This window comes from Asterias amurensis, chromosome 3, assembly GCF_032118995.1.
Source record: "Asterias amurensis chromosome 3, ASM3211899v1".
In the NCBI taxonomy this organism is placed as follows: domain Eukaryota; kingdom Metazoa; phylum Echinodermata; class Asteroidea; order Forcipulatida; family Asteriidae; genus Asterias; species Asterias amurensis.
The window spans coordinates 27435114-27545429 of NC_092650.1; the positions used below are offsets into that span (position 1 = coordinate 27435114).

General features: G+C 37.8%; 5 protein-coding genes across 5 annotated transcripts; 4 read left to right on the forward strand and 1 right to left on the reverse strand.

Moving 5' to 3' along the window:
* The first annotated feature begins 10589 nt into the window (after positions 1 to 10589).
* LOC139935353 (uncharacterized) lies at positions 10590 to 17152 on the forward strand. The gene is made up of 6 exons (XM_071929891.1): positions 10590 to 10672; positions 11736 to 11838; positions 13425 to 13596; positions 14603 to 14729; positions 15420 to 15539; positions 15727 to 17152. The coding sequence occupies exons 2-6, from the start codon at positions 11767 to 11769 to the stop codon at positions 16055 to 16057; spliced, it is 822 nt and encodes a 273-aa protein (XP_071785992.1). The 5' UTR covers positions 10590 to 10672; positions 11736 to 11766; the 3' UTR covers positions 16058 to 17152.
* Positions 17153 to 18148: 996 nt separating this feature from the next.
* Positions 18149 to 25249, forward strand: LOC139935396 (uncharacterized). The gene is made up of 5 exons (XM_071929961.1): positions 18149 to 18286; positions 19495 to 19584; positions 19802 to 19960; positions 20121 to 20267; positions 20473 to 25249. Exons 1-5 carry the CDS (start codon positions 18269 to 18271, stop codon positions 22828 to 22830), a joined length of 2772 nt encoding a protein of 923 aa, XP_071786062.1. The 5' UTR covers positions 18149 to 18268; the 3' UTR covers positions 22831 to 25249.
* A 1572-nt stretch (positions 25250 to 26821) lies between these two features.
* Positions 26822 to 62672, forward strand: LOC139934534 (uncharacterized). The gene is made up of 14 exons (XM_071928790.1): positions 26822 to 27397; positions 28339 to 28546; positions 33898 to 33971; positions 36956 to 37027; positions 39916 to 39982; positions 42383 to 42458; positions 42911 to 43053; positions 43826 to 44800; positions 45230 to 45299; positions 46372 to 46675; positions 47242 to 47330; positions 48770 to 48981; positions 49563 to 51164; positions 52470 to 62672. Exons 1-14 carry the CDS (start codon positions 26900 to 26902, stop codon positions 52520 to 52522), a joined length of 4443 nt encoding a protein of 1480 aa, XP_071784891.1. The 5' UTR covers positions 26822 to 26899; the 3' UTR covers positions 52523 to 62672.
* Positions 62673 to 65988: 3316 nt separating this feature from the next.
* Positions 65989 to 86585, reverse strand: LOC139935150 (uncharacterized). Its single transcript, XM_071929620.1, has 16 exons — positions 86479 to 86585; positions 85106 to 85220; positions 83441 to 83557; positions 80157 to 80186; positions 79841 to 79936; positions 78910 to 79011; positions 78693 to 78722; positions 78186 to 78284; positions 76677 to 76808; positions 75711 to 75839; positions 75140 to 75256; positions 74303 to 74335; positions 72072 to 72164; positions 70691 to 70885; positions 68330 to 68493; positions 65989 to 66397 (listed from the first exon to the last, which is right to left on the reverse strand). The coding sequence occupies exons 1-16, from the start codon at positions 86536 to 86538 to the stop codon at positions 66281 to 66283; spliced, it is 1629 nt and encodes a 542-aa protein (XP_071785721.1). The 5' UTR covers positions 86539 to 86585; the 3' UTR covers positions 65989 to 66280.
* A 12482-nt stretch (positions 86586 to 99067) lies between these two features.
* LOC139935463 (uncharacterized) lies at positions 99068 to 100192 on the forward strand. The gene has a single exon (XM_071930092.1). It carries the CDS (start codon positions 99068 to 99070, stop codon positions 100190 to 100192), a length of 1125 nt encoding a protein of 374 aa, XP_071786193.1.
* Positions 100193 to 110316: the final 10124 nt, after the last annotated feature.

Genomic DNA, 110316 nt, shown 5'->3' on the forward strand with positions numbered 1-110316 from the left:
AAAGTTCAGCCTAAAATAATTGTAATTAGGCCCTGCATGTCTTTTTCAAACGAAGTGTGTTTTCCTTTTAACATGACTTGGTAAGCACTCTTAATACAAAAGAAATGATAAGATCGTGCGTCAAACCTTATGGATAAATAATATAGTAAACTGTTTTTATAAATCTAACACGGTCGGCCATTTGTTTTATGGGAGTCAAATTTTTGACTCCCATAAATGGCCGGCATGTTAGTCCGCGACGTAAAAGGAAAACCGTGTAATATCGAGACATACTTGCGTGGATCATTATATTTTACTTTTAAAACATCTTTCTAACCATATGCAATCCATAACAAATGGTTTCAAACGCTTTTCAAAGACCAACTCGACCGATCCAAGGCAACGCGTTCTTTTAAATCAGCTCTACATTTATGTCCATAATGCATAAAATCGACAACACAACAAACATGAACACGTACAGTCAAGTGGAAATACATGAATACATAGAGCGGGGCGGGGCAGAAAGCACACAGGGGAGGCAGGGAGTAAATAATGGATAAGGGGGAGAGGGGGTAAAGGGAATGGCTGGTCTTAAATATTGCTGGCATTATCTTTTACTACGTGAATAAAGAGAGAGCCAGACTAACATAGACAAAGCAAGGAGTAAACAATGAATAGAGTTGGGGGTTAGATGGAAGGGGCTGGTTCAAAAACCAACATTCATATAAGATAATAAAACCGTTTTATTATCTTATATGAATGTTGGTTTTTAATACCTGTATTGAGAAAGAGGGGAGGCAGTCAACAAACAGAAAGAGCAAGGGTTTAACAAGAAATAAGGCGACTTAGGGGTAGAGGGAATGGGTTGGTTTTTAATACCTGATATTTTATCATATTTAATCAATATTGATCTAGGTTTCTACACGCATCTAACGCTCGTGATATAACGAAAATCTAGATCCGGATTGCTAAAAGTACACGATTATTATAGAGCACATGTTATTAGCAAACGTTGGTTGGTGATTGTGTTTTGCTTAGTTTGCAATTTGTTGAGTTAGTCTCCTTAGCAAGTCTGACGAGTGACCTTTATGTATAGAGAAAAACTATGCTAGGGTTGAAACGTCAGGTCTATTTATAACTAGTTTTTCCGTTCATATCAAGATCGTTTTGGTTGGAAGCATTTTGCAAGAGCTGATTCTATGTTTTCTTTGATATAAACGTGACTTTTATCGTTTGTTTTATCGGAATTATTGACGTGTTTGTACGCCCTGGTGGTACTATAATATCAATGCTGGTTCATAAATTACTCTTTGCATGGTACTATTTTAGTGCAGTTTGCAACAGCTAGTTCTATTCTCTTTTATTTATCGGTGTTTTTATCGGCATTTTTGACGTTTTTGTATGCCCTGGTACTTAATAAACGCTGGTACATTTCGTGATGATAATTACGAGGTGATACTGAGAAAAAAATAGTTGACAATTTAATTGTGGGCCATCGTTGAGCACGACGATCACAATGCACTGTTTGCGTTTACGCTTAGACGATTAGAACTAATGTCATCCAAGTTTTTATGACAGTATTAGTACGTTATACATGTTTTAATTTTTAAGGAAGCGTTAGTGACACTAGACACCTTTGGTAATTGTCAAAGACCAGTCTTCTTACTTGGTGTATCTTAACATACTTTGTTAAGCACAAAATAACAAACCTGTGAATTAGTCGTCGAAGTTGCGAGATAATAATGGAAGAAGAAAAAACTTGTGACACGAAGTTGCGTGCTTGCAGATTCTTGATTTTGAGACCGCACGCATGATGTCCCGAAATCAATGCAAATTTTTATTTTACTGCGAAAATACCTGTTTCTCAAAAACTACATTACTTCAATCAGAGGGAGCCGTTTCTCACGTTGTTTTTATACTCTCAACAGCTTTCCATTTCTCGCTACGCTGCAAATCTCGTTGGTCAAAATTTGCCAAACTTTTGTGCCCAACGTTGGTTCAAATATCAACTGACTACATTATTGGGCATATCTTAACCAACAGTGGTTCGGCAAAAACTTATATAGGTAGACAGTTTAACGAAACAAGTTGGTCAAATCCGTTCAACCAACAGTTTGGGCAATAAACTGTATCCAATAGTCGGGTAAACAGTTTGACATAACAAGTTGGTCAAATCCGTTGAACCAACAGTTTGGGCAATAAACTGTGTCCAATAGTTGGGTAAACAGTTTGACAAAACAAGTTGGTCAAATCCGTTTAACCAACAGTTTGGGCAATAAACTGTATCCAATAGTTTGGGTAAACAGTTTGGCAAAATAAATTGGTCAAATCAATTACCCCAGGTTTGGGTGATAACATTTGACCAAGAGTTGGGCAAGTTTGTTACCCAACTGGTTGGGTAAAATGTTACCCAATAATGTAGTCAGTTGATATTTGAACCAACGTTGGGCAACCGTGTTGGGCAAAGTTTGTTACCCAACTTGTTGGGTAAAATGTTACCCAATAATGTAGTCATAGTTGATATTTGAACCAACGTTAGGCAACCGTGTTGGGCAAGGTATGTTACCCAATAGAAGTAGCAATGATGGATTATTTATTGGTTGCTCCCTTACTCAATTGTTGGGTATAAAACCAATTATGTGTTAATAATAAGCTGCAAATAAACAATATCTTGGAGTTTGTCAATTAAATTTATTCAGCATAAATTCAACATCTGAAGATTCCCAACACAATGCAATACCACACAATGCAACACAAGTAACTCTAGATCATATGTAACAATTAAAGGTTTCATCCTCCAATCTAACAGAATCTTGCCAACTTCCTCGTCGCCGCCTGCCATGATGCTTGTGTGGGTAGGGTGGGTGTGTGTGTGCACATGGATGTTATGCAATATCAGGAATACGTGTCCAAGACGCGCACTCGTGATGTGAATCCCGGGAACTTTGCCCAACACTGACCGAAGTTTTGTGCCCAACACTATTGGTTAAAGGGACACGTTGCCTTGGATCGGACGAGTTGGTCTATTAAAAGCGTTTGAAACCGTTTGTTATGAAATGCATATGGTTAGAAAGATGTTTTAAATGTAGAATATAATGATCCACACAAGTATCACTCAAAATTACACGGTTTTCCTTTTACGTCGCGAACTATCACGGTCGGCCATTTATGGGAGTCAAAATTTTGACTCCCATAAATGGCCGACCGTGTTAGTCGACGAGGTTAAAAGAAATCCACGCAATTTCGAGGCATATTTGTGTAGATCATTGTATTCTACTTTTACAATATCTTTCTAACCATATGCATTTTATAACAAACGGTTACAAAACGCTTTTCAAAGACCAACTCGACCGATCTAAGGCAACGTGTTCCTTTAATGTGATAATAAATTTGTGACAGTCTCGGGGCAAAACACTTGAGAATCCCGGGAGCTTTGCCCAACAGCCAGAAGCTTTGTGCCCAACACTATTGGTTATTGTGATAATTTTGACCAACTTCTCGGGCAAATATTTGCCCAACTACGATTATTCTCAATTGACCCAACCAGTTAACCAATAATTTGGTCAACTCTGCCCAAGCATGTTGGGCAACGATTTTGTTTAACCAACTGCCATCATTTGTAACCAACAAATTAGTAATGCAATTACCCATGCCCAACACTATTGGTTATTGTGATAATTTTGACCAACTTCTCGGGCAAATCTTTGCCCAACTACAAAAATTCTAAAACTGACCCATCCAGTTAACCAACATTTTGGTCAACTCTGCCCAAGCATGTTGGGCAACGATTTTGTTTAACCAACTGCCATTATTTGTAACCAACTAATTAGTAATGCAATTACCCAACACATTTTTTTACCAACAAATTTGCAGTGTACCAAGTAAGTTTTTATGCTAACAATTACTTTGAGTGGTTACCAATAGTACAGTGCCGCCGAATAAATTAAACAAAAACTCGCGTTGTACGTAGGCGATAACTTATCGAATATATTACGTAGGCCCTACATTAATGTGACGGCAGACGCTTCCATTATTACATGGCACTTTTTCGTTTTAATTGCATGGATGCGTGTCACGATGACAACGCATGCATGCTTTGAAGCATTTTCATCGGTTATTAAGGGCACTGGACACTATTGGTAATTACACAAACCAATTTTAAGCATAATTATACGTACTTCTTAACGAGCAATGAAGAGCTGTTGATAGTATAAAACATTGTGAGAAAACCCTCTGAAGTAACGCAGCTTTTTATAAAAAAGGAAATTTCTCACTAAAAAAATACTTCAGGTCGAGAGCCCTTTTATAGGCATCTGAAAGCACAACAATTTTGCGCAACAATATTGTTCGTTTGCAACTTCGACGACCAATTGAGTCAAAATGATCAAAAATTTATTATTTCATGCATTATGTTTGGATACAACAATTGTCTTTGACAATTACCAATAGTGTCTAGTGGATTTAAGGGGATTCGTTTTGAATTTTCTCGCCAATATGTTAATGTCTTGGTATTGCCTGGGTTGATTTATGCATGTTTGTTCTAACATGTAAACATTTTATTTAAAAAGTTCATCCCATTTTTGAGATATCGCCGGGAAAAAAACGAAGCGAATTTATCAAGTCCATACAGGTTTTGATTGGCATTAGTTTTAAAAGTGAACCAAACGTGTAATCTTCAATTATTTTAAGTGAGATCATTTTTAAAGACACTGGACACTATTGATTATTGTAAAAGACCAGTCTTCTCACAAGTTGGTGTATCTCAACATATGCATAAAATAACAAATCGTTGAAAATTTGTACTCAATTGGTCGTCGAAGTTGCGAGATAACTATGGAAGAAAAAACACACTTGTCACACGAAGTTGTGTGCTTTCACATGCTTGATTTCGGGACCTCAAATTCGAAGGTTTCGAAATCAAATTCGTGGAACATTACTTCTTTCTCGAAAACTGCGTTACTTCAGAGGGAGCCGTTTCTCCCAAAGTTTTATAATATTAACCTTTCCCCATTACTCGCCACCAAGCCAGGTTTTATGATATTTTGAGTAATTACCAATAGTGTCCACTGCCTTTAAGTGGAGTTGTCTCTCCTGTACACACACTACCAGCGACAAGACAGGGATACTAATTGATTTGTAATACTTACCCAAATATGAGGTAGTCGGATTGATGATTAACAGAAGGTTTTACAGAAGGCTCAGGAACAAAGAACGGTATGGAAAGAGTGACCATCCACACATCACCACCACCACAATCAAAATAAGGTTTCGTCCAATACCCATCGGATAGCTTAATCCGAGGTGCAGCATTCCGGACACCGTTACGTTCAAATGTAAAGTTAGACTCAATGGTGTAGTTATGAAAGATCCGATGTGGGTTATAAAACCAAACTGCTTCGTGAAGCACGTAGTCATAACTGGTCGAGAGGTCTTTTACTTCAGTTGATCCGTCCGGAGTGCGATAGGCATACGGGCAGAATAACTCGTAATCACGGTAGATGAGGGCATCAAACCCTATACCAGAGCCAAAGACTGTTGTTGGGTTGCTATCAACATTCCCGATGACAATAGAGTGTAAGAGGTCTACATCCCCAACTTGTTGACCGTGAATATGGCCGCCAGTCCGGGAAAGTAGCGTCAGTAAGTTGGCTGATCGTACAGCTACGGTGGCCTCAGTGGCCCATCTCTCTTTATCATAGTCCAGATCGAGTGTAGGTCCAAACGAGCAGTTACCCTCCTGTGCAGCCACTGCCTGGACGTACTCCAAGGCCTCCGTAACCGAGTCTCTGTTATGTCGTCCTGTACTCCGTGGAACACTCGAAGCCACCTGGAGCCAAGACAAGATGAAGACTGTTACGGCAGACAGATACATGATGTGAAGTCCGTTTATCATTACAGCCACAACGTGATATACCTCTTAATCAACAGTGATGATGCTATATACTGTACATAGAGCGACCAGTGATGACAGTTTGACCAATTTGACAGTTTGTTCAGTTGACAGTTTCAACTATGCTGTGTTGAACATCATAGCACACCCGGCCTACTGCTAATGGCGTAATATAAAGTATTACATAGGAGCATAATGGGAAACTCCGCAACGTCACTCACTTTGACTACGCAAACAATTATTAAATTCTTCTTCGCAAAATGACAGATTTATGCATATCCATTAACAAAAATAATGAGATCCATTGTTTAAATAGGGACTTGGTAAAAAAAAACATCGATTTAGATAATAACGGTTCTTTTTTTTTTGCGCAATTTCAAAGGAGTTATCACGGCGCTTGGAAACTTTGTCGTTTATTTCATTCCATAAACCATTTCAGCTCCCTGAGGAGTATGCAGCCTGCGCCGACAAGCATGCGCACTAAGCTCAATCAATCCCAAGAATCATCTTGCTCTTGTTGCTCGAGGATGCAAATGTCATTGTAGGGACTCGAACTCACACTCTAATGACTTATAGCTACCAAAACGTTAAATAGATATCTTGTTTTGTTATAGAGTAATGAAATAACTTGCAAGTAAATCAAGACTAGATGGAATACACGTGACGTCATTGGCCACCATCTTTGATGACAAGCAATGGAAAGGTGTTTGTGTGTGCGCGCTGCGCACGACTCTCAGGTAATAGGGAGGTTTAGTTGCACGTTACGAGAGCAAAAATGTGAACGTGAACGTCAGAAAATTGTGTTGTAAAAATCTCACGTTTTTATTATACGTGAAGTTACCACTATTTTCTCACGTCAGGCTCGTACATGATGACGTCATACGTGCGCGTGAAATAAGCCCAAGGTGGTGACCTCACCTAGAAACGACACAATTTTCTGGTCAGACGTTCACGTTCACGTTTTTGCTCGCGTTACGTACAGCTACCTCCCTAATCATAGCCTTTCTCACGTGCACATTTCATCAAGGTGGCGGCCAATGCAAGGCGTCTGTATAGAGCGTGAATGTTTCATTGTAAAAACAAAATACTGACTGTTTACTTTGCTTCGTGATGAAGCAGCATTTACTTTTACCATACAGTAACAACAGAGATTGTCTTCATTGCTTATTCTTGTGTCCATGTTGTTGTGCACGTAGGCATGGTGATTTCAACTTAAATCCCCAACAACTTCCCTTAATAATGCGGTTCATTAGTTTCCACACATTTCCGGTCTTTCGTTTGAAAGCAAAAGCATTGCCCGACATAGCTCGAACAAAACCATCAATTAATTAATGGTGACCGCGAATAATGCGCTAAAAAATTCACCCAAGGATAAACAGCGCATAGCTATCAATTAATTATGGGTGACCGCGAATAATAATGTATTGTCCATCACTATACGTCTACTTCGTTAGGTTATTATTATAATATCGAACAACATGTATTGTTGGCAAAACCAATAACGAATAATAACGAAGAATTATTGTTAAAGGCGCATTTTCCAAAACAAACAAATTGCGAAGCTATACGTAAGAATGACAATGTCTTGCAATTAGACGTGTCGGGGACACAGGATGAAAAGTCAGCACCCATCTTTATCTTGACCAATCTAAATCTTCACTACGTGAATTTTTTAAAATTGAGATCCGTCTTTTCTTCATGCAAGCTCCGCCCTCTGTAAGATAACCAATATGGTTTAACAAATGTAAGGCTGAAACTGCATTGATTCAAAGGTTGGAAAAAACTTCCTTCTCACAGCTTCTCCTGTGGCTACCATGGCATGTACTTTGGCATTATTTAACCTTCGTGAAAACGCAAATTAATACAAATACAATACTCTTGTAAAGGCCCCTTCCTAAAATAATCGTTGTCATTTTAAAGAGCCAATAAAGGATGATTTCAATAATTATATTGTCAACTATCCTTTTTTTATGGCCAAATAGACATCGGAGATGCCGGTTAATAACCATTTTACTCTCAAAATTTGCATTTAGTAATAAATATCTCAAGTCAAAATTGTACCCGGCCGCACGGCTTTTTCATCCGAGAGTAAAAAACGGCTTATCTATTATAATGACCGTGGACGACAGTGACGAATTTCCCCTATTTTATAAGTTTTGAAGACAGTTCTCCAGCTTTGGCATTTCCACACCAAATAGCCGCCTCTGAGGTCACGATTACGCGGGTTTGTGTTACCCCACGTTATTCAGAAATTTGGCTTGCGCCGTTCTGAAGAAAACCCATTTTTACCATGTTTTAACTTGAGGTAAGAGACTCGTTATACTTTTTATGTTTCCTGGATGGACTGCAGCTGTTAGAAACCTGCAATATCTATATATTATTTGAGATCATCCTTTATTAGGATTTGAAACTTTGCATGGTGGAGATAAGATATAGAAGAGTTTGCGGTAACACCATGTAATACGTGGTGTTACGTGGTGTTACCGCAAACTCTTCTATATCATCCTTTATTGGCTGTTTAAGATACCCGGCCCGTCCCGTCCCTTCGTGAAAAAAAAGGAAATAATTATAGTAATTTGCATGTAGAGCCTTGAGTTCAGAACAGGATAGCATTATTGTGGTGTGTCGTGGCCTAGTGGGAGAGAGCACCGGATTCAAGCCCCGACGTTTGATCAGCAGAGTGTGGGTTCCAGTCCCGGTGGTGACACTTGTGTCCTTAAAGTCACCTGGAAATAGATTTTGTTTTTCTTTCAAACACAAGAGTATAATATGCTTACGAACAATAAAACAATTTTTTTAGTAATTGTTTGTCAGGATTTATATGTTTAAAAAATGTATGTTTGGGGGCTGACTCCGCCTACCCCTTGTGTGACGTCAATCGAGGCAGACTTTGCTGCAATGCGTATAGTAAACACACAAGAGAAGGAGACTGTGTGAAGCCGAATCCAAAGCCGAATCCCTGGTTTCGAAAGGGCACATCTTGATGTATTTCATGCTACTTCGCTGCGCTAACCACACGGCATGAAAATCAGCTTTTAATGACGATGTATAAAACAAATTGATTGAAGAGTTTTATTCAGACAGATTGGGATTGGGACTCGAGGCATAAACGATATGCAGCTTATTGTGGCAGTGGCCTACCTTTTATAGCTTATTTACCTGCGTTTGTGGTTTATGTGACATTTTAAGACCAATAATTATTATTAAATTGTTATGCTGACATTATTGCCTTTTATTTAGTCATAAAGATTGTATAAGCTTTGTTAGATTTGCTTAAAATGTATGAGATGACATCCAGCTACAAAAATGTTTATCGCATGGAGTTTACCTGTCTAGCAGAAGCACCCTAATAATTATACAACTTATGGTGGTAGTTTACAGTTCACTTTAATATTCGTGTTACATTATTGACCGACGAAATGAGAGTCAAAAAGTGCTTTTTTTTTATATTTTCATGTATAATTATTTTTTATTTAGACACTCAAAATAAAACATTGGATGCCACTGAATGCCGGACAAGAAAAAAAAAACGCCTTATGGATCTTAACTCGGAGAAGACCGATTTCAAGAGGGTCGCATCTCTGCATCTGGCCTTGTTTAAAAGACTCCACTGTTTCTAAGAAAAGAAGCTTTCAAAGGATCTACGATTATTATAGGACTATGGACTAATCAACCTAAAACGCTAATGGTTCTGGCCTTCAAATCGTTTTTTTTTTTTTTTTTTTTTTTTACCTGGCGGGTCTGTGAGGTCAACTAACGTCTTTTTGAACGAGACCAGACAGAAACAAACGGTGCCAAATTTCTTTTGCGAGGTCACTGTCGCGAGTTCGCTGCGAAAGGGCACATCTTGATGTATTTCATGCTACTTCGCTGCGCTAACCACACGGCATGAAAATCAGCTTTTAATGACGATGTATAAAACAAATTGATTGAAGAGTTTTATTCAGACAGATTGGGATTGGGACTCGAGGCATAAACGATATGCAGCTTATTGTGGCAGTGGCCTACCTTTTATAGCTTATTTACCTGCGTTTGTGGTTTATGTGACATTTTAAGACCAATAATTATTATTAAATTGTTATGCTGACATTATTGCCTTTTATTTAGTCATAAAGATTGTATAAGCTTTGTTAGATTTGCTTAAAATGTATGAGATGACATCCAGCTACAAAAATGTTTATCGCATGGAGTTTAACTGTCTAGCAGAAGCACCCTAATATACAACTTATGGTGGTAGCTTACAGTTTACTTTAATATTCGTGTTATATTATTGACCGACGAAATGAGAGTCAAAAAGTTTTTTTTTTTATATTTTCACGTATAATTATTTTTTATTTAGACACTCAATGCCGGACAAGAAAAAAAAACGCCTTATGGATCTTAACTCGGAGAAGACCGATTTCAAGAGTGTCCCATCTCTGCATCTGGCCTTGTTTAAGAGACTCCACAGTCCATTGTTTCTAAGGAAAGGAGCTTTTAAAGGATCTACGGTTATTATAGGACTATGGACTAATCAACTGAAAACGCTGATGGTTCTGGCCTTCAAATCGTTCTTTTTTTACTGGTGGGTCTGTGGGGTCAGCTAACGTCTTTTTGAACGAGACCAGACAGAAACAAACGGTGCCAAATTTCTTTTGCGAAGCCACTGTCGCGAGAGTGTGTTATTATTAATACCGTCAAGAGAGGGCGCACTTAATTTGCAGTCTGACTTCCGCCCCACTTCCTACTATGAGTGAAACGTGTTGCGTGTGATGATGACAGTGGTGCGTAGACCAGACTGCTTGCTGTTGTCATTGGATTCAGGTACGCTGTTTTATTTTTTAACTCTTGGTTTATCAGTTTGACTTCATTAAATCATACCTCCATGATTAAATCTTTAATTTTAAACAAAGTCCCTTCTCCTTCTACTCATACCCTTTTTTCTCATTACAATCAATTTATGTGTGATATAGGCTAGAGGCTTCAGAATCGGAGAAGAAGCTATCCCTATTTTATTTTTAGTATTTATATTTATAATTTATCACTGTTTATGTATTAGATTATAATCTTGCCTCTGAAGAAGGTCCGGATTGGATCGAAAGCCAAGGCCATCTACCCTATTCATTATATATATTATAATTATAATATGCTCACCAACCATGGAAGTAGAAATCAACCAAGTTATAATCAGTGTTTTGTGTTCAGACAACTCGTCCGTCGGACAACTCGACCGTTTAGACAACTCGACGGTTGAGACAGCTCGACCATTCAGACTATGTTGTTGTTCTAACCAGGGGTGGAGGATGTTGTCCTTGGCAGACACTACCCTTCCCTTTTTTTTTTTTATAATTAAATTCACAAAAATGACAATTCATAATTAATAAAGACTTTTAGATAAAGTATTATTTTTTATACCAACGAACAATATAAGTTAACTTAAGATCAAAATCAAAGGAATACACAATACGTAAGTAAGAAGTGACTTGGCTGAAGGTATGAGTGACTCAGCTGAATAGTCACTTCGTACCTCGCCAATGGAATGGTACGATGTGAACAATTTTGTTACGTACGGTATGAATTTTCCCGAAGGTACGAAGTGTCCAAGGTACGAAGTGGGGATAACTCTCCGTACGACGCCACCACTTTTTCACTCATTTTTACAAAGGGATATCTCATTGAGGTAAATTAGATGTCCTTATTATTTCATATCGAATGAAAAAGTAGTGGCGCCATACAGAAACTTGTCCGTGGTTCTTATCATTATTTTATCATTTTATTTTTAACAGTCATGAGCACGCCATTAAAAAAAGAAAAGTAATGTGTACCGGTAGCAAGACTTTATTAAATTGAATACAAATAAATCAAATCACCTGTAACCATGTTTCAGTTCGCTTGGAGTTTATCTACACTGTATAACCATGCCGCTGAAGAAAGGAAAGAAAAAGAAAGGCAAAGCTAAAAAGAAAGTCAGCAAATCGGAGAGGGCCAAAGTGAGTACACTGTCGTGTGTGTGTTTTATCCATCCTGAATGTTACAAACTTAAGATAAGATAGGTTAATTTACTAATGAGATTGGTTGTTACAGTTTGATTGGTTGCATCAAGGTAAGATACAATTTTGCTGAGAAAACAGCCAAAGAGTCGCGAACCCAAAGTCTTACATTTCACAAAACTGAATTAATCCACAATCTTTTAGTGAGGTAAAGTGGGTGAAGTCACCATAGTCAATTGGTTACACTGCAGGACTTGCAATCACATGAAAGGTCGTTTGTTCGAATTCCAAAGCTACATGTAACCGCTGATTATACAATGACTAGAATAAATACTGTCGTCTTGTTACTGACTCACAATTTTTTGTATTTGTGCAATTCATAATAATAATAATAATAATAACAAGTTCTTATATAGCGCATTTCACAATAAACCGTATCAATGCGCTTTACATTAGTCCCCTGGTCATTGGGCCAATAAACATCCCTTTAATCTTTCTCAGCTCCCATTTAGGGAGTATACAGCCCCGAGCTGCCGTGGCGCTCCGAAGGCTTTTCATTCACAATATCAACCTCTACCCTCGCAGGTACCCATTTATACCCCTGGGTGAAGAGAAGCAATTATAGTAAAGTATCTTGCTCAAGGACACAAGTGTCACGATCGGGATTCGAACCCACACTCCGGTGAATTAGCACCAGAACTTGAATTCGATGCCGTTAACCACTCGGCTGCGACACTCTACAATTCATAATCATAGCCATAGCCAGCTTGGTTTTTATATCCACTTAACATGCTTAAGTGGGAACTAACCGAGTTTCCTTGATGGGAAGATAATCTACAAATGTAAACAAACAAATTAATTGCATGCATCTCTGCCGCTGATTTTTTCATCAATTAAGTTTTTGTGGTCATTAATGTTAGGATGTTTTACCAACTACGATTCTACCTGACAGCATGTCAAAGACCAGTATCCACACTTTGTGGTGACTTAAAGCCATTAACACTTCGGCACAGAAAAAAAAAAAAGTTCACAGATTTACAAATAACTTACAGGGTTTACAGAAGGTAATAGTGAAAGAGTTCTCTTGAAATATTACTCCATGAAATGATGAGAAAACATTAAAACAATTATTCTCGTTGAGAATTACGGATTTATTTTAAACACATGTCATAACACGGCAAAATGTGCGGAAACAAGGGTAGGTTTTCCCTGTTGGCTTCTCGATGACCGATTGAGCCTAAATTTTCACAGGTTTGTTATTTTTTATATCAGTTGTGATACACGAAGTGTGGGCCTTTGGACAATACTGTTTACCGAAAGTGTATAATGGCTTTAACATGCAGCAACAAACCTCTACAGGCTTTTAAGATAAATTGGTCATCAAGGTTACTAAAAAAGTATTGGGAGGAACACATCTTTTCACTATTTTATAACATCCAGTTTTGGTATTGCAAGATCAAATCAATTTTGTTAGTCATGTCTCGAAAACTAATTTGCAAAAATATTTCAAGTCACCATGACTATTGACTACTTTTTGGTTATTTGATATTGTGTTTTGATAAAGTTTTGTTATTGTGTTTTTTTAGGAGAAGCTAGAGAAAGCATGTGACCTGATGACATCAAAGACTGATCTTTATCAGAATTTCCTTGATCGTATGGATCGATGGATTGCGTGTAATAAACACAAAGCTGTAGAACTCTTCAAAAGATTTGACCTCAATGGAGATGGCGTTTTAACCTTTGACGAGTTTAAATCAGGTAAAAATGCCAACATTGTAATCCCTACAAATGACTAATTAGGTCTATCCAACAATTAAAAAACGAATCATTGAAAATTTCAACAGTTTTGTTGCATCTGAACAGTGTGATCACCCGAGAGATTTTATTTAAAGTGCATACAATGTTCATGTGGGAAATATTTTAAAATATCAATAAGAACTTGACCTTTACTTGAACCTTTTCTGTGTTAGATGTAAAAAGGTTCTTGTGGGCAGTTTGTAGTTGCTGTGGGCATTTTTGTACAACCCACTTACCACCACTTTGTTATGTATAGAAAAGGGTTCCAATAGACACAATCAGGGACCAGAGTCATGCGGCTCATAGTGTGGGTTTACCATGTTATCAAACAATCAAGTAGTCTTGGTGCAAGACCTTTCTTGTTTTCCTTTCACGCACAGCGCGGCCACATCAATCGCCCGTACACACTCACCTGACTTAGCCCACAGGTGAGTGTATATGGGCGATCGTTGTAGGTTCTGTTGGTGAGACATTGGCCGCGTTGTGTGTGAAAGGCAAACAAGAAGCGTCGTGCACCAAGACTAACAATCAATCAAACAACATTCAGTGATGAGCATCTTGTGAAAGCCTAGTTTCCACTTACCTAAAGCAGCTAAGTAGTTGGAAGCAACCATGTCCCACGCACACTGCGCATTGCTTGCTTGGTTTGTTTACAACGTACACCCACTTTGAGTAAGCTGACCATGCGATTGTTTCTACTGACAAATTTAACCCTTCCATAGTCGCACAAATTTGTTTGCTTGCGTTGTTTGATCTTAGCAATGGCAGCCAACCTACATGTAAGAAGTCAAAGACGGCGCCCTCGTACGTCCTTTTTTAACAAACAGAACATTGACTTCATAATGAAATCCAACGATGTTGTGTCACATTTATTTTGTTAAAGTCTAACAATTTGGTTTGTATTTCTTTTCATCATATTGTCTCTTCCGATCATCTTGGTTTATACTCCTGGCAACTCCACCTGTAGGGATGCTGGATCTAGACGCTCCGTGTAACGCATTAGAGCTTCATGTATTAGCCAAGAGGTTAGATAGAGACAAAAGTGAATCTATCGACTACGTAGAATTCTCCAAAGGCTTGAACTTCACAGATGAGTAAGTGGTGATATTTTTAAGATCAATGTTTGACGACAAAACATCAGCAGGCTCAAACTAAAATCTTTTGGCATGTGCTGTATTATATATGTAAAGAAAAATACAACATTAATCAGATCTAATCCAACAGTTCTTTTCAGAACCACCACAACTCATTAGAGATAGTCATTGGTGTTACCGCAAACCTTTCTATATCGTACTTCCACCATGATTCAAAGTTTCAAATCCTACTTATTAATCAGATCCTTGCATACATAAAGTCACGTTCATTTTGTTCCACTCAGTACATTTCATTTGAGACAGTTGAAGAAAACCCTCAGCATCTCTCAGATACTGCAAGATATTCTTCTAGCTGGTTTCCATTACTGCTGCACTTTGGAGCTCCCTACCTGTATCTTGTTTTCCACAATCTTGAAATCTATGCCAGTTTTCAAGATTGTAAACAGATATCTCCTCTTCTTTTGATTTTTCTTGTAACACCTCACTTTAAGAAACCTTTTTGTCTTTAGGTTGTTTTCATTTTAATTTTATTGAAGAGCAGATGTCTAAATCCGCTTGAGCTTAATTTTTGACAATTTTTTTTTTAATAAGACAAATATTGAGGTTGAGGGGATGTGATTTGATAATTTTAGAGATGTGGATCAGCTCCTTATTCAGCATTTATTAAACCTATTATTGTTTGCTTTGCAGGGATGAGGAGGAAGAAAAAGGCGAACAGCCCCCTCAATTGACGATAACTAAAGAGGAGCTACAAGAATGTCCATGTTGCAAGCTTGGTCTTTGGAGACCACAAGTTGAGAAAAATCCAAAGTTAGTCGATATATGTATTGAGCTTTATCTTGAAGCTTTCATCATTCTAGACAAATGAATGCAACAACCCTAGTTAATAAATGACACAGTTTACCTCAATTCCTTTCAAGACATTTTTTTTATTTTGGATGATTATATTTGTAAATGGATTATAATATTTGTCGTTGAATGTTTGTTTGATTTGCAGATATGTTTACATCTTCCTGAAGTTCGTCACATTTGACAATGTCCGTTCCTACCCTGGTCACTTCAGTGTGGTAGTCCACGCCCATCTAACTGTCTATGGCCTGGTTGAGATTATTAAACAGCGTATGGATCTAGGCACAACTAAACTAAGAATCTTCTCCGATAAATCAAGGGATACGTCTTGCCTTCTTATGCCAGATAAGACCCTTCAGCAATGTGGTATCGAGGGTGGAACACGCTCCAAACCAGAGGAGACGGTACTTTATTATGACTATACCACAGAGTTCCATGACTGCCCTGTTCTGATGTCGGATTTTTACTTCATGTCGTAGACTACTATGACTAGAATGTTGACTGTACCGTCCACTGTACTGCGTCCTACCGTCCACTGTACTGCCATCTACAGCTTGAGTGTTGGCCTTCCAATACTTCAACATGGCACAACATACTGCTTAACTGCCTTCCTACTGTCTGACTATCATCCACTTTGATGTGAAACATAAAATATGCCTGCCTGCATATACAAATGCCTTCTCAAACCCAATAACAACCTCTACTCTCACTGGTACCCATTGTTACTCCTTGGTGAAGCGAAGTGTCTTCCTCAAGTGTTGTGATCAGGACTTGAAGCAACTTGTATGTGTAATAATTTGCATGCAGGCCACTAACTTGAATAAAACATGCATTTTCGACTTCGGTATCCAATGCGCGAGCGAGCCTAACACATTTACAGGTTTCAGTGGAGACTGAGAGGGCATAGGCCCTTAGCCGTTTTGGTTTTGCAGAGGGCACTTCCACTGGAAAATCTTTATTGGAAACCCTTGATGGTGCACCAAAGGCCAAAACCAGGGGCCTCAAGGGCTTCCATTTTAATTCCATGCCTGAGGTTGACGAGTTTTTAGAGCTTTCCTTTACTTATTTTAATGTGTTTTAAAAATAGTCTCTACTGAAGCCGGTATATGCGTTAGGCTCGCCCGTGCATTGGATACCGAAGTCGACAATGCATGTTTATTCAAGTTAGTTGAAAGATGTGATTGATGTGCTACTCCCTAAACAGATATTGAAGCCATTCCCCGTGTATACAGTTATTGAACTACATTTCCCACTTAGAAACAATCAAATACAAAATAATCAAATTGTTGTAGAGATTTCCCGAGTCGTCCAAATTTCCTATGGTCAATTTGGCCATTTGTTGTAATTTAAATGTATATAATGTACATGTATTTTGTTATTATGGCTTTTTCAAAGTTATGTCTAATAGAACTTTTATCCAACTATTTTTAATAAGAAATTTTGATTTTTCTACTCAAAAATAATGCAATTTTCATATGAGACGACGAGTTCTATTTATGTACATTTGTTGTAAATTGTGGTATGTTTTGTAAGCAATAAATAACTTTTACAATTGTATAAGTAACTCCAGCCAATATATTGATATGTTTCAATTTATTCTTTGTATCAGTTTTGATATTTCAATCAAAGGATTAGGAGGTCTAAAGGCATGAGAGTGACGGAATACAGGTTGAAGTCCTTAATTTCAAACTAAAAGACAACAGGTAGATGCGTGGGAAAAACTGGTGCTTATAAAAAAAGGATAACTCCCAGTTTAATGCAAAGTGGACGAAGTTTTGATCAAATTAATCAGTTTCAAACATGTACGGCGGGCTGTGTGAATCTTTGTCTGTATAATATTGATAAACACAGAAGTGTACAACTGATGTTCATTTTTTTTATTTTTTTATTGACGGTATGAGAGTTAGCATTTATAACGGGCTCACTAACGCAGAGAGTCCCCCCCCCCCCCCTCCCTATGTTGCCGTCCATGTACCAGAATCGAGGTTGGCAGGATATGGCATAGAACCACAAAGAGTTTACCTTTATCACAGTTTGGCCATCTTGGTTTCCTTCTATGTGACCCATCAATGCAACCAAACCGAGGCTGGAAGAAAAAGATAGTCTGATCCTTTCGTGACGTGAGCATTAGACCTGCCATTTTAACTGCTGTATACAGGGTACCTGACACAAATCACCACAGCATGATAAAGGTCTCTTTCTATTGCAACGTCACGGCCCGAGTTTTGTTACACACACATTCAAAAATGGTGTTGAATTTGTTTGAACGGGACGATTTTATGTTGAATTTGTACAACGATTTGTACACATTATCTGTTAACATGATTCTGCCGTCCATCGTGTGACTATGGAAGGGTCTTTATAGCGTCATCAATGGATCGGGCATACAAACCACCCACGGCGTGCGCGTTTCATCAATAAATAAACGCGCGCCCATTTTGAATTGTTACGTGTAGTTTGCACGTGTCATATTCTATGCTTTGTGACGGTTTACTCGAAAGCCAAGCAACAACCAGCACCAACAGTAAACTACAAACAAACCTAAAAAAGAACGTTACAGTTCTTATCTTGTGAGCGAATAGCGAGCATCGATTGCGAATCTTTCTTGATAAATTAAGTTCGAAGCAGTTTATTTCAGCGATTTATATTTTTCTCTGTGTGAGAGAAACTTCACCCTTACATCGGTGATAATGTCCAGCCCCAAACCGGTAAGTTACACATTTTCGTCAACTCTTTGAAGGAAGTAATAGACACACAAAATTTCTAAGTTTGTTTTCCGCTTATTTATGGTGATAGGACGCAAACATTGAATGCTAATTTTTAAGCGTAACAATATTCCTATCAATGTTTTAGTTTTATTTATAAAATAATCCAAAGCATAACAAAGAAGGCTTTGTTCTGCGCATGTGGGCTGTGTTTCTATGCCATCACGTTGTTAAGTTTAGTTTGAATACATAGCGTATGCCTTGACCATCACGTCGTATCTGTAAGTTTATATGGGCGATTTATCAATGTTTTGAATATCACTTTGAATTGTTCAACTAGCTGGGCTAGATAGTTTTTGTTGTCAAGTTATTAGTCAACATAATAACCCCATCAGGGTCTATGTACTCTTTGTAGGACCAAAAAACACAATGTCCACAGAATACATTAAACTTACACAGTTTGAAGATAATGATAGTAGAAATCGTACCTGAAAATATTTCTTGCTGAGGTGCTGTAGTTGTGGAGAAACTAGTAAACAGTGTATTGAAATAATTTTCGTCTCAGTGACCATGAGACGAAAATCATTTTGGCATGTAAAACTTATTTTCATGACCTTGTTTTACTCATTTCTCACAAACTACAGTACCTCCGCATACGCTTTCTTTTATCGTTATCATCAAACGGTGTGGATGTGAGTTTAATGTTAATCTGTGGAAACTGTGTTTTGCATGGATGGATCACCAAAAAAAATATTATCAAGCGGTTAACAATGGTGAAGCAATATCGGCATTGTGTTGGTTTTCGGATCCGACTAAAGTTTGCCCTAGTTCGGCATAACCACATTGTTTTACGTTGGTGATTAATATTATGGTTATTATATGGAAAAGTTGAGTTATTTTGGTATTTGTAGCAGGTACGTTGGTTTTAGGTTTGTGGTCTTGATGTTGGCACGTTGGCAAATGATGTTTGATGTCAGCACATAGGCCAAGTTTGATAAAGCCGGTATGCACAACAACGTGATAAGCACAGAAAGTCAAAGGTACAAGGTTTTGTTGTTGTGACTGATGCCCAATTCAAAGAAATGTGTCAAGCAGTGTTTTATGCTTAGCAGCTGTATGAAATTGGAACATGGTCAGTAACCATATTATTCAGTAGCAACTCGTTCACCCACATGAGACAGTAAGCATCAAAATGTCGTGTTTTCTTGCAGAAATCCGGTTCTAGCCAAGGCTTACGTGCATGGCTGCGGGAATACGTGCGGCCTTTGGCTGATTCACGTGTATCCCATACGAAAGTACAGGTAGGCTTATTAAATGAGCTGTTCAACAATAATTGCAAGCCCAAAATATAGATATCAATTGCTCCTGTTTTCGACCTTAAGTTGTACCAACAAGAAAAGTACCTTATTTAAATTTGTTATCAAAGAATTCAATTGTTATGTTAAGATTCGTCCGTGCGAAAAAAAGTGGTATTATCAACGGTTGTATTTGTTTATATGGCATGTTTAATATTTTCAGGTGCTTTCTAAGCCAACGAGAGATCCGTGGCCAATTCAATCTGTTCAGAAAAGAAACATCCAATCTCCATGGAAACGCATCCCTGATATCAGAGGTGAAGTCAAGGGCAACGCCACGAAGCTTGAGACCTTTGAACTTTCCAAACAAAATGGAGCGAAGGTAAGTGGCGAAAATATGATAGATTTTAATAATGAACTTAATGAATTCATTCTGCTTTCCAGTCACTTCTGCTCCTCTTGCCTAATCTACATAACAAATAAATAAAAAATGACGAGAAAATATTGCAGTTAATGTTTTTTTTTCTATGTTTTCCAAGCAGGAAACATCTAATGCTCCAGTCTGCTCTGGTACATCGTCAAGGAATTCTCGCTCATTTCGTCGTGCGTTACTTGGCAGCAGAGGCAACCGACGTACGGCCAAAGTAGCACCTCTTCCTATCGACAATTCTGAACAAAACGGAACACTAGTAAGTCTTAAACAAACTATAATTGATTGGGAAATATCTTGTGTTATTGGATTAGATTAGAGTTAGAATTATTTCATTGTCCGCATATTTATACAGAATTTTAGCTTTCATCCATTGCGGAAATTATAAGAATAAACAAAATTAGTATTGATATTGTGCATTGTATAACTGATGATCTCTTTTTATTTTCCTTTGTACTGAACAGAAAACATCCAATGCTCCAACATTTTCAGGGAAACTACCCAAGGAATTTGGGTCATTACTTCCGAGATTTCCAACGAAAAACCAGAGTACGGGAAGATCAACCCCTACTCCAGTCAGTGCGAGCAAGTACTGCATGAGCAATGACGACTTGGCACAGAAACGAATCACTCGGGATCTTATCCTGTGTGACCTTCATGAGGAAACAATACTCAAGAAACCCACCGAAATTCCTCTGTTTGAAATTGTTGGTAATGGTTTGTTGCCAGGTAAAAATGAGGCGGGAAAACGTCAGGAAAAGAAGCTGCTAGGTAAGAAATTTGAAGCAGCAAAACGCTCTAGAGGTCTTAAGAACCAGATTAATAAGGGAGGAAGGAGAGGCACAGGTCAAAACGAAAGGAGCAACATCTCACTTGACCATGGTGACAATAAAACGCTCACTTCTCCTGGATTTCTTCTGCATTCTAAACCGCGAAGAAGAGCTGCATCGCCCAGCCGTAGAGGGCGACATGTACAAGATGTAGACTCCATTCAGCCGGAGCCTCCTCCATACAGCTGGACAAGTAAGTCCTCGATGTACGACATCTGGGAGGGAACTAAAGAACGTGAAGGCGGGAATCAACTTGTAGATGGGGACAGCGAAGACGGTCTCACATATTCATGGATGGGGCAAGAAGTATGGAGTGCTGAATCATTTGGGTGTGTTGGTAGATCTCTCACCATGAAACCAAAGTGGTTTGCAGATTTTAAAAACACCAGATATGCGTCTAAGATGTATAAACCCAAGACTCGCCGAGGTCGTGCAGCAAATGAGGCCACTGGTAATGAAAACTTCGACTTCTTGAGTCATGATAAATGCAATGACAAAATAGACACTGTACGCGGGGCACCAGCGATAGCACAACATCAGCCATTAAGAGATCTTAAAGTCGGTTCTGGAACCGAGGACTTTGACATCTGGAGAAATAATTTCGAAGAAAACAAGACTCCTGAAGAAGTTATTCTCGAAGAAGAAGAGGACAGTATACAATATTTTGTCGGCTCCCCATGTCAGTCCCTAGTGTTCGATACTTGCGGTGGTGATAGATATGAGGAGAACACAATACCTGAAACAGTAGACCGAGAAGAAAGTCTCAAACCATTGTCAGAACATAAAGATCAAGAAACCATAGCTGGTAAACCATTAGATCTTGTTAATCAATCTGACATTGTAAACCAAGCATGGTTCATCGACCACAACAGCAAGAATGACGAGACCAACATGATGGCTCGACCGAAGACTAACCGCGGTCGAGTTGTGAAAGGAAGTGTTAATAAGAACAGTCCAGCCAAAGAGTTAGAAATCTTGACTCGTGAAAAATGCGATGGCCACAAAAATAATGGTCCTCATGGCGGAATCGAAGTACAAAGATTATTTTTAAGAGACCAAAAGAAGCAATTAAATGTCGACATCTGGAAAAACGATGTTGAAGATGGTGAGGATGAGGCTCTCGGAAAGTTTGTTTGGGGAGCAAATGACGCAACGTCTTCAGTCCTCGGAAACGGTGACCAGGTTTCAAAGTTCGACTCAGAAGAGTCAATGACTGATGTAAATACCTGCGAAGAAGAAGATGATGTGCATGACATTTATTTTGATGAATGTCAAAAAGAGGAGGAAGAAGAACAGGAGCTGACAATAACAGAACTGGAGAAGTTAAATGAGAACCAGAAGGAGCAGTGGGAGCTGGCTGCTCTTGGCGAATGGTCTCTGATCTGCCACGATGATGAGGATGACGAAGAATCAACCAATCGTTACTTCATGATCAATGATGAACTGCAGAAAGAGCAAGAGGTGGGAGAACATCTGATGAAGAGTATCATCTGCGAGTTTCAAGAACTTCAAGTCATCAAAGATTTCCAAAAGATGCTGACCGTACCCGGATGCCCAAAGGGGCAAGTTGGAAGAGCTCTGGGTCATTATGCTCGTATCTGCCATGGTCCAGTTCCACTCACCATATCAGGACAATCAAAAGCAGAGGCGGTTGCATCTCTCTCAGTCAACCTTCGTCATCGAACCAAACACTTCCACCAGGATCAACTGTTTAGTTTCAAAGAGTTTGCCAGTGTATTGGAAGAGCTAGACACCCTAAGGGACAGACAAGACAGTGTGGAGGATTCCCTGAAAAGAAATCTAAGAAAAGAGGAGGCAAGAAGGAGGAAGGTCCAAGCGTCTTATAGAAGAAGACAGATACCACGATGGGCACCAAGTGGAAAGCTGTTTCAATGGGAGATAGACATGACACTTATGGAAACGTACTACTTTGACGCGGGAAAGATCAAGTCAAGCTGTCGTATTGATGTAATGTCATGCATTTTAGAATGAAGTTCTTACGATGAAACATAGGTGCTGAATGAGAGAGGAGAGATTGTTAACACGCACGAAACAAAAACATAATACTGCGCAGTCATTGAATGTTTGCTAATATGTCACCAAGGTTTTGGCAATGTTTAGATAATACGGTTTCCACTTTTAGTGGAGAATTGAAAACCTGTGTTAGAAATTTTCACTTACAAAATACTAACATAATTTATGACAGATAAAAACAGGGTGTCAAAACTCGAAACAGGGTGTCCACAAGACAAATCATCATCTGGCCAAATGATGATGGGTACAAGGTGTGGCACAGATTACCCTAAAACTGTGCTAACAAAAAGTGGGATTTGAAACTTTACATGGTGGAAATACAATCAATATTGAGGCTTTTAAATACACCAGATTCTCTCTCTCTCTCTATTGGCTATGTTGTGGTGGTATAAGAGCGGGTTGTTAACAACTCAACATAATATGCAATGCTAAAAAAACAATAGTTGGTGAAACATAAATTTCAAGAGAATGTTGCAACACGCACCATCATCATCAGATAAAAAAGTAGTACTAATTAGAAACAACGAAGAACAACTTCTCGCGATTATTTTGCAAATGGATTCTCAATCAAGTATGTTTTTATGATACATATTCGGTACATATACTTTAAAGGCAGTGGACACTATTGGTAATTGTCAAAGACTAGCCTTCACAGTTGGTGTATCTCACATATGCATAAAATAACAAATCTGTGAAAATTTGAGCTCAATCGGTCGTCGAATTTGCGAGATAATAATGAAAGAAGAAAAACCCTTGTGTCACGAAGTTGTGTGCTTTCTGATGCTTGATTTCGAGACCTCAAATTCTAAACTAGAGGTCTCGAATACAAATTCGTGGAAATTACTTCTTTCTCGAGAACTACGTCACTTCAGAGGGAGCTGGTTCTCACAATGTTTTATACCATCAACCTCTCCCCGTTACTCATCACCAAGAAAGGTTTTATGATGATAATTATTTTGAGTAATTACCAATAATGTCCACTGCCTTTAAATGTTGGGAAAATGTGGGAAATGTGCTTCATTCTATAAGTTTTCCGGCCAATTTCATTTTCTATTCTAACCACTGCTCAATCAATTTCGTTTCAAATGAATGCTCAAATGAATCAGCATTCAACAGTATGTGTAATTAAATTTACCAGTCTAACTGGCCAAATCAGATATCAAATTTCGTTAGGCCGTATTGACGTAAGACTCATTCAATTTCAAAGTTGTAGTCTTGAATTGCTATAAATGAAATAATAATAATGTCTGAAACGAACCTGAATGAGAAAACAAAATGAAAACGAAATTGAAATAATTTATTAACAAGCTAGACAGAAACCCTATATAGCTCGAGTGGATTAGGAGGAAATGCGTGAATTTGGCTTGTTAGCGAAATTAAATAATATATTTTGCAGTAAAAAAATTTTTGCTGAAATGGGCCGGGAAAACCTATTATTAATTATTACTTTTCGCAGCCTTTCAAAAACATCTCTGGTGAGATAATTTCTTTATTTATAGGTTTTCTCGGTCAATTTCGGCAAATGAACAGCCAATTTAACCACCAAGCTATTCTATTTCGCGCGAAATCGAATGCTACTGAATAGGGTCATTCGATTTCGTTTTATGATTAGTCAAATGTAATGTTGCGTCATTCGATTTAACAAAATAATCATTCAATTTAAAATTCATCAAAGCAGCATTCAAATTCTCAGACGCTTCTTGAGGCGTGTGTGTCACGAAAAAGAATGACGATACGCTAAATTGAACAAAGTGCTAAAGGAATTTGACTAGACTCAAAACGAAATTGAATGACCGAATTCTGAATTTGAAACGCAGTAACAACTGAAGAGGCAAAACAGCTTTAATTCGAACGCACGAAAATGAAATTAACTGTTCATTTGCCGAATTTGACAGAGAAAACATATTATTAACTTGAAACAAAAATAAAAATAGTATTGAATGTTTTTTTTTTGTTTTTTTATGTGTTATCTTCTTACTAGTCCCGATGAACCCATTTCCTCATCCGACGGTGTTGAAGCACTCGACCATTATCATTGTTACAAACCTGTTTTATTCCAGTGGGAAAATACTAATATTGTACAATTAATTATTGTTGGCTAGGTTATTTTCTTTATCTGTCATCTTTCTACGACAAGATGGAATCAACTGTATGTACAATACATACGATTACAAACTGACTTTTGATTGTTATAACTGAGTCACTTTTGAGTTGAGTTGCTTTACTGTAATTATATTCTCGTTCAAGTAAACGTATGCAAGAGTAGAAAATAATTGTGTAAACATTAAAACAGACACATGTGTCTGTGCATTTTATAACAATATCTAAATATTGGAAAAATAATCACTTGTAAGAGTATGAAGACAAGTAGCAATGAAAAGGCATAACATAAAAGGTAATGAAAAATCCCACAAAGAGATTTAAACATTAAAAATGGCAAAGAGAAAACAGTCGTCTTCAATAAAGGTACATTAGTTTACCGCCAATTCTGTCTTGAAAACAAAAATACATGTTTGTGTACATAATTAATATAAAAATGTTTACTTTATATATCTCTTTCTCCCGGAAAGGAGCAGCACCCTTTAATCAGTTAAAGGCAGTTGACACCATTGGATTGGTCTTACCCAAAATAATTGTAAGCATAAAACCTTGGTAACAAGCAATGGGGAGCTGTTGATAATATAAAACATAGTGAGAAACGGCTCCCTCTGAAGTATAACATTAGTTTGCGAGAAAGAAATCATTTTCAACGAATTTGATGTCGAGACTTCAGAATTAGTTTTTGATGGCCAATCTCGCAATTTTGACGACCAATATATTGAGTTCAAATTTTCACAGGTTTGTTATTTTGTGCATAGTGTTGAGATACACCAAGTCAGAAGACTGGTCTTTGACACCATTATTGCCAAATGTATCCAAATGTATCCAGTGTCTTTAACAAGAAAACAATGAACGCGGGGTTAAGTTAGATCTTGTTTACAGCTGTGACCAAGCTGAAATAATCTGGTGTTTGTAGTTATATGTGTTTAATTCATACAATGCAATACATCTGCCCCAAGACAGCTATTATACAGCATTGGAGTGTGTGATTAACCAAAACAGAAGAAATCGATTTCTGTTCATAAAAATAAAATAAAAATGTACAATCAAAGCAGACGCATAAAACTGTAGCACAAACAGCCATCTCCCTGTGACTGTGGGAGAGTCTGGATCCTCTCCCGTGTTCGGGAACAAAATAATTTATTCGTTTCATTGTCGCGAATCAAATTCAATGCTTCCGCCTCTGTGAGTCTGAGGAAATTGATAAGCTTTCGCATTAAAGTTGGGCAAATTTTTTCTAACCAAGTAAGTGGAACGGTTTGGCAGTTTTGCTCCCGACTCACCTCACGACCCAGTCAGCGCCACCGGAAAGTTTATTGTTTTTTAAATACCGCCCTCGCTTGTCTTGTTCCGGTGAATAACAAGAACATAAGTCAAGGCAAAGTATAACATTACTTTACTTTCCAAGAAAAAAGAACAGCAGGTTTATTAATACACAATTGCTCTTATTGCCGTTCACTCAATTTTCATTTGTTTTATTATGTAGGCCTACGTTTGTATTGTATCAAGCAAAGTTTTCAAGAAAAGTAAAATCTTCCAAGTCAGCAATTTACGATAATGGCCAGTCGAATGCGGCAAGTTGATTATCTGAAAAGGGGTGTCAATATTTTCTTTGTAAAATAAACTGGAACAACTTTTTAATTATTACTTTCAAATGTTAAAATTAACTTTAAAATAATAGTAAACATATAGAAAGATAAAAAATGTTACTGTTTTTATGATGATATGATCAAATAATTTCACATTATGTTTCCCCTCAATATTGTATTACACCTATAAAGACGATACCACTTTAATTGCAGTTCCCGGATGATGTTCTATTATTAGCACTAAAAATAGTAATGGCGGCTTGGATCTTCGGAAAAGTTACAGATTGACAGTGATTTTTAGGCGAATTCTGGCTCGGGGAGACCAGTTCCACATCAACATGGTGTGCAAGAAGGAGGTTATTAACTGGTTTCGGGACCTCAGTGCCTGTAGGAGGATAGAATTCTTGTGTGCTTTGATGGACTGCTGTGGTCCTCTGGAGCTACGATTCTTGGGAACGTACATTGAAGAACTTGGCCGTCGTGATTACGACCGTCTTCGAGAGATGGAACTAAACGCAAACGACGTCAACTATTTATCGAAATTAATCAACATCTCAGATATAAGGATATTGGATAAAGTACTAACAAGCCTGGCGCTTATGTCTTCAAGATGTAAAGATGGTGCAAGGGTGCTTTTTAAAACTCTGAAGGATCATACGGATATCATTTTGAACAGAGCATGCCCGAGAGAGCCGTGTTCAGAGACACATGAAAAAGTGGTTTTATTGGCTGTAATGGCGCTTAATCATCCAGCTTTTACTTTCAGTGAAAAGCAGGCTTTAAGATCACAACTATCAGCATTACTGCAAGCAGTAGAGAGTAGTGTTCATTGTGAAGTGAGTTCTTGCAATAGTCAAATCCAGCTGTCAGTCAGTGTCAGAAGTCCTTTTTTAAATATTCAGAACTTTTCAATTTATTTGTAACAAAATTAGGCCTAGCTGACCCTGGCCATCATGCTGGCTGGCCATGCTGTCATGTGCTGTCGTCTGGCTTTTGGTGGGTGTCAGTTTGTGTAGTTACAATAATTGTAGCTCCAGCGAGGGAGCATTACAGTAGACCGGTTGCGCTCCATACGTCTTGTGTCCTATATAGTGCCTTTTTTAGTGGGTATTGGATGTAAACAAACACGGCATACCGCATGTAAACGTGCGTTAAAAAGACATGATTACTGTTGCAATTTTTGGCTCAAAAAGGACTAAATTCACTGAAGAATATTCCAGAGTTTGTAACATGAGACCTTACTGGTGGCTGAACAATGCCAGTAACTCATTTTTACCAAAAGGGATATCTCATTTAAGTAACTATATTATTTTATATCAAAAGAAAAAGTGGTGGCGCCATACGGAAACTTTTCCCTGCGCTCAACTATTTCTGATGAATGGTGCGATATTACGTAGCAATCATCATGCTATTGATTCGTGCAAGTTAAATTTGGAGGGATGGAACCGATAATACTTGTAGCATGATAAACTTGGGGGTTCAATTATAAGCAAACACTAATCTTGCTAAAGTTTGTTTACATTTTGTACACTATATTTAGCACATAACAAAACAGCAACTACAGTGTGTTGAGAAATGTACACAACATGCCTTCTCATTTTGTATTCTGTTTTCATTTTTGTTTGCGGGGGGGGGGGGGGGGTGGTGAGGAAAAAAATCAGGCACGCAAATCACATGAATCAATTTGCTTGCTTGAACATGGGGAGAACCCTCCTTTGCTAAAATGAAAACAGGACAGTTGTGCATAATTAAAATTGTTTTACCCTTTTTCCCAAAGGATGGCGCTGATTACACAGTGAAGGATATAATTTACGAATACAAGGAGCCAAAAAGTCAAGAAATATCTGAAGTACCTGATCAGCAAATTCTCTCTAATGAGCAAGATGCTAATGATGCGGTAGAAGACAGACAGACGGATAGTAACAATGACGCTGTCACTATCTTGGAGAATGATAAGAACTCCAGTCAAGATCAAGATAACCCAGGTATGAAGAAGGGATTTGGATTGCTTCGTCCTTCCGATGGGACATAAAGCCGTTGGTCCCATGTGTTGTATAAAGCATGTAAAAGAACCCAGTTTGCACTTATCAAAAAGAGAAGGGGTTCGCCCCGGTGTTCCTGGTTGTGGCTGCTTAATGCGTCGTAGCACCTTGTAAACCCTTATAAGGTGCTAAATAATTGGGTCTCAGAATTCATCACTGCAATAACCTATATATCTGAAAGTTTGTATATACTCGGCGCCTTGAGTACCTTGTTTGGTTGATACGTGCGCTATTAAGACTTCAATATTATTATTATTATTATTATTGGAACTGCCTCTAGCCACAGAGCTAGCTCAGTGGTTTAGTGGATATACTGTACTCTAGCAATGCAAACGTCCTCGGTTTGAATCCCACACAAACGATTTACCTGTAGATTTTTTCCTACAGAACTTGGGAAAGTACTACAATGTACTCCTGTACAGTGATATAAAATATACACATCGATTTGAGGGTAAAAACAAATTATTGTAAACGTTGTTCTTTAGAGAACTGTGGGGTCCACATCCAATGCCTTGAGTTTAACTTGTTGAGTTGTCTCATACATGCATTCAATGATTACCCATTCATAAATACCTCAGACAGTTTTGCTATTCCTTTTGGTGGAGAGTGTGTCACATGGGGGTGTTTAAACCGTTGATAATGACCAGTGTTTATAACCGGTTGTCCGCGCTAGTCTTGAGGCAGGCGCTGTCTGTGAGTTGGCCGCGCTTTGTGTGAAAGAAAATCCAGCGAATATGCACCAAGACTATACGCGCATGCGCACGAACAGAACCGGAAAACACATGCGTACGGACATCGTACATGTAAATACTGAACATACTAAACAGAGCTCAAGCACTCGGAAACAGATTAGTTTTACAGAGTTTCTTACTTTGTTACGCCTTTTAACCAAAAAGGTATGGGAATCAAAGTGTGTTGAATCGGTTTTCAACTAGTGGTTTAAACCTGCTGAGGCTTGGTTCTTGATAATTTACCTTGACTTCGTTTCGGTAAAATTATCAAGAACCAGGCCTCGTTGGGATTAAACCACTAGTTGAAAACTTTTCAACCACACATTGATTCCCTTATTGAATAACTGTTATTCGTTTTAAAAAAGATAGAGATGCCAGAACTAACAGCTTACAGTACATTGTACACTACATGTATACTACATGTACATGTAGTTAGGTTATATGATAAATGTCGGTCAGGTCCGTCAGGTCTAAAGTTGTGACAAAATCCAACAGGATGGACTTGTTTAGCCTCTCAATTAACTCGTCAGTGTAATAGTGTGTAATAGGGATCAGGAGATTTCTATTAATACTTTCAACATTTCCTCTTTATCAGAAACCACTCATAGTTTTTCATTCAGTTGTCACAAAGCATTAAAACCAATACACCATAAAGTTGGAGACAAGGTACAGTACATGTACAGTATGCTGTCTCTAGAAACTGAAGTCAATGAAGTCAAGTTGTAGAATTGCATTGTTGTATATACTCTCCTACAAGCATTGCTGTCCAGGAGAGCATGGTATTTCTATTTGTGCTCTGCTTGTGCTGTCAAGATGGGGGTATTTTCAAAGTGTTGTGAAAGAGATTGGAAGCTCTCCCTTTTCTTATAATGTCCATTAAAATACCGACATAATATGCACATTGTTAAAAAAAATAGTTGCCAGAAAACAAAAAGCAGTTCACACAAAAAGAGAAAGTAACAAGGCCTACATTGTAATTGATGTAAACACACCAGCCCATATTGTAAAACTATTATACACGTACATACATAAAAGGGCCTTCAGTAGGCCTATATCATGTTAAACATTCTCAGTGCAACTATGGGATACTTGTTTTGTGCCCTACATATAAGTACTTGTTTTGTTTTTTTTAACAACTAATTGCATCTTTTACACTGTTCATTTTAAATGTAAATCTCAGCTGTTTCATGAAGTGTAAACGGCTTAATGTACATTATACAATTGTTGCACGCTGTGGTGGGGTCCATGGCGTTTTGTACTACCGAGGGGGCAAATGGCACCCTACATGTAGGCGAGGCCGAGGGTGCCATTTCCCCCTGAGGGTGTACAAACCCATGGACCCAAATCACAGCATGCAACAATTGTTTTGTTATACCTTCTGACCTTGGTAACATTAATATTCCTCTTCTCGAAGTTCTGTTGTTATCTTTAAACATTATTACGACGGAGTACTCATTGTTTAATAAGCAGACGAACAAGAAACAATTCCTGAATGTTCCCTCGAACCCGCGGGTGTTGCGTACACAGCGCTGGAAATCGACCAACACTGGGAACGATTAAGGTGATGTACACCAGTGTACATCACTTTTCAAATTACCCCACCCTCGAGCCATGTAACATGCGTTTTTGTTGCACGTCGACGTGATTGGTTCTCGACCAATCAAACTTCACAGTTTGTTACCAAGGTATAACAAACTTTATTGTGTTTATCAATTGGGTAATGTTGATCACACAGCCTTGAATGGATTCAGGTGGTACCTAAAGGAAATATTTAGGGTCAGTTATAATGCAAAGTGTAAGTAAAGGTTGAGCTAGACAATTGAACTTTATCTCCTTAAATAATTTATACAGTATTGGACCCTGGCTTGTTGTACAATGTACTTCTTGTTTACATTTTGTACACAATGTAGTGTACAGTACAGTATTGTATACAGTTGTGTACATGTATACACATGTGTACATGTATACACATGTACTGTGTGTACATTAGTGCTGGGCGAATAGTGAAATTTTGTTATTCGGATACCGCTGGCCAACTATCCGAAATTAACCGGATATTCAAATTTCTTTTTTTTTTTTGCCGCTAGAGGGCGCTGTACGTTTGTGAATGAGATCATATGGGCGGATTGATATAAGTTTTGGACAGTGTCACTCGGTTCATTCATAAAAATGACCGGATCTAATTTAAAGATGGCGATTTGCTTTTTTCTTTTGATCGTGATTGACTCTACGTGAAGGAAAACTTTTGTAATCTTTGAACAAATTACGTCAGAAATGTCATTGTTTTAACTCTTCACGGAGGTGAGCATAGTTAAATACTTAATATATGCTGTTTTATGCTGTTTTAATAGAAGTTTCATAAGGATTCAGAGAAAACATTCATGTCAGTTGTCGCCCGACGTCCGCGGATATTCAGATATTAAAGAATATCCGGTTACTCGGTTGTAATTACAGAAATATCCGGTTTGTAAATAGGTATTCGCGCCCTATGCGGATATCCGGTTAAGAAAAAAAAGGCATTCGCGGTTACGGATAGGAAAACCTATTCGCCATTAACCGGATATTCGAATAATTCGCCCAGGCCTAGTGTACATTGAAGTAGCCCTACTGTACGCTACTCATTGATGCGTGGTCTACATGTACATAGGCCTACTAAACTGCACCAATAAAGTATCTAAACACTTACTAATGGTCAGATTTATCAGAAACTGAATTAGTATGCAACAAAATAGTTAGTTAATTCGATTCACAGTTTTCTTCTGCGCATTTTGACACCTACATTGTACATGTATTGTGTGGGCTGCATTGTTGTTTGGCGTATTTATGGGCACTTGAGTGGCTTATAAGGTCGAATTTCAAAAGTTGCAAAAGCCCCTATTCACCCAAATTCCAGAAGGGAACTAGCACAAGCATCACACACTGACAAAATCAAGACAACGTACACCAATTTGTTCTGAATTTATTGCAGTAGCTCCTCTGACTTCTAACTTCACTGCTTAAAGGTTCTCTCTGTTTTTATCTTATAAACTCAAACTGCTGACTGTAGATAGTCCTCAATACTTAGTGTGTCCTCCATCACTGTCCTGATACGTCTTCTCATACTCCCATAAAGACCTCTTTGGTCAGTTCAGCCATCGTATCGTTGCTTTGATATCTTGAAACACCTTTCCATCTCTCACCATATCAGGAAATCTGGCTTTAAACCCATATTGGTTTATGCCTTCCATCTCTGACCCCTTTGCTTTGTTACTGACAAATGTTGGTGTTCATCACAATCGAATTATCTAAAACACGACAAAGAAATTATTTTTAAAAGGTCGGCAAAAATAATGCTGATCTTATTCGTCACAGTACACCGCTCTTGCTTGAATAGAGGCTTTTGCAACTTTTGAAATTCGACCTCAAGCCATTCAAGTAGCCATAAATCCGCCAAACAACATCGAAGCGCAACAGGGGCATCAAAATATGCAGAAGATAACTGTGCATTGGATTATTTACTTAATTTTGAGGTTACACTACTTGAGGTTCCGATATATCTGACAGATTGTAATATAACTTATAATTGTTTAGATACTTTATTGGTGCAGTTCACACTTTAAGATGACGTCATGTGACCGGTGATGACATCATCATGACATCATTGCTTTAGGATTATCATTACATCATTACCTTCCATCCCTGAAAGTTTCATTGCAATTGCTCTTTAGGAACTACACATATGCAAAAAATTGCGAGTGCTGAACATGACAAATAAAAAAAATAACGATAAAAAAAAAACGCTAACGAAAACAAGAGCTGTTTCACTGCGCTCTGCTACGAAACAGCTATAAAAAAAAAAAGGTTGAAGACCCTCCATTCACTGACATTCACTGACAACACTGTGTGATTGTGAATGATTTAACACCTCACTGGATAATGGGTTCACACATTTTTTTACCACTTGTCATGTAAACAAGTTCACACTACTAATCCTATGCACATCTCATTCCCAATTAGAATACATTTATTTCATTGTCAATAATACTGACAGTTAGGAACTAGGTTGGTTCTAGTTTTAATTGAATGGGTGATACAAGCACCTGTGCACAGATTTAGCCATTCATCATGTTCATAGTGAACAGTATGTGTGCTGTCTAGATACATAATAATACATGCAGCGTCCCCCCTTAGCATTGTCCGCTGACAAAATACTTAGTACAGAATGTAGTTTGAACTGTACTTCAAAACTAAACTGTTTGATAGGGTGTGCTTCGGGTGTCATTTCCCCCCTCGGGTGTACAAAATGCCACCCCGTCACAGCGTGCCCCAATATAATGTACTTGTACATCAAATCAAATAATTGCTGTATTGTACACTGTTTAATCTGTGTCATTGTACCTTAATGCTCTTCATTTTGTAATGTGAAAATACACTGTTAGAAATTGTTAATTTCTCAAAGGCTCAAAAAGGGCTCTGTTCACGAAAGTTTTGTTTCCAGTTGTTACATGTTCTTTTTCTCCCATGGGTAGGCTTTTGGATGTACATGTAGTTTAAATTGTTACAATTTCTTGTTTTCTCATGCAGTTTTCATCTGCAATATTGAAGGAAAAGGTCTCAGGAATAGAACTTCGGACAAACGATACGAGTACAAATTCATGGTAAGTTGCAAATTGAATTTATTATAAATGAACTTTAGCGTCAATGTCATTATCCTAGTACCCTAGTAGATCAAGGTCATAGGTAACATTTATTATAATGTTCAATGTAGTAGCAAGGCATAAAAGTCAATAAATGGATGATTCACATACAGAGCGCCCTCTACATTTTTGCACCAGAGAGGCTATTTTCCCTCAAAGCGCAGGCCAAACAAAAATCACATTCGCACCTCAGCACTGTGCATATTGACCTGTTGACCTTTTTCCATTATGCACTGACTGTGAAATAATCACGAACTATAGAGGGCGCACTTAAAATGGGGCGCATTGCCACCATTGCCTCTGTCTGGATACAATTCACTGAAAACATACAAATCTGTCAATGTTCTGAATATGTTCAAATTTAAAAAATGTCCCAAATCTTGGAAACATCTTTATCTGTCATACAACGGCAAAAATACAACAAAGAGGGGATGTCCGACACTCTTAACTTGAAAACAAATGTTCCCCAATACTGAAATACGGGCAATATTAAAAGTCGGAATACGGACATTCTACAATTTAAAAGAAAAATATTAAATGCATTTTCCCACAACGGCAAAAATACAACTAGGTCCGACATTATTAGCTTGTAAAAAAATGTTCCCCAACTCGAATGCCGGCAATATTAAAACAATAAAAGTCGGAATACGGACATTCTACCTTTTAAAAGAAAAATATTAAATGCATTTTCCCACAACAGCAAACATATAACGAGGGTAGGTCCGACATTATTAGCTTGTTAAAAATGTTCCCCAATACTGGAATGCGAAAAATATTAAAAGACAGAATACGGACATTCTACCATTTAAAAGAAAAATATTAAATGCATTTTCCCACAACGGCAAAAATATAACAACGAGGGGAGGTCCGACATTCTGAATGTGTAAAAATATTTTCCCCAACTCGAATGCCGGCAATGTTAAAAGTCGGAAAACGGACATTCTACCTTTTAAAAGAAAATTATTAAATGCATTTACCCACAACGGCAAAAATATAACAACGAGTGTAGGTTCGGCATTATTAGCTTGATAAAAATGTTCCCCAATACTGGAATGCCGGGAACATTAAAAGACGGAATACAGACCTTCTACCATTTAAAAGAAAAATATTAAATGCATTGTTCCACAACGGCAAAAATATAACAACGAGGGTAGGTCCGACATTTTGAACTTGTAAAAAAATGTTCCCCAAATTGAATGCCGGCAATATTAAATGACGGACATTCTACCATTTAAAAGAAAAATATTAAATGCATTTTCCCCACAACGACAAAAATATACTGACGAGGGTAGGTCCGACCTTATTAGCTTGTAAACAAATGTTCCCCAACTCGAATGCCGGCAATATTAAATGTCGGAAGACGGACATTCTACCATTTAAAAGAAAAATATTAAATGCATTTTCCCATAACGACAAAAATATACTAACGAGGGTAGGTCCGACCTTATTAGCTTGTAAACAAATGTTCCCCAACTCGAATGCCGGCAATACTAAAAGACAGAATACGGACATTCTACCATTTAAAAGAAAAATATTAAATGCATTTTCCCACAACGGCAAAAATAAAAACAACGAGGGTAGGTCGACATTATTAGCTTGTAAAAAAAAAAAAAAAAAAACTCGAATGCCGGCACTATTAAAAGACAGAAACGGACATTCTGCCATTACAAAAAATTGTCAAAAATATAACAACAAGGGGAGGTCCGACATTCTTAACTTAAAAAAAAATGTTCCCCAACTCGAATGCCAGCAATATTATCAGTCGGAATACAGCGGCCATTTTACCTTTAAAAAAAACTGTTCATTGTCCCAGGACGGCAAAAATATAACTAGGAGGGGAGGTCGGACATTTTTAACTTGTAAAAAAATGTACCCCAACTCGAATGCCGGCATTATTAAAAGACGGAAACGGACATTCTTCAAAGTCTCAAGTGGCATTAAAGAATTCTTTTGTGTACAATTATTCAGGCCGCCTTCCCTATTATCATTGAAGGTATTCATGCTAACCCATGCGTGAAGTTATTACTAGACTTGTTGCGGGGACCTTGTTTGGCCCCGCAAAACTTGCCACTCGCAAGTACCACCGCTCGCGTGGACCCCGTTCCGTCCCCGCAAAATACCCGCGGGGGTGCGGGGGTCCCCGTACCCGCCACGCAGTTTACTCGCGGGTACCCGTTCCGAACTCGCGGGGGTTTGGAATTACTTGCGGCTGGTACTGTAGGTACAATTTGTGTTAGTACGGTACATTGAATACCCTGCACGTTGGCATGTTGTAAGCTACATGTAGCTCCTAGTCCTACTTAAACTCCATACATTCCACCAAGTTGACTAAGTCAACTATTAACATGAAATCCACAGTACATGTAGGCTACAATTTTTCATAGGCCATAGTAAATGTACATTACGTGTACATCATCAGTTTTGGTACAAACGTACCATTCCACTGATTTCACATCTTGTCAAACATTACACCCAAGTAAAGTTTCACATAATGGTAACATTTTAATTAATGAAAACAAATAACTTTAAAAACAAATTTGGAGAGGGATTTTGTGGATAGGATCAGCAATGCTGATTTGTTTCTCTTGAAAGACATTGTTTTACTTTGCCTTGATATAAAAGAACAAGTTCAGAGCAAAGCTTTCTAATTATTTTTTTTTGCATGTAAAATTAATTTGTATAGCTCCAAATGCTCCATCATGCCATTGCACATGTTGTATTGTATTGTACTTTAAAACTGTGCCAATTAGTTTTTAACTCGGGTTTATTAAGTTTCATGTAGCACGGTATTTAAATTGAAGTATCAAATTACACTAAATCACTTTGCCTGCACAAATATAATACTTAGTCAATTAGTTTGTCACAGCCATTAGTCTTTGAATGAAATTATCTTGAAAAGTCCTTCATTATCATTAATTAATAACTGACTTGTAAATTCATTACAGGTTCACTGGACTGACAACAGCATCAGCAACATCAGTAAAACCCACGGCCAGCTGCTGGACTTCCAATGCAAGGTAAATCAACTTCACCTTTAAGTTGTTGTGACAGTGTCTTTAATGGTAGACTGGTTAAAGGAGCTGGACATGTTTGGTATTTGTCAAAGACCAGTATTCTCACTTGGTGTGTCCCAACATACATTTACATCTAAGCATAAAATAAAATAAATTGTGAATATGTGGTCTCAATTGGTCAGCAAAGTTGCAGGAAAAACATGAAAGAAAAAAACACCTTTGTTGTACAATTGTGTCCATGCATATGCCTGAGAAAGGTGTCAGGTCTGACTTCTTTCTCAGACTCAAAAATTTTAGTGAGAAATTAACTCTTTCTCAAAAACTATATTATTACTTTAGTGGGAATTCATTTCTCACGATGTTTTATACTGTCAACAGCTCTCCATTGCTTGATACCAAGTCAGTTTTTATGCTGTTGAGTAATTATCAAACTGTGTCCAGAGCCTTTAAGATTGCAGCCTGCTAACACCATTCTACCATTCCAAGTATTCCCTTAGGATTTAATGCACTGTGATGAGGACTGATGACTGTCCAAGTTGTTGATAATGGTCTACTCTAGAGATTGAACATGAACATGGAAATGCTGAAAATAGAATGCAATGATTGGAAAGGTCATATTTAATGGATGTACCGTGTACAATGTACTGGAAAACAATTACTTGCTCTAATGTTTTACTTTGTGCTTTCCAGTCATTTTTGAAGAGTTGTTCCTGTTGTCTCGTTTCAGTGAACACATCTTTCATCCAATCTCTGAAAATTCATAAAACACATGTACCATGTTTACATATGTGATGTTATAAATAGATAAATTAACAAAGCAGGACAGATTGTGGTATTAAATTGTGAAGAATTAAAATGATGTGTTGGAAGGCAATCATAATAACAGGATAGCGAATAAGAATTTCTGAGAGTTTTTCTTAAAGTTTAAAAGCAAACTTGATGGTTAGCTTGAAAAACGTGCAATAAACGGAGTACGAACATACAGCTAACAGCTGTACATGTTAGGACAATGTGATAAAACGGGCTTTGCTACATCTGTTAGGTAAATATCAAACTCTTGTTGTTGGATCCATCAATCAGAATCAAGGATTCAAGTTTTTCTGAGGAAATGCTAAAGACATCACTACACATTCATCCTAATGTTTCTGTTGTCTTTAACTTTTAATGCTATTTTCACTATTTCACAGTATACAAAAAATATACAGTACGTGTGTACATATAAGTGCCTGTTTTTTCATGGGGCATCACAATGTTAGTAATGAAGGAAACATTAATTCATCACTTTTAATGTAGCCTTGCTCAAGGCAGTCGAATTATTCAGTCCGAAAAAAGACTGCTGCTGTATAAAAACCCACCCGTATTCACTGTGCGTAAAACCCACCCGTATTCACTGTGCGTAACATCGCACGACACTATCCGCATGCGGAGGCCGTCAGGCCGACAGCCTTGTAGGATCTGTGTTGAAGCCACTGACCTCATTACTATAATAAGCGAAGAGTTCCCACGGTCAGCTCATTACCATAATGCCCGCGAAAGACGAGACATGTTTACATCACACCACCACCACGGACGCTCAGTGAGCATGATAGGGTCCAAAGGTTGTGATAAGAGAAGTGCGTGATTGGACGTCAAAATGAATAATTCATTTGCCTCACATCCTGTGTTGTCTGATAGGTCTGACGAACGATATACATATTCATGAGCTGCATACTAGCATATCCTAGAGCCCCCCCAATTTCGTCCACTATTGGAATTTTTTCAATACAACACATTAAAACGGGAAGATACAGACCTGACAAGGCTGTCGGCCTGACGGCCACCGCATGCGGTTAGTGGTGTACGAGTGCGATGACTTGTGTGAACAGTATTCGTGCGATGTGACAGTGTGTATACAGGTGGGTCATTCGGTGTGATCGCACACACCATGCACAGGGTATATGGCGGGTAGGTTTACAGCTGCGTCTTTTCGGAGCGAATAATGCGACTGCCTTGAGCAAGGCTACTTTTAATGCTATTTTCACTATTTCACAGTATACAAAAAATATACAGTACGTGTGTATAAGTGCCTGTTTTTTCATGGGGCATCACAATGTTAGTAATGAAGGAAACATTAATTCATCACTTTTAATGCTATTTTCACTATTTCACAGTATACAAAAAATATACAGTACGTGTGTATAAGTGCCTGTTTTTTCATGGGGCATCACAATGTTAGTAATGAAGAAAACATTAATTCATCACTTTTAATGCTATTTTCACTATTTCACAGTATACAAAAAATATATAGTACATGTGTATAAGTGCCTGTTTTTTCATGGGGCATCACAATGTTAGTAATGAAGAAAACAATTGAATTTAACAAAGAGGGATTTTAACCAACAGGTGATGGGTTTAATGTGCCAGTACATGTACTCTACCAACTTACATGTATAGATGTATTTTGCCTTACAAATAGCAGTCTCCCTGCTGAGTGCTGATACATACATGTAATGTATGACATTTCCATTCATATTGGCCTCTTGCATCTTATTTCTCTATCATCACCTACAATGTACATGTATGATGTACATTGCTGTGTCTTGAGATGCATATGTCTTGAGATGCTTCTGTTTTGAGAAGCAATTTCTTGTAGTCTAAGGGCCATGTCACACAAGGCAATTTACGGGCAACCAGTTCCAGGCAATCTCCAAGAAGAAACGGCATTCACATTTGAATGTTCACATATTTCTCTTGTGGATCGTAAGACAATGTTTGAAAATTGACCCGTGTGCTACCAAAGTGGTCTTGTAGTATGCACTGCAGTTGGTTGCATCCAAGTTGCCTGCAAAAGTTGCCTCGTGTGGCAATGCCCTAATGCTGGTTAATTATCCTGACTTTGTTTCTCCTGACAGCTTTATAAGCTCTTCCCTGAGGAGGCTGGTGAGCAACATCAAGATGGAATCCTTCCTTATCTACCAGGTTTGTCAAATCACTACAGGTTTTTGCCCTGATGAATTTAAACTACCCGGGTTCTTAATGTATCTATTGCACTGATACATCATGTACATGGGAGTTCAACACCACCTACTCAACACCCTGGTATTCTGTCTATTGGCCTTGTTGTAAGCGGAGATCCAACAATCTTGTCTATTTTCAATATTTTATTGTTCGCCCTGATTGAATAATTATGTAGGGCTCCAACACTCTGATTTTGTAATCACAGCAGATTTTTGATACCATGGAAAAACAAATAAGTTAATAGTACATATTTGAAACTTAGTCATTTGTTTTCTTGAATTAACCATTAACAATAACCTATTCACTGTGCATGTATAGTACTTCATCAGATACATGTAGTTGTAGCTGTTCAATATGTAGCCTACTGCTAACAGACATTGAACAATTTCAATGGCTTTTGGTTTTGTCGGAATGGTTTTGATCTTCTAAATTTTCTAGGATTTGCAATTGCCAGCAAAATATCCGTTCCATTCTACTGTAGGATGTTAGAGTACAGCAACTCACTTGTATTCGTGTCCAGCGAGTACATTGTTCGGTGTAGTACAAATCCAGTATTCAGTACTCAATTTATTTAGATAGTGTCGTGACATACTGCTGCATGGATGCACTGCATTATTGAAAATGCTTTCTCCTGCTTCGTGTCCAGTGTGTTCATGAACTAAATGTAGAATGCTATAATTGGCATTACTGGAACATAGACCTCCACGTATGTACAAGGGCAAAACAATATTAATAATATTAAAAAAGTGGAATGTAAAATTTACACATTTTTCCCCAGCTTGCCAGACCTACTCTGTGTGTAATTGTGTTCTTTTGCCCTGGTCAGCAACCAATTTAGTCATCTGCTCAGAGTCCACTGTCGAGCATAGTACATAATTATCCATTAGACTTGTTTAAAAAAAATGGTCATGTACATGTAGACACTAGATTTCTCAAACCTGGCATTTCACGAAGGCCATGGCTTCCGTTGCCCCGGTCTTGGCCTTGTTGCCCCTTTCAAAGTGTCCCATAGACTTCAAAGATTTTTTACTGGGAGTAAATTTGTCAAAATGAAAGATTTACCCTTTTGACCCTACCCTCTGCAAATATTGATGAACTATTTCGATTGATATCAATCTACAATAACAAGTTCATGTTTTTATTGATTTTCTGATAATGTAATCATATTCTACATGTCAAACATGAACTTCTCAAAAGTGCTTTAGCTTCTTTGCAAATATTCATGGTACGTGCGCACCAAAACGTGTTTAGATTACATAATGAGCTGTTGGTGTAAAAATCAAACAATATCTAAGCATCAAGTTTGATAAAATATATGAGTTAGTTTTGTTGATCATAAAGGTTTAGATTCTCGATCAGGCCAATTGTTTATTAGGTTTTTTTGTGAAAACTTTTTTGTTTTTGTACTAAAATTTAAGTCTCAGAAAATATATTTTTGTTTTTTTATCGAATTCCTGCAGTAGATTTGAACAAATTAGTAGAAAGGTTGTTTGTTCTATATGCAAATCACTTATTTATTTTTTATGATGTTACGGGAAACAGTCAGGGTCACGGCAAAAGGAAACTCATTTCGGGGAAAAAAGTATGCTGTTTATTTAAGCTCGATCGTCGATACGCAGAAGAAACAAAACAAAAGCACCCGTCTAGCGCGTTAGCGCTGCTGGACTTAACGCGTGTGTCATGTAATCCTGACGTCATAATCACTTCTATAATAAATTTGACGAAAAGCACTTTTGAGAAGTTCATGTTTGACATGTAGAATATGATTACATTATCAGAAAATCAATAAAAACATGAACTTGTTATTGTAGATTGATATCAATCGAAATTGTACACGTTTGCCTTTTTTTTGACGCCGAAAAAAAATGTGTTTCCCGGGTTCCCACAGTAAAAATTTAAAAACCTAACAATTGCAAAATTCTTCAATATACTTACAATATCCATTAAAGTTACAGAAGTGATGGGAAGGAGTCAGGGTCACGGCAAACATGAAGGGTTCATCAAAAAGGAGTTTTATTCATAACACACTTTGCGAAAGTTTTTCTTTAAAATGTGCATACGGTTAAACAAATTTGATAACTCTTTATTTAGAAAAACATCTCAAGATAATCCTCCTTTATTTTATGTTTTGTCGTTCAAATATTTCCCACAAAACAGAGAGATTTACTGACGTGCTAATGAACACTGGCATTTTCTCATGATTTCTCAAAGGGTCCTTTTCTGATCACGATTTTGCAAAGAAACTCTGCGCGTCAGCTTCATTATCTCGAAGTTGCGCACTGACTGTGTGCGTAGGTACATGTAAATGTACAAGAACGTCTTTAAATTGACTCCTTTTTTTCATTTGATTGATCCTAACAGGTAAACGAATGTTCAGCACGTCCCACAAGGGGGATCTAGCAGAGAAGATGCTACCTGAGATTGCTCAGTATGCCAAGTAAGTTAAACTGGTTGACCTCTTCATCATTGCCAACAAAAATACGCAAAAAACTTGCTAAGCACAGACAAATCTTGCTTAACAGAAACTGAATACCAACCAAAATTCAATAAGGTTTACATTGTTGTAACTGGTGCCCACCAATATAAAAAATTACCAAGGTATAAATGACAGACAATAGGACAACAAGCGTTACTGTGACCCACATTAGATAGTATATTTATATTGTGATACACACATGTTGATGTTAGTTATACATGTAGGTGGTTGCCTTATGAGAGTTTTCCCTGAATAATCATGTATATATATACACATACCGGTACCTGGTATTACTGTGCTCTTTTCGTTTTCTTAATTTTGTGTAGGTCTTGCTTGTGGAAGCGAACATTTTAATTGAATAAATCTTTTCTACTTTCAACATTATCGTGTTTATATTTGTTCCTTTCTTTCAGACAACTGTCTGCCTTGCCAAAACACATCCTGCATTGTAAGTTGGCCACCAGCTTCTTCCGATCATCCAACGTTTCTGATAACCCCACTTCTGACACCAAAAATGTAGCCGGCCTCACAAATCCAACAGCAGCCCAGGAACAAGGTATTTATCATGCTGACAGTACAGGGTGAGGGGTCTTTCTATGCATGCGCTAGCATATCGCACCGATACGCACAAATTTCTGGTGGTGGAAATTGCAAGAGTGCACTATTCGGTTTGACTGTATACAAACCATCTTAAAATGAGCAACAGGGTCTTCTCTTAAAAAAACCCCCAAAAACACAGAAACTAGGTTCAAACAATGGGAGAACAAAGAAAATTCCATATTTACCAGGTTGACAACCACGTGTGCACTGTTTACTTTTACCTGTGCTCTACATGAATTGTAAATGTATTTTGAATGATCCAACTTCAAACTAAGATGGTTTAAATACAGTGTAACGATCTGTATTAAGTACAGAATAAAGTGCAGATCGATGGTATGCTTGTATGTATGTTGAAACTGTTCTTGGTTACACATGTTACATCATGAATATAAGTGGTCTTTTCTCTATATATATATGTTACATTTTGTTTTTTTTACATTTGTTGTATGAGGTTGTTGGAAAGTTACATCCACTTGATGAGAGATGCATGTAATAGATGCAAACTCTGATAAAGTCTACATGTATGTTGTTTGATTCAGTACATTCATATTGTATTGTATACTATTTGAATAGCTGTACATGTACATACATGTACGACGTCTCCATTTCCCTTCCAATCCTCTACAAAATTGACACAAAGTGTATACAGTTCTAAATTTAGGATTTGCATTCAAACATGTACTGTAAGTACTTAAACTACATATATGGTTATTTTTCTTAAACTGCAGATGTGAAACAGAGTTCGAGTCCAGCTCAACTGTATCAACAAGTTCCCAAGCACATCCAACAGCAGCAGCAGCAGCAGCAGCAGCAGCAGTTCCCATTACAAGATATTGATCAACAGCAGCTACTCTATCAGCAGCAGATACCGACCAACTCTCAACAACAACAGTACCATGACCAGCTACTCAAACCAACGCAGCAGCAACTGACACCCCCACAACCACCACCCTATCCCCAGATGCAGATACTGCAGCAGGTGCCAGTGCAGCAGGTACCAGTACAGCAACCTCTCACCCAGCATCAGCAAACCCTGCAGCAGTCCCCCGTCATACACCTACAGCAGCAGCAAACAGACTCGCCTGTGCACCAGGGTCAACTCCAGCCTGGTCAACAGGCAATGCTTCCAAATCAGAACCAGCCACATCCGGTTTCAACCAGTCATAACCAGCAGTTGCCGCATTCTTTCACTCCTCACCCTGTGGAGTTCTTTAACAAGCAAGAGGGCATGCTTCCTTCAAAACCGAAACAAGTCAATCATCCACAGTTTGTCAAGTATTCGAAACAGCAGCCCCCGCCACAGCAGATTGCACACCAGCCTCAGCTGCAGCAGCCTCAACTGCAGCAGTCTCAGCTCCAGCAGCCCCAATCTCCCGACAGCCAAGCATCCCGACGTCCCCAGTCTGAACTCACTCCACCAACATCTCACCATAACTTAACAGCTTTAGTTAGTCAGATGCATATATCCCAACATCATCAAGTAAATCTGTCAACTCCTAATATTCCCCCAGCACCAGTCAGCAACTCCAACAAAAGCGGTGTCAGCGGTGGGATGGGCATTTGCAAGCAAGGCACAACAATGACTCCATCTATTGTGACTACTACAGCTAGCAGTAGCTCAGTCTACTATCACACAGTGACAAGCGTTGTTTCCATTCAAAGTCCACCTACTCAGCCTTATTCTACAGTTGCTAATGGTACAGGTATGGATTATCTTTGTTTCCCAACTCTCACATCCAGAGGCAATTGACATATCATTTCAACTGTGAAAAATAAGCAACTAAACAAAAACTGACTCTCTCAATATTTTGTTTATGGTGAGATTATGAAACATCAGGCCACTAACTTTTGTTTGCATGTGCAATGCAGTTCTAAATATTTCCCTGGTTGTTGTAAAACATCCCTCATTGTAACCGAATTGAATTTAGTTCTTTTTGAAGTCGGCCCCTTGGGAAGCTGTTTTCTCAGTGGGCAAACTTGCTTTGGATTGGACCATGTTCATTGTGTTGTGTTATTCTTGTTTGCCCTCTAGGCCAACATGTATTGTCTCAATCCCGTTTAGAATCTGTATAAATGAAGTCAACAATTAAAACATTGTTATTTTATGACCATGTGTGTGTTGTTTGTTGCAGAACGAGGAACCAATGCGCAACAGTTTAAATCAACCTGGACAATAGACAATTCAAAACAACTAAGCAACTCGTAAGAATGATTTCTTAACTCAATATCAGACCATCCTTGTCATTCAACCATTTGGTTTGACTGTGTAATTTGTAAACGTGTGATTCATGATACTGTTGCAGGCTGGCGTAGTTTATCTATCATTCTTAAATACCCCAGACAGTTTCGCTACTCTTATTGGTGGAGAGCGCTTCACCATTGACCAGCTGGAGCTGTTTATAGCCAGCTAGCATCTGCTGCTTTGGCGCGCGCATATGCCAATATTATCACCTGGAATGTGCAATTTATAGCTATTAGTAACAGCGCGTGTCTATTTCTTAGCGTGCGCGAGTAATCCATTTGTAAGCGAGCACGCATAATCTATTTCTAAGCCCGCGCGCGTACACACAACCCATGCACATAACAGATTCTTCACAAAGTTTTTGAGAAAAAATACTTAAAACCTTGAGTTTTCAATTGTCAAAGTGTCTATAATTGTATTTTTTAAAGTTTTTTTAACGAAAGGGCATTTATGAATGGGAATAAAAGAGTAGTAACTCGTTCTTAAATGTCCACTTAAAACCTTGCAGGACCGTTGCCATGCGATGAAGGCCCTCGCCTCTGCTCGAGCCTTTATCACACGGCAACGGCCCTGCCTGTTTTAAACGGCCGTTAAGGAACTCGTCGCTACCCTTTTATTCCCTTATTTAAAACCACAGTTGGATGATATTAAATGGTCAAACAGTAGAAGGGTTAAGGTACATGTATGACCTCTGCATCACTTTATTTAGGGCAAGGTTTTGGACACCAATACTTTGTAAAGTAAATCTCCAATACTGTTTTGCACTTTCAGTACCACTTCTACTTTAAATGTGACCTCTATTTTCATAATTACTCTTTACATTTCTGCAAAACAGTTGTGTGCGCATTATGAGAGGCATATACATGTGTACTTCTTGTTTTGATCACTTTCCAAATGACCATAAATGTACATTATAATTCTCAAGAATGAAAGTGTTGTACATTAGTTTAGTGATGACTCACAAGCTGTTTTTGTTCTAGCATAATCCTTTTGGTTGATTAATTCTTTGTTCGTCATTCTTTTTCACTCTAGATACCCCCCTCCTTCCAAGCATGGACCTCCTACGCCCACATACACTGCAAACCTGCAGCCCTACTCCACCCAGCCCCCTATCATAGCGTCCTCATCCCATTCATCTACCCCTAGTGCCTCTACCAATCGGTCGTGGTCTGCACCTCCTAGTAGTAACATGGCCCCACCCTACTCGGGCCATACTTCAGGGAACTACACACAGTACCCTCCTAGGGACAATGTGGAGCCTTTGATTCATGAGTGGCTGAAGAAACAACGACTTCATAAATACGCAAAGTTCTTTGATGGCAAGACTGTGGAGCAGGTAATTATGGGAAATGTATGACAAATGTGCAAACCTTTGTATTACAATATTGTTACCCAAGCTATCCGGTGGTTAAATTTTGGGCGGGATTCGAGCCTTTGACCTTAGCATTGGTTCGACTTCGAGTCCCTTTTGAGTGATTTGCTGGTGGATTTTTTCACAGTACTTTGATAAGTACTGAACATACAGTATTTAATACTGTGTAAGGGTATAAAAACAAATTGTATTCTTTATCCTCATTGCTGACATTTTTCTGTCTGCTTTTTGTTTTAGTGTTGGCTACTAGTTGTCATACATGTACGTGTGAATAGTGAGTTGCAGTGCAGGTCTCTTGGACTTCTGTGTACACCCTATATTTGGGGGTTTTCTGAACCCTCTCTGCATGTACTTTGTATCGTTTACATAATTAGTTGTTACAATATTTTTTCTTTTTCCTACTCTTCTGCAATACATGTACATATATGTATACATTGATAGTACTTGTGTGTTACACCAGTATGGAAATATTAACCAAACTGAGATTGAATTGAATTGAATTAAGTATTTGTATTTATTTTGTGTTTCAGGTGTTACAGTTGAGTGATCAGGAAGTAGATTCATGGGACATTGTGCAAGGAGCAAAGGGTAGGATTAAATCACAGCTTGAGCAACTCAGGTGAGTGCATGACGTTAAAGGCAAGGTCATTCTGTGGTAATGACCCACCTAAAACAAATTGTGTCATTTTTTCTGTAATTTTGTTACAAAGATGGTATGTCGAATTCTATTTTATTATATCAAGGTCTATTTTATTATACCTATTGCACGCACATCACACACAGCGACTGTCCCACACACACCATGTTAGTTGGCAATAGGTTTAGGTGTCACACGCTGCATCGCCTAAAATGCAAATAACCCAGAGTGACATTGCCCACCAGTACGACGCATCCAAGATTATCATGATGATGCACTATTGGAATTGGGTCAGTTCATTTGATTGTACTGGTTCAGATTTATAAACTTGCATTTAAGTCTTGTAAAGATTTGCAAGGTTGTATTGTTGTATTTTGCCTGCCTTTTATCTGTGTAGATTCTAACTCTAACCATAGACAAGCTTGTGGATCATACACGGAAGTCTTGAACCAAATGTTTTCCAATTCCCATTCCTGATTCCCTTGTTCCCCCTTTTCTTTTGGCAGGACAGACGTACATGTATCCCCACACTGTGCTTTCATGGATTTAGGCACGAGCGTGGTGACCTGTCTTTTCTCTTTTTCTTGTTCTTTCAAACTGTGCATTTTAAAATATGTTTTTTGCACTTTAATTATTTGTATATAAAGGGCATCATAATAAACTTTGAATTATTAAATTATTACTATTACCCAACTCCCAATTCTCCTATCTGTTGACAGGACAGCCATACATGTATCTCCATACTGTGGTTGGGGCACTAGCCTGCTGACATGTCTTGTTTCTTAATCCTTCTCTTCTTTTCTGTGCATTTTAAACCCTTTTTGCTCTTTGATCATATTTATGTAAAGGGCGCAATGTAAAGATTTTATGTTAATTTATTATTATTCCTTAATTCTGTTGACAGGACATACTTACTGTCACACTGTGATTTCAGCCAGGCTGGTCACCAGTCTTGTCTCTGAATCATTTTCTTCCATTTTGTGCGTTATAAAACATGTTTTGCCCTTTGATAATTGTTATTAATATTACATTGTAATTATTACTATAATCCCTCAAATGGTAAAATGGAATGTTTTCATGTATTGTGGTTCATCATACATGTATGTTTCTTTATAGGGCTGCAGTTACTATAGGTACTCTAGATTTCTTAGTCCAAGTATTAAAGTTTAATTTAGATTTAGGCCTAACCAAAAAATAAAAATTATAAAAAATAGAATCTGTAAAGTACTAATAGTTTATAATTGGGAGCCTTTGAGAACAAATCATAGCTAAATGCAGAACATATTAAGTATTAGCTCAGCGGAAACAGGTTACCAGCCAAAATTACCTTAAGTTTAAATTTTTGTGTCTGGTGCTTATCAAAGGAATTTGCCAAGTATTTCCTGCTCTAACAGCTTTATGCAATTGGGCCTTGATTACAGACAAAATGGCTTAAGTGGATTAAACGGCATGAGCCAGTTGATGAACCATCCACCACCACCATTCTACTACCAAGGACAACTCTATCAACCACCATACAACAGGCAGATGCTTAATCAACTCTGTATGCCTCCTGTAGGAAATGAAGGAACGGGTTCTGAAGGATCCAGTTCCCCATCGAGTCCAAGGGACAGTTCCGATGAAAATGAGAGAGGTACATTATTTTTTATATATTCATTCATTCATTCAAGCTTAGATTTATTTCCATACTTCATGAAAACAGAACAAAAAATGTTTTTTTTTAAGGAATAAACAGAAAACAAAGCTATTTTATGAGGGTGAGAAAAAAAAAAGAGTATGGAAGCATCATCTGGAAGCCGAGGCTTATGTAGGGGTGCCTGGGGACAGACAATAAACGGAGTCAAGAACGAACGGACAGTCAATTAGAACAAAGACAGACATGATGAAGACAACAATGGTTAGGGATTTTACAAAACTATCCAACTAATACTTAGCAGTTTAAAAGCATGTACATGTGCAAATTGCATTCAAGACCAAGAATGCAGTTAAGTTTTGGATGTGGCATTATACATGGAGGTACTTATGTAGCTTTTGAACTATCATAAGTGGGGGTATTTGCTTGATAAAATTTATCCCTGCAAAGAAAAGGGAAACATCTTGGGTGTTCTTAATAAACATCGTGGCAGGGAGTCTCAACAACAAATGATATCGTTATTTCTGCTGAAAATCAATACCTGATATGTACATATTAGTTTGTTTTTTTTACATTCATAGAATCAGAAGGTAGTGAAGGATCGGTGTTATCATCCCCTGAAGCTAAGCCACTAGCTGGTGTCAACAGAGAGCCCATCAATCAACATTATCAACAGCTGACTACCCAAGACAACAATGGCTCTCAAGGAACTATACCAGCTCAGCAAATCCAACCTCAGTTCGTACCCCAGATGTCCCCACTTCCTGCTCCTCATGGGAACCCACCCCAGCCAGGAGGTATCCAAGGAAGCCCTCTTTCAAACCCACCAATCAACATGACCTACAACTTCAACACCGTATGCCCTTCTCCCAATATTGAGCTGATGCCAACAGGACCTGTTGATCTGAGACGCCTGATGGATGGAACCCAGAGACAGACAGACAACAGACTTACCCCAGTCCCAATGATGGAAATGAGTAACATTGTAGGCCAATCAACAGGAAAAGGTGGAAACGGGACTAACGTTCATATCGGTGGCAGCAGTGGGAACGGTGGGTCCAATGTGAACATGGCAAGACACCAAGTGCAACTTATGGCTCATCTTGGTGATCCAAACATGATGGGAATACCACCTCCAAATATACCCCCACCATTACCTTCTCACAACCAGATGGATGTCGGAGCCAACATTTCTTCTCAAGTGGTCAAGCAGTCGCTGCAACCATCACTGCAGCAACTGCAGCAACAACAACAACCACAGCAGCTGCAACAACCACCCCAGCAGCTGCAACAACCACCCCAGCAGCAGCAGGCTCTGCAGCAAAACCTACCGGGACTACAGTACTCTGTAGAGTGCAAAGACTCCAACATGTTTAAAATGCCGTCCATTGTAGTACCTGATGTTGTTCCAACATCGACCGTCTCTCCTGGCCCAACCATTCCCTCAACTGTACCAGTGACCCCTAGAAATGACGTGCCACCACCCGTTGTCTCCAGCACAAACAGCCCTAGGTTATTACCCAGTCCCATCAACATGAACTATCCAGTATCAAGGGCAGGCTTTGCTCCTCCAAATACGCCAACAACATTTGCCATGCATCTAGGACCAGATCAGTACCATGCCCCAACCTCAGTGACTTATGTAACTAGTATGGCACAGACACCTGCTGTTACGCTGCCGAGTAGCTATGACACCAACGCCAGTAACTTGTTGTATAATAACAACAATCAGACAGGTTATTCCTCTAACCCAGGATGTACATCCTGCGGCTGTAGTGGTCAATGTGGTACCACTGGTGGTCATCATGGTCCTGTTCATCACTTTCCAATACAGAGTGCCTATCCCTCTAATCATATTACTTACCAGAATGTTCCCAGCTACTTCCCCAATCTACCCGGAATGGCACCTCCAGGGAACATGATGCCGTCGCACATTCCTGGAAGCCCTCGATTCCCCGGTGCGTTTATCCCGTTCCAGAACCGTCAGAATGAGATGGCGTATGGGGGTAATGGTCAGCTAGGTATGATACCACCAGGTCAGATGTACCTTGGTGGAATGAACTATGGACATAGAGGGAATCATAACAACCATGGAGCTAAGAAACTTACTTGCTATAACTGTGGTCAAATAGGTCATCGTGTTGCAGAATGTCGAGAGCCTGCTATGGATTTTACCCAGAATAGTAAGTTACCTCTCAAACCAAAGTCTCATTAAAGGAACACGTTGCCTTGGATCGGACGAGTTGGTCTATAAAAAGCGTTTGAAACTGTTTGTTATGAAATGTATATGGTTAGAAAGATGTTTTAAAAGTAGAATATAATGATCCACACAAGTATCTCTCAAAATTGCACGGTTTTCTTTTTACGTCGCGAACTATCACGGTCGGCCATTTATGGGGGTCAAAATTTTGACTCCCATAAATGGCCGACCGTGTTTTTGGACGAGGTAAAAAGAAAACCACGCAATTTCGAGGCATATTTGTGTAGATCATTGTATTCTACTTTTACATCATCTTTCTAACCATATGCATTTTATAATAAACGGTCAAAAAACGCTTTTCAAAGACCAACTCGACCGATCCAAGGCAACGTGTTCCTTTAACATAATCTAAGTCAGCACTGTAACTAAGGTAAAATGTTAGGGGGCACAAAGGGGTATACCTTTTTTTAGGGGGGCATTTTTGTCTTCATATCTGCCCTCTCAGGTACCCATTTACCCCTGGTTGAAGAGAAGCAATTATAGTTTAAGAAACTTGCTCAAGAATACTAGTTCATAAACAGGATTCGAACCTAAACCTGATGACTCGGCAACCAGAACTCGAGCCTGATGCACTCGTCCACTTGGCCACAAATCGCCAATATGAAAACTATAAGAAAACATACAGTTTTGCTTTGTCTAAACTGAAACTAAACACGCCCCTCACCTTATTCCGTTTTACTGAAACGAAACATGTGTAGGATGAAAGCCTTTTGGCCTACAGTGTCCAGCATTCTCTTGAAGACAATCAGAGCATTCTGATCGAAGCGTTGAGTGGTCAACAATCACTTCTTTTCAGAACCAACATTTATAAGAGATTTACACATTGTGCTACTGCAAACCTCACCTAGCTTTACTCCCACCATGCAAAGTTTCAAACCTAACTTATTATAACATAACATATAACATAACTATCTATTTATATAGTGCCTAATAACTAACACTTAATTCTCTAAGCGCTTTACATTAGTGCCCTGGTCTTAGGGCCAATAACATCCCTTTTTAATGTTTCTCAGCTCCCTTGGGAGTATACAACCTGGACAACAGTTTATATCGCTTTAAAGGCTTTTCATTCACAATATCAACCTCTACCCTCGCAGGTACCCATTTATACCCCTGGGTGAAGAGAAGCAATTATAGTAAAGTATCTCGCTCAAGGACACAAGTGTCACGACCGGGATTATATGGCCCTTTGTTTAACCAGATAATTTTCTACTATCTGTTTTTGCAGGTTATCGGCTGGATTGGAAACCATCAGAGTCTAATGATGGCAGTGACAGCTAAAATCAGCCAGCCGCTTGTTAGCCTTCAAATATTGTACATCAATCAGAAACAACGCTAACAACCTTACTGTCAAGTGGTAGTACAACAGACCAGGTAAACTGTGAATGTAACTTGCTGCTGAATATTCATGAGTCAACTTGAAAAGCTTTGATTGGTTGAGTTTTATTAGGGTGCTGAGTTATTCATAACTCTGCTTTTAAAGCTTCAAAGTTCTTTTACAAGATGGTGAATACAGCGTTAAATTGGCTAAGAGTAAACAGGGGCCTTGAAATCCTGAGTTTTGTGTAAGAAGGATGAATAATTCATGAGATGATGAATTATTCATGAAATGATAAAGAATTCATAAGATGATGGAGAATTCATGAAATGTTGAGTAAGTTACAAGTATCATTGATCCTGTAAGGATAAAGCATTATGTGAAGATGATTTTTAGAAAGATACATGTAGGTCGACGTTGTATTTTATAATTTGGGACAAATTGCGGTTGGAAAAGAAAGAGGCTGCATATTTTTTAAATGTTTTAAACCTGAGTCGGCTTACATGGCAAAGTGTGTAGGTCACCAGCTGTATTGAAAAATCGCCTCAAATTTTGAGCGTAGAGCGTTGAGCGTACTTGTAGATATTGAGAGGTTTTTTCTCATCAGCTCAGAAAAGATTGAGAAGTCGAAGATGTAAAATGTTATTCAATGATCTTTAACCAGTTTCTCTATTTGTCTTCTTCTCAATTTCCTCGGTTTTCAAGGAGGCAACCTCGATTATCACAAAAGATTTAATTTTTTTGTACAAAATACCCAAGTGTGTTTTTCTCCACCTCAAAGTGATTTTTAAATTATTATTGGAAACATTGGGGTCGTTGAAACATAACTGGAAATCGTTCACTTACGCTGATAAACATTTTAAGGTATTTTTATGGTTACGGATGCGTGGTGTATGTTGTGCATTGTTCTTTTGATGACATTGCTTAAAGATACCTCTTGAAACTTATGTTGGTTGGCATAACCATATTAAGATTGGGAATGGCAAAGTGATACATACCAATAAAGACAAACAAAACGACAAGCACTTGTAGAATAAGCAACCAGCATTCCCACTTTATAATGCTCGGCCAGTATTACGCTCGGCCAATATTGGTCTGCATCAATTCTTTACCTTTTTTTCTTAAGATATTCATCAGTTCTCATCTCAAGTTCACTTCAGGATGACATTGATATATCTGATTCAAAAATGATCAGAATTAAAGTATTTTTTAGGCAAAATATCGAAATAGAAGCCTGAGGCCAAATAAGATGAGACACTTTGTGTATTACCTGCTTGCCTGTCAGTCTGTTGACTGTTGGCATGCCTGTTGGCTTGCCCATGGGAGTTTTACCCTTAAAGTAGATATTAAGTGATATTCTCTACCAGCTTATAATATGGTAGGAAATTATGTTTAAAATTGAGTCAAAAAGCTGGGCTCCAAAGTGCTTTAAAATTGCTGCAAGATATTATTAATGTACAGTAGATATTTGGTTTATGTTTCATTCTTTGAAACTTTTATTTTTCTCTGGTTGGACAGAGACAAGATTATTCATTTCATTTTAGTATTATAAAAGGGAATGATTAAAGGTCATATTGTGATGTCATTCGAGAACAGTATTCACATTCTATCTACCACTGCTATACATGTTGGGCGCTCACAGCATGCAGTACGGGTTAGGTTTACAGGCCTGTATGCTTCGTTTTTGAAAGGGTATGGGCAGTGGCACCAATGCATTTTGTCCTCCATGTCCTTGGTAAAGGGCACTCTGTGAGGACATTTTTAAATTCTGCTGGAGCATTTCAAGGGCACCAAGGCAATGACCAGGAAGCATGGAGGCAATCGCCTTTGTTGCCTCTGTGAAGTATCAGTTTCTACTGGAGCATTTCAGGGGCACCAAGGCAATGACCGGGGAGCATTGAGGCAATCGCCTTTGTTGCCTCCGTGAAGTATCAGTTTCTACTGGAGCATTTCAAGGGCACCAAGGCAATGACCAGGGAGCATGGAGGCAATCGCCTGTGTTGCCTCCGTGAAGTATCATTTTCTACTGGAGCATTTCAGGGGCACCAAGGCAATGACCGGGGAGCATGGAGGCAATCGCCTTTGTTGCCTCCATGAAGTATCAGTTTCTACTGGAGCATTTCAAGGGCACCAAGGCAATGACCAGGGAGCATGGAGGCAATCGCCTTTGTTGCCTCTGTGAAGTATCAGTTCTGGGTTGTTTACTGAAACACATTATACCAGTTGAAATGTTGTATTATAAATCGCTGACCACGTACATAAAAAAATCAACTCCACACTCTGTGTACAGTATAGATTTAATGGCAATCTCGTGATTGCAATTGCAGGCATTATTATAATGTGTACTGTACATGCTGTAGGAACAAATGATTTTGTTTAAGTTTTTAGATGAAGGGATCATATCAGGATGCTCTCTGTGAAGTTCATGAAAGTTGTCTGTCTACATTCGCAAGACATTTTTAAGTTACACCCACTTAATAAGAATGCTCTCAATTGCATACATGCGCAATTACATTTGTATATTTATTTAAATTAACATGTCATCAGAGTTGATTGCTTTCCTTCAAATTGTGGGTATTATTGAAATGTGAAGAAACATTGACTCAGAAAATGTCTTTAAAGTAGTGTCTTATGTTTTAAGCAAGTTTGAAGGACTGGTTGTAAATATTTTAAATAGTCAAAACGAAGTTTTTTGTAACTTTCCTTTTCTTTTTATTTGGTCAAGCTCCAGTTGTAATGCCTCGTGGTTACTATGAGATTTCCATTGTGTTTTGATAACGCCCTCAGTGGCAGACATGTACTTCTGTACATGTACTACACGTACATGTATACACATGAAGACAGGCACTGGCCATACAAACCCAGTGATTTCATTGGATAAACACATCATGTGCGTTGACACACTACGCACCCAACACCACTTATGCCAGACTACCTTTTTTTATATCAAGCTCAAAGTTGGTCAAATGTACATCACCAAAAAGTTGTGGAGGCCGTTGGGAATTTGAGATTGTTCACGCGCCTCGAAGTGTACAGTCGAGTATTGTAGTTTGGCATGGTTGCTCAGACTATGTACCGCCCTCTATGGCAAACTGAACACTGCTTTTAATGGTTTGACATTCACTGAATATGCTGGTGAATCACTCAAGAAACGTATGGCTGATGGATGAAGTTGCACTTGTGACCTTTAAATGTATTGTGGTCAAGCCTTAACTAACACCGTGTACAATGGATACATTGCTTGTTATCTTTTCCATTATTGTCTTGGCATGAGGGTGCCTGAATCCCTAACAGTGAACCATTTTCCTTGTATAGCAGAGCAAAATGCTTCACAAAATGTTTCCATTGCTACTCAACAAAACAGGATTTGTTACTTAATATTAGCATCCACTGTGCACAAAATTAGTCCAAGTTTTGTTCCCTGCCTTATCATTGAAACCCATCTCTCAAATCATAGAAATAAAAACCAACTGTAAAGTGTGAGTCAAAAAGAAGTTGACCAGGATTGGTGATGTTTTTCAAAACAAACAAATGACACTCAAAAGTTCAGTAAAGCATATATTTTTAACGAGCACTCTCGTCGCTTGTTATGTTAGAGGGGGAAAAAATGAACGAAATTGATCATTCCTAAGAGGTTTTTAGTTATGTCATTTTGCAAGCTGTTCAAGGAATACTTGACAAAACAAAACGTTTTATATTCTTCGCTACTTACTCAGATGTTTACATTCAGTCAAGCATTAACATTCCATGGACATCTAAAAACATGAGTGCTAGCAGTAAAACATATCTTCCCATAGAATTTGTTTCATTCTTGTTTTCCTTCAGATAAGCAGGACAGAATATTTGCTTAATATGTGCATCACTGGGGTTTCGAGTGTCAGTTGTGTTTTTGTTTTTAAATCACGCGGAAAACAAACCTAGACTATTGAGTGATAGTATTTTGTGCAGGAGGCAAACGCTAGACAGACAGTAACCCTTAGCATTTACAAAGTGAACCCTATATTTATGCAGTGTGCCTGCGTTGCTTACGGCTGGATAATTTGATTTCTCGCTGATTTAATGTGATGCAAGAGTTGTTGTCGTTATGTTGGCTTTTTGCAAAATCATCAACCCTTTCTGTGTATGTGAGGTTTTTTGGTGAACAAACTGATGCCAGAAAAGAACCCATTTTATTGGTTATTATTTCGATCATTGTAAGAAATGTTTTCTTTCTGGAGAACTTAATACTGGGATTCCGGTATTGAAAGTGACCTCGACGGATAGTAGTAACTATGGGAGCACAGTTTCAGACCAATGTCATCAGAGAAAATGTCATTCTAATTGGATTTTTTTTTAATAATCTTGGCTGGGGAGAAAATCTCTGACAATGCAACTATCTGATATTTCGCTCTCATAGATTCGAATCTTTAAAAATAGTGGTCAATTTGAGGTAAAACTGACATCCATGTGTGCTTTGGGTAGAAATGCTTATTACAAATTCCCCATCGGCTCTGAGGTTTTAGATACAAATACATTAATTTCGGCTTGAAAACGTCATTTTGGTAACTACACTATGTAAATGTTTATTTGGGGATTAAGTCTTACATTATTGCTTTGACTGGCACTTGAAACTTACGGTAAATTATGATTACATTACACTCAACAGAAACTGAAATATTCTCTTTTCAAAACTATTGTTTCAACCGTTTTGGGAAAAACAACTTTGAAATGCTTACAATATTTGTTTGTTTCAAATTATGTACAATGTCCTGATTCTTTCTGTTATTTTATCAGGTGTCATTACAAGTTTCTTTATGATGCCCTCTTGGTTCTTCCCTTCTGAGTATTGATTAAGATGATCATTCGTAGCAGACTGAGTAGCTTTCCCTCTATATTCTGTTCTTCCGTGTCCTTGTAAAAAATGTCATGGCCTTATCGGATTAAGCAATGTCGACTTAAATTTTATGTGGTTTTTGTGTAGTTATTGAACAAATAATTTTGGATATTCATCGTGCGTGAATTGGAAGTTTGTGAAATTACTGGTCCTATGGAATTATTCTTTTGATGATAGATAGTGTCGAGAACACGATAAGAAAATCACGTATTTTGACAATAAGATTATTCAATCAGATTAAATAGACAATGGGATGATGGAGAAAAGACTTTCTTTTAAACTCCTACCTCAATGTCACGTGGCGTTATTTTTAAGTCCTATTTCGAGATGATTTTAATTTGTGCTTAGACAATCACGATTCCAAGTTTGTGTGGGAAGATCGAGATACTCATACGTCACAATGACGCAATCATGGAAAGGAATAGGTCTTTCGATACGTGACATAAATTTGGGAATCAAGATTGGATTAAATGCCGATTTGTTTCACCAGATGATCAAATTTCACATTTTTTTTATATATTATTATCTCAGAGTTTTCATTTTTGTTGTTCTTCATGTTCATATCTCATGCAATTTGTTTAATTTATATGTACCGGTGTATGCTTGAATATTCCACGTTAAAGTGTTTAAAGGCAGTGACACTATTGGTAATTACTCAAAATAATTATTAGCATAAAACCTTTCTTGGTGACGAGTAATGTGGAGAGGTTGATAGTATAAAACACTGTGGGAAACGGCTCCCTCTGAAGTGCCATAGTTTTCGAGAAAGAAGTAATTTTCCACGAATTTGATTTCGAGACCTCAGATTTAGAACTTGAGGTCTCGAAATCAACCATCTAAACGCACACAACTTCGTGTGACAAGGGTGTTTTTTCTTTCGTTATTATCTCGCAACTTCGATGACCGATTGAGCTCAAATTGTCACAGGTTAGTTATTTTATGCATATGTTGAAATACACCAACTGTGAAGGCTAGTCTTTTAACATTGCCAATAGTGTCCACTGCCTTTAAATCTACACTTTGCAAAAAGCAATAGAATCATTTATAGGGGCCCTATCAAAAGGTCCCTCTCCTCGTTACATGCCATGAAAGCCTTATCTGATTAACAACCAATTAGCGATCTTGACAATTTGGTGATCCAGTTTCGTGATGTTGTCTAAAGCTGTCTATTGAGAGACAAGATAATGTGACTTTTCCATCAGACTGACACATCAAATCTAATCAGTAAGTTGAGTCTTTTGGGTTGTTTGCATCCATTACTCTCATACCATGCTGAAATAGTGATTTCCCAACAGAATCGTATATCAATAAGACAGTGAACTAAGCTATAACCCGAGGCCTCGCGAGGGTGCAAACTTCATTTTCTTCAATCACCCTGTAGGTATTTCTTTTGTCAGAGCTACATAAATCTTGTCCAACAGGCAGGATTTCTTTAACAACAACATATCTTTATTGATGTTCACTTTTTAATCATAGTACATTTCAATGATGGTGACAACCCATGCCTTCAGCAAGGTTTTCTGTTTGTAGCGTAAAACTTTGAGATACCATTTCATGTTATTGAAACCCCACTCATAGAACGTGTCTGGTAATCTTTAATGCCATTCAATGTAATGCCAATACCTTCCAAATGTCAGAAGTTATGAATGAAGGAAAAGCAAATTGGAAACAGTAGTTATTCCATTACAAGTCGAGTCATTCTTGCCACTCCAGTCAATAATAAAATGCAAAGCCTGGTGCTGGCTATAGATCCACAAGACACGAGGAAACAGTTCGCCATCTTGTTTTTCTCCTATTCAAATAAGTGTTACCAAACCGAGGTTATAATTGATCAGCCTCGTTATGACAAGCTCGTCGATGTATCCAAATGAAGATATTTGTTTCTCTCCAAACTTTTTAAAGAATGAAATATACTTGTTTGTCGTGCCGTCATGTTCATGTGATGATGACCCTGTATCCAAGCGATATTATTGATACCGATTTGTGTCGTAATCAAATGGCACCAGACTATTTTACCCCGTTTGGATCGATTTGAGAATAATTCAAACTACACGATTGTCATATTTACTAATGCACCAAATAAAACAAATCACTAAACTGCGGACATATGAATCGACCGCTCTTTTATTTCTCAATGGGTTTTTGCAAATGGTTGTTGTCAGCACGTTGTACTGTTTGTACTCGCATTCTCTGTCACACCTCTTCAAACCAACTTTGTTGTATATCAAGTTTTCCGTCGTGGTCGATATGTTTCTCCTTGCTTTTATTTTGCCTCCCCTGGCATACTGACAATTGAATTAAGGTGCCAACATTATACGCGCTATAAATAGTTCCATTGTTTTTGCTGGTGATGTCTAGAACTGCAGGTATTTTGGGTTTTGAATGAAGTGATGTTATTATTAAAAATCATCGTAAGGGATGATGAGGGTGGAAAGAGCCACAGAGGGAATTTAATCATCGCCAGCAGCTGTCTTTAAGGGCCGCCGAAATGGCTCTTATCGGATCGAATGTTCATCTTAATGAAGTAGTCTTTAGAGGAAATCAATGTAATAATTGAGGTTAAGAATGGTAAAGAATGACTTAAGAATGACTGGAAGTCAAGTATTAATTTGAGAAACTGTATGAATTTCGTTTGGATGTAAAAGGTTAATGCATGGCAGATTGTTGGTGATGCATCATGCATGCCTTGAACAGTACCCTCCGGTGTGTCTGGGTTTCACCAGGAGTCGAGACTACCCTACAACGTCATTCTTAGGCATTACAAAAAATACATATTTCTGACTGGTTTTTCTAAATACGTCCCGGGTGACGTATTGGCAACAATGTCACTGGTTCCCTTTCAGCAACAATGTCGCTGGTTCTCTTTCAGCAACTGATTTCCGTTCTGCAACAAGGTCACATATTAAACCGTTCCATTTTCACAACGTTAAACATATTGTCACGGTTTATCATAATGAGGTCGTGGGTTCGAATCCCACCCGAGTAATATGTCAGTGGATTTGCTTCACATGCCTTAACCTGGATAGACCCTGGCCGCTGGGGCCGAGCGAAAGTAAAGTACCGAGACTTCAGTGCTTTGCACAAATTTGTGTAATATGTGGATAAACAGTATATCAAGGAATAGTGAACGCAAACACTATTCATAGACAATATTCTGAAATAATGACGTTTTCGAAACGCCTTTAGGAAGTTCTGCCCAGGGCTCGCGTCCCCGTCCTAGAAAGGCTTTGTTATTTAAACAAGGACGTTTGATTTTATTCATATTTGCGATTTAAGGAGGTTGATAAAGACAGTGAAATGCTGCTGAATGGCAAACCTTTGTTTTCAAACCCATTTCAAATCCATTAGTATTTCTTATTTTGACATGTAACCTTTTCAAATACATTGTCTCTTTCTTTGAAGTGGTTTTATGCAAAAAAGGGTCGAAGATTATATGGATCAGTGTTGTATATTGGGAGATATTATAAAATAGGTCACTATTTGAGGTTCTTGAAATCGAAGGATACTCTAAAGGTTACAGGTTTAAATGTGCATTTGAACGTTTTCAACTGCCAAGTGGTAAAACTAGTATGTACTCATCGCCAGTTTTTCTGGAATTGCTTTCCGATTCCTATTTGTGTCGTTCATTTAGTTTACGGGACTTGAGGTCTTTTTCAAGTATGAGTATTATAATATTTTGTGTTTTTGCGAGTTAGAATCGAGCATTTTGACTGTTTCTTAGTAGACTTTTTTCAACCTTTACTGAAATGGAGCTGTCCAAATGTTGCCTGTTTGTGATGGAATTTAAAAAGAAATGGCACAAGTTGTAAACAAAATCACCAGTTATACGTCATTCTGTATTCTGATTATTGGTTTTTAAAAAGCTGCTGTTACCATAGATACACCACCCAATCAAAGGATAGCTTGGCCCCATTGTCCTAATTGCGTTAGAAGCTGCTACGCGTGCATAAAGTAGGCCACGCTTCACAATAGAATCATATTTTAAGATATTCATTTTGTGAATAACAACTTGAATCAGGAATAATGTCCGTGAATTGTACTTAAAAGCTGTCTTTGTCTGGAAAACCCAAAAGGTATGCCCTACATATGTTTTGACCATTTCCAGTATTTTTAAATTGAAATGGGCCAGAAACACTTATGAAGTCAGGTATCTTGTTGGTAAAAGCTCTTTTGGTGCCCGAAGTATTGACTATTGTTACCAACTATCATGGGTTACAGACTGGACATTGCATGGGTAGGGTTAATGTACTCAGAGCACTGGACACGGCCATTCTGCTCGTATTTAAAAGAACAAGATAATTGCATTGATCGGGAATTTGACCGGCAAACCGGTCAAAATATTCTTTACAGATTGTACATCTTGAATGCAAGACTTGCCGTATTGTGTGAAGTGGTTTCTGAGTGGATCAGTACTTGACGTCACAAAGAGTTCCAAGATACACAAGTTTCACTTCATATTTTGTGTTCTTAAAAATAATGTACAGTCAAGTAACCATTCATTAGGACTACATGATTAATATTTTACCATGACATTAAAGTTTGATATGTCAGTGCTATAATTTGTGTTGATGAAGGTTGACCATTATAATTGTTTTTGCATATAGTCATTGAGATATCATAGTTCAGTTACAGTTTTCAGTTGTTACTTGTGACAAACTACGAGATTTGAGCTATGAATATGTGATATCATTTTTAGTAGACTGGACAGACAGTTCATCTTGCTTTGTACATTTTGTTTATGTAAACTAATTACACATTTCATGTACATAGTCCTATTAGGCCATAAACATTAAGTAAACCACAGAGAGCATTCTATTGATATTGTTAGTATCATTGTTTTATTACAATTATTGTTATTATTTTATTACTATTATTAATAAGTATCATTTTAAGTACACAGTATTATTCTTGCAACCCATTGTTGTCAAAGATATTTTCACTGTAATACAAATAGAGGGGCATTGCAGAAGTTGGCCTGGTTGATCAGTTCTTGATCATTGATGTTTATAAAGTCTATAGAAAGACCGAGTTGTAATTTTATCTTGCAAATGTACATGTACATAGCATATTATGTTTAAAATTTAACACCAAAAGTCGAAACCCGACGGCAAAAAAATAAAATAAAAATAAAATTTGTTGGACTCCACCCTTGTGTGTGTTTAAGTGTCCTTTGTATCCAGTGTCTTTTCTCACCTAGCTAGGTCCATCCAACGCAACTTGTCTTAGTTTGTATGTCCCTGAAAAACAAGAGGTTTTATCGCATTGTCCATAGTCCCACCGAACACGTGGATGATTGACTTCCGTGAAAACTACCACTGATAAATAAATAAATAAAATAACATAAGTAAACATCCTACTTCAAAGTAAAAAAACCAAAATAAATAAATAAGTCATTGTATTATATCTTGTCAATAATATTATTGTTAAATTTCGAAGACGTAAACTTCACAAAGAGATTCAAACTTAACGCAACAAACATTTCATTGCGAAAGATCGTGATCAGCTCCATAGATTCTAGATTCCCAAACTTTCCAACAAGTCCTTCAAATGGTTGCTTCAATTCAATTTGAAGGATAGCCTCTAAAAATAAAAGACGTGTTCCATTGCATTGTATTTCACAAAGGAGAATCGGGTTGAGCCAGCTTTGTTTGCAAATCCGCCATTGCCGCGGACGAAACAATTGGCGCATCTTTCAATTATAAGACGGCCTATACCTAAACGTATGTTCACCGTCACTGGTTTCTATTTTTACAATTTACAGTCAATGGTATGACGTTATACGGTCTTAGCAAGCAGAGTCTTTCTTGAGAGCAAAATGGCAACACACCACACATGAATCTATATATATACCTGTTAATGGTTATTGTGTTGTGTTGTCATTGAGCTTCGAAAGGAACTGTGTTGCGTTCTAAACGTCTGGCCATTAACTATTTATTTACCTTCCTTCTGGTTGGTGGAAGCGTAAAAGGCTAAATTGTCATTGGCACGCGTGCGTCTTTTCATTGCTTGTCATCAAAGAAGCCGTCAATGGCATCATATATGCATTTGCAGTCCATCTATTAACCTTCCTGCGTCACGGTCAGAGTTTTTCCCGAACGAGGTTGGACAAATTTGGAAAGCTATAAATGCACAACAGATATAGCTACTGTTTGTTTGTAACAATGTTACTCATTAATATTCAAACATAGACTTGAGTTTTTGTTCGAAACAAAGCAACAAAACACAGTATTTTGAACGTTTGCAGAAAATATTGATTTGTGTTTAAGAATCTGTTAAGACGATTGGACGTTTTACTAACATTCTGTGGTGGTGCAATCAGCTCGGTAATCAACAGTGGAAAGGTCTGTATAGGGTGCTTCCCTCAGCGAACTTCGCATAGACACTTCATTCGCAACTGTAGTTTAGTTTGATCAAGATATCCAACCTGGGGTGGATTTCACAAAGGTAGTCCTAACTTAGGACTTGTCCTAAGCAATGCTAAGAGATAGGACTGGTCCTAAGTTAAGACCAGTAATTCATCCTAACTTAGGACTGGTCCCATCTTTAAGCATTGCCTAGGACTAGTCCTAAGTTAGGAGTACCTTTGTGGAATCCATCCCAGGTCACTTAACGTAAACGGGATAGTTCCGACGTGTTTAGTTGTTTATTCACGGAACGGACGTAATTCTGTTGAGGACAGGTGCGGAGTTTCCACGAAGAATGCCCTATACAGTATAAATAGTTATTGGACAAATTGGAAACGATATGGAGATACCACTAGGGAAGGTAGCATATACTCCTGATGAAGTGTGGCGCCTAAATGTCAATCCTTCTGGAGTGAAACTCAATCTTGGGTCCTGAGTAATGTTGTTTAAACTCTCTTCTCGAATAGTATCCTCAAGGAAACTCAATACGAGTGATAATCTAGATAAATTCTCCTACATTATTTATAACTACAATCGGGTTTTTTTACGGGACGTTGTTAAGTTGAATTCCCACCCTAGCTCATATTTTGTAAAAACAAGTTGTTGTATGGTAGTCTCAAATCGAGCTGTTTTGTATAGAAACCGTCCTTGTTCAAAAGTGACATCTCAGTGGACAATATTGGTAACTGTCAAAGACTAGTCGTCTCACTTGGTGTATCTAAACATATGCATAAAATAACAAACCTGTGAAAACTTGAGCTCAATTGGTCGTCGAAGTTGCGATATAACTATGAAAGAAGAAAAAACACCCTTGTCACACAAAGTTGTGTGCTTTCAGATGCTTGATTTCGAGACCTCAAATTCTAAAGTTGGAAAATTACATCTGTCTCGAAAACGTTAATTCAGAGGGAGCCGTTTCTCACGATGTTTTATACCATCAGCCTCTCCAATTACTCGTTACCAAGTGAGGTTTTATGCTGATAATTATTTTGAGTAATTACCAATAGTGTCCACTGCCTTTAATGTAGAACGATTTTCTCGATTGGCTGATACAATATTTTCCTTTTTACCAGAAGTAAACAACATTTTAACGTATAAAGATAATTAGGTTATGTCAGGGGTCGATACGAAAGATCTAATTTCAGACAGATTATTGTCTTCACCCGTCTTATAATTGATTATTTTTTAACATTTATAATACGGTATGTTGGAGAAACTAGATTGTGCCACAGTTCTTTGACGCAAATAATTCGTCTGTCGCCAGCATATATTGACTTAATACATCAAGGATGTATTTAAGATTCAGCAATTCGCAGTTTACACTAATGCTATGAACCTAAAGGTTTTGGCTAATTAGCGTTCAGTCCGTGACCCAAAGCATCAGAGGACGATGTGATCGCGTCATTACCTAGCCCCCGCCCCCCTCCCCAACCTTCGTGTTTCTAGGAAACCTCATGGATCAATGTTGAAATAAGGGACGTTTGTAGATTTGCATGGATTACGATATTAAAGGCACCGGACATGTTTTTGTCAAAGACAAGTGTTCTCACTCAATGTACCCATACAAATTCATAAAGATAACAAATCTGTGAACATGTTGACTTACTTGGTCATTAAAGTTTCAATAGAAGTGAAAAAAACACCCTTGTTGCACAAATTTATGCGCTTTTAGAAGGCTACAAAATTTTAAAAGACTTCAGGCCTGCAGCCTGTTAATATTTGAGTAATAAATAACCTCTCTCTCTGTCAGAAACTATATATACGTTACTTTAGAGGGATCCGATTTTCACCATGTTTTATATCAACAGCTTGTCATTGCTTGTCATACCAAGTGTTTGTTTTACTCTAATTATTTTGAGTAACTACCAATAGTTTTTATTTCTTGTCATAGTTGTAAGTACCGCCGTGAACAGTGTTCACTATACCGTATGGTAGTACCTGCAAGAGTTACACGAACTAGTTACGTATATATATTGATAAACTGGATTGTGTAGTTTTACCAGGAAAATAAATTGAGTTTAAATAATGTATTTAGATTTGGATTGCATATTTAGACCGTTCTTGCCCCAGTTATATTAATCAAAAACTGATTCAGCAAATTCACCATTCGGCACTCACAATTATTCTTGAAGTTGGCCTGTAATATTATCCTCCATTGTGGAGACTGTGCAGTATTTCATCAGAGCCAGAGGTTTAAAAAAAACTGTTCACACCATATTCGATATAAGAATCCTGTCTTGTTTTAATATTATGTCAGCAGTACAATATACAGAATAACATACCAAAAATCAAACTTTTTAGATTTCGTTTCGAAATATAGGTTTCTATAGACAACTGTGAAGGGATGAACTTGTTGAAGAAAAATCACCGATGCATGCAGCCAAGTGCAGTGATGCTTTACTAAACTACCGATTAGTTGACTCAAGTGACCTCTAGTGACGTCATTAGTATACGGTAGGGAGGTCATCAACTGACGTCACTACCTTAATATGAGACTGGTCTTCGACAATCTCCTGCAGGTTATCAGCATCATAATGCTCGCTGAATGTCATAGCGTACATCTGCAACAAAAACAACACACCTGGTCATTCCGTATTAACAAAAAAAAAACGGTTAAAGGCACTGAACACGATGTTGGCAAAGACCAGTTTTTTCACTTGGTGTATCCCCTCATATGCATACAATAACGAGGCCGTGAAAATTTGGGCTCAATTGGTTATTGAAGTTGCAAGAAAATGATGAAAGAAAAACACCCCTGTTGTACAAGTTAGTGTACTTTCAAAGGCTTCTGGCCAGAAGTCTTATTTTATTTTAGTACATCTTTCTCAAAAACCATGTTACCTCAGAGGGAGTCGTTTCTCACAGTTTTATACTAATCAACAGCTCCCCGTTGCTCGTTACAAAGTAAATTTGTATGCTAATATATATTTTGAGTAGCTACCAAACGTGTACAGTGCCTTTAAACCATGCATTTGGTATTCACGACATTATTATTTACCCAACCGCTTTCTTAAAGGCATAATTTGTATAGACAAACGGAGTAAGACATACAGCCGTTCACGTTTAATGAGTGTTCGTTGTATGAAGAAAAAGTAACATTTCGAAACTTACTTATAACTCTAAGTTTTTCACTATAACTTAGGTTTATGTTCAAGTTTTATCCGCATTATTGACAATGCCATAACCTGCCTGCCAGGAAATGCAATGGAACGCAAGAATTCACTCTTGATGTAGACAAGGTGACGATGTCCGTAATAATTGTAATACTTGAAGATTGATTCGAATGAATATATTTCCAAACAAGCTTCGAAGTCGACTGAAGTTTCTGAATTTACATTTGAGTATTTGCAAGGCACAGATAGATATCCAGATTAAATTGTTCTGAAGGATCAGGGAGAGTTCAATCAAGTACTTCTGAGAAGATCTTATTTCATCCACCCGCCACCGAGAAATACTCAAAGTGGGTCACAGACTACATGTTAAAGCTGTACGTTGTTTCCAGTTTTTTCTGATCCAGGAATCGATCACCCTTTAAGAACAGTAATCGGAGGATTACTACCAATGTTCTTATGTTTCTACTTCTCGGTTTTGCGTTGGTCTAATTTGGCCTTGTCGATGCCACGATCTAAAGCCAACCTAGGTTGAGTTACATGAAGCTTGTCATTTGTCTTCGGTGCAATGTACTCCTATGTTCTCTAGAGTGCCCTGACGTGACGACTTCTCCTCATGCGCCGTGTTACTAATTTGCTACCGTGGCCCAAGAATGTCATAAGACACGACTCTTTATTTGTTGACATCTATAAGGTGCCCTATATAGCTCATCTGTATTCTGCAAACTTGCAACTCTGCTCAACCTTGTGCTACTCTCTGTTGTGTTGAATGAACATACATAATCCTCCGAACCCTGCGTTCCCTACCCCGGCCTCACTTAATAACTCTCTTTGTATAGCATGTTTGTACTCTTTGATCTTTTTTCCCATTTATATTCCGTTTGTTTAATATCTTTGACTTTCACCTTTGGATCTATTCTCTCCAAGTATCACGCAGAGCAGTATGTTATAATATAAACGACATTGTGTTTCTCTATGTAAAGCCTACTGTCATCGTATTTTGTCTGTGTCATATATTCCATCAATACTTATTGTAATTGTGTTGCCTTATCTTCATCTTTTCCCCTCTTCAATCTTTTCAGTCATTCGTTGCTTTGCATTGTCTTTCTCTTCTAATAAAGGGCCTTGTTTTGTTGTTGACCCCTTCGGATGTATATCCCCACTTGATGCCAAAAAGTGCTTTGGGCGCGCAACTACTCTCTACTGTGTCATTCTCGGTATGTCTTGTTGAGCTTCCTCTTCTGCTTTTGATCTGATGTCCAAATCAAACATTTCCTATCTAGGTTAAGCACACACAAGGGCCGGTCGAGTCTGATGAGCGCATCAAGTATGCAATAAAACATCCCACGCCGACCCTTGGGAGTTCTCTAAAGTGATATTTACCTCAACTCCCTCTTGGCGCAACGCTTTGGCGATGTTTACGGGTGACTTGCCGGTATACAGCCCATCAGTGAGCAAGAACAGCACCTTACGAGCCTTCTGACGTGAATGTACTAGGACGAGACGCCTGGCGATTTGAAATGCCTTCTTCATATCTGTCTCACCACCTTGTGGGAATAAATAAAAGAGAATTCAATTGCAGACAATAATGACGCATTTTTTCATGTTTGAGCCTGGTCCATACTTTCTGCAAATGCAAATGCATACGAATTTTGACGTCACAAATAATTCGTAACAGTTGATAATGTGCTCAACTCTTCTGTAATTAACGGTGAACTAAAACTGTCCGCCGTTCTGTTGAACCAACTTCACAAAGAGACGGATGTAAAAAGGGTTTAGCCACAAGCACCCGATTTAGAAGCCCATGTGTGCCCCCCCCCCCCAAGCCCAACAATTTCTGGTCCTTGTTGATATTGGATAAACTAATTGCCCTGTTTTTAGCTGCTTTCAACGTGTTATTTTTTTAAGTCACCAGGAAGTGTTTTTAACGTCAAAATAAAGCCTTTGTCACTAAAATATGTGTTTTGCTGAGTGGAATATGAATAAACAATTAACTAAGGTTTAACAAAATTAGTTTTCATGTTATTTACAAATTTGAAACTAAGCCCGACCCGAGAGGGCGCTGTTCGTGACGTCAATCGAGGCGCGATGAATCGCATGCACTACTAACACAAGATAGTGACGCTTGGCGCAAGCTAAAACATGCCCTCAAAGTTGAAACAATACCTGATTTTTTTCACGCTAGGCAAAAACTCCTTTAGGTTCGTTGCGTCTTTCAGGTACATTCTTCGACTTCCCCACTAGCTGGACAAATTGTTGGGATGGCGTCATGTTTTAGAAAAGAACTTTTCTCTTCATGTCAAAATGTGTAGTGTATTCCGGATTCTCGAAGCACGACGGCTTGAAGTGTTTTGCTGCACAGCGCTGGAAAAGACTTACAAACTAACCCCATCTTTAGTTGCTTTGCTGCAACTGGTCGACATTGCCGGAAAATGCAAGAAAAAAACCCTTTTCGAAACGTACAAACTCACGACTAGGACTTGAATGTACTTGCACGTACGTGTGTTCGATTTTCGATCGAGGCAAAGTCTGCCTCGATTGACGTCACAAAAAGGGGTAGGCGGAGTCACTCCCCACACAACTTTATTTATTTGTTGAACATACAAATCGTTAAAAACAATTACTCAAAAATTGCTCAGAAACATATACTCTATAATGTTTGAAGAAAAAATTACATTTCCAGGTGAATTTAAGGGTTCCAATCCATTGTTCATTACTGCCAAGGGGACCGATCTGAGCCTTGGCGTATCGAGATTGAAAAAAAAAATCACCATTAACATTTTATTCTTTGGCAAATGTAAAAAATAATGAGGAGACCTGTCAACTTTGATTGTTAAAAAGTCTCACTGCTTTATGCGTGGACTCGATTTCCACAAAGGTTCAAGGCTTCATTAACATGCATTGAATTCATTTCCCTCAGTATTCGACAATACGAAAGCCCTTAAAGGTCACCGAAGTATTGTCCAGTCTGATTAACAATTAATTAATTGTGATTCATTAATATTGGATGAAGGATTTGTAAAAACATTGGCAGCAAAGGGCAACCCTAATATGAATATTAATTAGTCGAATAGATCAATACATTTGAATTGTTTTACAACACCCTTTAGTTGCACTGAGAACAATACAAATTATACTATATCATTAAACAAAAATTGTAATGGTTAATTTCTAGCGATTTTGTTTTTTATTGTCAGACGTTTCGACCCGAGTTTTCCCGAAGGATACAAAAAAGGTTGAAACTCTTATACGATTCTTGATACCAATTACCCGGGATAAAATCCAGTTATTTTCTGTCTCAATAGTTACCCAATTGCTTCATTACGTGTTTATCTGCTGAACCGACATGGTGAGAATGCACAGTCACTACAATATGACGTCGGACAGGGTCAATGGCAAAGGACAATTTATTGTTTCTGAAAACCGCGTCACTCGTACTTCAACTTTATTTTTTTTTTTTTTAGAAAGAACTATGAGGACCATACTAAAGTTGTTTTTGTTTATTTGTTTGCTGCGGTGCTGGGTTGTTTGCTTGTCTGTTTGTTAGGTTTGAGTTCGATATTTATAAGCGTATCCTGGTAATTTGCACCCGTATTATCCTTGTCAAATGAAAACAAACAAAAAGTACCTACCCATAATAATATAGCTTCGATTTGTCTACAAAGATCTTCTTTTCAAAATGACCCACTGATGTTTGATAACGACCTTTACTTTCTGAGAATCTTTTAAACTAAATGAGTATACCTTGGTAGTTGACTTGGTCGAGACTACGTAGAACTCTTGGTACAGAATCGGCATCATAAAGGTTGAGTTTGACGCTAGCTCCGCTACCGAACGTAACGAAGGCAACACGGATACCTCCACCGGCTTCGTAGTCCAGTGAACTCAGATATTCTCGTATAATTGCTCGACTCTTGTCGTCGTTTTCTTTCATGCTTCCTGCCCGATAAATTAATATCAAATAATATTGTTTTATTATTCATTTTTTTAAAAGAATATAAACGATGGGATCCAACGGTTTCAAGGGTATCATTGGTATCTAAAGGACAGCTTGTACGCAAGTATAATGTAGAAAGTTATTTGATTTCAATAACTTTTTCTATTCTGTCTGCGGTAGTATCATGTTTGTACATTATCTACTTGCTGGGTTAGACTTTAAAAATAAAAATAATAATAATAGTTGTAAAAATTGTTTGTATACACACATGGTGTTTTATTGCTCTGTTTATTTTGGGTGGTGTTATTTTTCGAGGGGGCGGGTTCTGTTTGTTTTCTCCTGCATAAACTTCTCCTGTTTGTTTTCTCCATTAGCAAACTGAGCCTTTAGTTCGGTTATCAAGAACACTCCCCTTGTATTGTTACTGCAATAGCGTGTTTTATGAGGTAAAGAACTTTGACGGAAAATGACAAACTGTGGCTGACGACACATACGAAAACAAACACAGGGTGAAGATGTAATGGATATTTCATACTGTACGCTGGATTCATAGAAACATGTTTAATTAGGCTTACCATCTGTTCATACTGGAGGGACCTTATGGCAAGGTTTATTTCCACACAAAAATGGAAATGAATATCTTATCTGTCAGTATGATATGCGTCTGCTAATAGGGGGGGGGGGGGGGGGCCATCTATAAACATTTTTGGGGGACCAATTTCAAAGCCTTAATAGTACAGCTTGTTGTGTATGCTAAAGTATACATGAATTGAGGTATCAACATTGTTTGGTTTCACACATGGTATTACCGTAAACCAAACATACTATAAAAGTAGTTTAAAAAGCGCAATAACATTATGCAAGAAGACGAAAAGGTGGGTTCGTTTAACTGAGAGTTCACTGTTGACAGTATTCTCCCGGGGCAGGACGCACAAGCCCTTGGTGATAAAATGGTGGCAGAAGTAGAAAATAGTTATAAAGACACCGACAAACCCTCACAAAACATGAACATTTCTTGTTGTTTTCATACACCAAAAATGAATAAACGTTTTTTGTGCTATATCCGGATTATTCAATAAATGGAACTATCAAGGAATAATATGAGAGAAATGGACAATAAATCCGATGTAAGAGTGATGAAACGCAAAGAGGCAAATATTTCGAAAAAATGATGCCGTATCTTGTTACCAGAGCAATCGACGAGAAATGTAACCTCGATCCCAGGTCCTTCGTGTGATACTTTGGGCAAGTCATCTGGCTCAGCTGGGGTCTCACCATGCACTGATTAGGGGAAATAATAAGAGCAAGAAAGGATTACTGCTGGAATATTCATAAATTCTGCGTTGGTTGTTTAAGATTCGCGTGTGTGTTGGGGCCCATTATGTTCTCATTAATTTGCTTTGACATGTGAAGTAAGCAAAACCGCGTACATAACTAGCCACAATGTTAGCAAACTCGCGAGAATTGCACAGTCAAATGGGGACTAATTAATAACATAACAACTTAGAACAAAACTTATTGAAATATTTATTACGTAAAATAGATATTTTATATCCTCAAGAAAGTAACAATGATCAGATCATAACCAAATACAATATTGACATTAAACATCTCCAATCAAGTTTCCCCACTTCTATACAAACGGAACCATTTTATTCGAATGAACTTATGTTGTAAACATTTTTTCTGTTCACTCGTGTCCATTAAGATAACATAGATAGATAGATAAAAGGATTTTATGCACTAGTATCGCAGCATAAAAAAAAACTGATTTGAAACTGTGACCTATAATACATCATTGAAAGTGACCATTTGTAAAATGTGACCTCATTTATAATCCCCACCGCACGTTTTACCTTTTGTAATTTGGAGTAAAGTTTCTACCTGTATAGTTTCTAATCCCTCTGTGTTCTTCAACCTTGATTAATGGTTTTCTTTGAAAAGGCTCATTTTCTGATCAATGACAGGGATTAGTTTCATGGAAAAATACCTTATTAGGCATCGAAACCTGACGCAAGTGAGTATAATTCTGAGGTAGTTTTTTAGTAGGCATATATAGAATGAACTACGATAAATGATTTCGAAAAAATACCTTATTTTGGCGGGCAATGGTATATATCTCTATGGTGGGACTATTGCGGTGGGTCACCTTTCGGTAGAATGAGAAAATTACATAGCAAACTTAAGCAATGAGGCTGTACTGGTACGTTTTGTTCCCTCCCTTAAAGACAATGTAGTCGAACTATTTGTTAACAATAACACTCCATCCACCCTTCAGAAATCCTACACACCTACCCCACCCAACCCCCCCTATCCTATAAACCAACCCCACCCGCCCCACCCTATCCTATAAACCAACCCCACCCAACCCACCCTATCCTATAAACCAACCCCACCCAACCCACCCTATCCTATAAACCAACCCCACCCAACCCACCCTATCCTATAAACCAACCCCACCCGCCCCACCCTATCCTATAAACCAACCCCACCCAACCCACCCTATCCTATAAACCAACCCCACCCAACCCACCCCTATCCTATAAACCAACCCCACCCAACCATGCCTATCCTATAAACCTACCCCACCCAACCCATCCTATCCTATGAACCTACCCCACCCAACCATGCCTATCCTATAAACCTACCCCACCCAACCCATCCTATCCTATGAACCTACCCCACCCAACCATGCCTATCCTATAAACCTACCCCACCCAACCCACCCTATCCTATAAACCAACCCCACCCAACCATGCCTATCCTATAAACCTACCCCACCCAACCCATCCTATCCTATGAACCTACCCCACCCAACCATGCCTATCCTATACACCTACCCCACCCACCCCAACCCCAAGATGTGATAAGCTGTGATTAAATCGACGGAAGCTTTACGGTGATATTAAATAACCCATAAAAACTGGACGTCGTATTCTGATAATTCAAGATACAATGATCAGATTCCATGGAATAAACTCATCAATGCGATCTTATGACGTCATCGTGACGATGATTGTTATGACCAATAAGGCTCGGCAAGGGAAAAGGTGCGAAAAAAAGTTAATGGCTTGACGTTTCGACCCTAGCAGAGTCTTTCTCGAAGGCTATTAGTTGAATGAAGGGGAAGGACGGGGGGGGGGGGCGAGGTGACGCAGAAATAACGAACAAGAAGGGTGACGTAATAGACTGCACAGCGTGGAACGATCATTTTACGTACAGTATACATTGAAATGCAGTTGTTATCAAATCTAAGCTAAAGCCTGAATCTTACTATTGCTTCTCGATACCAAATTTTCAGTTAACCCAGTATTTCCGACCATGAGTTGTATTATTATAATATGCAAATACAAATAATAAATAAAACTGCAGCTACTTTATTAGTCTTGGATTATTGTTAACATATCTGAAAAACGTACCTATAAAAAATTCTCCAAAGTCCTTCTCTCCAGCTACAGGAAACATGAGTAGGATCGAATAAAAAAAATACAGATTACATAATCATTTAGCAAGTAGGCTAAGTTTTGTAAAATAATAATTATTTGAAGATTTGTTTTTTCATGTATTGGTATACTGCACTTTGAGTAGAAGTAATTCTAATAAATTCGTAATGAAGTTTTTGCAATGTTGATCGATAAGATTAAGATTTGAGGACGTACTTCAATAGTTGCCGTTGATTAGACCACGGTCAAGTGCCATGGTGGCTATAAATTATCATCGATGTACGACGTAAACTCAAGGATTCAGTGATGAGATAAATAAATATGATAAATTCATAATGTGGTTATAAGGGTTAATGTCAATCTCAAAGACAAATATCTTTACGTGGTGTATCCCAACATATGCATACAGATTCAACTATGTGAACATTTACGTTCAATAATAGTCATCGAAATTGCAAGAAACTATTATTATAGAAGCACAGTCCCTTTGCAAAGAATCGAGTGATTTCAGATGCCTGATTAAGTCTTTTCAAATTAAAACTTGCAAATGGGATGTTACCTCTTTCTCTGCTCTTATATACTAATTTATAACAAGTGACTGAGAATTACACAAAGTTCACCACGCCTTTAAATACGGGTTTATCAGTGTTTTTTACTTTATAGATGCCCAAGTCACCCAAGCTGTTCTCATATTCCCCAACCAACATCATTGCGGAGGCCATTTTGCAATTCTTAATGGATTTCTGGGATTTCCTGCCCAGGAGTATTTCCATCCCTCATGATTTCATGTTTGATGTTGCTATATCTTCTTACCGTCACAGAATCCGCATGTATGAGCGCAGTTGGTTCTCATATAAGAAGCGTAAGAAGCTCTCTTACAGGCATATGATATCTTGGTACATCCGCCAGCTCGCTTGTCCACACAAGCATCTATAAATCAACAAGGACATGAAACATCCAATCGTCAAAGTATGATCGAAATAAAGGCACAGTGTGCTATTTGTTGGCGGGGTCTGGGATTGCACATCGCTTTGAGAACAGTTGCAATAGCCTTTCCCTTGGCAGCCCTTGCTAACAAAATCTTTAGTCATCAACATTTTTAAAAAAGAGGCGAAAAAGTACGTTTCCATTGTTAAAACATCTGCAACTGAAATGTAGAATCTTATAACCATGAAGACGTATTAAAGAATCTGCGATCTACATTTTGATACATACATGTCTGTAAAGCGCTTTTACATCAAGATTAAAGCGCTTTTACATCAAGGTCAAAGCGCTGAAAAGAGCAAAACCAATGGATTACATCTGATACAAGTGAGTTTTTAGAACCATATATAATAAACAAAAACAATTGAAACCTTCTTCTTTGGTTCTAGTCAGATCTTACCTTCACATCGTGTTCCTTCCCAGCCCTCTTGGCATGTACAGTAGCATCCATCTTCGCTGTTTGTCAAGACTCCGTCATTTTCACACGTCAATGTACATTCAAACCCGGGTGAACCTGGACCAAATTTCTCTGAACGAGGACAAATTAAAAGAATACATCATACGCTTCATAGTTAATGAAGCAAACTGGATTCCAGGGGAGTGAATTCAATATTTCATTAACCAATGTGAAATTCCACGCTCACAACCTTTCGAATGATCGTGGCAGGGATGTTTGGTCATGACACAGATTCTGAATGATTGGTCAAACTGGGTCAATCAACACTTTCCAATGAAACAGATGGACATGTCGTTAATTACACTTCGATTTGAGGTTTTTCTTCTTTGTGTATTTTCAAGAGTCCGACTGAATAGTAACTATTATGGCAAAGTAGAAATTACTCATCCATCCTTGCAAATATTTAAACGATGACTAAAAGGTTTGTTGTTTAAAACAAAAATCAATTAAACAATTGAAACAGAGGATGAACCATTCATAGCAGTTGAACAACTATCCGGATTTAAAGCAAACCCGCATAAGGTAAGTTACATCAAATATAAAATGGACTAGACAAAAAGTGGTGCAAAAAGTTACTTAAGAAAAATCTTTTTATTACAGACAATACATGTTCGCATAGAAAAGAATACTCATATCACACAAAAGGGACACATCCGTAACCAAAACAACAAAATAATTCCAACGGAAAATTAGCTTCCACAACGTCCACCACACTGGAGATGACACTTATCACACACAAGGGGCAGCAAGTAGCGTTAATCAAAACAACCATGGCCTTAACAGAATATTACTTACCGCAACGTCCGCATGGGAAATTAAATTTATTGTACACAAGGGATACACACAATTTGTTGTAAAAAAAAATAAAAAAAAACCATCCAGACTTGTACAGAAAATAATTATCTTTACCACAACGTCCGCACAGGAGATGACACTTGTCGTACACGAACTCTTGTGTTGAACATTGTAGTCTGGTGTACGAGCCTCGGTTTGGACGGTCTGGATCCGCCTCACATAGCTCATAATGATTCTGACACACAACTAGAATCAAAATCAATATGAAAGAGATCAAATTTTGCTCCAATAGACCCCATTTTAACTAGCCTATTTTATTTTATTTTATGAATTCAAAAAAGTTTCAAGCTTTCATTTAGGAAAACCCGACACTACTGCGGTCCTAAACCCTGTACAAACATCTTTCGACCATGTTTGTATGCATTGTCCGTATTGCAAAAATTAGTTAATGTGTTTGTTTTTAAACAGCATATATCTTTCAAAATAAGAAACAAAATCACACCAAGAAAGCAAACCGAAACCTAAGATTAAAAAACTACACATCCTTCATGCTACTCTCACATTTGAGCGAATGTTCTTGCGAATATGGATATTTGAAATTCGCGGTGAATTTGCCCAAAATTTGCGAATTGATGGTGAATATTTTCACGTTCGCCCTCGGTCACCCCCTCGACCTGTCCGTACCAATATGTTACGAATTTTAGCGAATGCTTAATTATGCTAGCCAATGATTGCCAATGCCTTACAATAGCTTACGAAAGTTGTAAACGCTTACGCACGCTTTACCAACGTTACTAATGGCTACCAATGCCTACGAAAATATACGGCGAATGACAGAGTAGCATCAGTATTGCATTCTTACATAAGGAAACCAGGATGTCTTTAGTGTTAATGATAGGGTCAACAGTCTCCAAAAGTTCGGCTCTAGTGGCAAAACTCTTAGAAAACTTCACTTTTTAAAAAGACTAAAAAAAAACTCGGGGACAATCTTCCCCAAAGGTTTACTTTTCGAAAAACATCAAAAACTTTGATTTGCAACACACGTCGTCCCATAGTAATTCCCTCGCAATTAATTCCCCAAACGGATTAGTAAGGAGAATGTTGTAGAATTCAATACGTCACCTCCAGGCAACATTTGTAAATATTTAATTTAATGCAGCTTTTCTCTTTCATAGGTTATTCAAGCCCGTAGCGGTAGGGGAAAGCAGTCCAATTCAAAGCAAGATTACCTAAAATAAATTTGCAATTTGATGTAAAAATCGCCGTAAAAATCAACGTAAAAACATTTTAGAAGCATTTGAAGTAAAATAAATTATGTGTACGTGTTCGACAGTTAGGTCTACCGTTACTGGGAAGTAGATTACAACACATGCAGAGAACGACGAAAATAGAATGACTATTCAGACATGCGAGGCACTCTTTAATCTCGTTCGTGCTCTGTGGTGAAATCAAATCAGTCACATGTTTTCAACTACGTCCTTAACTTTTGCAAATTTTGTGATAAGTTTTCAAAAATGGAATTTGGCTCAACAAACTTGAGGGTTTGGCAAGGAAGTTGTCGACAGAACGATATGCTCCTGTATAGGTCAACATGGCCACTTCTTAAACAAAATACATTCTTACTTTCACACTGTTCGCCTTCCCATCCTTTAGCGCATGCGCATCTGCACTCTTCGTCGCTTGCTATCAGCGTTCCACCATTTACGCAATCCAGGCGACAAACTAAAGAAACAGAAAATACAAATTAAGACTCTTAATTAAATTAGCCGATGTAAGACCGAAGCGGATAAGATCCTACACGTCTTCAACTTGAGGGAAGTGACAGGTTGCATTTGTGTTCTAACTTTTCATTGCAAGTCACGAGAGACCCTTTTTGAACAAACATCTTTGCTTTTCTTAAGAAAATCACCCGAAGACAAATTTCAAGAGCTCTGTCAATATGTCAGAACATTATTACTAGTCACGTACGTCGCTTAAAGGTAAACGTATTATGGTTTTATCTGGTTTGCATTATTTATTATAAGAAAACTTTAAAAAGCCTGCTAGAAGTTTATGGCACATTTTGTTCTGTCGTTGAATTTGAATGTCGATGATTATGTGTTTTTTCCCTGAGCCTAAATTCTGACTTACCAAATCCAGGTGAACCAGGACCAAATGTCTCTGTGGAATGAACAAAAATATATATAAAACAAAATGTAGATCCTCTCTCTAAATTAATGGATACAGCTTTCAATTGCTTTAATATGCCTGAAGTAGTTTGACAAATAATTCAAGAAAGAATGCGTTTGCATAATTAATTAATACATGACACGTTAACTAATACACGTGTTGTGATGTCTATTCTCACCACATGAGCCGCACAAAGCAGGGCAGACGCCTGCAACTGACGGGTTGTTACAGAGGTTCGCTCCCCACAGACTACACTTCTCACTCTCGTCCAAACACTTCTCTGCGTTTACAAGAACAATACAATCTGAACTGAATACAACTTCAAACTGTGGTGAAAAATGACATGCAAGACACTGGTTATTTGTTTGTCTGCTTATGTACCTTAGTTATGTCTCTTTTTTCAATTTAATTTTAAATGATTTAGATTAATTATTTAGCCCTCGATAAAGATCCATAGGGTTGAAAAGTCAGATCAATATAAAATTGTTTGCATTTATACCATACCGTTTGGTTGGTAGCAGTTTGCAAAAGCTAATTAATGACAATATCAAAGGAACGTTACCGAATTGGTAAGAAACTAAAATCGTGAAGATCACAGAATTACATCAAACTTACACGGTCTAATATTGATGATAATAGAAAACATGCATTGAAATATTTCTGTCTGATATTTCATATTTGATGAGAAGTAAATAATCTAATTACGCGTTTTGAGTTTATCGCTCAGTGAGCGTTTTATTCATTTTTGTTTTGGCATTGATGCAATGCAAAACAAAAATGTGTAATCGGTTTTGCACTACTAGCTCGTGACCCAGATGGCCGATCGATCTCAAACTACAGGTTTGTCAGTTTATGTATATGGTGGATAACATATAGTGCTTACACTGCCAGCCTTTTTTGCTAGCAAAACCAATTCTGTAATGTTCCTTTAACTGTATCAAGGGAGTAATACCTTTTCCGCGGTTAATTCAAAACGACTGACAAGCCCGTTTGACACATAATTCACTTCTGATAAATGGTATGTTTCTGCAGATGAGAGGGATGGTTGATACCATGAATGGTTAAAAGGGAGATGGGTGAGTTTAAGAGAGAGATTGTTTTATTCCTACCATTACAAAGGTGTCCTTGCCAACCACTTGCACATTGACACGTACACAGTCCAACATCTAAAGTGCCTCCTGGCTCCGAACAATTCAGATCACAAACTATTTCAGAATAAAAAAAATCCCACCGAAAAATAAAAGTAATTCAAAAGTGGATTTCTTGCAGCACGTTTCAATAGTATTTGGAAGACACATTATTAGTAAACGGTTTTTTTATTCACATCTTATTTTATTCAAATTCATTTGTATAAAACATTTTGACCCTATATTATATGATTGAATGTAACTTTAAAAAAAAACTTGACTCAAAAAAACGACTTACCAAAACCTTCTGAGCCTGGTTCGTATTTTTCTGTTGAGACAAAAAAGATGAAAATTATCAATTCCTGTTCAGACCAGTACAAATGTTTTCGTGTAACGTCCACCGATCGATACAACGCGGGGGAAATTCAATCAAGTCGGTGCTTATTAATTTGAATCTGAAACTGCAGATGACAGAGTAATAGTTTGACCGTGAGCTCATCCACAAGGTTCAATATTTGTGTCCAGTGTTCAAAATGGAGGAAATGGTGACGTATAAGACGCCCTCAAGCGTCCTTTCTGTACCGGATGTGTTTTGCACGTCATACCTCATTTATGAACACTATAAGCATCTTCGACTCGATTGCCTCTGGTTCTGATTTTTGTACATGGCGTCAGCCATTATTGACAACTCGTGCAGAATGCCGAGTTTTCTCGCCTAGTCACCCGTCATCCTGAAAGAACCAGAATCGGGTCTTCTTCCACACTTAATTTTACTTCCTAAAAAGATGGGATTTCCCTCGGGAGCATTCTGCACTTCTTCAACGTTGCTGTGCTTAATCCATGATCCAGAAGTCTTTGAAATATTGAGACGTGACTGACAGTTTAGCGGCTCAATATGTACCGTGAATAGGATGCGGGATGCCGCCGGTTAGATCAAACACAAACCATTTTAGAAAGTTCAGTTGAATTTACCGGTGAATCCGTTCTTAAGTACGATATTGACCAGGGTTTTAGTGTCGTTAGATTTTCCTATTTGAAGCTCAATAATCGCTTCATGTTTGTCTGGACGGTTTTCAAATGCACTTTATGATTAGAGCAATGTACGTTGGGCTTGGCCAGTAGGCCTATACGTCAACCATGATCACTGCCATTCCACGCCTAACTATGCCCTTGAAATAAGCTGTCCATCATTTTAGTAAATATTTGTGAAAATACTGGTTTGTTGATACTTTATGGAATATTTTGGGTTATAATCGTTGTAAAGAAGATCAAAACATATATACACTACGCCCAAATCTTCAACTTGAAAGTGATCAGTTTGGAAATTATGTCTCGAAGCCTGAAATTTATGTTAACTGTCTCGCAGCATGACGTTGTATTATTAGGTATGTTCGATACATCTCTGCAATTTTATTTATTTAATCTTCTATTACACTCAAACGGCAAAACGCTGTAGTTATGCAGGAAAATAATCCAGACATTATACCCTTTCGCTGACTTTCTCTAACATTTTAAAGGAAATGGACACTATTGGTAATTACTCAATATAATTGTTAGCATGACAACGAACTTGGTAACGAGTAATGGAGACCTGTTGGTAGTAAAGCACATTTTGAGAAAAGGCTCCCTCTGAAGTAACGTAGTTTTTTTTAAAGAGGCAACTTCTCACTTGCTTAAACAACAAAATACTTTTAAAAGACTTTTATTAGGCATCTGCAGGCACACAAATTCGTTAAACAAGGGTGTTTTTCTTTCATTATTTTGCAACTTCGATGATCAATATGAGTCAACATTTGTACGGATTTTTTTTTTTTACGGAATTGTTTTTGTGTGACACACCAAGTGAGGACACTTGTCTTTGACATACCATGTGGGAATATTGGTCTTTGACAATTACCAACGGTGTCCGTGCGTTTAATCGCAGAGTAAAAAAGCTACAAGGCATATATTCCATTAACCATAAAGCCAAGGACGTTAAGATCGCTAGGCGTCAGGAATCTTATTAACACTCGAGTCAATACACATGTTCCTCCGAGGCAAGACATCATCGGCTTCTCCTTGTTTTAATAAGAGGCTAACAAGCTAACATTCTGATAAATAGAAGCCTTGAGCTATACACTTGTCGCTTTACTGCTTATTAGGCTCAATGTCTCATGTTTTAAACCAGCGAGGTAGAGATGTGAAATAGATCGAGAGAGAAATTAAGACTGACTGGTGAAGAGAATTATGCAGTTTCACTCTACTCGACGTCTTGCTGTAACGCAAGGAGGAGAGGAATTCACTTCAAGGTATACATCGACATTTCAATCATGGGTTCTTCATAATTTCAAAAGAGTAAAAAAATTCTTTGGTATAATGTTCAGTTTTATTTCAAAAGTTCTATAAAGTTACTTCTTTAATTATTAAATTCATACGTTTTCTTATTTAAGTTGTAAATAACAGGGTCAACATTGAAAATGTCAGAGACCACTGTACATTAGTGTTACTCAATATTATCAATAAATAACAAACATTTTCAACCTTCAAGCTCAATCGGGCATTAGAGTCAAAAGAAAATAGTAGAAAAACCGTAGATTGTGTTTCAATGATTTCATATTACAGGTACTCGCAAAATAAAAAATAATCGTTTTATTCATGTCTCAAAAACTACCGGTTTTTCAGCAAAATTAATTCAAAAGAGATTTTCCACCTCGACTACCTTTTTACCACGTAAAGTTTTGTGTAAATCTGTGGAAATGTATTCACTGTCTGATTAACGGTTCGTTAGATGATGTGTGTGTTTTCTTGTAGTCCTAAACCTATTCATCCCATAACGACACAATCTCCCGTCATTCTCAAGATGTTCCACCAAAATTCATTGTTTGTTTCCTTTTATTGGCTTTAAATATGGAGATACATATTGGACAATTATTATGCAGGAAACGCCGAGCATTTTCATTTTTTTATTTTGACATTTATCATCAGTATTCTCAAGGGAAATCATTTCCTCTAGGTAATATTGTGAGCACGTACATGACTTCCCGAAGGCACATGGTTAATATTGATCAGTCTCTGTCAGTCATTGAATGTCTCATGTCCCCCAACCCCTCCCTCAACTGGCAGGAGTCAAGACATTCGACAAATGGGAAATCAAATGTACCCTTTCGTTTTGGTAATTGTATATCTGGGATTTGGGCAGGCTATATGTGAATGAAGCGAAGGCAAATCATAAAATGTTGACGTGCGAATTCAACCCAGGGGCAAACGTGGTCGTTCCAAGCCTGCAAACGACCAGCACTAAGAATTCAAAAGTACATTGCAATTTGTTAAGGTGTGGCTTTTGTTTGTTTGCTCTCTTTTTTTTCTTTATCTTTTTGTTTGGGGGGGGGGGTTCAAATAGGATTGAAAACTCATGGATAACAAACTTGATGTGTGTTATAGTTCTGAGAAGAACATGTGGTTTTGCTCGACGTTTCGATCAGTAAGTTTTGATGATTGTATCATTGTGTCGAAGTGTCATTGTCTGCTAATCACATTTTGTTTCATGTTTAATACATACAAAACTTTAGGGTATGAGATTAGCGCTGTTGTTCACATTCTTACCACAGAAGTTACAAGTCGCCGCACAGTTCGCTGTTAAGAAGTCGGTATACCGGTCGTCAACACAGAGACTTTTGTAGCTCCTACAGGATTGCTCACCTCGGGCGTCCAGACACTTTTCTGGGGTGTAAAAGGTTTTTACAAAATTGGGAAAACAAATTAACATTTAAAAAAGAAGTATTTCGTAAAGACCTTTCCATTGTTGATCAACAAACCGAGCTGGTTTGCATGAACGGCCAAATGTTAGAGAAACAAAATGTCAAAGACCAGTAATTACCAATAATGTCCAGTGCCTTATTACAGATGTTTTCACCAAACTCAGTATTTTATGCAAACTTGAAAATAAATATAATACATCCAATGATTTTTGGCTTTGTTTCCAACAATTTCATTACTATGTTTGAATATTGTGTGTGTAACATTGTAATAAGTTATCTGATTTTGTTTTGCATTTGTGGCTTTCCATAGTTTTCAAACCTCGGTTGGCAAGAACTCGGGCTGTGACGTTGCAATAGAAAGGTCTTTGAACGGTGGAACTGTCAAAAATGCAAATGTACGTCACAAAGATTAAAATTATGACCATTAAAAGCTTGAATGATGAAATGACCTGATCCAGGCTCGCATGGGCGCACTAACTTTAGTTACTTAGACTTGTCAACAGTTTTTTAGAAGTTGACGTTTTTTTTAATGAAAAGTTAAGCTCTTATTTAATTAACCAGTGACAGCAACCTTTTATTTTGTCAGCATTAAGTGACTATTAAATAGAAGTGTGTACGTCTACACATCAGGCTCTGCTACTGGCGTGGGTGATAAAGTGTTATCATTACATGACTTAAGGTGATTATATTACAATTGTCCACAGTTAGATACAATGATATTTTCATGAAAAGTTAAGCCGTTGTGTAATTGACAATAAACCTTAACTTTGTTTGACGTAAACACATTGTCAAATGATTACGAAGATGTATAATACCGAATACAGGAGTTAGTTTTTTTTAAGTAACTTAAAATGTACGAGTTCTTTAGTAATGCAATCTTCAGCAAAACATGCAGTGAAACGCTGATTTATTACTGCAATTGCCCTTTGCAGTATATGGATATTTTGTTTCTGCACAAAACCAACATCATTCGGAAAAACAATATACGCTTGAAATGTCACTAGCCTCCACAACCCGAAACCAGAGCCAAATTTGCTAATTACAATAAAAAATATTGCTCAAAAGAAATTGAAACGGATGAAGTGTATACTTATGTCTGGACCAAATCCCTGCTGGGATTTTCAAGGCTTACGAGTTTGGTTTAGCGATGTTTTCTGCTGAATAGTTTAATGTAATTGTGCACTTTGAGTGACATTTTGGCTAAAGGTAATTACCCAAAACATGTGTTTTTAAACAACCCAAACTTTTTGTAAATTCAGTAAAAATGACAGGCACACACGTCAGAGACCGTTGAGCGAGAGCTGTGAACATCAGTATGACTTTGTCGAGAAACATGTCAGCCCATACATCAAGAAACAGGTTCCATAACTTCTCCCAAGTATTTTGTTTTCATTTTATAAATCCAAATATCCAAATGGATGTATTTTTACCCGTTAAAAAAAAATACTTTCATACTTTTTTTAAGTATTTTTGTGTTATTTGATAAAAGCCAAAAATGAAAGTATATTACCATCACATCGGATTCCCTTCCAGCCGTCGTTACACTCACATCTACAGGTGTCAGTGTCTGTCTCGAGTAGGCCCAGTCCGTGCTCACAGTCCAAATCACATGAAGCTTCTGCAATCTGTTGACGACAAGGTGTAATTAATATTTTAAATCATGTCAATTATGTAATGTTTAATTGGGTTTGCGGTAACTATGTTTATCTATGCTTGGTATAAGGTATGTTCTTTTTTAGACTAATTGTCTTGTGTTTTATTCTACTAACCGTGGATCCTTGATTTTTCGGAAAACGTAAGACTTCTCTATAACCGCGGAGTAGATTAGCAATTAAGTAATGTCCGAAACACCCACATTGCAAGTACAACTTTCTCTATGGTACATCCATCAAGTTTTTGTATGAAATATGTGATTATTGTATATTTATGCATTTGTGTATGCGCTTTTAATATTGTTTCTTTTCAATCGGGGACAAAAACTGCAAAGACAAATCACTTTAATAACGGTGATTGACTACGAACAATTTGAGAAAACTGTCGAAGTGTTTGTGAGCTGTTGAAGGGGCCGGGAGCCGTTAGAATTGATCGAGTGTCATTGATAGACATGGCGCTTGTTCTAAGTGCCTTCTTATTACACACAAGTCAAAGCTTCTTGTCAGGTTCATGGATTAATTTGTGAAGATTTTATGAAGTGATATCTTCATTTGTGAAGATGTCAAATCTCTTAATGCATCAAAGTTACACGTGTTACTTAAAAGGTCAATGCAGTAATTACTGAAGCCATGAGGTTTCAGAAGCTTTACAAATATCAGGGACTTTCAGGGAGAAAAACAAAATCTTAAGGTTTCAGTCAAACAGTCACTTGGATTCGAACCAAGTTTGCATATTCAAACTGAACAGTATTAGAGAGAAGTTGCAGGGTGGTGCTGCCTGAGGTACATATTTAATGCCGAAACTTTGTCCAAGTTTGACCGCGTTCTACTGCAACAGGCACAACGATGCCAACAATTTGTCATTATTTCATTTATCTTTGTCCAGTTATGATTATTTTTGAACAAATGCTTATATATATGTTTTTTTGAAATGGGGCAGTTCATTTGATTGAATTAGAAAACCAAGTTTAGCAATCGAGATCTAGGTCATGATGATGGCAGGATACCATTAATTTTTCAAGTAATGGATACAAATACCTTAAACCTCGATACCAGTTTTGTTAAGTTGCCGTTTCATACTGAGTTACGATTACTTACGAACTTACACTTTCATGGTAATTATTTATAATATTTCTAAAACATTTCTAAAAGGTACCATTTCAAACTAATCTGCCAATATACTAGGTCACATTTCTTAAAGAAAATTCATACAAGTTACCATATAAGTTACCATTGTAATCGGCTTGAGTAGGAACACTATCAGCCAGAGGAACTGCATCGCGTAATACATCCTCAGTTTAATCTCATTGAGTAGTTGGCTCCACTTAACAATACAACATCCAAAATGTGTCTTGAGAAAAACTGAAACTGTGTTTTGCTTCTAAGGAACAAATGGTTGTTATGAAAGCATGCTCACTAAACGAGGAAACAGTGGTTCTTTATGTGGTAACAGCTGTTGTTATTGTTTCTTATAAATAATAACATGATGTCATCAACGTGTTCTGTAATTACAAAAGACAATGCGGCTTTATTGTATCATTTATACAATGACCGCCCTTATTAATTAAGTTATTTCTCTAATTGGCAGGTGTTATTTATTAAGTGTCTTTGTGTTTGTGTTGTATTTACGTCGGTTACAAAATAATAATAAGATTTACTAAGTTTACTCAGCTGTTTCTATGATGTGTTGATTTTCTGACGCGTTAAATCTTGTGGAACATTTTAATTGCTTGAAGGCTCCTCCAATAGAGCACTAATGTAGATAGTTGACGGTTAATGACGCGATGTTTAGAGTTAATTGTCTGTGAGGTGTCAATCAAAAAGTAATCACACTCAATTGCATCTCTCCGTATGTTGCAAGTGCATTAAATTAGGAATTGTTAAATGGTTGGGGTTTTTAGAAGAGGAAATTTATTTCCAACGCCTAATATAAATGTGAATGTTTCAACATAAGGGAACGATATTTGAAAACAGATGATGTGTTGCCTGTTTTTGAGGGTGATATAGTTTTGTAACTGTCTACCGGGTCAATGCTTTGACATGGAGAGCTGACACTCAGTGGTAAAGGTCTTTGTATTCATGATTTTTGAATTTATACAAATTTGACGGAATTTATGAGGACAACATTTATTTTGTGGGTGCATGCATGTATTTTAAAGTAAACAATTTTTCATCAGGACTATTATAAAGTATCGGTAATGTTATTCATTAAAGCAACTTTACATTACAGTGAGAAACGATGCTGCGTCCTTAATGGAGGGTGCAGGAAGTATGCGGGTAGAGAATAGACTAATCGAAAACAACGAATAGCCTAGCCGGGTCTGTGGTGTCACTACACATCACTAACATCACTGTATATAACATTGTGATCAAAGTAATCAACTAAAAAACAATAAAACAGCAGATGAAATTCTGTTGTTTTTGAAGCACGTCATGCAATCTGGAGAGACCAGGGCCCAGTTTTAAGGCTCTGCTACCTCTGCTTTCGGCAAGCGTATTTTACGTGTTAGCAGCGATTTTTGGCTTCTGCGCGTGCGTACTTCACGTTACTATGCATTCTACGCTTTCAAGACTAGCACAGAAATTCGGCACTTGCACGTAAGCGGTGAATCGTGATCGTAAGCGCAGAATTCGGCGGTAAGCAGTCTGAAATAGGGTCCTATCATCCTATCATCCTATCACCCTGACCATACAAACAATCATTGGTAAGAATTGAAGCGGATCAGAGGTCTGAGAGGACTTGACCCATTTCTAGAACAAGCTGACCGTGCAACTGGTTACCACATGGGAAATTAAATCAAATTTTGCGTCATTTTAACGTAATATTGGGTCAGGCCCCGTAGGGTCCGTTAATTCACCCGTGGCTTGCTGTATGGTGTAAACGAGGTGCATGACTTGTCTGATGCCACCGCATGACTTTACAAAAGAACATTCAACCTTAATTCGTCCTTCGTAATAGCATGCATTAAGAAAAATAATACTCCGATGGGGCATTGTCCTATAGTATCATGTGTCTTTTCCCAATGGAATAAATTAAGACTTCATACATGTAGAATGAGCTACACAAAGCTTCACCTTTTGCATATTCCATGATAACTCCAGAAGACATACAGGTCGTGACATTTAGGAAAAAACAAGCAGGACAGAAAAGTTACCTTTTTTCATGGAGAAGTAAAGGCAGAAATAATCCTTTTCAAATCAGCTTTGTCATGCAGAATTCCCCGCGGACTGAATAGCTACTGAAATCAAGGCCCAGCATAGAAGAGGCTCTGAGTGGTAAACACGTTTTGCAAGCTCGGTCGAAAAGTTTGCCTTTTTCTTCGGTTGCGTCATGCCTAGCCAGAGGTAGATGACCACTGAATATAGAATCTTCACTTTGCGAACCTGAATGTTTTGTGCCCTCCCCAACCGAACTTTGGGCACAACCAAAAGCTCTCTGTTAATCTCGCGAGTATTGTGCAAAGTGGAATCTTTTGTTTAAAAGTACAAGCAAAGTAGCTCTCTGAATAAATAACCTATAACATCATTCCCAATCACTACTTAATTCGGACTTAATTGTACTGCTGAGATCAAGAGTGGCGAGTTCCTCGGGGGATCAGCGCCTGTAGTACCGGCGCTCAGTAAGAACATCGTCTCGCTACAGGTGCTAATAAACTCGTACTTTAAGTGTTTACTCCGTAATTCAACAGCTTGTGGTCTATGCCTTTAGAATCTAACATTAGAATCATATTATACGATGTGTCATGCCATGGCGTCACAGGAATCCATTAGATGTGATTATGGGCTGCTTGCAGATAGTGCTGACATACAGTCACATTTCAGTCAAATCTTATCAATTCGATCCATGATTTCTTTATGAATATTTCAACAATGCTTTGCATGCAGTAGTTCTGGGTTGAAAACACTGCGGCTGTATGAGGTTGTGGACCATCAGGTGTTTTCAAAATGGTCGTGTCTCATAATATTATTTGAAGGAAAGAGAGAATGTGACGTGTCCACTTTAAAACCGAGCAGAAGAAACATAAATATTTGTTAAAGGTTTGCCTCGTTCAAAAACTTGTATGACATAAACCACCTCGAAAAGGTTGCGGTGTCCATCTTTATTTGTTGAATAATCAAAGAAATGTCACGTCTTACAAGTCATATAATCCAATAATGCGCGGTTGAAGACAAACTCATTAATGCAAAGAACTGTAATCTCACTCTGCAAAACCTGTAACTCAAAGTAGCCTTTGGTGATTAATTTCTACTTTTACGGAGTCAAGGGTTGATTAGTTTGTACAAGCCTCGGGCGTTGATCGAGAAAACAACTCAAACGAAGACTGTGATTCTTTAGATGATAGAATTCTTCTGTTTAAATTTTAACACAAAATTAAATTTTAAAATACAGATTTAACGTTGAAATAAAGCTTAAATTAGTTGGGACGACGGGTGCAAATGTTTGTTTTGACACCCCATTTGCCAGTCACACTGATAACAAATGTGAAACCAATACGTAGGGTTTATGTTAACGTGGACGTCAGTTTCACACAATTCCCAATTGTTCACAAGTAAGAGGTCAAGTTTTTACCCCTTTTTTGTTTTTGTTTTTCTAAAAACTTTTTATCCTGGCTAAATTTAGATTTTCTTGGAATATGTTTTTACATTAATAGAGTTCGTCAAATTAAAGTATTTGAAACCCCAAGAAGCAGAACCTCGCACGTGAAACCCCCGAGGTAGGGGACAACGTCCCAGAAGTTGGAATACACACAAGACCTGTTCAGTCTATTAGCAATTATCTCCATGTCACCAGCTTGAGTTCACATAATGCGCATGTCAAGTTACAGTCTAGCTTAAATGCCACGTGCGTCACGATTTGTTTAAAGGAACACGTTGCCTTGGAACGGACGAGTTGGTCAAAACAAAAGCGTTTGTAACCGTTTTTTATATAATGCATATGGTTGGAAAGATGTTTTAAAAGTAGAATACAATGATCCACACAAGTTTGCCTCGAAATTGCGTGGTTTTTCTTCTACTGTGCGAACTAACACGGTCAGCCATTTATGGGAGTCAAAATTTTGACCCCCATAAATGGCCGACGTGTTAGTCGACGAGGTAAAAGGAAAACCACGCAATTTCGAGGCATGTTTGTGTGGATCATTGTATTCTACTTTTATATCATCTTTCTACCCATATGCATTTTATAAAAAAAGGTTACAAACGCTTTTCAAAGACCAACTCGACCGATCCAAGGCAATGTGTTCCTTTAAATGCAACTGTTCTCTCGAACTTTCCAAATACAGCCTTTTCCCTTATCCCTCTGTGGAGTTTACTTAGTCTTATAGGTAGTGTTGCTTTAGGTTTCTTGAATGTTTCTACTTATAACTGCATTTTCGTTTATTGAGTTTGAGTGTTGATCTACGTCACAGCACCTGGTAATTCAACGTTTAGGGAAGCCACTTTTGAGGACGAACCTGGGGATCCATGGAGGGGAAAACATGTCACGTGATGTCGCAGTTGGTTTTTTACTGATGATCACCGATGTAGTTATTGACTTTAATTCAACTGAACATTATTGAATTCCAACATTGAAGGATAATTATAGGGATTGGCAATTTCTGAAAATAGCAAAGAAGTCAAATGGAGGTATTGACTGTGCATTTTGTAAGATCTCAATATAAAGCGCCACCAAGAGGCGAACTTTCAAAGTGGTTCGACTTGTGTAATCTCTGTTTACAAGTGAAATTGTTTAATTTATTTCAGGGCCTTCTGGAGGGCAATATACAACACTTCAATTCATTATTCAATGGACATTCATTTACACTGGTCATGGGTAACTTAATGTCATAATTTCAACTTAAATTTAAGGGTTATAAAGTAACAGATGTGCAAGTTTTTAGATATGCCCTTTTCCTTTCAAAAGTGAATTTATGAACAAAACAATGCAATCTCTAGAAATAATAGGACTTACTTATTTCTTCCACTGAGCTGTGCACAAATCGCTTGCAGGAAGTCCAGGGTATGTTGCTCCCTGTAAACATGTCACGTTACATGGTTTATATTACAAGTGGGGCCTTGATCATCCAATATTGAACGTGTTCAAGAACACCGGTTGTATTGTTCAATTTTGATATCAGTTTTCCGCAGATATCAAGTGACAGCAGATTGAAAATCGATACGGGAAAGTCAAACATTTAAAGGGCTGGACACCAGCTTTTGTTGTAAAAGACCAGTGATTTCACTTGATCTCTCAACATATGCCTAAAATGACATGCCTTTTAAAATAGGACTAAATTGGTCATCGATGATCAAGAGAATAATTAAAATCTTGATGCACACATTTTTGTGCTTTCAGATCTTTAAACTTAATATTCGAGTAGAAAATTACCTATTTTCTTAAAAACTACGATATTTCAAAGAGTGCCTTTTGAGTAGTTACCGGAAGTGTCTAGTGTCTTGTATACCTTTCATTGTATTTAAGATTTGGTATTCAAGCCGACATAGGGCGTTTCTATCTTGCTGCAGGTGCAGAAGCCAATGGAAACATTATTCACACCTCATTCACATAAACTCATTAATATTTTGTACAGTCTCTCGGATTACTCAGAGAGCGTGTCTTGTCTGATATATCAGCGGGTGAGATCAGTTGGCTGTTCCCCTGAGCAAAACACCGCGTTCCGGTAAAAGGCAAAGCATGATTCCTCTTGCCTACTAATTCTTGGAATTTACATATCCACAGACTTTGTACTTTCCCATCCACACTGATATGCCATATCTCCTACGAAAACATGTTTTTAACACTAATCTTTAGAACTTCTTATTATCAGCCTTCGATAAAAGGAAGATGCAGTTATCGCTTCTTACCTTTTTCTAGTGCCAAATCTTTGTCAAATTGTCAGATTAAGTACACTTTATGTTACCTCCGTAACTCGATTGATTTTTTAAACAATACTTAGGCACTGTTTTCAAATTGCAAGTTGAATCCATTCAATATTTGTACCTCATTTGGGAAGCAATAGTGTTAAAGTTGTTCATCTACGAACAATTATGTATCATTGTGGGTATTCCTTTGTTGTAATTAGTTTGACTCCCAGATGATGCGATGCATGAACGTTTTCTTGTAGCATTTCAAGCCATTACATGGATATTTGACTCACATGCTTGAGATGGCTTGTAATTTCACCGTCATTGTTATTTAATCTTTCTGAAACCCCCTCCAAGGGCCTTGTACTGTATAACCCCCCCCCCCCCCCCCAGGCATGATGATCCCATGTAATCAGATAGCAAGTTGAAGAAATGTCAATTTTAGATGTGGGAGGTAAATTCACACGAGGGAAAACCCACGCAGTCAGGTAGTAGGGGACTGAAGACCCAGGGCTCTATTCAGCGCGGTAGTCGAAGGTGCTCCGCCATTTATTGCATCATGTCATTTCAGTAATTCTGGTTGTGAAGCCAAGCACTTCCAGAAAAGGTTTTTTTTTTTCAATGTTCTTAATAGCCAATAATCTAATGGAGAGGAAGGAAGGAAGTTTCAATTGTAGAAGTGGGAGGAAAAACCCAAATAATTATTCCAGGGAATTCCCACTCAGGCAGGAAGGAACTGAAAACCCAACCACGTAGTGCCCCTGGTGAGATTCAAACTGGGGTCCTGGAGGTAGAAGGCAAAAAAACCTCTACCCTGATGTATGTTTGTTTCATTTTTCTCCTTTGTTTTTACGATAATGTAACAATTTTAATATTGTCATTATTTGTTTAGATCGCCATTCTGCGATGGGTTTGTTTTGTCAGTTTTTGTTATTGTTTTGTGATCGTGTATTTTTTGAAAGTTTGATGGCTTTACGCTTCAGTTATCTCATGTAGCGCTACTTCAAAACCTCTTGTCCTTCCACGGCTAAAACTCTCTTTAATGGAATGACATAATTTAAAGTGACTGGCTTTCAAAAACTTCAAAGCAATGCCGTTCGTACAAAACACACGCATCACAGCTTCTTCAGCAAAACCGCATTATCTCTCCAAAACAAGTCGCAGATTTGCATTGCAGATTCACTTGATCTCAGCATGCCCAACCGAACTGGCCTTCAGCTTTGAGAAATACATATAACTACATCAAACACGAAGGTGAAAAAGCCTTCTCAGTAGCTGAACCCAGATACTAGAACTTGCAACCTGTATTTGACTTGGAACTCTTGTCATCAATACAAATGTAAACTCAAGTCATACCTATTTTAATGATCTTATATTAAGGTTCTTTTGTTCGATACAATGTTCGTCTCTTAATGTTCTGCATCAGCTTTTTGGACGTTTGGTGGCAGCAGACTAACCAGGTAAAATCCATTTTTTTCGGTCATGTGCACACACTCAGAACTACGTATACAATGGAAATTTACCTGGTAAGTATGCTGCAACCTAGCTCTTCAAAGTCTCCCATACAATATCCTCTCTGCATCAGCGCATTGCAACCATTCGCAAAATGCACATTTTTAACTTGATCTTACGTTTCGTTAGAATCTTCTTAGCGTCGTTTACCTATTAGGAACAATAGGAGAACATTACATATATGAGATCCACAATATAGTCTTGCATTAAACACACTGGACACTATTGGTATTGTCCAAGACCAGTCTTCTCACTTGGTGTATCTCAACATATGCATAAAATAAAAAACCTGTGAGAGTTTTAGCTTGATTGTTCGTCAGAGTTGCGAGATAACTATGAAAGAAAAATAGACCCTTGTCACACGAAGTTGTGTGCTTTTAGATGCTTGATTTCGAGACCTCAAATTCTAAACTTGAGGTCTCGAAATCGAATTCGTGGAAAATTACTTCTTTCTCAAAAAAATGCGTCACTTCAGCGGGAGCCGTTTCTCACGATGTTTTTTACTATCAACCTCCCCCCTTTACTTGTTACCAAATGAGGTTTTATGGTGATAATTATTTTAAGAACTTACCAATAGTGTCCAGTGCCTTTAAAAAATTCATTGATCATCTCGAGGTGTAACACACAAGAACTTGCTTTCCTTCTCCCATCGCTTTCTATCACGTGGAATATCTTATTACCCGTTGACATTTAGATGTGTTGAGGAATTGCTTACGGAAGTGTCAAATGTTTTGTTAGTGGTAAGCCCATGTGCTTATATCTACTTTTCTTTGTAGATTGTTCTTATAATTGGCCGTGTTTTAATTAGGAATTCCGAAATGAGCTGCTACTGTGTGCTACCTAGGGAAATCAAAGTGGATCATTTACTTATCTTGGTGGATCGAGGGGACTTGTGATTTACTTCACTGTCACGTGCTGTGTGGTCTTATATGATCTCAACGTCTCGACTAGACTGCTCTAGTTATCATCGAGAGACTAGAGTTTGTTTGGGATGCTGGAGTTGATTTCACAAAGAGTTAAGACTAGTTTTATCTCGAGTTAGGACAAACTACTCGTCCTAACTTAGGACTAGCCATACGTTTTTTATATCTCCTAGGACTAGTCCTAAGTTAGGACTAGTCCTAACTCTTTGTGAAATTGACCCCTCCCTGAATTCCTTATAATGGACACAAATGTTTCAAAACTTAGAGTTAGCAAAACTCTGATTGGTTTTGCTGAAAAGTTAATCCTGGATGTTTTTTTTTTTTTAATATCATTTATGAAACGAAACGGCAGTCAATAGTTCTCTTCTCTTTTCTATGTTTTGGTTGTCAGTTCACTTTTCAAATAATTTCTTCATTCGTAAAATGCTCGCTTTTTTATATTCATCTAGTTTTTACTTCCATGAGAGTTCACTCTTTCTCTAATGCTTTCGTTGAAAACTGAAGTCTGTCATTTGTCTGTCTGTCCGTCAATAGGCTGGGAACAAACGCTGTTGCTTCTCTCCTGTCCTTATGTTGCTCTTTGTTTAGTGTTCACCATGTTTTTGCAAAATATTTATGTGTATGTTCTGTTGAATTAATTATGTAGCATGAGGTTTTAAATTTTGAGGTTTGTGGCTGCATTAAAATAAAGTAACAAGTTGGGTGGAATATACGTGTATAAATAGTACTACACTTGTACTTGTACCTTCTGAATGGTTGTTGGTGGAATACAATTCATCTAAGACTAAGATAAACAACCTTGCCATATGGTAAGAATGTGTGCTGTTATTATAAATAACTTCTTGGGAGCGAATAACATACAGAGATAGACTCATCCGTTGATTGGAACTATGACCTTTCAGAAACCAATTATGTGTGATATTGTCCTTTGTTATGTTTAACATAACGCCATTAGAAAATACAGTCTGCTTGACGTAATCCAACAGACACCTAATTAAAATGTGTCCATCTGAAATGGTTTCTAAATTTGTCTTAAGTTACTCTTTTAAGATAATTAGGTGCATTGTATAAGTCCGGTTAATGAAAAAAGGGGTTTAAGATTGAATTCTGTTCTGTTCTCGAACATAAAACAACCACAAATGAGGGTGTTTTTTTTAGCGAGTGACATAATACTTATAAAGTTTAATTAATGAAAATTGTTACAAATTTGATTTCAACCCTAATTCTGCGTCACAATGGGGGTCATTTTGACAGTGTACGTTTTGCTTACCCTAACCATAATATTCTTATAACCCATGTCATAAAACTTTTCTTTCCGCGCCTTTTAACTCTCTGTTGACCCCGGTTCGAATCCCGTCTCAGACCCGATCCTTTCATGTTGATTTGGTTTTCAGTCTTCACTTGTTTGCGTGCTGGGCTTTACATGTTCGACGAAATGTATTCAACCCTCTTTTGTTCACAGGTGTCTTCGATACGGATTACAGTGCAAGGCCTCTATGAGGATCAGTGCACTGTACTCTCGCGGTTGTATTACCAGAATGTTCAACTTAAAGCCATTATACACTTTCGGAACAGAAAAAAAATCACAGATTTACAAATAACTTACAGGGTTTACAGAAGATAGTGGTAAAAGACTTCTCTTGAAATATTATTCCATGAAATGATTTACTTTTTGAGAAAACATTAAAACAATTATCAATTCTCGACAACGAGAATTACGGATTTATACTAAACACATGTCATGACATGGCGAAACGTGCGGAAACAAGGGTGGGTTTTCCCGGTATTTTCTCCCGACTCAGATAACCGATTGAGCCTAAATTTTCACAGGTTTGTTATTTTATGTATAAGTTGTGATACACGAAGTATGGGCCTTTGGACAATACTGTTTACCGAAAGTGTCCAATGGCTTTAAACTGTAATTATGAGTTGAAATATTCGCCTCGATAGCAAGCTGTTTGGGTGTTTATTTATAACAACAAATAGTCAAACAGTATGATAATATGGAATGGTCCAGTTGAACAATAATAGTGATATTGAACTCACAAAATCAGAGAGCTTTACCTGAATCAAAACTCTTCTCTTTTCCAACACAGACATCAAATTGTTTATCTCTCATTCAAAACTGACCTTTCAATTTTTTAAATTGCGAACTGTGCATCACAAGAGAGGGTTAAAGGCATCGGACAGCAGACAGATTTTGGTAAATGTCAAATCCAGTCTTCTCACTCAGTGTAGCCCAACCTTTGCATACAATAACAAACAGGTGATTTTTTTTTGCTTAATTGGTCATCAAATTTGCTAGAAAATAATGAAAGAAAAACACCCTTGTTATTACTTTGTGTGATTTCAGATGCATAATAAAAGGCTTCAGCTGAAGTCTTTTATTATTTGAGTGAAAATTTCTCCTCTTTCCCCAAACCTACGTCACTTCAGAGGGAGCCGTTTCTCACAATGTTTTATAATAACCTCTCCATTGCTCGTTACCAAGTAAGTTGTTCTCCTGATAATTATTTTGAGTAGTTACATAATATGTCAGTGCCTTTAACACCGAACGGTTAATCAAATCATTAATGTCTAGAAAAGGCTAAGGAATTATCATCATTTTCGTATATCAACAAATCTAATGCATGACATTGCATTTGACATTCAACGAATATTAAAAATCCGTACAACTTGCCAGCATGCCTAATGGCTAATGCAATAAAAGGCACAAACAAGCATCGGTTCACCTTCGAATTGTTATGATTGCTAAAGGCGAAGTGTCAAAGGTCAAACGCAACGATATTTGGTTGTCCCTTGTTTGTGTTTTCCAACCACATCTGAATAATGATACTTTCTCATTAGGCTTCTCTATTTATATGTTTCCTGAAGCCTATAGGCTGAAGTGATAATCACGTCTTTGTGATAATTTGATTTCAATACAAAAAAATAATAAAATACTGTTGAAAATAATTCGTATTCGTGAATGTTTGCAGTAACACCATGATAATCTCTTATTGAGTTTTGGTGATTCTGAAAAGAACCGTATAGATTTCAACTTCAGTTTAGTTCAGTACAACATTTATTTCCAATTCCTGTATAAATCAATATAAATACAATGTTAGCAAAGTGATACTCGACGTTTCGATCAGATGCTCTGATTGCTTCTGGAGAAAGCCGGCCGGACTCTGATGCTGCATGCTGCTTACAAATCATTCGTCCAATCTGAAACGGTATCTTATTGTTGATTATGCCTAAACGACATTTTTTTATCAACCTGTGTTAGTATATATAATAAAAAAAAAAAAGATCTCGATGTTTGGTGATGACACTCTTTCCCGTCATGACAGTATGTCCTTCAATTTTAAATTACTTCACTTTAGTATAAAAAATAATAATAATGTTTCTTCTTTACCAAATCTGATTGACTTCGAACAGACTCTGTGATGTTTATTCTATGCATTCTTTGTAGATAGGAGAAAATGAAGAAATTGGTTAAGTACCTCAGGTGTTTAACTCAAATTGGTGTTTGATTTGTTTATGATGGAGGTTTTAACCTTGGTTTAACCGCTCCTTCATGCAACGGGTTCTCTCACCGCACGGACGTACTAGCCATGAATCGCACTGATGAGTGTGTCATTGGTTTGACCATAGAGAAACCTGCTCTATGGTTTGACGTACATGTACATCGTGTGAAGGTAAAACATTGACACACAATAACCCGACCAGTAGGTCAGTTTAGTGGCCGTCAGAAGAGGAAGTACCCTTACACACAACACGTTCTCTCTTTCCTCAAACGACATCACCTACACTACTTGAAACGACGTATAGCGAGCTCGAGATGTTAATCTCAGGAGATAGTCACTTCTCTCCCTGCTTGTAATTCAATGTGTTCCTACTAGATTCATTCACATGAGTGAAACTCAGGCTCTAACTCGCTGTGTGCGCAATCTGGTTCCTATAGCGACTGCGCGGTCAGGAGGCTGGAAAAACACCGTGTTTGAATGAGAAGGTCTGAGCGTGGTGGTGCAAGGCTTTAAAACCGTCAAGAAACATAGAAGAAACTGATATACACTACGCATGTGCATGAAGCTCACTTGTACACATGTCAATGATGGTGATGGGGTTCATCATCAGCGGTCTGTGAACAGACGCTTTCTACGGATGTTTGGTGCGTCTTTCCACATGGATATCGTCTTAAGGAAGAGCGAACTCGCATTGTGTACTGATGATGCGGACTGGACACCCATGGTGCAGTAAGGCTCCTCACATCAAAGGAGCATCATGTGGTGTTTCTAGCAGCAAGTTTCTAGTCAGGCTCTTCATTTCAAATGACCATTACGTGGTGTTTCTATCAGCTTTGCAGAGGACAGATGCCCAACTCAGACACAAAAACAACGTGAGTTACCTTGGGTAAGAGTCATGCTCTTTACGTCAAAGGACCAATATTAAATAGCAGCTTGGCAGACAACACTGGGATGCTCAACTCAGATTAAAACCAACATGAGTTACATATAGTAAGAGTTGTTTGATGATCACTTCAGAGAATTCTCAGCAACAATGAGTCTAAATATGACCCAGCGTAACATTGCATCAATTGCCGAGGTCCACCCAACGGGGATGGACCTGTTTGAGATGACAGCACCACCGGGGGATCTCACCACTTCAACACCCATGGATATCCCGTGTGAATGGGCATCAACCACGGAGTATTTGCAATCTGCATTTGATATCCACGTCTATGGGTACGCCGGAGTGTATATACTGACTGGTATAGTATCCGTCATTCGTCTGTATCGCCTGTACACATTCCGAGCCGGGCGCCTTATGAGCGGGTTTCATGTTAAACTCAACATGCACATTTCTACGTTAATATTCAGCCTTTTGCGAACAGTCATGTTATGCCTTGACCCGTATGGTTTTAAATGCAGAGTACCACCTCTTTTGATCAGGTTGCTGATGTCAATGGCCTTTCCATGTCTTGCTGTGGCTTTTAATTTACTCCTCTTGCTATTACTAGAAACCACTAAATTATACCCGAACTTATCGTGTATTAAACATCAGACGCTGACTTTGGTTGGCAGTGCTGGGGTGTATTCATTGGTTCTTATATTAAAGGACTTACTCCTTGACTATGACGCCATATCGGCAATCATCTTTGATATATTTGCCTTGATTATCTACACTATCTGGGGTGTGATTATGATGATTGGTTACTTCTTTGTTGCCTGGAAGATACGAAGCAGTCTTCGGAACAGCGGCAGCCCGGTTGAGAGTGAAGCGCTTCGACGTTTTTCCGGACTCCTCCAAGCATGTGGTATGGTTGGGCTCTTCACGCTCATGACGCAGATACTGTACGCGATCTGCAAGTACGGGCTGCCGAAGCCTTTTATCACCAAGAACCCATGGGTGTGGTGGTGCCTGCAGTCGGCACTCTTCATGTTTGAATCAGTCATGTCATGCTTACTCATGGTTGTTGCAAGCCGAACAGACAATAAGAGACATGTGAATGTAGCACCGTGTACAAATTGGGAGTGGCCACGTATGCATGGTTGGAACCTAGAGGCTGTACCAACTCGACCAGGGAGACCTGTACCAGCCGGGCTGAACGTCAAGAAGAATTCACCCGTACATCCCACACAGTCTACCAATACCAGACAAGATGGCTGCACTCCACACGTGTAAATTCCATCAAAGCGAAAACAATTGCTGATTAAGCACGTGTACACTGTTTTAACAGTTGATGGATGTTGACAAGTGTATTAATATACTCTGCATTGATCACCACGTGCACAAACCTCACAAGATTGCAACAGGAACAGCACACGAGCACTTGCCGTAAAACAATTTAAAGGAAAATCAATCACAAGCGAATTTGTGAACAAACAAACACACTGTCTGATTTGATTCTTGCAAAAGGAACACAAATGTTGCTTTATAGGTAAGATTTATCGATGGTTTCATGCGGAAAATTTCAACATTTTAAACGATTTTGGCATTTTCACCCTCACCTAATATTTTGAAAAAATGTTTAAACAAAAAATTATTTGAGAAATAATCTACTTGTGGGGACTAATTTATTCATCAACTGAAGCAGCCGTTCAGAAAGGAGCACCTTTCGGACAGTTGGTAGGGTTAAAATATGATGTATTTTTGTAGCTTAAAATTGTTAATTTATTCTATTGCCATCATAACAAGAGCGTGTATTGGCGTCACGTCAATATGCACTGAGCTAAATTTGACACATTAAAGCCAGGTGCGTATCTCACGCGAAAGCCAAGCGACTTTTGGTGACGGTACGCCCCGGTGGTTAAAAATGTGACGCAAGAAAATTCACTTCGCTTTTGCTTGTGTTAACCATGATCCTGTTTGTAAGAAAACCCAATATGACTGAGTTCTGTTTTGGCGCATATATGTTTGACATCAGCATAATAATTACGGATACAGAATAATGACGAGTTCGTGTAACCACTGCAATTAATGTAGTCCTGGGAAATTTATACATAAGGGAACTATTGCATTAAGCATAACTCTTGATACCCCCCGTTAAATCCGCCTGTATTTAGAGAACAACCCCCGTTAAATCCGCCTGTATTAAAAGACTAGACTTCACAGTTAGTGTATCTCAAGATATGCATAAAATAACAAACCTGTGAAAATTTGAGCTCAATCGGTCATCGAAGTTGCGAGATAACAATGAAAGAAAGAAAAAACACCCTTGTCACACGAAGTTGTGTACGTTTAGATGGTTGATTTCGAGACCTCAAGTTCTAAATCTGAGGTCTCGAAATCAAATTCGTGGAAAATTACTTCTTTCTCGAAAACTATGGCACTTCAGAAGGAACCGTTTCTCACAATGTTTTATACCATCAACCTCTCCCTATTACTCGTCCCCAAGCTAATAATTATTTTGAGTTATTACCAATAGTGTCAAGTGCCTTTAAAGGACAAATTGGTTCATGTATTATTTATTAAATCACATCTTGAATCACCTCACTCCCGAGGGAGCGATTAAACTAAACAGAAACAATTACAGCCCACACTCTCTATGTTATACGAACGAGTATAGCTTTATTCGTTATCAAGTGACTTGCATGTACAATGTGTTACTTTATCGTTAGATTGCAAGCACACAAAGTAATATGCCGAAACTAGACGAGGCTATACCTTTTTGCACAAACTCTTGGTTTGCCAAGTTAAATCCGTCGGTAAAGGAAAAGTAAGTCACGTTTAATTTATTCAATCAGACACATCCTTAATCATTTCACTCCCGATGGAGCAATTAAACTAAACACAGAGCATTGCAGCTCACATACTCCATACTCAATCAGTGAATAGTATTAAAGGAACACGTTGCCTTGGATCGGTCGAGTTGGTCTTTGAAAAGCGGTTGTAACCGTTTGTTATAAAATGCATACGATTAGAAGATATTTTAAAAGTAGAATACAATGATCCACACAAGTATCACTCGAAATTGTGTGGTTTTCCTCTTACCTCGTCGACAAACACGGTCGGCCATTTATGGGAGTCAAATTTTTGACTCCCATAAATGGCCGACCGTGTTTGTTTACAAAGTTAAAGGAAAACCACGCAATTTCGAGGCAGATATGTGTGGATCATTGTATTCTACTTTTAAAACATCTTTCCAACCATATGCATTTTATAACAAATGGTTACAAAACGCTTTTTATAGACCAACTCGTCCGATCCAAGGCAACGTGTTCCTTTAATTATGAAGTAAATTAGACATACAATACTGTTATTTTGCTTTATCAAAGGAATGCAAACCGAAAAAAATGTGCAGACGATAGACGGAGTCATATAGGCCTACGTTCTAGCAGATTTTCATGCGTCAAATATTGACTTTCACAAAACCCAACCTAAAACACCGCCCTAGACGGTTCCACTAACGGCATTATCTTGGTTACGCCATTTTGAAGTTAATGTCCCTGCACGTTACACATGATAATGCCCATTCTGCGGTGACTCGCAGTTTACACGTCGTGTAATGTGTGCAATTTACTCAAAAATGGAAACAGGGGCATACAGCAGCCTCGTATGACGTTCATACAAGGGGTCAGTAGACGATAATTGGGATGAAGAGGGCTAGGATTATGTCCAGGCCCGTATGCTAGGTTTTCCTGACAAGTGATTCATGTGTGGATCACAAAGAGTTAAAACTAGTCTTATCTCAAGTTCCGACGAGTTGCTCGTCCTACAATCTTTGTGAAAATCGACCTGTGGTCATAAGACATTTTTGAAGCCATGACAGGCCCTAGCTTAGGCTTTGGCTTCGTCAGTAATATTGAAAGTGTTTTATACTTTTTAGTCAAAAAGTCAATCCGGCGGACGGTGCTGAAGCCGTACCCAGGCCTTAAGTCAGAGGCGCTGGCAAAGTCATTGTTTCGAAAACGACGTCTTAATTTGAGTCAGACTTAAACAAATAAGGGCATGGCTCAACCAATACCAGTTTTCGGGAACCAATCCCACCCGCAAGTTTCAGAGTTTATTCTCATGTTGAAAGAGAAAACCCCAAGATACTGTTAGAATACAGTATACGAAATATATCCGTTGTTAACCAATAATTGTGTATTAAACCAAGGGTAAACCAAGAGTGCTTGTCAGAATCTATTTGCACAATGACCGTCAGGTGCATGGGGTCATTTGATTAGAGCGCCTCCGCTAAAGGTTACAAGCAGGTTGCCAATCGGCGTATAACGTGCACTTTTTTGCGTCACCATTTTACCTCCGCGGAACGGCGCACCCAGGGTAATTAATTGGGTGGGGTCCAGGGGCCGGCGTTACGGCCCCTGGTGGGGTCCAGGGGCCAAGCCCCGGTGGGGGTTATGAGCTCTGAGTTTTCTGGCGTTTTGGGGGTGAACAATCAAGCCTCTTTATGCATAAATTTAGAAGAATAACATACTTTTTAAGCACTTCTGATTCTTATAAATGTATCGTTTATAATTACGAACTGCAAAACGATCAGTCAATAATTCAGCAAAGGTTTTTGTTTTAAATAGTAATGCTGCGGACGTGGTTAAAAATAGAACATTATAGGTGGTGCTACCTAATTTTCATCACTGGGCGGCAAATTCCACGAATAAGGAGGCGGCAAACCCAGAACCTACAGATAAACATTGGTTTTGCGAAAGTGGTGTCGCATAATAATATATTTTATCAGATTACCGTTCAAAAATGAAATTATAACTTTAACCAGGGCATTAATGTGATGTGTAATTTGTCAAGGGTAGGATTGCAGATCTTTTAATCCCTGAACATAGCCGACTAAAATGAAAAATGTGGAAAAGAAGCAACGCGTGGTGATCAACATTCGATCGGGTCGGTCGGTATCATGGTTTCATGCATATTCAGTAAAAACATCGCGGGTAAAAAAACATTATTATCCGGCGTTTCTCAAATTTAAGTGTAGTACTAGAAAACCATTGAATGCCGGAGCGACCAAAAACGACGTGATATATATTTTATCCTGGACAACGGGTTTCAAATGTTATTGTTGCAAGTTTACACAATTACAAGGGAGTTGTCATAAGATTATTGCACAAGAGTGTTCAAAATCGTTCACCTCGCACCTCGCGTTATCGAATATCTCAGATAAAAGAGTTATTTTGGCAGAGGAAAAAAATGCGAATGGCAAAGGAAGAAAAGAAAATACTTCCACCGGAAATAAAAACCAAAAAGTACACACGCATTTGCGACTTTTCTCCCTCGGCTCTTTTTTCCTTTCCCCTTCCTCCCCTCCCCCATTAATATTTTGTCCTTTCTTTTTCTTTCCTTCCCTCTTTCTCCCTCGTTTTTTTTTTTCTTTTTCTTTTTAGGGGGACCCTCTTGGGGGGGGGGGGCTCAAGCCCCCCTCCCCCTCCCCCCTTGGGTGCGCCGTTTTACCTCTGCGGCCGTATCACGCAAGACTGCTTTTACAGGTAACTTCAGAGGCAACCAACTGCAGTGCATGCTACAGGACCACTTTGGTAGTACATGAGTACATTTTCAAACATCGTCTTACGATCCGATAGACAAATTAAATATGAACATTGAAATGTGTATTTTGTCTTCTTGGAGATTGCCTTGACTGGTAGTCTGTATGTTGTCTCGTGTGAAATGGCCCTTAAGATAGCTGCGTGATGACGTCAATGCCCAATTTACATAATTTTATCAAAGACAGGTTATCATAATTCTTGTTTGATGATCACTGGTCGAACAGATATTACGAAGGTATAATTTACATTTAGTTGCTTGTGACTGTATGATCCAAAAGGAGCTTGATGTAAAAAATATAATATAGCGCAAAAGGGCCTTGTAAATGAACAAGTGATGAGGTGGTACAAAGGATGTAATAATGAGGAATGGTTTATATAGAAGAAAGACAAACATTGAAATGTGTGTACAGTACTCAATGCATAACTAAAAGTATACGCTCAGATTTTGAACATCACGATTATATTTTCTTGAAAATAAACAACAACTATGCCCAAACCAATTGTTTCAAATTTGGTTTCAATCCCTCTTTCGCTACAATGCATTTAACTACGTAATTGCACACTCAACCGTATCTAACAGTTCTATTTTTCACATCGTTAAGTGAAGTAATCTCCTTTCTACGTGACATTTCGCTATGAGGACAATCCGCATTGATGCAAGTGCCCTTGGCCCTGCAGCAGAATAATTCTTACTGTTTGGCTAGAAATAGACATAAAACCTTGTGCGGTACCATCTAAAGGCAAGAACAGCTATATCTTCTTTGAAACGCACCCAGAATTGTTAGAAATGCACGGGTAATGCATGTTTCTCGAAGGAGCCATACTGTAGGGGCTATGATAGTAAAAAGGTACAGGCCTTTACGACAATACAGCTTCGACATTTTGGTTTCCCTTAAAAGACACTTTCTGGCTGAATTGGGGTTTTTTTTTCCTTTCAAAAATTCAAAGGCCTGTTATTTTTTTTATGTGAATTTAACATATCCTATCGGCCTCTGTTCACACTTACATTCCGTTTTTATGGCAAAACTGGACTCTGTTTTTTAAAGGTTTTTTTTAATGTCGCTTTTCGAGTTAGGCTGTTTTTGCCATTGAAGGACCGTACGGCCTTATGCACATGTCTGATGACTAAACACTTTTACAACCGCTTAGTTTGTAGAATTTAATGTCATTAAAACGAGTCAGTGCTTATCAAATGTAGGAAGCTGTTAAATCAATTATAGTGTAACTTGTTCATTGGCAACTTTTGTAATGCAAATATCAAACTTTTATCCTTACACAAAATACAATTTATTTTAATACTCAATTCGAGAAGGGCTTGTCACTATTTTTAAAGTAAAACCTTGAACACCAAAGCAATGCAATTATTTTACTCGATGAAATAGTAACAGCGTCTCAAATGTCATAAAAAATGCATTATTTTACAGATTTATTATGTTAGTTTATTTCAGTAGGCGCAGCCTTGGAGAACAACATGTGTTATTCCACACAAAATATTCTTTTGAAATATATTTGACAGTAGATTCTGTAATATCAGCCGGCTGCTTGTACATCCACGTATTGTATCTCTTCTTGTCGTCTCATCCAATCCTTTTCAACAGTTTCAACCAGGGCTCAATTTCATAGAGCCGCTAAGCACACAAATTTGTTTAGCATGAAACCTCTCCCTTAATGAAAACAGGAATGCCAACCAAATTTCCACTTGATTTTTAGGGCAAGCAAACAGCAGCTGTAGACCAGTGAGAAAGCAACATACGACAAATGGAAATTTGGTTGTCTATCCTGTTTTTATCAAGAAAGAAGTTTCATGCTAAGCAGATTTTTGTGCTAAGCAGCTCTAAGAAATTGGGCCCTGATTTGATAATTCAGTGCCATAATGTTAATAATATATATTACAGAATATTTGTATTGCGTCAAATCTGCCCAACTTAGGTGCTAAGGGCGCACAATGATTGTAATTTATGAAAAGCATTGTTCGTTTCGATTGTACAAATGTCATGGTTTATTGTCTTTATTCTCTTGGTTTGATTCACTGTTGATTCTTGTATTTCGGATGACATGCGTCAGTAGCGCACGGTCTCCAATATAGTTAATAATCTACCTAACGTATTTGACCTTGTCAATAATCACGTTCAAAATTCGCGTAAACGGCAAAGGTTATTATTAATTACAGCCAATGCAATTGAATCGTTGTTCTGGTTCTTTGGTTATATTTCAAAGGTTCTTGACATAAATGAAACCACCAGTGTACATTTTTTGGAACCGTATGTTTTAAAAAGGTATTTTTAATTGATATTGTTGTATTTTGAAGAAAGATGTGTTACTTTATCGTTCTCGTTGTCTGTCAGAACCACGCACTTATTAAAAAGAGAAGATGTATCAAACTATTAAACTATGTTCTTATGTTTCCTTAACCAAAGGGAACCATTAATTTGCTACCCACGTGTAGAAGCAGAAATGGTCCATTCTTACTTTCTCAAATTTTCTATAGTCATAATGGTTTCAAAACTGTATTTATTACACCTGTTCACTGGCAAAATAATTAAAAATACAAGAAACAAAATAATATACAAAGATGTACAGAATACAAAACAAATTGCATAATTTTGGAGCCCGATGCAATTCACAAGAACCCTTTTCTAAATCAAAACCTGCATTTTGTGTTTATTTCATTTATTTTATTTATTAAAATTTCACAATTTTAAACAAAACCGGTTTGTTGAGACAGCATCTTAAAATTGTGAGGCTGTTTTCAAGCTGTCGAAAAACCTTAAAATTTACACGAAGGTTGGTTCTTACTTTCAAACGTCTTTCAATTTAATTAGTCTAGAATGTTATATTAGGGACGGTCGAAATAATTAGGTTAGGATATATCTGAAGGATAGGAAAAGTGTTCTATTTTGGTCGAGCGGAAAAAAAAATAAATTAAATCTATGTGGTTGATCTGTGTTCATTATGAATTCAGTTAAATGCACGGTGTACATAAATGCCATATCGTATGGACTCTGGATGGTTGTACTCGTTGCATTTTAATTGATTTCTTGAAGAACACGTAGATGCATATTAGTGGTGAGTCTTGAATCTTGGCAAGCATTAGAAGACTGTTTGAAATGTTCCGAAATGTATAAGCAATGTCAATGTTTGTCTGAAAGCTTACGGATAATGAAGATCATGCTAGAACAGTTTTTTTTTTCTTATGTTTTCGGTGAAAAGATTTCCCCTGAAAATGAAGTCATATTCAAGAAAACTGTATCTGAAACCTAACTTAACACCACAACAGTGTTAACATAATGGAAATGTTCAAAACCGAAAGCTAACCATTTCCGGAAGTCCTAGGGATGGGCAAAACACCTGTCTTACAACACTGGTCCTTATTTTGATTTAGATCGAAACTAGATTTAACGGCATTTTCTTGAGAATGGACTGTATAACACTTGAGCTTTCACTGGTTGTGATTACAAACGAATATTTATTTTTAAAACTAATTTAGAGCGTTACAAACAGGATTCTGTAATGCAAAGAAAACCAGAACATGTACAGATCGAATCGTTAACAGAAACCTCAGGTCTGTAGTGTATCTTGTTATTGATATAAGAAATTGTTGCCACGACATTAACATACCGTTATTATTCGGTTTCTGTAAGCTTTGTTATATCCTGTTTCTTCGGGCTATGAGTCTTTTATAAAAAAGTTTTCCATGATGTTAGAAATGTCATTGAGCTGAGCATGAACTATGAACAAATTAAATTCCCTCGAGGATCGTGAAGTTAACGAACAGAACCAATCATTTCGTAATTGCTTTGTTGAAATGCAATTTATAAGCAATTTGCATTCGATATAAATATCGGTTGATTAATCCCAAGCATGTGAAATGGCAAAAACACGAGCATGTGCTTTAATGAAACATTACGTGTTTATGTATAGAATTGTTTGCACTGTTATTTTATAGCGTTTTTCATTATTTTTTAATATCCGTCCAGAATGCAGTTATTTATCTTTCACTCAAGTCCAAGTGTTTTACGAGAGTCTCTATGGCGCGGGATGGTATTTTTAAGTAAACACATTTCGAAGTACTTATAGATTTGATATACACAGGATGAAACCTTCTGCTTATAATTATGTCGTGTTATATGGTATATGGTTTTTGTGCTGCGTTTTTACTAGTTGCAAACGAAGAGTATTCGGCGATTCTCTGTCATAAAATAGACAGAATGTGAATTACTTGACTGGATACAACATTTCTCCTAATTCCAGTATACCGTATCTTGTATTGCATACTTCATTCACACGCATTATACAAACGATGCATTCATTATTGTTGCAAGGTGTTGCGACTCAACTTGACAAAAACAAGAACACAGTACGGGCTGAGTTGATCATTCAATTCAATGACTATTTTATTTAATTCAATGAACATTTATTTAAGGAGTAGAAAACAACTTGTTTCTTATAATAAATGCATCTTATTCTGTACATAAATCAATCACTTGTGGAGTCCCACAGGGTTCTGTTTTAGGGCCATTGTTATTTATTATTTATGTTAACGATATTATTATGTAACTCATCTAACAAATTATCATACTGCCTTTCGCATTAAATTAAATTACTCTTAAACTGTATTTATTACATGAATAACGCCAAGTTCATCTTTATAGAGACGTTGTAAACATGTAGGTGTTTGAACAAAAACAAAGTACTTTCAATCGAAACTAATTAATTAGTGAATGTAAAAGAAGAACCTGTTTAGATAAATTTCACTAAAATATTCCAGATTGTGGGAATACCTGAGGTGTCGACAATTACCATGTTGGTTGTAAATATTTTTGGTGATGATTATTTTTGTAAAGTTAGCGGACAGTGTGTCGATTAAAGCTCAAAGTTTGTTCTTCAGTATGAGTGAATTGCAATTTTGTTTCACTGTATGTTTGTATTGGGTATCACGTCTGCTCTGCCCCACTAAAACCGTTGTATAGGCTAAAACCAGCGAACGTGACTGCATTTTACCCAATTTAGGACGTGGTTAGAGTGCTTAAACTCTTCGTGTCTCTTATACTTGATCAATTGATTTAACTGCGGCAGTAAAAGGATGAACAAGTCGTTATTCTCAGATAAGAGTTCTAGAACCAATCAATCCACGACATATTCCTTAATGGGCAAACATTGACACTTTGATTCTGTTGGTATTCGCCGTGTTTGAACTCGAAAATGTATATCAACGGTCGGCAGTGGCGTTCCTCCACCACTGCTGTTCGGTGACCGCATCCACAAAGATTTTAAGTTTTCAGTTGAAAAGAGAATCTATTGTCGAAATGTTAGGTATAGTACTCAAACATAATCTTTTAGTACTTTTGTAAGTGATTGTCGGTGAAAACCAAAATGTGTTTATCACATAAAAGTTCAATTCTCTCACAATTAGTGTGGGTTTATGTACATCTTATGAGTCTTTTCAGCAGATAATTTTGATTATTGATGCCCTTTAAGCAAAGGTTTCTAGCTTAGGTCTACTTAACGCACGATTACTTCACTTTAGACCTCATCTGGGTGACGCCACATGAGTGTAAAATCGAATTATAGACTTTGTATAAATTTGTACTTAAAGCAGATTATTTGCGCTATTAGTGCACTTTAAGAAAGGATTGGGACTGTATTAGTACATGGTTACTTCATTTTGGTGAATTAAGCTAGAGTTTCACGCTCGTCGTATCAAGTTTAAACCTATGAGCTATATCTAAGGCCCCCTATAGTCTGGCACCCTGTTTGTTTAATGAGAATAGTTTTGCATTATTTGAATTGCAAAATGGGACCAGAGGTACAAGA

What these genes read in the sequence shown, in the direction of transcription:
- LOC139935353 (XM_071929891.1), top strand. Translation starts at nt 11,767, where the DNA reads ATGCCGCTGAAGAAAGGAAAGAAAAAGAAAGGCAAAGCTAAAAAGAAA. An exon ending in GCAAATCGGAGAGGGCCAAA is followed by an intron (nt 11,839 to 13,424) that starts GTGAGTACACTG and finishes GTGTTTTTTTAG; the next exon opens with GAGAAGCTAGAGAAAGCATG. An exon ending in CTTTGACGAGTTTAAATCAG is followed by an intron (nt 13,597 to 14,602) that starts GTAAAAATGCCA and finishes CTCCACCTGTAG; the next exon opens with GGATGCTGGATCTAGACGCT.
- LOC139935396 (XM_071929961.1), top strand. An exon ending in TATCCCATACGAAAGTACAG is followed by an intron (nt 19,585 to 19,801) that starts GTAGGCTTATTA and finishes TAATATTTTCAG; the next exon opens with GTGCTTTCTAAGCCAACGAG. An exon ending in CTGAACAAAACGGAACACTA is followed by an intron (nt 20,268 to 20,472) that starts GTAAGTCTTAAA and finishes TGTACTGAACAG; the next exon opens with AAAACATCCAATGCTCCAAC.
- LOC139934534 (XM_071928790.1), top strand. Translation starts at nt 26,900, where the DNA reads ATGGTGTGCAAGAAGGAGGTTATTAACTGGTTTCGGGACCTCAGTGCC. An exon ending in GAGATTGCTCAGTATGCCAA is followed by an intron (nt 42,459 to 42,910) that starts GTAAGTTAAACT and finishes CCTTTCTTTCAG; the next exon opens with ACAACTGTCTGCCTTGCCAA. An exon ending in TCAAAACAACTAAGCAACTC is followed by an intron (nt 45,300 to 46,371) that starts GTAAGAATGATT and finishes TTTTCACTCTAG; the next exon opens with ATACCCCCCTCCTTCCAAGC.
- LOC139935150 (XM_071929620.1), bottom strand. Translation starts at nt 86,538, where the DNA reads ATGTATTACGCGATGCAGTTCCTCTGGCTGATAGTGTTCCTACTCAAG. An exon ending in TACTCAAGCCGATTACAATG is followed by an intron (nt 85,221 to 86,478) that starts GTAACTTATATG and finishes TGTCGTCAACAG; the next exon opens with ATTGCAGAAGCTTCATGTGA. An exon ending in GAAGGGAATCCGATGTGATG is followed by an intron (nt 83,558 to 85,105) that starts GTAATATACTTT and finishes TTTACACCCCAG; the next exon opens with AAAAGTGTCTGGACGCCCGA.
- LOC139935463 (XM_071930092.1), top strand. Translation starts at nt 99,068, where the DNA reads ATGAGTCTAAATATGACCCAGCGTAACATTGCATCAATTGCCGAGGTC.